Raw genomic sequence first — 144,179 nt, 5'->3', positions numbered from 1 at the left:
AAGTTCCTAAGAAAAAAGTTGATAGAAACCAAACTGTGCTCATGAGCTTCCTGAAGGCTTTTAAACCTGAAAGCAGTCCACAGGAGAAGCCCGTGATACAACACTACAAGTAAAGATGATCAAGCCTGTCCCAAGGTGGGTAATTATCCTCCCAGACTAGGGGAGGTTCTTTTCCCTCCAACAAAAGGTTATGCTATGAGTGGAGATAGTTTTCCCAGTCAATAACTCCCCCAGGAACCAGGTGTGGTGAATGGGGAGGCTACAGGCCACTATGCCAACCCAGGGTCACTCTTACCAAGGGAGGTAGCAGGTACACAGGGGAAGGCAGGGCCACAATCACCTTTGACAGTCCCACTAAGTTTAAGGTTTGGAGGAATGTAGGAAAGCTCCATGGAAGAGCTCAGGATATGGAAACATCATGGCTCAGAGAGAAAAACTAGGAATTAGAGGGAGCTAATTAAATCCGTGTCTCCTATCTAAGCTTTCTACTCAACCTTGATCTGTGGAGAAAGCAACTGATACAAATGGATGGAACCTTTCCATGCTGGATTAGACCTTGCTTATGTTTGACTGCAGTGTCTTCCTAGCTGTGAACCCATGAGGTCACCTGACACTCACTGAGAACTGAATTATTCGTTATGGAATGGTGGTTCGGGATGTTGCCTCTGGAAAAGGCTTTGTTATATAGATGACACAATGCTAACCTCTAAGGTTTTGCAGATTTAAAAAGCCATTAAAGAGACAACTAGATATAATGGTACTTTGCAATCCTACTGGGGCTGGGTTAATTAAAAGAAAAAAAATTCCAAAAGGTATCCTGCATGGGTGAAAAAGGCCACTCCCAGGGGCCATAAGGTTACTGAATGAAAACTCTAGTGCTAAAAGTGGGTTGTTTTCCTGTGAGTCATTGGCCAGCAAAGCCTGAGGCCCCACAAATCATAAAAGCCATTGCTATTTCTGTTGGTTGTAGGCCAAGACTAGACTATAAGATGCTTTTGCCAAAGACACCACATATGCATCCTTTGACTGCAGAACATGGAGGAGAAATTAGCCAGCACTGAACTAGAAACTCCCACCCTGCTGGCTGGTTACTGTAGTTTCAGGGGGGCTATGCAGGCTGCTGGTAGAGAACTGTCCCCAATATTCCTGTTTGGCTGCAGACCCATGTGTGCTAAAACATCAGTATGCCAGGCAGAATGTGCCTGCATGTGCAATAGTGGCTCCGCTACCATGGGCAAGGCCAACAGCATTCCAACTGGATTTAAGACCTGCTCTAAAAGAGGAAACTCACAGTTGGTACTGTAAGCAGGACAGAACCTGCAGCTGGGAAGTCATAAAGCCCAATGGGAAAGCAACTTCTATCATTTTGCTTGACATACACCTGTCAAATGGCCTTCTGAGCATATGTGTTCATACCCATAGATCACCGTTATCAGCCTCAACTCATAACCACTGGTGAAGCTTCTGAGAGCATGTGACTGCTTCTGTGACCATACGTGGACATCTTTAGTCACCCCCTCCAATGCTCAGAGACCACGCAGAAGAGGCAGAAGAAAGAAAGAAAGAAAGAAAGAAAGAAAGAAAGAAAGAAAGAAAGAAAGAAAGAAAGAAAGAAAGAAAGAGCTGGAGGAGGGCATGGAGTGAAACTGAAACGTTCTATCCTAAAGAGAACCTATTTAAACAGGACAGTGAACTCAAAAGAGCTTCAGGAAGCCCCTGAAACTGACCAGATTGCTAGGCCCTCCCTGACAGAGTAAAAAAATAAAAGCTGAGCGTCCCAGTCAGATAAACTGAAGCTGAGCAGCAAAGAGTCTCATAGGAGAAAAGCTGCAGAGACTTTGAGAAGAACAGCTACCTGCAGGACATTCTCCACTGCTGAGCTGTACAGCCTGTGTACTGTGCTCCAGACTCCCCACTTTGTGAGCTCTCAAACTCACTGGTTCACTGAAGTCTACTTTCCATGTTTTGGAATATGGAAGGTATCCACACTTTGGTTTGTCATGGGATCCCTATCTAGGGTGAGTAGATGTGTGTATTTGAGTCTCCCCAGGAAAAGGTCTGTCACACAGCAGGCTACATTGCGGGACTCTATGCCAAACAAATAAATACCCTAGGCCAGGGAAGTCCCCCACCCCCACCCATTCATCATCTAATGCCAAGTAGTCAACCCTGAAATCAAATTCTTAAAGTAACACCTCACAGACAAAGCAGTGTGTATTTATATATTAGGAATTGCAGCCAGGTGGCACACACCTTTAATTCTAGCACTTGGGAGGCAGGGGCAGATGGTTCTCTGTGAGTTCAAGGTCAGCCTAGTCTACAGAGTGAGTTCTGGAACAGCCAGGACTATTATACAGAGAAACCCTCTCTCAAAAAAAACCAGGAGAAATATGCATAGAAGGACAACTAAAGAGAAAAAGGTCATGAATGTGAGAGAAAGCAGGATGAGAGGTGTACACCGGAAGGGTCAGAGGGAGGAATGGGAAGGTAAAACAATATAATTACATTTCAATTTTAAAAAATAAAAACAGTATTAAGAAAACTGTAGGATTGTCAAGATGGTTCCATAGGTAAGTGCTTGAAAGGCCCAATGACCCCAAATCTCCAGAAGACACATAGAAAAACCAAATGTGGTGGAACACATCTGTCATCCCAGAATTACTGTGGTGAGATGAGAGGTAAAGACAGGAGAATCGCCGGGCGTTGGTGGCGCACGCCTTTAATCCCAGCACTCGGGAGGCAGAGGCAGGCGGATCTCTGTGAGTTCGAGTCCAGCCTGGTCTACAGAGTGAGTTCCAGGACAGCCTCCAAGCCACAGAGAAACCCTGTCTCAAAAAACCAAAAAAAAAAAAAAAAAAAAAAAAAAAAAGACAGGAGAATCACCTCGAATTTGATGGCCAGCTAGTCGGAAACACAAAGAGAAACAAGAGAGACTCTGCCTCAAAGCAAGTTGGAGAGAAAATCAGCTCCAAAAAGCTGTCATCTGTTCATTGTAGACAGTGTTGTGGGGGGAAAAGCTATCATCTGACCTACACATTTGCACCACAGCAGGAGTACACTCACACACATCACACACAGATGCACCACAGGAGTACACTCACACACATCACACACATTTGCACCACAGCAGGAGTACACTCCACACACATCACACACATTTGCACCACAGCAGGAATACACTCACACACATCACACATAGATGCACAACAGCAGGAGTACACTCACACACGCATCACACACATTTGCACCACAGCAGGAGTACACTCACACACATCACACACAGATGCACCACAGCAGGAGTACACTCACACACATCACACACATTTGCACTACAGCAGGAGTACACTCACACACATCACACACAGATGCACCACTGCAGGAGTATACTCACACACACATCACACACATTTGCACCACAGCAGGAGTACACTCACACACACATCACACACATTTGCACAACAGCAGGAGTACACTCACACACATCACACACATTTGCACTACAGCAGGAGTACACTCACACACATCACACACAGATGCACCACTGCAGGAGTATACTCACACACACATCACACACAGATGCACCACAGCAGTACACTCACACACATCACACACATTTGCACCACAGCAGGAGTACACTCACACACATCACACACATTTGCACCACAGCAGGAGTACACTCACACACGCATCACACACATTTGCACAACAGCAGGAGTACACTCACACACATCACACACAGATGCACCACAGCAGGAGTATACTCACACACGTATCACACACAGATGCACCACAGGAGTACACTCACACACATCACACACATTTGCACCACAGCAGGAGTATACTCACACACGCATCACACACATTTGCACCACAGCAGGAATACACTCACACACATCACACACAGATGCACCACAGCAGGAGTACACTCACACACGCATCACACACAGATGCACCACAGCAGGACTACACTCACACACACCGATCATACACAGATGCACAAAAGGTAAACATCTTTAAAGACTCTAAACATACTGAGTTTCTTCTTTAAAAGTTGATATCAGCAATTCTCATGGTTTAATTTATACACTGTGCTTGGTTAAAAAAAAAAAGCAACAATTTAACCTATCTTCTGCAACAGCAAGTATAAAAATGTGTACTCACCATCAGCTGAAAATTTGTCAACAGCTTGGCTCAAAGTGAGGAAGTTGCCCGTAGATTTTGACATCTGAAAAAGAAAGCAGTGATCAGGCAGTAATAAGAATATACATAAGTAAGCTGGGCGGTGGTGGCGCACACCGCACACCTTTAATCCCAGCACTCAGGAGGCAGAGGCAGGTGGATCTCTCGAGTTTGAGGCTAGCCTGGTCTACAGAGTGAGTTCCAGGACAGCCAAGACTGTTACACAGAAAAGCCCTGTCTTGGAGAAAAAAAAAAGAATATACATAAATAAGACAATCCAAATCAAGTTAATAAGACTGGTCTTAATAAATCAAAAAGCAAAAAAGTCTGAAATGACAAGGACAAGGGATGGGACATGACTGACAGAGGCAGTCATCAAGCATTGTAACCTCAAGGCTGGGTTACACAGAGCCAACTGTAACAGGGAGTACTGGCTGCCTACACAGGGAAGAGCCTTGTTGACCTGGAGTCATTAGAAACAGAATAGATTTGCTTACAAGGGTAGAGTGCGGCTTTGACCTTCAGCAGCAGCATGTAGAGAAAGAAGCACATCCACAGCAGACTAAGGAAATGCTGTATTTTAACAGGACCTCACATGTAGCCCTGCGGGCAGGGACAGAACTCACAGAGAGTCGCCATCTGCCTCTGCCTAAGTGCTAACATGAAAGGTGTGTACCACTATGCCCAACCAAGGAGAACTTTAAAATTCACCTTTTGCTTTTAGAGCACTGGCTAAATCTGACACTGTAATTTATACCATCTGTTGTTTGTTCAAATCTGCATCTTCACTGTCATACTTGTAAAGATGTGTTTTCATTTTATTTACTTGCATGTGTGTGAGGGGATGTGTGTGAGCATATGCACATGCCCAGAGTCCAGAAGGGACCTGAGGTCCTTGGAGCCGTGGTGGCCTGGGCACTAGCAGTTCTTGCGTCTGAGCTGCCCTCCAGCTCCTACAGTGACAGTTCTTGCGTCTGAGCTGCCCTCCAGCTCCTACAGTGACAGTTCTTGCGTCTGAGCTGCCCTCCAGCTCCTACAGTGACAGTTCTTGCGTCTGAGCTGCCCTCCAGCTCCTACAGTGACAGCAGCCTGCCATTACTATTCTATTGCTTACACTAACATTTATTGGTTGGCCAAGGAACCTAACTTACTAATTTGGAGATAAATGCAGTCACTTTTGAGGGTTTCTGTTGAGGTACTGGCGGACAAATGAGTGTGCATAACTTTTTACTAGGAAACTGACTTACTGAGATAAATCTTACACAGCCAGCAAAAGGAACAATATTCCTAAGGGTGTTGGGAGTGGCAATATAGGCAGGAAAATATTAACATTACATGACATACAAAAACCCTTAAAGCTCCAAATTTCTCCTTCTTCAAGAGCTGTATGTCACAGCATTACTCAAGAAGCACTAGGCATTCTCTCCACTGGGTAAGAGGCATCTGAGGTCACAAAGCTCAGGTCCTTATTTATGCTTCCTGTCCTCACCTCCCATCCTCATCGCTCTCCTCCAGTGCTCTCAAAAGACTGACATTCAGTTTATGCTATTAGTCCGAAAGAGTTTAGATAACTTTTCTTAACTCTAATGCATATTTCTGTTTATTTTTCCTCTGAGGAAAAGCCTTGCCCAGAGCCTCACCTTCTCTGAGTTGAGCAGCAGGTGTCCATTTGCTCGTACAGCCACAGGCCATTTGTCACTTCACAGGCACATGTTGCAGGACAGAAAACAAAAGCAAAACAGGATTATTCCCCACAATACTCTGAGGTGAACAACGAGCAGTTTGTTGAGACAAGGCCATGGCACTGCAATTGTGGTGGCTTTTGCTTTGAAGTTCTAGGGCTCAAAAACAGGGCTTGACTCATCCCAAGGAAGTGCTCCCTGTGCTGTGCTCCAGTTTTCAACAGGAAGCAACTGAAAAGAACCAAAGGACTAGCTCCATCAGCTATAAAGACAGAAATACAGCAACTGTTTTAAAGCCATAGGCAGGGCTCAGGTATGAACACAGGAAAATCTTGAAAATATGCTATCATGCAAAGAGGCAGAAGAGTGCATATATTGTGGTTACCTCTGCATGAATACAAATACATAATTAATTCCCAGAATACGCATAAACATTTGTTCCAAAAGAAACCAGGAAACAGGTGGGTGTTGGTGGCATACTTGGGAGGCACAGGCAGGTAGACCTCTTCTGAGTTCAGGCCAGCCTGGGCTACAGAGTGAGTCCCAGGACAGGCAGTGCTACAGCAGAGCGGAATAAGTGCAATGATGGGGAGAGGTCGTGAGCAGCCTTTTTTCTTTACACACTGTATTATACACTCTCCAACCTGTCTTAAAACTACTGCCTTCCTTCACCAAACAGATCACTAACCCTTGAGGACCTGAAATAAAGCATACTCTTTGGGCTGCCAGTCCAGGAAGAAGTGCACATCCCACATTAAGGCATGCTGTAACAAATCCACTTAAACCCTCCACAGTCATTCCTTAAGATACTTGAAGTCTAAGACATCCTTATTGACCCCGCCCAGATTCAAGCATTCACCTTTGTTCCGGCCACATGGCCACATGGTTGTAAATGTAATAGGAAAGATGATTTGGAATCAGATCCTTGCCAGAGGCTCGAAGGTCCACTGGGTACCAGAACTCAAACTCCTGCTTCAGCTGATCCAGCTTTTCTTTTGGGATCTGAGTCTTAGGAAATGGAGCGTCCTTGAAGAACACATAATCCCAAACATCCCTAGTCATCTGCTGGGGTCTGCATTGAAATAAAGAAAACAAATGCACTATTATTTTGAAAGAATCAGAATTTTCACCTAATCATGAATTGAAATTTTAATTATAGTATCAAACAAGAACAAATTGCTCCCCTATGAATCAAGAAGGCATGACGCACAGGAGGGGCTACTTAATCATCCTTCTCAGTTGCTCAGTAAAAAAGCAAACACAACAAAATACTATTAACCAGAAAAAAAAAAGACAGAATCTCATATGTAGCCCCAGCTGCTCACTACGTAGACCAAGCTGGCCTTCAACTCACACAGAATGGCCTACCTCTGCTTCCTAAGTGCTAGGATTAAGCAAATGCGTCTTTCTGCCAAATTCTTGAAAAATAAATATGAAAGAATGAATTTCTAAAAATATAAACCAAAATGTCACAAGATGTGGAACTGAACATGTGCACAGTTCTTTCTTTAACCATGTACCGACCTGATGCCCAATGGAGACTCTGCCTGCCCACTCAGGTCATTCCCCTGCAACAGGTGTGCAACTGTGTAAAATGCCATGTAAATAGTGGAATCTGAGAGTGATTCAATCAACCATTGCTCATCCCAAGGCAGACGAGTGCCTGCAACACAAAAAGGAAAAAAAGTAATACTGAATAAAGCTAGGAAATGCCTGCTGGAAGAAGCAACATCTTCAAGGCTACGATCTAGGAAGTTCTGCTGCTGTTCTGTATGTGGGTTATTGCTATTTTGTTTTGTTTGTGGTGCTAGGAATTGAGCCCAGTAAGCAAGCACTCTGCCACCAAGACACATCTTCGACCCTAAGAGCCCTAAACTCTACACTAATAATTTGTAAAGATAAAATAGTGCACAAATGCAAAATGGGGTGAACCTCTGGAGTCCTTTAATAGAAATGCCATGGGGCCAGAGAGAGGATTTGTAAGTAAGAATGCTTGCTGCCCACACATAAAAACCAGAATCTGGATCCCAGCACCATGTAAAATCTGAATCCCTTAGCCCTGGTGCTATAGGGGAGACAGGAAAAACACTGGGGCCTGCTGGCTGCTAGCCTAGCTCCAGAAAGTGATAGACCAGGACACCAGACACACTCCACTGGCCTCCACACACACACAGGCATACACACTCTGCTCATAAATGTGCTTATGCTATACACATACACCATACTCTCTCTGTGTCTCTCTCTCTGTGTCTCTGTGTGTGTGTCTCTGTCTCTGTCTCTCTCTCTCTCTCTCACACACACACACACACACACACACACACAAACAAACACGATAAGTACATGAATAACAGATTATACTATAAAAATCATGTGGGTTGGAGAGGACATATCTAGCAATGTCTCATGCTCAAACCCAAACGTATCACTTCCAAGTTAGCAGCAACCAAAGAAAGGGGCAAGGAAGGCATTTCCCATCTAACAAAACCGTCCAAAGAGCGGTGTGGGTAGTCTGCTGACCTAAACCGTACGTTCTTGAACACGCATGTTCTTGGAGCCAGTCTAAGGAAGCTTCAAAATTCTTCCTGCTCTCCTCGCAGAATCTAAGAAGAACAAAGGCCAAAGTGTCCTTCCTTTCATCAGCTTCTCTCTCCCACGCCCCTCGCATTGCTCCCATCTTACGTTTCCATGTTCTTCAAACACTGAAACGTCTCCTTCTTCCAGCTCTCTTCTCCATAATCCAGGTACCTGGGGGTGAACAAATGAAACTTTTCCTACTGCCAGAAATGACCACATTGACTGACAGAATTGTCTTGTGATAAGAAGGACTAACCACTGGTCACACAGGGCCACGACACATTCATCTGCAGACCTCGATATCACTTGTTTTTCTGGTTCCATGTAGATAAGTGCATCTCCCTAAATGAAGGTAAATAAAGACGCGGCAGGTGTCACATACAATCAACCCCTAATTCTTTAGGGACAAAAGCCTTCCCTTCCCTGAACAGGGTCCACTTTTCTGTGGAATGCCTGCTTCTGAAACACTTCATCACGTGGACCACTTTACAAGCTATTCCTCATTCTAGCCCTTTCTAATCTTTTTTTTGTTTTGTTTCTTTTGTTTTTTGTTTTTTGTTTTTACCAGACAGGGTTTCTCTGTATTGTTTTGGAGGCTGTCGGTCCAGCCTGGCCTTGAACTCACAGAGATCTGCCTACCTCTGCCTCCCGAGTGCTGGGATTAAAGGCGTGCACCACCACCGCCCGGCCCCCTTTCTAATCTTATGGTGTGATAGGTGGGCTTCTTATGATTGCTTTCCATCTATGTTATAAAAACACACAGAAAATTTAAAAAACTAAATGAATAGCAGCACTGTTTTTAAAATAAAAATATAGAGATTAAATACGAAAGTCTTATAAGATTTAGTGTTAAAAATTCAGTTCCAAACAGGAAACTGACCACAATTTATTTATTTTTCGTTTTTTGAGGCAATGTTTCATTTAGCCCAGGCTAGACTCAAACTGGCTATGTAGCAGAGGATAATCCTGAACTTCTGATTCTCCTGCCTCTACCTAAGTACTGAGCTAGGTATGCATCAAATCTTGTTTTAATTAGATATAAATATTTCTTAGTATACTTTAAGCTAGGATTTTTTGTTTTCCCCTTTTGGTTTTTCAAGACAGAGTTTATGTAGCTATGGCTGTCCTGGAACTCATTCTGTAGAGCAGGCTGCCCTCAAATTCACTGAGATCCATCTGCCTCTGCCTCCCAAGTGCTGGGATTAAAGGTGTGTGCCACCACCATCCAGAAAGCTAGGATAATCTTCAAAACTAAAATCCAATATTATCATTCACAAAATGACTCACTGCTCTGTACTTATAATGCAATTCTTCAATTTAAACTAAAAAGCTATGCTTTTGGTTTGTAAACAGTGGATTATAAATAGACATTCAACTCCATCTAAAAATTCCAGTTCCGACTGACAATGAAGAAGATGGGGGATGGGCTGACCCAACAAAGGTAAGCAGAGTGGGAAAGGAAAAAAGGCTGAGTGAGTATTAACTGTTCCCACAGAGATAAAGCTAGGCGAACCTGGGGGGGCGCAGCTCAGGAGAGGGGCTGCAAGTATGTGCAAGGTGCTGGGTTCAGGCCCAAGTAAAAGGATCAAACAAAGGAAAGAAAAAAAAAAAGCTGAATCTTAAGCAGCAGAAGAAAAAGCTGAGAAGAAACCCCTGCAGAGCCTCAGAAACTCAGGAATGAGTGGTGTGGTTTGAGTGGAAAACAATGGCCCTGAAAAGAGGACAGATGGAAGGGCCAGATACCTGATTCACAAGCAGATTACTCTTTATTGTGAATTTCACACAAGCTACAGTCACCCACAAGTGGGAGCCTCACCTGGGGAATGTCCTAGATCAGACTGGGTATAGGCTGTCTGTGGGCATTTTTTTTTTAAATCTATGGGCCAAGTTCACTTTGGGTAGCACCATTCCTAGGCAGGTGGGCCTGCATTGCGTAAGAAAGCTAGCTGAGGGGCTGGAGACATAGCTCAATAGCTCAGTGGTTAAGAGCACTGCCTGCTCTTCCAAAGGTCCTGAGTTCAATTCCCAGCAACCACATGGTGGCTCACGACCATCTGTAATGAGATCTGGTGCCTTCTTCTGGCCTGCAGGCATACATGCAGACAGTCTACTGTAGACATAATAAATCAATTTTAAAAAATTTAAAAAGCGCCGGGCAGTGGTGGCGCATGCCTTTAATCCCAGCACTCGGGAGGCAGAGGCAGGCGGATCTCTGTGAGTTCGAGGCCAGGCTGGATCAACAGCCTCCAAAACAATACAGAGAAACCTTGTCTCATAAAACCAAAAAAAAATTTTTTTAAACAGCCTCCAAAACAATACAGAGAAACCTTGTCTCATAAAACCAAAAAAATTTTTTTAAACAGCCTCCAAAACAATACAGAGAAACCTTGTCTCGTAAAACCAAAAAAAAATTTTTTTTAAAGCTAGCTGAGCATCGGCCTTCCTCCATGGTTCCTACCTCTGCTCCTGTCCTGACCATCTCAATGATGGACTATTACTTGGAAGTGCAAGCTGAGATAAGCCCTTTCCTCCCCAAATTGCTTTTGGTCCTAGTATTTATCACAGCCACAGAAAGCAAACTAGAACACTCACCATGCAGACATTAACTGTCCCCATCCCTGGGCCAGCAAAGGCTTATCCTCTGGGGCAAACCTCTCAAATACTTGAGCAAAGTTCAGAGCAGACATCACAGCAAAATCAGTAATTACTTAAAAGTCAGCACACTAGCTGCTGGTACCATCTCACCCAATCTCCCACTCAACTTCCAGAATGCTCAGTCCAGAATTTCTACCCAGCAAGTCAAATCTAAATAAGGAAAGAAAGACATACATCATCTAGATTCATGTTCACCAGAAAGCTGCTAAAGACACAACTTCATCCAAATGAGCAGAAAAAACAGGAGACGAGCCATGGAATTAAAGCAGGGAGACCAGATTCCAGAGTGGCAGAAGAAATCTGAAATGGCCAAGGGGCATCAGCTCCAACAGTGACAGCAACCCAGCCAGACCACACAGGCCACAGGCTCTGGGCAAGCACTCTAAGATGTAACCAGTAATACACCGAAACCATGGACAAGCTAGGAGAAATACATAGCTGTAACTTTGGGGATAGGTTGTTAAGTACATGGGCAGATACCAAAAAACTGGAGAATAAAATACTCACTCTATACCAGTCAGATTAGCCATGTCTCAAAAAGGTAAACAATGACTAATCTAGTGTACAGTGTAAATGCATTCTTAATATGAAAGAAAGATGAAGAAGCATATAGAAGACAGGAGGAAGTACTAAAAAAATTAGAATCTCGGGGTCTTTTGGAGTATTTTTTGGTAGGAAATTAGAGGCTGATGATTAAGCCTAAGGAAACATCAAAACAAACCTGCACCCCGGCAGGCATGGTAACACAGCTATAACCCAGCTACGGGAGGCGGGAGTGTAAAGAGGATGCTTTTAATTGAAGTCTGGACTACACTAGAAAACAAAGCAACACAATTACATGATAAACATAGAGAACTATGAAAGCTGAGCATAGTGGTTTACATCTGTAATACCAGCACTTGGGAGGCTGAGGCAGGAGGACTGCCACAAGTTCATGGCCAGTCTAGACTACAAAGTGAGACCAAGTCTCAGAGAAAAAAAGCATGAAAGAGAGAGACAGAAACACAGAGGTATGACAGATGGAGATCAGTATTAAAGTAAGCAACATAGTTGAAAGCTGTCCTCTCCAAAAAGAAATTAAAAGAATGTGAAAGGACAGAGTAAATGGCTGCTTTCTGTTGCTATTGTGTGTGTGCGTGCGTGTGTGCGTGCATGTATGTGTGTGTTTGTATGCATGTAGAAGCCAGACACCATTCTTTAGGTGCTACCTATTCTTTTCTCCTCCTTTTGAGACAGGGTCTCTCACTGGCCTGGCCTGGCCTTCATTAAGCAAGCTAGTGAAGTGAACCCCAAGGGTCTGCCTGTTTCCACATCCCCAGCACTGGATATCATCATGCACGTATATGTTCCAGGGCAACAACAGTCTTTTCCCAGCCTGCTTCGTTTTGGCAAGCATCTAGGCTAGTAGTGCACTCATGTTTCTCAAGCCTCTGACTCCTGGTTACAGATATGAAACAACACGCTCGGCTTTGCTTTTTGAATTCAGTAAATATAAAGACCACTGTCAGCCAGGTGGTGGTGGTGCACACCCTTAATTCCAGCACTTGGGAGGCAAAGGCAGGCAGATATGTGAGAGCGAGGCCAGCCTGGTTTACAGAGTGAGTTCAAGGACAACAGCAAAAGCTATTACACAGAGAAACCCAGTCTCAAAAATAAAAAGATTACTGTCTCTATCTAGAGTCAATATGATTGCTAAAATCAAAACTTTAAGAGGTATGTAGTTAAACAGAGTTCTATCAAAGGAGGAATAAGGAGGGTAAAAAAAATACAGAAGTAAAAAGCAAAGCAGCACAGAAAAAGGATGATTCTAACATGGCCACTGTCAGAGACATCGCCAGAGTTCTCTGGTTGTGTTCTGTATATCAACTTTGGTTTTGTTTGGGTTTGATTTTTTTCTTCTTGTTGCAGTGGAGAGGGTGTGTTAACACATGGTTGGCATAGCTCAGGCTAGCCCTGAAGTTGAGATCTCCCTGCCTCTAGCTCCTAAACACTACAGGCACACACTACCACATGTGGCACATGTCAGCCTTAGGGCACAACCTCATCCTTACTACAGAACCTGTGAGTTAAATGAATAGTAAATAGGCCTATTTCATATCATAAAACTATCTTTTTTATACAGCACTAGATTCTACTACAAAACTCATTGCTAATAATACTCTTAGAGCTATTAATTAGTGAACTGCTCTTCCCAAAATGCCCCCACAGGACAGGCTACACATACAGCGTCAATCATGTTTTTCTGAATAGTCTTCTTTACGTTTTGGATCTTCTGTCCTTTAAACCCATCCACCAACATTACCTACAAGAATAAGAGGAGAAACAGACAAAACAATTAAAATTTGCTTCCAGTTCCCTAGCTAAGTTTACTTAACAGACCTAACCAAAAATATCTTTAGAGTACATTTATAATCACAACTTTATTTTGATACAGTGGACACAACTGATATTCATAACATAGTGGTCTTTTTGTAAGTGTAACTGGGTCTAGTACAGTTGTCTTTCTATAGCTATAGCTAGTGACAGCATGACTAGGAAGATACACTCACTTCCATGCTCAAGAAAACTGCTTTGTGGGCCACTTTTCTTTAAAGTTAATATATTTAAGTAGTCACTCTTACCATCATTCAAGATACTGCCAGGTTTAGACAAAATGTCCCCCATAGGCTCCGATACTTGAATGGCACTACTTCAGAAGAACTAGGTGTGCCTTGTAAGTGTGTCACTCATGGGCTTTGAGGTTTCAAAAGCCCAAGCCACGCCCAGTGTCTCTCGGCCATCAGACCAGGACTTAGGTCTCAGCTACTTCTCCAACACCATGTCTCCCTGCCTGCCACCATGCTCCCCACTATGATGATAATGGACTAAACCTCTGAAACTGTAAGCAAGCCTTAATTAAATCCTTTCCTTTATAAGAAAGGCCTTGGTCATGGTCTTTCTTCAAAGCAATAGAACAGTGACTAATTCACAATTCACTTAGAAAAAAAGAAAATTATGCTAATATTTGTTTATCTAGGAAAGGGGAAATGTAAAAATAAAAAACACTTCCAATGGTGTCCTTAAAATCATTCACTTCAGCCAGGCGTTGGTGGCACACGCCTTTAATCCCAGCACTCGGGAGGCAGAGGCAGGAGGATCTCTGTGAGTTCGAGGCCACCCTGGTCTACCGAGCGAGTTCCAGGACAGCCTCCAAAACAATGCAGAGAAACCCTGTCTCGAAAAAACCAAAAAAAAAAAAAAAAATCATTCACTTCAGCCTGGCAGTGGTGGCCCACGCCTTTAATCCCAGCACTAGGGAGGCAAAGACAGGCAAATCTCTGTGAGTTCGAGACCAGCCTGGTCTACAAAGCAACACGGAGAAACCCTGTCTCAAAACAAACAAACAAATCTACTTCAACTTTATGTGGCTATCTTCCCCTAGTTTAGCCTTCCCATGAAAATCTAAGGCATTAGCACAGGCAGAACTGAGAAGAAGCTGAGAACAGTTTTATTGTCCTCCCTTGGCACTAACTAGGCATCAACAAGTAAATTAATAGACTGAATAAAACAACTTAAGCAAAAACTGAACGCCACTATGAAAAGAAAAAAGAAAAAACATTTTTTTAAAAATTTTAAAATAGCCAGTTGTAGTGACAATTAATAAAAAAAAATTTTAAGTAATTTACATTATTTGCAGTACATGCATGCCTATTGGATCCCCTGGAAGTGGAATGGCTATGAGCCCCTACGTGGGTGTTGGAAATCAAACCCAAGTTCTTTGTACAAGCAATAAGTGCACCAACTGCTAAGCCATCTCCCCAGCCCTGGAAAAAGAATTCTATGCAGCCAGCCTTTACAGTTGTACTGTGTAATATTAGGAACTAATTTTAAATATCTCAAGAAATTCATTTCTTAGACATCCCAGAGCACACCAAAAAAATGTTATTCTGGAAATGTTTCTAGAAATGACATGATAAAAACTGGAAATTTAGAATAAAATGTATTTATCAGCTGGGCATTGATGGCCCACGCCTTTAATCCCAGTACTCGGGAAGCAGAGGCAGACAGATCTCTGTGAGTTGGAGGCCAGCCTGGTCTACAGAGCGAGTTCCAGGGCAGCCTCCAAAACAATACAGCGAAACCCTGTCTCGAAAAACCAAAAAAAAAATAAAAATAAAAAATAAAATAAAATAAAATGTATTTATCTTTTTCAAATTAGTGTTTTACAAAAACTATGTAGAATTTTTCTTTTTCTTTAAGTTAATATTATTAAGAGGAACACCAGAGCATACAGCTACAAACAAAAACAATACAATTTGTGACTCACGCCATCATAAAACCCTCTTAAATACAATTTCTCCTTAGCTTCTGCAAGTTTCTCACGGTCATTCTGGCTCTGAATTTTCAGCTCATCACAAACGGTCACAGCAGAAAGACTTCCAATCCCTGGGATCTCGAGGACTGGCACCTGCAGAGAACAGGACCAGAAGTGTGTTCCTGCTGAAAGGCAGACACAACCCAGCTGTGTGGACACAGCCCCTTGCCCTGTAAAATCACCTTGGATTTCACTACCACCAGACAGTGACACACACGCAGTGCTCACAGACCACTAACCTGAAGATGGGAATATGTATGCTCCCTTACCACAGGAACAACACATGACATCCCCACCCCCCACTCTCACCCCGACACACAGGTCACAGCCTGCAAGAAGAAAACCAATGTCAACTATTTTTATGGATGGTTTCAAGTTTGTATCAAAGTTTTGGAGTCTTTTCCCCCACTTCTGAGGGGATCACACCCAGGGCATGGAGTATGCCCAAGCTCACTCTCCTACACTCTTCATGGAAGTCATTTGCTAGTGTTATTCTGACTTTTCTTCTGCAGGTTCTAACGTGAAAACAAAAAACATTAAGCAGCACCGCAAGGCTACAAAATAAATATTCCTAAGTTAAGTATGGTACGATGCTGACAAGTTAGTATAAAACCAATGAGAATAAAAGGCTGCAGGTGCCAGGTGGAAACAAATGCATATTGTTTTTTCTTTTCCTGTTATTTACAACAGTAATTTATCAAATTGAAGTAAGAAAAATTCCCTCTTATTTTCAAACTACCTAAGATTTATTTTTGTCACAAGAAGAACGTGTTTTCTCCTATGAGCGCACGCATACTCACCGGCTCAAATGGCAGGACCATTTCATCTCTAATTCCATACTTTGCTCGGAAGGCCTACGGGGAAATGCGTAAGCTAACATTAGTGTTCAATTTTGTTACTGATACTCACTTTTTTTCCTGAGGCAAGGCTTTACTGCAGTAACCTATGCTGGTCTTCACTTAAGATATTCCTGTCTCAGCCTCCCTCTTCCCTGGCTTCAAACCTTTATTCCATTATCTGTTCTCTCCAGGTGGAACATTTCTAACATTATCAAATATCTCAATAAGGGATCTGTGACCTTTTAAAACTCAATAGTTTAATGTAAATGGCCTGCAGTATGTCCCATATTTTGACAATGTAACAAAACTTATCTATTCAGTTCTCAATTAAGACTATGCAACAAATTTACAAACAAAACTGCTGTAAGAATTCGATCTGACAGTCAATCATAATATATAGTTACAATTTCAATACTCCTGAATCTTAGTTAAAGACATATCAGCCTAGATTCTGCAGGAAAAGACAACTAATGGAGTAATTTCTATAATTTTCCAATTACTTATGGTCTGGACATCTAGAATGTGTTTCTTACTTGATGTTGTCCTTGTGGATTTTTGTTTATGTTATTGTATTTCTTTTCTTCTGGACAATACTTGGTAATTGTTCTTATACATAGTTTTATTATGTTAAGATTAGAACCTTCCTTTTTATTTTGGACTAAGAAAGGAAAAGGTGGGAATTCAATCTGATAGCCAATTGTATTGGGGCAGCTTGGCCCAACAGGCATTGTCTTCTCTGACTCCCAAATAAAAAGGCAGGAGGGGGCAAAGCTAGATTTCTCTTGGACTGTGGAGGGGTTGCTGGCAGCAGCAGCTTGGTGACCTTCCCCAGACCTCCTCGATCTCCCCTGGGAACAAGAGGAACAGCAGCTAAAGCACCAGCAGCGCTGCAGCCTCATTCTGTATGGGAAGTGTACTTTATTTTACACCTGTAATAAATTGGACCTAAACACAGAGATCCATCCCTCTTTACAAAACCACGTACTTTAAATACGTTTATGACTTTTCACTGAGACTCATTCATAGCTATCCTGTGACACATATAATCCACAGGCCACAGGTTGGACATGCCTGCAGGAACTGCAGTCAAATGCAATAATACAGACAGACATCAAGATGTCACCACAGTTGAGGGTAATATTTTCTTGGCTGTAATGAAAATATGAATATAAAAATGTTTTTCTGGGGCTGGGAAAATGACTCAGTGGGTGAGAGAATTGTTATACAAACAGGAGGACTAGAGTTCAAATCTTGAGCAGCCAGGCATACTAGAAAGCCTAGCACTGCACAAAGTGAAGACAGGAGAATCCTCTGGAACCCAGTTCTGAGTTCTATGAGAGACCATCACAAGAGTAAGATGGAGAGTGGTAAAGCAGGACAACAGATGTGAGCTCTGTCCTGTGTGACATGTGAGCTCTGTCCTGTGTGACATGTGAGCTCTGTCCTGTGTGACTTATGAACTCTGTCCTATGTGGCAGTGCACATACTTAACACATACACACAACCGTCTCAAATTTGTCATGGAACTGTACTCAAAATTCTAACCACAGAAACATACAAACACTGAAAACCGGGTTAGAGATAATAAATAGTTCAGAGACAAACACATATGCCCTCAACTTTGTCTCACAGCTGCTCAGCAGTACCCACTAACATGCTGAATTTAAAACAAGGACAGGGGCAGAGGGGCAGAGGGGCAGAGGGGCAGAGGGGCAGAGGGGCAGAGGGGCAGAGGGGCAGAGGGGCAGAGAGCCAGAGCCAGATCTCTATGAATTTGAGACCAGTCTGGTCTACACAGACAGACCCTGTCTCAGGGGATAAAAAGAATAAAACAAGGACATGAAACAGATACTTGCTTGCTTTTTCTTCAAGTCTCTGAGTGCTGCAAGATCATCCGGGGAATCAGAAGGAACGCTCGTGACCACACCAGTGCCTTACAGAGGAAAGAATGAAATTAACTAATACACCCAGAATGTGGTTAGCAAAGCATTCTAACAGCAAGCAAAGTCTGTACCTTTATCCTCCTTAATGGTGAGCATAGGGAGAACGTAGACCACCTTATAGCATGTCAGGGGAGCAGAAAGTGCAGCCCCAAGGATTTCCTGCATAAAAGAGGACCAAAAAAGTGAAGACATAACTGCAGTGACCGAAAGTTAAAATAAATACTCAAATTTTATGATCAGGAGACTACCACTAGAAACTACACAGGAATAAACTCCTGAGGTGTACATCTGCACAAGACAGCTGCTGCAGTTAATGGCATGGTATCACAATGATTTTAAATATTGTCACATCAAAAGCGGGAAAACTGAGGTTCTATTTATCAATTAGCTTTACTTAGTCATTCTACCATGTATACATATTTCAAAACATCATGTTGTTTACCATAAGTAATTTCTTCTGCTAAGTAAACAAAATAGGACACAGAAAATGTAGCTGGTTAGCGGTGGGACACATCTTTAATCTCAGCACTCAGGAGACAAAGGCAGGCAGGTCTCTGTTGAATTTGAGGTCAGCCTCGTCTACAGAGTGAGTTCCAGAACAGCCAGGGCTACACAGTGAATCCCCGTCTCAAACAAACAAAAATAAAAAAATAAATAAAGTAAATTAATCTATTCTATGATTATTCAAATAAATTATTAAAAATGATCTTAAATGATTATACCAAAATTGACAATTATGATAGCAATCTTAGTATACTAACACAATAATTGTGGCATTGCATTTCTTTTTTTTTTTTTTTTTTTTTTTTTTTTTTTTGGTTTTTCAAGACAGGGTTTCTCTGTAGCTTTGGAGGCTGTCCTGGAACTCACTTTGTAGACCAGGCTGGCCTCGAACTCACAGAGATCCGCCTGCCTCTGCCTCCTGAGTGCAACACTGCATTTCTTAAGAAAAAACAGTATCAAGATCCATAGCAAGAGAAATGTCAAAAATGGGCCAGCCAAATGACTCAGCAGTCAAGCCTGACAACCTGAGTGTAATCCCCAGAATCTACATGCAGACAAAAAGAACTGACTCCACAGAGTTGTCCTCTGACCTCCATGTGTACAGTGGAACATGCCCTATGCCCTGCCTCATACACTAATAATACTAAATAAATAATTGTTTAAATATCCATTTCTTTTTTTTCTAAGAAACATAAGGGCCGGGGCTGGAGAGATGGCTCAGAGGTTAAGAGCACCGACTGCTCTTCCAAAGGTCCTGAGTTCAATTCCCAGCAACCACATGGTGGCTCACAACCATCTACAATTCAATCTGGTGCCCTCTTCTGGTATGTAGGCAGAACACTGTATATGTAATAAATAAATAAAAATTAAAAAAAAAAAAAAGAAACATAAGGGCCAGCAAGATGGCTCAGCAGGTAAAGGCACTTGCCACCAAGCCTGACAATCTTCATTAAATCCCTGGGTCCCTTATGGTAGGGAAGAAATGACTTCCAAAAGTTACTGTGTGACCTCTATACACACTGCATTGCACACCTTACCCACACATGCACACACACAGACAGAAATAATCAACATAAGAAAAGAAGAAACCCACCAAACACTAAGTTAGTCACACTAGTAAAACGCTGAAGCAGCAGTTCTCAGCCTTCCTAATGCTGTGGCCCTTCCTCATGTAGTAGTGACCCCCCCCAACCAGACAATTATTTTGTTGCTACTTACTTCCTAACTGTAATTTTGCTACTGTTATGAATTGTAATTTAAATACCTGATATGCAGGATATATGGTAATACAACCCCTATGAAAGGCTCATTAAACCCCGAAATGGGTCTCAACCCACAAGTTAAGAACCACTGAACTAAGGTCTTCAATGATTGGAAAAAATAGGTAATAGAAAATGTCACATCACGAAAATAGAATTCTACTTCATTAGTGTAAGCAAATAGAATTCTACCCATCTTACTTTTTTTTTTCTTGCTGTTTTTTGAGACAGGGTTTCTCTGTGGCTTTAGAGGCTGTCCTGGAACTCACTCTGTAGACCAGGCTGGCCTCGAACTCACAGAGATCCGCCTGCCATTGCTTCCCTCATGCTGGGATTAAAGGTGTGTGCCACCACTGTCCAGCTTCTATCCATCTTTCTAAAATGACAGTTAAGAACTCAAGTTGAGGGACTCGAGAGATGGGTCAGAGTACTGACTGCTCTTCCAGGGGTCCTGAGTTCAATTCCCAGCAACCACATGGTGGCTCACAACCATCTACAATTCAATCTGGTGTGGTCTTCTAGCCTGTAGGCAGAACATGGTATATGTAATAAATAAATCTTAAAAAAAAAAAAAAAAGAATTCAAGTTGAAGTGAAAAGGATACTCCAAATGACTCAAAAAGATGAGAAAATGCAGAAACATTGAGTCTAGTCTCTTTCTGTGTGTGTCTCTCTGTCTGTCTCTCTCCCCTCTCCTTTTGTTTGTTTTTAGTGTCTTATACCGCACTCTGTAGCCCAGGCTGGTGTAGAACTCACAGAATAACGCAGAGATCCTCCTGTTTCCACTTCCTGAGTGTTATTCAGCTTTACCTGCACATACATGAGGCAACAAAGGGCCTGCAGCTGTACACTAGTTCTACATCATTCCATTTTACTCCTTTGTGGATGCACACAGGCACATGTGAGTGTGTGTAAATGCACACATGAGCTACCTTTGTAGAATCTGCAGTCATATGGATGACAACTTATACACCACAGCAGCTTTAAAGGAGAAATTACATTAAGAACAAGAAGCAGGACCAGGCAGTGGTGGTGCAAGCCTTTAATTCCAGCACTTAGTAGGCAGATCTCTGTGAGTTCGAGGTCAGCCTGGTCTACAAAGTGAGTTCCAGGACATCCAGGACTGTTACACAGAGAAACCTGTCTCAAAAACTAAAAAGAAAAAAGAAAAGAAAACAGGAAGGTGGGGGCTGGAGAGATGCCTTAGTGCACTGGCTGCTTTTCCTTAGAACCCAGGTTCAATTCCCAACATACACACTGCAGAGCTCACAACTGTTTGTAACTCCAGTTCCAGGGGATCTGACACCCTCACACAGACATACATGCAGGTGAAACACCAATGAACATAAAATAAATAAATCTTAAAAAAATAAAAATAAAAACAGGAAACAGAAGCCAGGCGGTAGTGGTGCATGCCTTTAAGCCCAGAACTTAGGAAGCAGATCTGTGAGTTAGAGGCCAATCTGGTATACATAGTGAGTTCCAGGATTCCAGGATTCTATAGAGACCCTGTCTCAAAGAAACAAAACAAACACACAAACAAGAACAGGAAACAGTTCTTCAGGTGCCTGTGGTCCTTACAAAAAAACAACAAATGACAGTAGAAGAGAGGGCTGGTTGGGACAAGGAAGGGGCTCACTGAGACTGGGAGGAGGTCAAGAGAGGGGAGTAAGGGGAGGGAGAGTCAGCATGCTGAAATACATTACTTATATGTATAAAAATCACATACTGAAACCTAAAATATGCTAACTAAAACAACCCCATGCTTGGTGGTACAGCCTGTAAACCCACCTGCTCAGGAGACTGAGGCACAAGGATCACAATTTCAAGGAGATCAGAGGTTGTACAGTAAGTTCAAAGTCAGTGTGGGAAATTCAGTGGAAGCATGTCTCAAAGTACAACATCTGGGGCATGGCTCAGTAACTGGGCACCTGTGGGGGCACAGCTCAGTAATGGAGCACCTCTTAGCGTGAGTAAGGAATACAGTTGATCCCTAGGGTGGAAGGAACAACAAGGAAAGAACAGGTGGGCCACAGCTGGCTCTGGAAAAGCCCTTGTAGTTCACGCCCGACAACCTGAGTTCATGGAGAGACCCCCACCTGCACCCACTGGAAGACTGGATGGGAAGACGACAGTATAAGAACATCGTGAGTTGGGCGGTGGTGGCGCACACCTTTAATCCCAGCACTCGGGAGGCAGAGGCAGGCGGATCTCTGTGAGTTCGAGGCCAGGCTGGACCGACAGCCTCCAAAACAATACAGAGAAACCCTGTCTCGTAAAACCAAAAAAAAAAAAAAAAAAAAAAAAAAAGAACACTGTGAAAAGGTCAAACCTAAAAATAATAGATATAGAAGGTGAAGAAATACAGTTCAAGGGTACAGACAACATTTTTAACAAAATCATGGAAGAAAACTTCCCCAACCTAAAGAATGACATGCCTATGAAAGTACAAGAAGCTTACAGAACACCAAATAGACTTGACCACAAAAAAAAAAAAGTCCCCTCACCACACAACAATCAAAACACCAAACATACAGATAAAGGAAAAAATATTAAGAGCCGAAAAGGAAAAATGCCAAGTAACATACAAAGGCAGAACTATCAGAATTACACCTAACTTCTCCATGGAAACTCTGAAAGCCAGAAGGTCCTGGAAATATGTTCTACAAATGCTAAGGGACCATGGATGCCAACCCAGAATACCAGCAAAGCTTTCAATCACTATAGATGGAGAAAACAAGATATTCCATGACAAAACCAGATTTAAACAATACATATCCACAAATCCAGTCCAACAGAAAGTTCTGGAATGAAAACTCCAACCCAAAGAAGTTAACTACACTCACAAAAACATAGGTGACAGAAAATCCCACTATACCAAAAGCCAAAAAAAAAGGGGGGGGTGAGTCCACACACAATATCACCACCACCAACAAATCCAAAACAAACAAGAATGAACAGTCAACGGTCATTAATATCCCTCAAAATCAATGGTCTTAACTTGTCTATAAAAAGACACAGGCTAACAGAATGGATACGAAGACAGAATTCATCCTTCTGCTGCATACAAGAAACACACCTCAACTTCAAAGACAGACATTACCTCAGAGTAAAGGATTGGGATAAGATTTTTCCAGTCAAATGGACCCAAGAAACAAGCTGGTGTAGCAATCCTAATATCTGACAAATTAGACTTCAAACTAAAATCAATCAAAAGAGATAAAGAAGGTCATTTCATATTCACCACAGGAAAAGTCCATCAAAATGAAGTCTCAATTCTGAACATGTATGGCCCAAATACACAGGCATCCACATTCATAAAAGAAACATTACTAAAGCTCAAATCACATATAAAACCTCACATAGTTATAGTGGGGGACTTCAACACCCCATTCTTATCACTAAACAGGACCACCAGACAGAAACTTAACAAAGAAACAAAGGAACTACCTGAAGTTTTTGACCCAATTGATTTTAACAGATATCTATAGAACATTTCAACCAAACACAAAAGAATATACCACCTTCTCAGCACCACATAGATGCGTCTCTAAAATCGACCACATACTAGGCAACATAGCAAATTTCAACAGATACAAAGAAGCTGCAATAAGCCACTGTATCCTATCGGATCATCATAGTTTAAAGTTAGAATTCAACAACAACACAAATTGCAGAAATCCTACAAACTGATGGAAATTGAACAATGCGCAATTGCACCATTCCTGGATCAAGGAAGTAATAAAATAAGAAATTAAAGACTTCCTAGAATTCAATGAAAATGAAGACACAACATACCCAAACTTATGGAAAACTTTGAAAGCAGTGCTAAGAGGAAAGTTCATAGCACTAAGTGCCCACGTGAAGAAACTGGAGGATAGTCACACTAGAAAATTAACAGCATAACTGAAAGCACTAGAACAAAAAGATGCAAACTTGCCCAGGAGGAGTAGACACCAGGAAACAATCAAATTGAGGGCTAAAATCAATAAAGTATACAAATAATCAGTGAAACAAAGAGTTGGTTCTTTGAGAAAATCAACAAGATAGACAAACCTTTATGCAAACTAACTAAAAGACAGAGAGAGAACATGCAAACAAAATCAGGAATGAAAAGGGGGACATAACAACAGACATTGAGGAAATCCAGAGAATCATCAGGTCATACTTTGAAAACCTGTACTCCACAAAATTCGAAAATTTAGAGGAAATGGACAATTTTCTGGGTGGATATCACTTACCAAAATTAAATCAAGAACAGATAAGCAATTTAAATAGCCCTATAACCCTTAAGGAAATAAAAGCAGTCATCAAAAGTTTCCCAACCAAAAAAGGCTCAGGCCCAGATGGTTTCAGTGCAGAATTCTACCAGAAATTCAAAGAACAGCTAATACCAATACTCCTCAAAGTGTTCCAGAAAATAGAAGCAGAAGGTTCATTGCCAAACTCATTTTAAGAGGCTACCATTACCTTGGGTTCCCAAACCAACAAAGACACAACTAAGAAAGAGAACTACAGACCAATTTCCCTCATGAACATTGATGCAAAAATGCTCAATAAAATACTGGCAAATCAAATTCAAGAACACATCAGAAAAATCACCCAGCATGATCAAGTAGGCTTCATTCCAGGGATGCAGGGATGGTTCAACATACGAAAATCCATCAATGTAATCCACGATATAAACAAACTAGAAAATAAAAACCACATGACCATTTCAGTAGATGCTGAAAAAGCCTTTGACAAAAATCCAGCACCCCTTTATAATAAAGGTCTTAGAGAGATTAGGGATAACAGGAACATACCTAAACATAATAAAAGCAATATACAGCAAACCAACAGCCAACATCAAATTAAATGGAGAGAAACTCAACGCGATTTATCTAAAATCAGGAACAAGACAAGGCTGTTCACTCTCTCCATCTCTCTTCAATATTGTACTTGAAGTTCTAGCTAGAGCAGTAAGACAACAAAAGGAGATCAAGGAGATACAAGTTAGAAAGGAAGTAAAACTTTCATTATTTGCAGATGATATGATAGTTTACATAAGTGACCTGAAAAGTTCTACCAGGGAACTCCTACAGCTGATAAACACCTTCAGCAAAGGCAGGATACAAGATTAACTACTCAAAAAAAAAAAAAAAAAAAAAAAACTCAGTATCACTTACTATATACAGATGATAAATGGGCTGAGAAAGAAATCAGAGAAACATCACCCTTTACAATAGCCACAAACAACATAAAATACCTTGGGGTAACACTAACCAAACAAGTGAAAGACCTGCATAACAAGAACTTTAAGTCATTAAAGAAAGAAATTAAAGAAGGTACCAGAAAATGGAAAGGTCTCCCATGTTCTTGGATAGGTAGGATTAACACAGTAAAAATGACAGTCTTACCAAAAGCATTCTACAGATTCAATGCAATCCCCATCAAAATACTGGCACAATTCTTCACAGACCTTGAAAGAACAATAATCAACTTCATATGGAAAAATAAAAGGTCCCGGATAGCCAAAACAACACTGTACAATAAAGGAACTTCCGGAGGCATCACCATTCCTGACTTCAAGCTCTATTACACAGCCAAAGTCCTGAGAACAGCTTGGTATTGGTACAAAAATACACAGGTAGACCAATGGAATTGAATGAAAACCCTGATATTAACCCACACACCTATGAACACCTGATTTTTGACAAAGAAGCTAAAATTATACAATGGAAAAAAGAAAGCATCTTCAACAAATGGTGCTAGCATAGCTGGATGCTGGCGTGTAGAAGCCTGCAGATTGATCCATGTCTATCGCCATGCACAAAAGTCCAAATGGATCAAAGACCTCAACATAAATCCAGCCACACTGAACCTCTTAGAAAAGAAAGTGGGAGGTACCCTTGAATGAACTGGTACAGGAGACCTAACACCAGTAGCACAGACACTGAGATTGACAATTACAAATGGGACCTCCTAAAACTGAGAAGCTGCTGTAAGGCAAAGGACAAGTCAGCAAGACAAAACAGCAGTCCACAGAATGGGAAAAAATATTCATCAACCCCACATCTGATTTCAAAATACACTAAGAATTCAAAAAGCTAGTCACCAAAATACCAAACAATCCAATTAAAAGTAGGGTACAGAACTAAATAGAGAATTCTCAACAGAGGAATCTAAAATGGCTGAAAGACACTTAAGAAAGTGCTCAAAATCCTTCTCCATAAGGGAAATGCAAATTAAAACAACTCTGAGATACCATCTCACTCCTGTCAGAATGGCTAAAATCAAAAATACCAATGACAATTTATGCTGAAGAGGCTGTGAAGAAAGGGGAACACTCCTCCATTGATGGTGGGAGTACAAACTTGTGCAGCCACTTTGGAAATCAGTATGGTGGTTTCTTGGGAAAATGGGAATCAGTCTACCTCAAGGCATATACCCAAAGGATGCACATTCATACAACAAGGACATATGTTCAACTATGTTCAAAACAGCATTATTTGTAATAGCCAGAACCTAGAAGCAACATAGATGCCCCTCAACCAAAGAATGGATAAAGAAAATGTGGTATATTTACACAATGGAGTACTACTCATTGGAAAAAAACAATGAAATCTTGAAATTCCCAGGCAAATGGATAGAACTGGAAGAAACCATCCTGAGAGAGGTAACCCAGTCACAGAAAGACAAACATGGTATGTACTCACTCATATATGGATTTCAGACACGGAGCAAAGGACTACAAATCTACAATCCACACCTCCAGAGAAGCTAGGAAACAAGGAGGACCCTAAGAGAAAAACACATGGTCCCCCGAAGAAGGGGAAAGGGACAAGAACCCCTGAGCTAATTGGGAGCATAGGGGAGAAGGGAAGAAGGGAGGAAAAAGAGAAGGGGAGAAGACAAAAGGGGAGGAGAACAAGAGGGATCAGGAAGACTGAGTCAGGGGAGGAATAAATGGGAGCAAGAAAAGAGATACCTTATTAGAGAGAGCCAGTACAGGTTTAAAGAGAAATCTGGCATTAGGGAAATGTTCAGAGATCCACAGGGCTGACCCCAACTAAGAATCTAGGCAGTGGTGGAGAGGCTGCCTTTGGTGCCCTTCCACTATAATGAGACTGATGACTACCTTGTCATCCTAAAGTCTTCATTCAGTAGCTGATGGAAGCAAAAACAGACACCCACAGCTAAGCACTGAGCCAAACTCCTGGAATACAGTTGTAGAGAGGGAGGGAGGATGAGCAAAGCAGTCAAGATGGTGCTGAGGAAACCCACAGTTGACCTGACCTAGTGGGAGCATAGAGTTGTAAAGCTGGGGAACCAATGTTGGACCAAACCAAGCTCTCTGAATTTGGGTGCCAGCTAGGAGGCCTGGGCAGTCTATGGGACCTCTAACAGTAGAACCAGTATCTAACCCTAGTGCACAAATGGTCTTTGGGAGCCCATTCCCTATAGAGGCCTAGGCCCTTCCCCAAATGATGTGGCAGACTTTGATGATCCCCCCCATGGAAGGCCTCATTATCGTTGGGGAGTGGGTGGAGGGTGGGTTGGGGGACCTGGGGAGGGGCATGGAAGGATGGGAGGGAGAGGGAACAGGGGATTGATATGTAAAATAAGACTGTTTCTAAATTAAAAAAAAGAAAAAAAAGACAAACCATTCAGATTTCCATTAATTATTATATAGTCGAACATTGAAAGCTTGTGCAGTTATAAGCAGTAACAAGGAAGCTGCTTTGGTACTGACTGCCAAGACACAGTAAGGTAAAACAGAAAGCAAGATACAGCACAATATCCATATGTCTTTGCTTATAATGTATGTGTTGCTTAAATCATGAAAATATTTCTGTAAGAACACATAGGACACAGGCTAACTTGACTACATCTGGAAAGGAAACTCTGTAAGCATGGATGTTTGCTTTCCCTGGTGGTGCTGGGGACTGACATCAGGGACTTACAACACCAGCAAGCTCTCTACTAACTACACCCGCATCCTGAAGGAGACCATTTGTATCTTTCGGTGTCTTTTGAACCTTGTAAAAGTCCACAAAATATTAAGTGAGTAGAGTGGCTATAATCCCAGGACTTAGAAGGCTGAGGCAGGAGAACTGCCACAAGTTCAAGGCCAGAATAGGCTACAGAGTAAAATATCTTACAAAAACAAAGAAAAAAACAAAATGGCTAGAGCTGTAGCCCAGTTGGTACAGCGCTTACCCAGCATGTACAAAGCCTTGGGTTCAATACCCAGCATCACATAAAACTGGGTGCTGGGGGCTGGAGAGATGGCTCAGAGGTTAAGAACAGTGACTGCTCTTCCAGGGGTCCTGAGTTCAATTCCCAGCAACCACATGGTGGCTCACAACCATCTACAATTCCATCTGTTGTCCTCTTCTGGCATGTAGGCAGAACACTGTATATGTAATAAATAAATAAATCTTTAAAAAAAAAAAAAACTGGGTGTTATGGCACATGCCTGCAACCCAGCACTCAGAAAAGCAGAGGCAGGAAGATCAGAAGTTTAAGGTCATCCTTAGCTATGTGGCAACCCTAAGGCTAGCCTGGGCTATATAAGACCCAGTCTCAAAAAAAAATTTATAACATAAATAAGAAATAAAATTCAACTGAAAGGGAGACAATAGTCTATCATACTTTTCTTGTAAAAGACTCTTAAGAAACCAAAGGTATCATTTACTAAAGGTAGGGAAGCAGCTCTTATTCAATGTCAGGAACAAAGACAATGCTTTCAAAAAATACTATTCTCATGGAGCTATTAACCCACGGAAGAACTGTGTATTTTTTTAATCAGATTCTTGTAGAGTTTAAACAAAATTTAAAAGCATTATTATAGGGGTAATGAAGTGACTACTATACAGTAAATAAGCAAAAGATCAACTACACACAATGCACATAAAACTACACAATCAGATTGCTTGGGATTGGCTGGATCCAGAGGAGGACATATGAGTCAAGTTCAAGAATAGCAATTATCAGGCTGAAAAGATGGCTCAGAGGTTAAGAGCATTGGCTGCTCTTTAGAGATCCTGAATTCAATTGACAACCACATGGTGGCCATCTACAATGAGATCGGGTACCCTCTTTTGACATGCAGACAGAAAACTGTACACATAATAAACAAACTACATTTATAAAAAAAAAAAAAAAAAGCTGGGCATTGGTGGCACATACCTTTAATCCCAGCACTCGAAGGCAGAGGCAGGCAGATCTCTATGAGTTTGAGACCAGTCTGGTCTACAAGAGCTAGTTCCAGGACAGCCTCCAAAGCCACAGAGAAACCCTGTCTCGAAAAACAAAAACAAAAAACAAAAACAAAAAAACCAAATGCCCTGCACACATTATCTCATGTGTACTCTAAAATACAAGGTTTTTTTCATGCTTATTCAAGTTCTACTGCTAATACTTCCCTCTAATTTCACAATGAAAATTTAGAGTGTGCTCCCCAACTTACCTCCCCCATTAATTCCTTCACAACAGGCACCACTCCATTGTGCTTGGTGAAGCCTTGGTATGACATATTCCTGGCAGCTCTCTGGGTGCAGATGAATATATCACCATTCGCTGTCTCAAACCCAATGTACTTCATATCAGGGTGAACCCAACAGTTTGTCTGTCCAAACATAGTCTCAGGTCTAAGGGTAGCAGCTACTAGGAAGATATTTTTCCCTTTCAGGCCACTAAGAAGAAAAAACACATATGTATATTAAAAATGTGGCTTCCCTCATAATTATCTGATTGCTCAGAAATGATCAATCAAACCAGGCATAGTGGCAAGTTCAATCACAGTACCTAGAAGTCTGAGGCAAGAACACTAGGCCGCAAAGCAAAACCCTGTCTCCAGTAAAAGAAGAAAAAAAGGAAAGAGGAAAAGAAAAAAGACCATGAAACAATAATTTTTAGCAAACCTACCTTAATTTTGATGGGTATGGTTCAAGCACCTTCAGTTTAACTAGGGTATATTCCTGAGGTCCAACACCCTAAACAAATGAACAAGGGAAAAACATGGATTTACCCTGCTAACCTATGCAGGAATCTGCTTCAAATTTCTGACATGAATTCTTGCACATAGGGATAATTCTTCCTTCCAGTGGGGACAGTACCACTGGGGTGGCCATAATAAAGAGTATTACAGGGGTCTAGAGAGATGGCTTAGAGGTTGAGAGCACTGGCTGCTTTTCCAGAGGTCCTGAGTTCAATTCCCAGCAACCACATGGTGGCTCACAGCCATCTACAATTCAATCTGGTGCCCTCTTCTGGTATGTAGGCAGAACACTGTATATGTAATAAATAAATAAATCTTTAAAAAAAAAATAAAGAATATTGCAGTGACTACTCAAAGTCCCAGATAATCACCTCTCCAGTTTGTCTATCATGATCCATGCAAGGCTGTCCATCTTTTGGAGAATAAATGGTGTACCTAAAAAATAAATAAATAAATAAATTTTACAAAAAAAAAGAACAACAACCAGCAAACACTGTAATATTATTCGAGTTACATTATAAGGTATCCCTACAAGTGTGAGTTATAACTAACACACTCAACCGAGCCATTGTCTAGATTACTCGTGCTCTGATGAGAAGTTCTGAACTAACATCTCCAGCTTCATGAAAGGGAGCACCACTGAAAACTATGGGTTAGCCTTAGCCTTCCAGTAATGAAGCATAAGACTATCAGATAAGTTCATATAGGTGGGCAGTGATGGCACACACCTTTTATCCCAGCACTCGGGAGGCAGAGGCCGGCAGAGTGGCCAGCCTAATCTACAGAGTGAATTCTAGGACAGCCAGGGCTACACAAGAAACCCTGTGGGGGTGGAGAGAATAAATTCACATGTATGAAGTACAAATCGCTTTTTCTTAACCTACAAAATCAAGGAAGACTCTTAATAATTTACAGAAGTATAAGCTAAAACACAAAATAATTTTGGCTGGGCGTTGGTGGCGCACGCCCTTAATCCCAGCACTCGGGAGGCAGAGGCAGGCGGATCTCTGTGAGTTCGAGGCCAGCCTGGTCTACAGAGCAAGTTCCAGGACAGCCTCCAAAGCCACAGAGAAACCCTGTCTCGAAAGCACCAAAGAGGAAAAATAAAGAAAAGATAGACAAACAGATGAATGCATGGATGGACAAATAAAGGATAAAAGAGAATAAGAAGGGATGGGATACAGGTACTGAATTGTGATGCAAGAATTATGATTTTTGTTGATTTGAAACAAAACAAACTCACCGCTTCCCAAATTTAATTTTGTTTCTTTCTCTTAATGTCACAAATTGCCACCTGACAAAAGAATCATAGTAAGGGTTTACATCCGTGGTGATGAAGGAACGCCGCCAGTCTACCTGAAAAAAGAAAATGAAAAGGTACCTTTTATAAGTAAGGGTTCCTGAGCCAACTGTTTACCTAGCTACTATTTACTTCAACTGAAAAGTAGATAAGCTATTAAAGAAAAAAATTTCCAGTTCCATATGTTAAATACATACAAATCATTAAAATAATTTGTTTAATTAATAGGTTTTAAAATACAAGCACTTGCTGAGCAGGGGTGGCACATGCCTTTAATCCCAGCACTCAGGAAGCAGAGGCAAGGGGATGAGCCCAGCCTGGTCTATAAAGGAAGTTCCAGGACAGCCAGGGCTACACAGAGAAACACTATTTCAAAAAATAAAACAAAACAACAACAAACAAACAAAAAAAAAGCACACTTATACATTAGCTAACATATAAGACTTATAGTAAACAATAAATTTAAAAGAAATACTTAATATAGTCAACATACTCAAGTTAAACTTTGGTGTCTTCATATTCTTTAAAAAAAATCCTTTCTACCAATTGCTAATAAATGTATTCTGATAAGACAAATACTGAAGTTTTTCTTCCTCATATGGAGTTGCACTAGTTGCCAGTCTAGTAACATCCAAATTTTTGGTGACATTCAGCCAGAATATACTTTTATAAATTTAAAAGTTGTTCCATATCTTTTTAAATGACACAAAAGTAAATTCCTTTCACTTGTCTTTAACACTGAAGGCGATGGCATACCTTCAAACCTATTTTCTTCAGATCCTGCACAGCCAGGGGTGGGAAATAATCCAGCCAATGTTCTGCTTCAGAAAACTTCACTATGTCTTCATCAGAAAGCCCAAGAGATTTCATAATGTCCCACTGGTACTTAGAAGATCCTGCTTTGGCAGCAGCTTTACTCTGAAAACAATTAAACACAAACTCCATTAAAGCATAGTCAACAACTGTTCAGCACCCCAGGACCACAGAAATTTTAATTTCATAATCCTATTTGGTAATTCTGTTTCTTTTTGAAACAGGGTCTCACAGTGTAGTCCTAGCTGCCCTAAGACTCACTATGTAGACAGGCTCTCCCACAAGGGATCTGCTGCTCTATCAGAACACCACAGCAGGTACAGATATTATTTTGTCCACTGGACTACACAGTCAGGATGTCCATCAGGAAACGGACACCAGTGACAACAAAATGAAGGAACAACTAAACCACCACCATGACGATCTTAGCACCACACTGTTTCCTTTCTTCTGATGGCACACATGCCCTTCTTAGCTCAAAATAAAAATCACTTCAATTTAATCTAGTATGAGAAAACATCAATTGACCCCAAATTGAAGGAATCTATTTAATGGTTGAAATTTTGGCCCCCTCTGTCTCTCTTTCCTGTTCTATTACTATTTCTTTTCCCTTCCTTCACAGATAACAGCATGAAATGCCTCATCAGGTACTGAACTCTCAACATAAGCCTTCCCAGCGTCAAGAACATCAGGCCAATAAATTTCTAGTCAGTATAAATCACCCACTCTGTGGTATTATCACTGCAACACAAAAACAGACATAACTTTTTTGACAGTCAATTCTGTATCTGAATAATACTTTATCAAAAATCACAGAAGACAACAGTGTAGTGTAGATTGGGTCTTTTTCTTTTAAATTCATTCATTTTTATTTTATGTATATTTTGCCTGCATGTATGTATATGTACCATGTGCAGGCCTGGTGTCCACAGAAGTCAGAAGGCATTAGATCCCCTCCAACTCCAAATTGTGGACGGCTATAAACTACCACATGTGTGGATATTGGGAATCATACCTAGATCCTCTGCAAGAGCAACAAGTGCTCTTAACTGCTGAACCGTCTCTCCAGCCCCTGCATGCCCTTCCCCCCACCCCACTCCCTGACTGGGTCTTAAAAACAGAGAAAAAATATTAGAAGGATGGGTAAAACTTCAAGACAAGGTCAGCAAGAGGACTTAGTATGAGTACTGTACACAGACCTACAGTCTGAGTTCTATCCCTCCATCCTACAGGATGGCAGGAAAGGACTACTCCAGAGTTGTCTTCTGACCTCCATAAGCATGCACCTACTGCTAAGCTTACTCCTGACCACCCCACCCCCCCACACACACAATCTCTAATTCAAATAAGGAGGCTAAAGAGAGAACAGAGAACACATTCACTTCCCAGCAAACATGTCAGGCTGCTCACAACTGCCTGTAACTCCAGTTCCAGGGGGTCCAACACTTTCTAGACTCTGTTGTAAGCACCTGCACATAACAAACCCACACAAACGCACACAGGTACACACATAACTAAAAATAAAATCTTTTAAAAAGTGAAATCCGCCGGGTGTTGGTGGCGCATGCCTTTAATCCCAGCACTTGGAAGGCAGAGGCAGGCGGATCTTTGTGAGTTCGAGGCCAGCCTGGTCTACAAGAGCTAGTTCCAGGACAGCCTCCAAAGCCACAGAGAAACCCTGTCTCGAAAAACCAAAAAAAAAAAAAAAAAAAAAAAAGTGAAATCCTCTTTTTAATTTCAGATGAACTCTACAGTTTAGTACACAGCACATAATTAATATGTTAACTGCTTAGGTAGGATGACTGCATCATATTTACAGAAGAGTAACATTAGGGGAGGTAGGCAAAGGTTATGCTGGAATGCTATACTATCCTTTAAATCTAAAATATATCAAATTAAAGTGAAAAAACAACAATAAAGTCAGACAATATTTTGATTTCATGGATTTTTCTAATGTACATGGGTGTTTTGACCGCATGCATGTCTGTGTACCATGTGCATCCAGGTACCCAAAGAGGCAAGAAGAGGGCATCAGATACACTGGGACTCGAGTTACAGACAGTAATGAACCACTGCGTAGTTACTAGGAATGGACACGGGTTAACAGTGCTGTTAACACTGATCTATCGCTCCAGCTGATGTGACAGATTTTCATCTTTGCGGGTGTGTATACGGTGAATGTTACATGTGCATGCCCATCAGTATCTATGGTGTACACGTGGAGGTCAGGACGACCTCCAGTAGCATTTCTCCACTTCCAGCTTGTTTGGGGCGGAGTCCCTGTTGTTCAACACTGTGCTCCAAACTAGCTAGCCTCCAAGCTTCTGGGGATTTTTCTCTCTGCCTCCCATCTCATCAATGGAGTGCTGGGAATTGAAGATGTTGTGCTTACCCAGAAAGCTCATTACCCACTGAACCATCTAAAGAGCCTTGATTTGATAGTTTCTTAAAATTGCCTAGTACATTTCATGTGGCAGGCACCTGCCAGTGTTGGGTATGTACAAATATCCGGAGAGTGAAAACTTTACACCCGACAACTGAAACATAAGTAACCACCAGACCTTTTTTCCTTTGGCTTTATCCTTCATTATCAAATCTCCAGGTTTGACACCACTTTCTTCCTCTTCCTCTTCTTCCTCTGGAAAATCAGGAGGGCAGCCATACAGCTCTATTTCTCTTTTGAGCTTGTCAGCACATGCCTATAGCACAACAGTAAAGAGAGCCAAGTTCAGAACTCAAGGATATAAAGTTGTTTCCAAGGCCAACTAAAATTGACTTTCTGAAATTGTGTGCAACGTCTACACACATATATATATATAGTATATATATATCACTACAGAAAACCACAACAATGCAAATCACATACCTCAAAATCCTATAATGTAGTTTGTATTTTATTATATACAGTACTCAGTGTAGTATCCTGATACACTAAACAGCAGAAATGATAAGATACATAAAACATAGTATGTCATTTTGGGTAACAATATTAATGGTTTCTCATTTTAAAGATCATCTACGAGCCGGGAGATGGTGGCACGCACACCTTTAATCCCAGCACTCGGGAGGCAGAGGCAGGCAAATCTCTGTGGGTTAGAGGCCAGCCTGGTCTACAGAGAGAGTTCCAGGACAGCCTCCAAAACAATACAGAGAAACCCTGTCTCGGAAAAAAAAAAAAAAAAAGAAAATGTAAAAATCTTGAGACAACCAAGGAAGTTTAACTACAGAGAAGATAAAGGTGCTAATATCACATAATGTGACTGCAGGGTGCTTGATGTAAGACAGAGCAAAGAACGATGATGCAAGCTACAAAAGACACGAAGACTACAAGAGACGCATACCACAAAAGCAAGATGAATGCTACAAGAGATGAACACTACAAAAGAGATGCACTCTCCATACAGAGATGCACACTAAAGTATTCAGGGAGATAGCATGACATCTGCAAGTCACTTTCAAAAAGTGCACTGAGTAACTACAAGAAAGGCATGAGTGCCTAGGTGTGAGCTGACAGAGCTAAGCAAAGGCAACAGACTACAGTAGAATGTATTACGTACTCCCTGTACCATCCTTTCATCTCTTCTGCAAGTCCAAAAGGCTGGAAAACAAGAAGTTCCTAGGCTGGGGGTGCAAGCTTAGGCATCACAGTGCTCACCTCATCCACATAAAGTTCTAGGTTCTATCCCCACACCATACACACGAGGCATGATGGCACAGCCTATATTTCCAAAACTTATAAGGAGACAGGTCATCCTTGGCTACACAGCAAGTTCAAGGACAGCCTGGGCTACATAAGACCTTAGGTTTTATTGTTTGTTTGGGGTTTGGGGGGGGGTGTTGAGAAAAGGTATCCCAGTAGCTAGGGAACCTGTCCTAGAACTCACTCTGTAGACCAGGCTGGTCTTAAACTCAGAGATCCGCCTGTCTCCGCTTCCTGAGTGCCTGGATTAAAGGGGTGTGCCATCACTGCCCAACTTTTTGAGATCTTGTCGTACACACAAAAAAATTCAAAAATAATCTTTTCAATTCTAGCTTTCTGATCCACTCTTCATAGGCAATTACTTCTAAAATAAGCTTTTATTTTATTTTGTTTTGAGAAAGGGTCTCACTATGTAGATCTGGCTAGCCTAGAACTCACTATGTAGACAAGTAGACCAGGCTGGCTGCAAACTGATCTGCTGCTCTGCTTCCTGAGTACTGGGATTGTTTTGCTTTTTTACACAGGGTCTCACTATCTAGACTTGGCTGGCCTAGAACTCACTATATAGATTAGGCTGGCCTCAAACTCACAGATAACCTGCATCTACCTCTCAAGTACTGAGATTAAAAGTGTGCATACCATGCACCAGTACCAAACAAACCTGCAAAAATGATCAAAATATGAACTGCATCATTTTATGTCATTCTGTGTGTACAAATATATACATATATGTACATTTTACTTGTTAGAAATAACTATTCAATTCTAACAGATATGAATATATAAATTACTCAAAACACATTAAAAATGACATAGAAAGCCGGGTGGTGGTGACGCACACCTTTAATCCCAGCATTTGGGAGGCAGAGGCAGGCGGATCTCTGTGAGTTCGAGGTCAGTCTGGTCTGATCTTCTTCCAAGTGAGTTCCAGGAGAGCCTCCAAAGCAACACAAAGAAACCCTGTCTCAAAAAAACCAAAAAAAAAAAAAAAAAAAAAAGACAAGACATAGAAATCACTTGGGCATCAATGTGTGCTTTGTGTTTTTCCTTTTCCCTCAAACAGTCTCACAGTACAGTTCAAATTGGCCTCAAACCCTCAGTCCTCCTGCCTCAGCCTGCAAAGAGCTGAGACTATTGCCCTGCCACACCTGGCTAATGGATATTTTGTTTTAGCCCTTCTTCCAATAGATTTACACGTGCACATACATGTGGAAGTCAGAGGACAACCTCAGGTGTCAATCCTGGCTTCCGGCGGCTCTTCTGCTTCCCATCTCCTGGTAGGGTACCCTGAGATTACACAGTTGCATGCACTGCTGTGTCTGGCTTTTAAGTGGATTCTGGGGCTCTAAACTCAGGTCATCAGGCTTTACTTGGTGTGGTGGTATGAATAAAAGTGGCCCCCATAGGCCCATAGGGAGTGGCATTATTAAGAGCTGTGACCTTGTTGGAGTAGATGCACCCTTGTTGAAGGAAGTGTGTCACTGAGATGGGGTTTGAGGTCTTATAAGTTCATGTCTGGCCAGTGTGGCGCATAGTCTCCTTCTGCTGCCTGTAGATCTTGACTGTAACTCTCATCTACCTCTTCAGCACCATATCTGCCTGCATGCTGCCATAATGATAATGAACTAAACCTCTAACTGTAAGCCAACCCCAGCTAAATGTTTCCTGATGGCAGAAGTTTCTGTCCCACCTGGTCCCAAATAAACACACAGAGGCTTATATTAATTATAAACTGTTTGGCCAATGGCTCAGGCTTCTTATTGGCTAAATCTCTCTTCATTATTACCCCATTTCTATTAAACTATGTATTTCCACATGGTCTTGGCTTACAGGAGAATGCCAAGACATCCTATTTTCCCAGTAGCTACATAGCGTCTCTCTGTTCCTTTGCCCAGCTTTTTAGTCTGGTAGCCCTGCCTATACTTCCTGCCTGGCTACATCCTGGCTGTCCATTGGTAGAAACAACCTTATTTATCAACCAACAAGAGAAACATATATTAACAGCACACAGAAGGACAGCCCCCATCAGTTTCCCTTATAAAAGTTGCCATGGTCGTGGTGTCTCTTCACAGCAATAAAATCCTAAGACACTTGGCAAATGCTTAGATAGCTTCACCCTAAGTTATCTCGTTAGCCCTTCAAATTTTTTTAAATTAATTTTTACTATAACAAATTTAACTCATTTCATAGAATGCTTTAATGTAATATGGCACAATGTTAAAATCCAATTCCAAGATCATAAATCAGGTATTATTTACTCTAAGTTCAAAATTAGAAACCAGGGGTTGGAGAGATGGCTCAGAGGTTAAGAGCATTAGCTGCTCTTCCATAGCACCTGAGTTCAATTCCCAGTAACCACTTGGTGGCTCACAACCATCTATAATGCCTTCTTCTGACATGCAGGCATACATGCAGATAGAGCACTCATACCTAAAAAAACCATAAATAAGTCAGGTGTTGGTGGTGCATGCCTTTAATCCCAGCACTCGGGAGGTAGAGGCAGGCGAATCTCGGTGATTCAAGGCTAGCCTACTCCACAGAGCCAGTGTCAGGATAGGCTCCAAAGCTACACAGAGAAACCCTGTCTCAAAAAACCAAAAACAAATAAAACAAAACAAAATAAAAAATAAAAAACCATAAATAAATTTTTTAAAAATTAAGAAAAAGAGTAGAAGTCAATCCTCTAAGCCATCTTACCTTAATCGGCATACCGGTACAGTGCAACCCAAAGGGAAACAGACACATTTTTCCTTTTAATCTCTGGTATCCTACTGCAAACTACAAGAAGACAATCAAATATAAATTATAAATATAAATGGTAGATTCAAACAAAATGCTAACTTTGACAGCACTAATTTCCCTCCTCCCAGCTTTAGAACAGATATTTTATCACTGCAAAATTCTACTCCAGGGCTGGAAAGATAGCTCACAGGTTAAGAGTACTGACTGCTCTTCCAGAGGACCTGAGTTCAATTCCCAGCAACCATATGGTGGCTCACAATCATCTACAATTCAATCTGGTGCCCTCTTCTGGTATGTAAGCAGAACACTGTATATGTATTAAATAAACAAATAAATAAATCCTTAAAAAAATTCTACTCAACTATCTTTTTCTGTTGTTTTTCACCAACACTGAAATTTTGAACATACTCATGTCCAGAACCCTGAGCAAATATGTACATGGCATGGAAACAAAAGCATAAATATTAAACTATTAAAATTATTCTTTAAAAGTAAGAATTTAGGGGACTGGAGAGACGACTCAGAGTTTAAAAGCACTGATTGCTTTTCCAGAGGACATGGGTTCAATTCCCAGCACCCACATGGCAGCTTACAACTGTCTGTAATTCCAGGATCCAGCATCCTCACACAGACATACATGTAGGCAAAACACCAAAATAAAAATGAATAAATTACTTTTTGAAAAGTATTTGAATACCCTTAATAGGAAATTAATTTTATACATGCAGTTTTATTCACACCAGTATTTATTATATACCCTCCCTACCCCACCTTAGTAAACACAAGAGCTTTACCTCACACTTGGATAGGGAAAATGTGTGTCCCAAATGAAGGCGTCCATTCATGTATGGATATGGGAAGGTAACAAAGTATTTGCCCTTGCTTCAAAATAATCATGTGAAAAAGAATACAAAAAAGAAAATGTTAAATTTCTTCACAATAAACAATGGGATGGAAAGGTGGCCTGGTCATGTAAATACTCTGTCTAAAGTCTAGTTTTTTAAGAAGCTAGGGAGATAGCACAGTATTTAACAGTACTTGCTGCTTGAATAAGAGAAGCCACATGACAGCTCACAGTCATCTGTAACTGTTCAAGGGGTCAAACGCCCTCTTCTGAACTCTGCAGGCACCGCACTCACTGATATACTTATATGCGGGGGGAAAACAACTCATGCAAATAACACAAAAATTAATTCATTTTTAAAAACAAAATAAAGTTTAGTATTTAAAAGATAGCAAGTAGCCAGGCAGTGGTGACACACACCTTTAATGCCAGCACTCGAGAGGTATTGGCAGGTGGATCCCTGTGAGTTCGACACCAGCCTGGTCTATAAGAACTAGTTCCAGGACAGCTTCCAAAGCCACAGAGAAACCATGTCTCGAAAAACCAAAAGAAAAAAAAAATTAGCAAGTTTGGGCGAGACACAGTGACACATGCCTTTAACCCACCACTCAGGATCTAAAAGCAGGTGAATCTCTGTGAATTTGAGCTGAGTGCTGTTCATACAGAAAGTTTGGGCTGGGAAGACAGCTCAGAGGTTAAGAACACTGGCTGTTGTTCTGAGTTCAATTCCCAGCAACCACATGGTGGCTCACAACCATCTATAGAGATCTAATGTCCTCTTCTGGTGTGCAGGCAGAACACTGTATACATAATAAATAAATAAATTGTGGTGATATTTTGTTTGTGTTCTGACAAATAAAGCTTGCATGAAAGGCCAGAGAAGTAAAACAGCCAGTCACTAAAGTTCTTACCTCTACAAAATCCTCAGTCTAAATGGCTGAGCTCCAGTCTCCTCCAGCCTTATAGTCCTCTCTCCACCCAGTCATATCTCTTTTTGTCTCTACCTCCCTAGGCATGAGATCCCAAGTGCTGGAATCAGAGGTGTGCCACCACTGCCTGGCCTCTATGGTTAATGGTTAATTAGTGACAAGCTCCCCCCTCCGATCTTCAGGCACAAACAAAATATCACAACAATAAATCTTAAAAAAAAAAAAAAAGGAGGAGCAGGAAGAGGAGGGAGGAGGAAGAAAAGAAGGAGAAGGAGAAGGAGGAGGAGAAGAGGAAGAAGAAGAAGAAGAAGAAGGAGGAGGAGGAGGAGGAGGAGGAGGAGGAGGAGGAGGAGGAGGAGGAGGAGGAGGAGGAGGAGGTGGTGGTTCTAGGTCAGCTAAAGACTCAAGAAAGACTGTCTCAAAAAAAGAAAATATATTATTAAGTTACAGGCAGTGGTGGCACATGCCTTAAATCCCAGCACTCTGAATCCAGAGGCAGGCAGATTTCTGTGAGTTAAAGGCCAGTCTCATCTACAGAGTGATTTACAGGACACTCATGGCTACATAGAGAAACCCTGTCTCTAAAAACACAAAAAAAAATTTTTTTAATATATTAGGTTTATAAACCTAAAATGAAAAGCTTTCCAAAAAGTTAAATAAGTTTAACTGTGAAAACATTTACATTCATAAATGACTATTATGGAATAATCTTGAGCTGGGGATACAGCTTGATGGTAGAGCACTTACATAGCATGTATGAATTAGTCCACAACACAAAAGAGAAATAAACATGTGTATAGCAAACCTGGGAGGTTTAGCTTAGACTGAAATATTTGAGTTACAATGATATAATTTTAAAACTAACATTTTAAAGATTCTGTACTGTTTTAACATTTAACTGAGCCAGGCATTGGTGGTGCATGCCTTTGATCCCAGCACTCAGGAGGCAGAGGCAGGTGGATCTCTGTGAGTTTGAGGCCAGCCTGGTCTACAGATCGAGTTCCAGGACAGGCTCCAAAAAAATACAGAGAAACCCTGTCTTGGAAAAAAAAAAAAACTTAGTTGAAAAAGTGACACTCTTTTTCATTAAAGATACACACAAAGCAACTCAAGCTCCTTGGGGAAAACTTTCCAAATATCACACAGCACATGCAGTGCAGAGACTTCCTAAATGCCACACAGTTACAGTGCAGAGACTTCCTTTTTCACAAGAGGTATTTGTAACCTATGTATTTATATCACACAGCCTAAACAGCGCATTTGTAAGTGTTCAGCCAGGATGGAAGGCAGAGGAGGCAGGGGGATCGCTGTGAATCCAAGGTCTGTCTGGTCTACATAAAGAGTTCTAGGCCAGGCAAGACTACATAGTGAGATCCTGTCTCAATAAAATAAAATGATCATTGTACTATGCCATGTAATGTAACTGAGCACTTACAAATGCACCCTACAAGTTATAACTCAGTGAAACCAACATAAAGTGCTCGCTACTCTCCACAAGGGAAAATCATAACCTCCAGTTGGCTTTTGTCATTCTCTTCCTTTTCCATAGTTTGCAAATATGGATGTGATCTTCAACAACATATTACTTAGTGTGGCTCACTTGTGAACTTGACTAAAGCACAGAATGCTTCAGAAAGACTTCTGCAATTTCATCTTCACCATGTTAATAAATTTCTTCAACAATACTGCATATCTCAACGGGTCATTCTTTTACTGAGCCAAGCATTATTATGGTTAATTTTTTTATTAAACTTATTTAATGTAAACTAAAATTCTAAAACCAAACTACAGAAGCTACTGTGGTTTAAAGTATAACAGTAAAGATAGTATGCCAGCAATTTCTCTTTCAATTTAAATATATCGTATAACATGCATTCCATTAGAATATAGTTAAGTAATAAGTAAAGAGGATAGATTTTAGAATTAGTAAACCTTAGCAACAATCTGCAGTCACACCTTAAGTTCATCAGCTCTTAAAAACCAAGCTCATCTTGCCTAGTGAATACTTGGAAGGGCAGAGCCTTTAGTCCTAGCACTTGGGAGGTGGAGGCAGGGTGAGTTAGAAGCCAGCCTGGTCTACATAGTACACCAGAGCTACATAACAGAGCCGCCCCCCCCCCAAAAAAAAACAGCTTGGAAGGACAGAAATATGAAAGACTCAACGCTGTGAATTCCTATCAACTTTGAGTTTACATGGCCTATCTCACTATCTGTAAAATGTTGTTTAATTTTTTTAAAAAAATTGCTTACCAGGTTGGGGATAGCTTAGTTGAGTGCTTGCCCAGGATACACAAAGTGCATACACCACAAAAATCAAGCATGGTGACACATGCCTGTAATCCTAGCTAAGGAGGTAGAGGCAGAGGATCAATTCAGGTCATTCTCTGCTACATGGCAAGTCTGGAGGCAGCCTGGGATAGTGTGAGACCTTGTCTCAAAAAAAAAGCATTCACCTTAAAAGGTTATTATAAAGCTAGGCAAGGGACTGGAGATGTTCAGAGCATCTGCTGCTCCTCCATCAGACCAGAGTAGTTCCCAGCACTTACGCGGCAGCTCACAGGTGTCTTTAATTCCAGTCCTAAGGGATCTGACGCCCTCTTCTGAGCTTTGTATGCACCAGGTACCCACATGGTGCACAGACATACATGCAGGCAAAGCACCCATAAACATTAAAAAATAATAATAAGCATAAAAAATTCCTAAGATTCAATGAGAATATGGTATGTTTCCTAATACAGAATAAGTTCACAGTTAGCCACCACCACACACATTTTTCTGTTTTCTTTTTTTTTTTTTTTTGTTTTCAAAACTATTTCTCTATGCAACTCTGGCTAGGAACTTCCTCTGTAGACCAGGCTGGCCTGGAACTCAAGGATTCACCTGTCTCTGCCTCCCAAGTACTGGGATTAAAGGTGTGTACCACCACATCCTAATTTAACATAGTGTGTCTTTTTTTTTTTCCAAGACTACTCTCAGTGCAGTCCTGACCGGCTGTTCTGAAATTCACTCTGTAGATCAAAGTGGCCTCAAACTCAGGGATTCTCTTGCCTCTGCCTCCCTAGTGCTAGAATTAAAGGTCACCATGCCTGGCTATTGTAGCCTTCTTTTTGAGAACAATTACTTTGCTTTTGTTTTTGTTCCAATAATCACTGTCTACAATTTGCCTCAAAATTAATATCAAAGCATTATAGTATTTATGAAAAAAGATGAACAAAGATAGATAAAATAAAAATTTTATTCTATATGGGAGTTAATATCAATAAGAATCTCTCAAGAAAAAAAAACTTTCGTAGGACGATGGTGGCGCACGGCTTTAATCCCAACACTCGGGAGGCAGAGGCTGGTGGATCTCAGTGAGTTCAAGGTCAGCTTGGTCTACAAAGTAAATTCCAGGACAGCCAGGACTGTTATACAGAGAAACCCTGTCTGGAAAAAAAAAACTTTCATTTTATCAGTCAGTAAATACAAAACTTCAAAATACTCTCCTTTGTCAAAATGTGAAACAGATTACTTTTAAAAATCTGTATGGGCTAAAAAAAAAAAATTGTATGGGCTGGCAAGATAGCTCAGGAGACACAGGTTCAAGTCCTATCCTCAGAACCCACACGGTAGCAATCAACTAGTTCCTGCAAGTAGTCCTCTGAATTCCACACATGTATCATGGCACACTTACAAACACACATATAAATTTTTTTTATCTTAATGAGAACAAATCTAAGAATTCCGTAGAAAGAGTCTGACTTGTGTACTGGTGGAGCTCGGCTCCTTCAGCCCCGTTCACATTAAACAGACTTCCTCACTTCCCTCTTCCTGGGGCAGCTGAATGCGAGGATCTTCACCCACTCACCTGGCCTGCTTCTGCTTCTCCAAATGAGATGCATTGACTTCAAACACTTTCTCAGCCTCCCATTTCTGCTGGACTTCTTTCTCAATCTTCTTCAAGAAGTCTACTTTGGCTGTTCCTTTTCTTTCCTATTAAATACAAACAGAGGCAGAATGGCTTGCTTTAAAAATTAAGAGCCAGGGATACTAGTGTTTGCCCTGATCCCAGCACCTGAAAGGTGGAAGTTAGAGGACCAAAACTCAAGGTCACCCTCAATCACACAGCAAGTGTGAGGCCAGCCTGGGCTACATGAGACCCTGTGTGAAAAACCAAGAGGAAAAAAGGAAAAGACCCAAGCTGCTCACTGACAGCTCACTGACAGATCAAATTCCTCATGCCTACCTTAAAATGTAAATGAACAAGATTAAAAATTAGTTATTGAGCCCAGCAGGGATGGCACAGGCCTTTGATCCAAGCACTTGGGAGGCAGATACAGGCAGATCTCTGTGAGTCCGAGGCTAGCCTGGTCTACAGAGAGAGCTCCAGGGCAGCCAGGGCCACACAGAAAAACCCTGTCTAGAAAAACCAAAATAATAACAATATGCCTGAACTCACAACAAGAAACTAGAGGAAAGAAATCAGCCTACTGTCACTATAAAGTAGTTATGTTTGAGGAAATAGATGTTTCACCTGATCACAATGTATGCGTGCACTTAAACATCATGTGGTACCTCATTAGTATACATAATTTCCATGAATCAAGTAAAAAGGCCTTTGTGGGATACAAAGCAAGTTCAAGGCCAACTGAGCAACTTAGCAAGACTCCATCACAAATTTAAAAAATAAATAAATATCAAGAAAGGAAGAGCTGGAAAACTGTCTCAGGGGTAAAGAGCCCTGGATGCTCTTCCAGAGGACCTGAGTTCAGTTCCCACTACCACACAGCAGCTCCATTCCCGGGAGTTCCAGATCCAACCCCTCCTCTGGCCTCCACAGGTAGCAGACAAGCACATGATGCAGATATACATACAGGCAAATACATAGCTTCACAATATTCTGCAGTCCATTTATTTTGCTTTGTGGTTTGGGTTTTCTTTTGTTGTTTTGCTTTGAAAACAAGGTGTCACTACACAGCCCTGGCTAGCCTAGAAAAACTCACTATGTAGGTCAGACTGCCCTCCAACTCACAGAGATCTGTCTCTGACTCTGAAGTGTTGGGATTAAGGTGTAGAGCACTGTGGGGACACCAGACCTTGAGCAGAGACCCACTTCCCCTTCGTCGACAGTCTCCACAGAGCACCATGCCCTGCTATTCTGCAGTTACTAGGATGCTTTTATAAACATCATCTCAATTTTACAACCCAAAGAAGTAGAATAAACGGTAATCATCAAATCTGAACTTCAGACAGCAAATGGTGAAAACTGACAATACCATCATCTTACTCCAATTTCTGTTCCCCCTTGTTCTCTTGCCCATACTCCCAAAAACAGAACCAGAAACAGAACCTAACTAAGTTCTTTGCTGGTTTTCAGTTAACAGTTCCGCACTCTGTTGATAGCCTAGTCTATTTTCAGCACAACAGATTTTTGTAAACTGTAAGGTGTTGCAATGAATACAAATTATATTACTTTACTTACAGATACTTAACGTTGCAGGATCAGAAACACACAAACCACCAGAATAAAACAGAGAAATTAGTTCCTGCCTCTTTTCTTGAGGTTTTTCCTATCTGGCTCCCTCTCTAACACTAATTCTCCCATAACAATGGATATGAATAGTCATGGAGATAATCACTTCAAAAGATTTTACTATAACTATAATCAGTCTTTTCAAAGTGGGTATGCAACGCAATGAAAGGCCATTTGCCTAGCATGTCCAAGGCACTAGGCTCAATTTCCAATAGCATTTCCAGAAAAGGGGAGGAAGAGGAGGAGGGAAAAAAAGCCAGGATCCTCTGAAGAGTACAGATGAGTTACTTTTAAGTCAGATACAATATTACACCCCTGAAATTCAACCCCCTTTAAAGAAAGAGGCAAAGACTCAGTTAAAGCTACACAGGGAGTTTTAGAGCCACCTGGGCTACATAAGACTGAGTTAAAAAAAAAATTCTAGCGCCAAAAATTCTTCAACCCTACAGGGACCTTCTACACATGGGCTCCGTTTTCACCAATCCTTAGCCTGCCAGGCCACCCAGTCCCAAGCTTCCACGGCCTCTCCGTATCCACCTGTGCAACGGCTTCTAGTTCTAGCTACTCTGCCGTCACCGTTCTTACCTGGAAATACCCTCCCCAGTCACCTCTGCTCCTCACCTGGGAAGGTGAACGTGGCCGGAGGAAAAACCGCCTGTTCTCTAAACCCGTGACCACCAAGCTCCAGAGGTGTCTGATTCCCGAAAGCCAGTCGCCCCCTCCCGCTAAACTGTCTAATCCCCCCTCCCACGGTCCTGATCACACTGGGTCAGAACGCTACCAGCCCTTCTGACTTTTTGAGACAGTCTTGCTAGGTTACTCGGGTTGGCTCTGAACTCATTCCATAGCCCACGCAAGCCTTTAAATCTGTAGCCCTGTCTCGGTCTCCGAAGTAGCTACGATGGCTAGACCTGCGCCAACGGATCCAGGGGCTTAGTTTGAAGTTAAGGCATATGTAAAAGTCAGCGGTTCAGAGACACTAAACACTTCTTTCCCAATAAGGTGCCCGATCTTTGTTGTTGAAACTTTTACATATTCTTCTCTACCTCTAGCTTTATTTTAAAAACACGATGTGATTCCGTATTCGGAATTCAAGACGTGCCTGTAAAGTGAAGACACCGGCTCAACTGGCGAGAAAAGCAAATGATTCCCCAGGAAACCCTCAAGGGAAGGATGCTCCCTTCCCGGAGACGAGCAGCATGTGGAGAGCCCCGCACACCCTGACAGCGGGTTCCAGGGCCCGAGCCTGAGGACGCTCTTCCCGCCCAAACTCACCGCCATGGTGCCGCCCAAACGGCTCAGGATACAGTACAGTGGTCCCCGTGACACCCTCAGAGAAGCGGCTCCAACTTCTCCCTCCCACTCGGGGAAGCCTAGCCTCCCAAGACACCACAGCACACACTTCACACTGGCTGAGGCAATCGCACGGCTCACAGACTGCAGCCGGGTGCATGTCGCGGACAGCAGGGAGTTGTAGTTCCCAGAACTATGAGTGCTAAGGGCCAACCGGCGCCGGTGAACTACAACTACCAGAAGACAGTGGGATACCGGAAGTCAGGGTAGCCGTAGGCCCGCTCCCAGGTGACACCGGCAGTGATGTCACCCGCACGTTGAACTACAAGATCCGTGATGCAATTCGGGATGATGGCCCGCCACAAGCGAGCCCTAAAGGAGGTGGAGCTAGGATAGTGAGCCTTCTCAGCCTGTGGGGCTGTCGGGCGGTAAGGATGCCAGAATGCGGAATTGATTGCTATTCAGGGAGAGGTGCTAATTATGGCTTGCTACTATGCACATGTATTTATTACTACCAGTGGTGTTCAACAGCTCAGCATGTAGACGTTTGATAGCAGTTATCAAACAATCTGCGCCTTTAGGAGAGAGATCCGGAAACCCACCTGTTCTCTGAAACTTGGCTCAAACCGTGCCTAAGCCACATTTCAAGTACTCGTCTGTGTATGGCTACCATATTGGTTGGTGCAAATATGCTCAAATATTTCCGTCACCACAAAAATATTCTGTTGAACAGACCTGATAATAGATGGCTCTTACTCTTCTGGTGTTCAGCTTTGTTTATGCATTTACCCTTTAATCCAGTAACCACTGAGCGTCTACAAAGCACTTTAAGAGAGGTGAGCAACTCAAACATGTGCTACCAACAATACTAAAGAATTTTTTTCACAAGTAGTTGTAGATAAAATTTAGTGATGGTGCAATCCATGTCTAGCGTATGGTATGAGCACAATAAAAAAAAAGATTGTTGGATGAAAGAAAGATAGAACCTAGGCTAGAAAGCTTTGACTTTCCCAAATAAGGCCTGCACACACAAATACACTCCATCACTTTCCACACCTTTCTCTTGTAACTAGCGACAATTTAGAAATAACTTCTTGTTTTGTTTTTTGTTGTGTGTGTGTGTGTTTTTTTTTTCAAGACAGGGTTTCACTGTGTAGCCCTGGCTGTCCTGGAACTCACTTTGTACACCAGACTGTCTCAAACTCACAGAAATGCATCAGCCTCTGCCTCCCCAGTGCTGAGATTAAAGATGTGTGCCACCATTGCCCACCTAGAAATTACTTCTTAACACTCCACATCTGGGTTAAATGTCTCCTATATATTCCCTGAAGTGATTTGTTCTTTCTCTCCCTTAAAAAAAAAGTAACTAAATTCAATTGCCTGTTTACCACCAGACTTCAAGCTTTGTGACAACAGGACCATGCCTACCAGTATCTGGCACATGGTAGGTGCTTTATAATGTTTTTGAATGAATGAGAGTCTCATACTCCACAGCGTTTATGACTGGTTGTACTTTCCTGTTACAATTGTAAACTAACCTGTACTATTTGTCATCACAAATCACATTGGTAACTGAAACCTTCCATGTAGCAAATACTTATAAAACCCTTCCCATGAACTTGCATGAACCTGACGTAGAACTAGAATAGAGCAGAGAACAAAACAGACATGGTTGCTGTCTTGTGGAACATATCATTTAATGAGAGTGAGACATTAAACAAATGATTCCGTGAACACAAACTATTTAAAACCACCTTCATGCCTCCAAATGTATCTGTATTTCCTATTCAAATGGCTAGGATCTATCTTTCTAAAGAGGGCTAAGGTTAAGGGCTTGCTTAGTGTGTGCACAGTCCCACGTTTGACCCAAGCTCCACTAAAGAGGATAAGTCATTTGGATTCCATTCATTCAACAACATTCATCTAGCATCCTTTATGTACGTGACACTCTCATGCTGGAGAGACACTTAAACAAGACAGGGATAGCTGTGCCTTTCATGGAGAGTAGAGACTAGAGGGGAAAAGGCAGGCATTAAGCCAGCAGGAGCAATGAGAGCCCACTCAGGGAGTTTAAGCAGGGAGGGAATGTGGTCCTATTTGTGTGTTTCAAAGACTACTCTGGAGAAGAATGGAAAAGAATAATAGTGAAAACGGGAAGCTACTACTGTTGTCCAGAAATGATGGTGTCACTGACTGTGAAGCATCAGTTAAGAAGGAGAGAGAGCTTACGAAAATGAAGTGTGGAGAGCGGAGGAAGCCCTGAGTGGATGGAGCCCTGAAGTGAATGTGGGTTGTTGACACACCATGGTTACATCCAGGACTTCAATGCCTCAGCCCCAAGAGAAAATGTCAAAGCTTCCTTCCCCCAAATGTAAGGCTTAAAGACACAACAAAGCCTTCCTGGGATCCATGTGCATAAAACATCCATCATAATTTTCTTCCCTAGATATTTACAGTCTGAAGCCTGCTTCCCTACAGAGACTGTACTTAGAAAGATTAGCTAAATCGCTCTCCTTGTTCAGCTGTATATAATAATCCTGCCCCTTGTTTATGTAAATATAATAAACATGCTAAGCTATCAGGGTGTTTTAAACTCCAACAGGGATCCCAGGTTTTCTATATATACTTGTTTATGTATTTATCTTTTCTCCATTCCCTGGCTACCCCGGGAATCAAGCAGGGACTTGCAATAAAAGAGTTAGAGAAGAATGGCACAACAATTAAGAACACTTGATACCCTTTTATTTATTTTTGTTTCTTTGTTTATTCATTTGCATTTTGGGACAGAGTCCCTCTGTGTTGCCTTGGCTGTCCTGGAACTTGTTCTGTAGACCAGGATGGTGTCAAACTCATAGAAATCCTCCTTCCTTTGCCTCCTGAGTACTGTGACTAAAGGTGTATACTACTACCATCAAACTTTGTTTTGGATTTTTTTTTGAGACAGGATCTCGTTGTGTAGTCCTGGCTGTCTGGAGCTGGCCTCAAACTCAGAGATCACCGCGCCTCTGTAAGTGCTGGGATTAAAGGTGTCCAGCACAACAGTGAGACTGCGGGGTGGGGATTCCCGAGCACACGCTACGCTTGCTGAGTACCGAAGCCAGTTTCCAGCACATGCGTGATTGCTCATGACTACGTGGCACTCCACCTCCAGGGGACCAACACCCTCTTCTGGTCTCTGAGGGCACCAGGCATGCACATGGCACTCAGACATATATACAGGCAAACACATCAAATTTTAAAAACTAAAGAAAATTAAAATGTTAGGGAGTAGTACAACTTTTTGATTGGGAATTATTGATTACTCGCTAGACCATGTGGCCTACCCTCTGTCAGTAAAGGAAATTAGAAAGGTGGCACAATGGATAAGAGTTCCAGCTACAAATCAAACAGATCGCTGTCATCGTTTCCTGAGTGACCTCAAGAAATTCAACTAACTACTCTTTAAAGATAATAATAGCATGTACCTCATCAGATTGCTATGAAGATGAAAGGGGTGATGTGTGTATGGGCCCTGTTTCTGTATGCACATGTATCTGTAAGCATTTTAAAATGTTAGCTATTTATGGCCTTAGAAGCATGAGTCTAAAAACATTAATGACAAAAAGCTTTACCTGTGTTCCTATGAATCTCTTCCCATGCTTAATTGAGCTGCTTATACTCACATCATTTTGTGGGATGCCTTTTCTGATTGCCAAACCCTATAATGCTCAAACTTCAAAACTCAGAATAGAACTCAGTCTCTCCCTGTCTTTCCCACCTAAACTTGTCCCACTGGTTATTCCATTTGATTTAGTAAATTTTCTTTCTTGTCTTTAAAAAATATTTAACCTTTATTTTATGTGCGTTGGTGTGAAGGTGTCAGATCTCCTGGAACTGAAGTTACCGACAGTTGTGAGCTGCCAGGTGGGTGCTGAGAATTGAACCCAGGTCCTGTAGAAGAGCAGCCAGTGCTCTTAACTGGTGAGCCATCTCTCCAGCCCCTGGTCTAGTTTCTAATTAGGCTCCATATGGCTATAATTAATTTTGGCTTGCCGTTGAGTCCTTCTGTGTCAACCTTCATGCCTACTCACCTAACTTCTCTATCTGGGAATGACAGGATTGTGGGGAAAAGATTGTGTGCACTTCTCAGAATAGCTGCCCAGGCACATGGCACTCAGTGGCTAGTTCACAATTATACAGCTTTAGTCCTCAAATGGTTCTCTTCTCTTAGGTTCGTGTTCTGCCCTTATTTTTACACTTCTCCCATTTTTTTTTAAACCTCTCACCTCACTAGGCAACCCAGGCTGGCCTTCTTGTAGCCAAGAAGACACAGTTCTGCTTCCACCTCCCAGGGGCTAGGATCACAGGTGTGAATCATCACACACACAGCTGAACATCTTTTTTCCATAATCCCGAAAATAAGAAGAAAAATAAAGAGAAGGAAGAATAATCCTTTTAGGACTTACAAGCTTAGCTGATGACAACATCATTCTGTAAGCAACTTCCAGCACAGTTCATGAGTCAGCTGATGTTGGGGGTGTGTACGGTGGTTACCTTTGTGGGTTTTGGAATCGGATGCCTAGGTCTGAATTGACGCTTGTCTATCTCTGTGATTTTAGGCGAGTTCCTTCCACCTGGACCTGAGTCCTCAATGTAAAATGGAGATAATGATCATACTTAACCTCCTCAGGTTGCTGAGAGAATAGGAGCTTGTGCCACATAGTGGTAGTACTTACCAATGCCCGGTACATAGTTAAGTGCCCAAGAAGAGGCAAGCAAGCAAGAACAAATACTATGGAAAGCAAGTTTCATCAGTTATGGAAAAGTCTAGACCTGATTGCCACAATCTGGGGACAGTCATTAAGTTAATGGAGACTACTTTTTATTTCAGACAAATGCAAACAAATTAGGGAAATTATTGTTCCCAGGTACAAAATGTTTGACAATCTTGTCTACATTTCTTTTAAATCAGTGATAATCTGTAACTCCTAGGAACTAGAGACTGATCACTTATGCAATGACTCCCGACTCAGCATCAGCAAGGAGCAGCTGCCCTCTTAAACAGTCCACAGAACATTGAGAGCTACGGCATGGGCTTATACAGGCAATGAGACACCTAAGTCACTAAACACTGCTTTTGAGCCAGATGTGATGGTCCAGCAGGCCTGTGTCTAGCAGAAAAGGCAGGGGCAGGAAATGGAGAGTTCTAGGCCAGTCTAAGACTCAGTGTTAAAACAAAGAAAAATCATGTTCTGGTGGCACAGGTTTATAACCTCAACTACTCAGGAGGCCGAGGAAGGAGAATTGCAAATGCAAGGCCTACCTGGACTACAGATCAAGTTCAGAACTGTCTTGGCAACTTAGTAAGCACTTGGCTTAGAATTTAAAGTTTTAAAATGGCTTCGGTTTTATTTCATGAGTAGTGCGTCCCTAGTTCTATCTCTGAAACAGGGAAGGAAAGAAAAGAAAAAAAAAAAAAAGAAAACCTTCTAGCTACCTAACAAATTACTCTAAACCTTAGCGTTAACAAACCATTGATTATCTCCCAGAGTTCCTGTGGGTTGGGAATTTGGTACACTTTGCTAGCTTAGGTGCTTTCATGAGTACACAGTCACATGGTGATGAGAAATACAGATGGAGCAGGAGAGCAGTGGGTTTGTTGTTGTTTGTTTTATTTTGTAGACAGAATCCTGGAACATAGCTCAGGCTATCCAGGAACTTTCATTCCTCCTCCCTTATCTCCAGAGAGCAGGGAACACACATTTGCCACCATGCCCTACTCTGCAAGCCATTCTCTAAAACTAGTTTTTCCCCATCGCAGGCCAGTTTCTCAGGCCAAACACTTTGTTGTCAATCTTGACGCATGTCTTTTATACCCAAATTAATCTGTCATCAAAACAAATTGACTTTATCCTCCAAATAGATCCAGAGTCCAACCACTCACCATTCTCCTAGTCCAAACCTCCATTCTCTCTTTTTGCTGGCTTCCCTATCCACACTTCTGCCCTCTCTAGTCTGACAGACATGAAGCACTCACAGTGACTCCATTTTAAAACAAGATTTTGCCGGGCGGTGGTGGCACACGCCTTTAATCTCAGCACTCGGGAGGCAGAGGTAGGTGGATCTCTGTGAGTTCGAGACCAAGCCTGGTCTACCGAGCAAGTTCCAGGACAGGCTCCAAAACAATACAGAGAAACCCTGTCTCAAAAAACAAAAAAACAAAAAAAACAAACAAACAAAACAAAACAAAAAAAAAAAAAACCCAAGATTTTATTTCTGTATTTTGATTGTGCGTATATAAGAGTATTCACTGATTGAGCCATCTGGACATCCCATGATTGCTTTTCAGTTTGTTGGTTTTCGTTTGTTTGTTAAGATTAAATAATATGGTCTGGAGAGATGGGTTAGTTGGTTAAGATCACTGGCTGCTCTTCCATAGGACCTGAGTTCAATTCCCAGCACCCACTTGGCAGCTCACAACTGTCTGTAACTCCAGTTCCAGAGGATCCAACCACTCACATAGATACATATACAGGCAAAACACCAATACACATAAAATAAAAATGAAAAAAATTATTTTAAAAACGATTAAATAATGCTTATTTATTTGTGTGTGTGTGTGTGTGTGTGTGTGTGTGTGTGTGTGTGTGTGTGTGTGTGTGTGTAAGTCTGTGTTCATGTATGCCATGAAAGCCAGAAGAGGCAGTCTGGTCCCCTGGATTTAGTGTTATAAGCAGTTGTGAGCTGCTCAATGTAGGTGCTGGGAAAAGAACCTGGGTCCTCTGGAAGAGGGTGCCACATCCCCTGGAGGAGGAGCTCCCATTATGAACCACCTAATACAGGTGCTGGAACAGAACCCAGCAAGAACTCTGAACCACGGAGTCATCTCTCCAATCCATCCTGCCATTCTTGTCTACCACCAGCCCAGGTCCCAGGCAAGGTACAAAAAGTTGGCACTGCCACATGGTTGCATTGCCCATTCGATCTCCACTTTTAAAATCATGTTATCTTCAAATATTAGACAAATAGAAACAAAAAGTATGCAAATTTTGGAGACAGGGTTTCTCAGTGTAACAGGCCTTGCTGCCCTGGAACTGTTTTGTAGATCAGACTGGCCTTGAACTCACAGAGATCTGTCTGCCTCTGACTCCAGGTTCTGGGATTAAAATTGATTGCCAGCACTGCCTGGCAACAGTTTTAGTGTTTAAGAAAGTATCAATCTGCTTTTCAGAAAGTCTCTACCATTTTACATCACCATCAGCAAGGTGTGAATGGTCCAGTTCCTCGATGTATCTACTGTATCATTCAGTATTATACATCCACACACAAAACACACATATATATTTAATTTTGAACACCTTAAAACAGAGTTCTCTCAAAGAGACAAATCTATGCTTTCAAAATAAAGACACTATTCAAGTTGACTCACAATTTGTCTACCAAATCACCTTACGTTTACACAACTAAGAGTCTAGTTACTTTTATTAAAATGAGTCACATGAGTTGATCCAGGTGACTCAGACTCAGGACAAACTGACACATTTTTAATTTTTTAAAAGAATTTCACACGAGTTCTGTATTTTCCTCCCTTCAACACCCCCCTCCCACAATGCTTCTCCTCTCTCAAATTCATGGCCTCTTTTGTTGTTGTTGTTGTTTTGTTTTTTGAGACAGAGTTCCTCGGTGTAGCCTTGGCTATCCTGAAACTCTCTTTGTAGACCACACTAGCCTCAAACTCACAGAGATCCTATTGCTTCTGGCTGGGATTAAACTCATGCACCACCAAACCTGGCTCCAATCTTACTGTCTTTACCCAGGAATAGTTAGTAGCTAATGGATGGCAGTATGCTCAATACACACTGTTGAATGAATTTAGAGCTAATCACACAGCTCATATTTTTTTAATTATAGAACACATATTTATTTATTTATTGTAGGCATAGTGTTCTGCCTGCATATATGCTTGGACACCAGAAGAGCGCACCAGATCTCATTATAGATGGCTGTCAGCCACCATGTGGTTGCTGGGAATTGAACTCAGGACCTCTAAAACAGCAGCCAGTGCTCTTAACCTCTGAGCCATCTCTCCAGCCCACACAGCTCGTATTTTAACATGTAACATGAAAAATAAAAGACTTGGAGACTGACATTGGGGTTCAAGCTTCAAACTGAAGATCAGAAAAGCAAAACAGCCAAGCCACTAGCTCTTATCTCTTATCAGGCTGAAAGGGCTGATCCTATCTCCATGAGATCTCCACCAAGCCTCAGACTCCTGTCTGTCCTCAGTGTAGCTGGAGAATCAATGTCTTTCTATCCTCAATGTGGCCGGAGAATGAATGCCCGCTCTGAGACCCTGTTCCTGTCTTAAATAGCTCACATGAGTCCTGGCTTTAAAGGTGGGAGTTCTGTTGCTCTTTTAGACTAATTCAGTCTTGTGTAGGCCTGGGTGGCCTTGAATTCACACAGATCCATCTGCCTTTGTCTCCTGAGTTCTGGGATTAAAGGTGTGTGCCACTGCTGCCTGGTTTCTATGGCTAACTAGTATGGTTGCTTTGCTATTTTGATCTCCAGTGGCTTTAATAAACCATAAACAATATATCGCCACAATAATGTTATCACGATAATTTTATGGCAGGTGTGAGCTGTGGAGTAGAAGGGGAATGGCCGTGGATGGATCCTTGTATTCATTATTTTGTAGACATTCTGAGTTGCAGTTTTCTTGCTTGTGATAAATGCCTATATATTTAGGGGTGTTTAGGGATAACCTGAGACTGAGAGATTATAACAGTGTGCTGAAACAGTGTGCTAATCACAGGGAGGATAAACAGAGCGTAGGACTTGTTTCTAGAAGTTCCTGTCACTGTCGATTCCTCTCTGGTACTGAGGATTGAAACCAGGGCCTCATGTATGGGCAAGTGTTCTACTGAGCTACACTGCCCACCCACAAATTAAGAATGAATACAACTTCAAATTTTCCTCTGTGTCTGGCATGTGGTAAGCGGCCCTAATTATCTATCTGCATGTTGAATTAACACATGCATGTACCGCAGTTGGGGTAGCCTAATACCTGCATGCCTTGAGCAAGTGCACCATCCATTCATGTATTGCCGGTGAGTCAGCTCCTTACACACAATGCGTGCTACCAAATAAATCAATGGAGAAATCCTGGCTCGAAGCTCCTGAACATATCTGAACCATCTGGCAAATTCAGTGAGCCAAGCGTGGAGGTGGAACTAACTACATGGAAAGACTTATTTCTGGGAAAGCAACTGTTCTTTAAAAACAAAAACAAAAAAACATCCCCAGAACACCATTTATTTACTTACTTGTGTATGTGTCCATGGTGTGCAGCAGAGGTCAGAAGACAGTTTACAGGAAATGTTTCTCTCCGTGTGGGTACCAGGGATTGAACTCACATTTTCAGGATTGGCAGCAAGCGCCTTTACCTGTGGAGCCGTCTCACCTGACCGAGCCAATTCTGTTATACATGGTGCTTATCCAAGAGACAGTTTGGATGCTATATTCAAGAAGTGGTCCTAGAGTTTATAAACACCTCTGTCTGTCTGTCTGTCTGTCTGTCTGTCTGTCTGTCTGTCTGTCTCTGTCTCTCTGTCTCTCTCTGTCCCTCTCTGTCTCTGTCTCTGCCTCTCTCTGTCTCTGTCTCTGTCTCTCTCTCTCTCACACACACACACCAGGTATATACATACATACATACATACATACATACATACATACATACATATTGAATGCCTAAATTCACCAAAGTAATTATAACACTGAAGTAGAGAAAGGGGGGAAAAGATATTCAGGGTATCCTACCACCATAATCATGACTGCTCTTGTTGTAGTATTCTTAGTCAAGTGAAGACACTGATCACCTCAAAGTTGATAACTCAATACTTACCTTTGAAATTATAGCCAGGTGTTGGTGGTACACACCTTTAATCCCAGCACTTGGGAGGCAGAGGCAGGAGGATCTCTGTGAGCTCTAGACCAGCCTGGTCTACAAGAGCTAGTTCCAGGATAGCCTCCAAAATAATACAGAGAAACCCTGTCTCAAAAAAAAAAAAAAAAAGAAAAAAAAAAAGAAAAAAGAAAAGAAAAGAAAAGAAAGAAAGAAATTAGGCGGGTAGCTGGGTGGTGGGTACATTCTTTTAATCCCAGCACTCAGGAGGCAGAGGCATGTGGATTTCTGTGAGTTCGAGGCCAACCTGATCTGCAGAGAGAGTTTCAGGACAGCCAAGGCTACACAGAGACCCTGTCTGAAAAAACCAAAATAAATAAATAAATTACTTGAAATAAAAAAATTAGGTTGTAAATGTGTTCAATAAGTACATTAAATATTTTGTTGCTGTTTTTCAAAACAGGGTTTCCCTGTGCAGATCTATCTTAGAACTCACTCTGGAAGATCAGGCTGGCCTTGAACTCACAGAGATATGCTTGCCTCTGCCTCCCAAGCACTGGGATTAAGCCACCACCGCCCAGCTGCCCTCTCATTTGTAAATAAGCCTCCCATTTTGTTTCCCAATATAAGGGGTAAGCACACAGAGGCCAGCAAGTCAAACTCTGCCGGTACCTGTCTTCTGTACCTGTGAGATTACTGTGCCATTTAAGTGAGTGAAAAAGTGAAAAGAAAAGTATTTTATAAATGTCCATGAACAGGGGAATGGATAAGGAAAATGTGGGACATACTCACAATGGGACTTTATTAGCTGGAAGGACACATAAAATTATGAAATTTGCAGGAAAATGCATGGGTCTGTTCATTATTATATTAAGTGAGGTAGCCAAGTTCTTTTCTTTCTTTCTCCCCCCGCTCCTTTGGTTTTCCGAGACAGGGTTTCTCTGTGGCTTTGGAGGCTGTCCTAGAACTGGTTCTTGTAGACCAGATGTAGAACAGGCTGGTCTTGAATTCACAGATATCCTCCTGCCTCTGCCTCCCGAGAGTGCTGAGATTAAAGGTGTGTGCCACCACCACCTGGCAGTAGCCAAGTTCTTTTTTTTTTTTTAACTTTTTATTTATGTATCTTTTTAGGTATCACTGCTCTGTCTGCATGCATGCCTGCAGGCCAGAAGCAACCAAGTCACCATGTGGTTACTGGGAATTGAACTCAGGACCTCTGGATGAGCAGCCAGTGCTCTTAACCTCTGAGCCATCTCTCCAGCCCCCTGGTAACCAAGTTCTTTTTTTTTTTTTTGAGACAGGGTTTCTCTGTGGCTTTTGAGCCTGTCCTGGAACTACCTCTTATAAACCAGGCTGGTCTCAAACTCACAGAGATCCACCTACCTCTGCTTCCCGAGTGCTGGGATTAAAGGCGTGTGCCACCACCGCCCAGCTAGCCAAGTTCTTAAAGACAAATATTGCATGTTTTCTCTCATATTCAGATTCTAGCTTTTAATTTACATACATGGGTCTGTCTGGGTGTGAGTAAGGTCCTGACACCCAAAAGGGGGTCATGAAATGGAGAAATGACAAATTGAGGAAAGGGTTTGGGTAATAGAACACTTGTGAAACTCGTGTGACATGAGGCTTACTAGAGGTAGGCAGGTAAAAGGACAGGCTGGGGATGGGGAAGAAGAGGGAAGAAGGTGGAGTAATAAAAACAAATTGCATTTGAAAATGACATAATGATAACTAATAACCTTGGGTGCAATTTTTTCTTTTTTAAGGCAGAGAAGAGAGGTGAGTCTCAGGTCAGTTCCATGTTGGGCTACATAACAAGGCCCTGTCTCAAAAGCCAAGAAAAACAATACACAGAATTGACATTTTTATTTAATAAAATGTTCATGTTACTGAAACACAGCCACAATCTTTTGTTTACATATTATCTATGGCCAGGTTCATGCCAAGTCATTTCATGTTGAGTAGTTACTACAGTGACCTCAAAGTTCACATAACCAGAAATGTTTACCATCATCTGGCCTCCTTTAGAAAGAGCAAGCTAGCCGGTACCTGTTCTCTGTACCGTATATTTACTGTAACTGCTTATTTTGTGTTGATCCACCTCTTTTATGTGAAATGTGTGCTCATTAGGTATTTTCCAAAATGTTATTATATTGCATAATTCCACAAAATGTCAGTTATTTAGAAGAGGGATTTCCCTCCACTGGACTTTAATGCTTTAGTGTAAGTACGTAACAGGCTCTCCATATTTGTTACTAAATAAGCCAGTGTCATCATTCTTTTAAAAGATGCTTGCTAATCAAGATTCTCCCGAAAAAAAAAAAAAACCATAAACGAGAGAGAGAGGATTCTGTGTAATTGAAGCTTAGCAGCAACCCTCTCCCCAAAAGAACCTAAAAAACAAAAACAAAATAACAACAAGAAAACAGAAGCATGAGCGCCGATCAGGAAAACGAGTATGTAAGAACGGGAAAAAAAATTGGAAGATCTTGCTTCTTTGCTATGTGTTCAAAGAGAACGCATTGCACGTTGTGTTGCAGATTTACTACAGCTGAGTCATTTCGGGACACCGGAGTGAGTTTCCAGAAAAAAAAAACGGGCGGAAGGAACCAGGAAGAGGGGCTCTCCGGGTTCCCTTAGGCACTCCTAGCAGGAGATACCGGTATTCCGGGCGTGGGTGGCGGCGTGGTCAAAAGAGGCGCCGCGGACCCTTTAAGAGGCACAGCACCTTCTCCAAGATACCATCTTGCACCGGGAGTTCACTGAACTCTCCACCTACCTTGCTAGGTCCCTCCGCCCTCACTGGATGCGACCGGCGGGCGGGGCGGGAGAGCCTGACGATTGGTCCACCGCGCGCGGCCCCTCTCCCGCCGATTGGTTCGTGCGCCCGTCACTCCGCGTTACCTCCCGCCCACCCGAGCCTCCGGGCTAGGTTGAGTGGGGCTCTTGGGTTAGTTCCTGTTAGGCCCCGGCCCAGGGAGTAGGTGAAGTCTCTAAGATGCCCGGTGGGTCAGGGCACCCGGAGCTGTGAGGGAGCGTGAGGCGGCGGCGAGCGGAGACCCGCGGCGGGCCCCTGGAGGAGCGGCGGCCGAGCCCGCCTTCCCTGCACCATGCTCATAGAGGATGTGGATGCCCTCAAGTCCTGGCTGGCCAAGTTACTGGAGCCGATGTGAGTGCGCCGGGCCGCGCCGGGCCGGCGGCATGGGCGTTGGGGACCCGCGGGGGCGTGGGGGAGGGGAGGCGGGCGTCCGGGCCGCCGCCGAGGACTCGTCCCCAGTGGCGTGAGGTGTGTGTGTGCGGGAGGGGGGGCAAGGGGCCGGGCACGGGCGGCGGGGCTTCCCGAGTCCACCGGGAGCCGGCCCGGGCTGCAGGCCGGCGGGAGACTGAAGGACGCCGAGCCGGGAGCTGAGGCCAGTGGCGCGGCTGCCGAGGGATTTTTAAATGGGAAAGCGGAGGTGTGGGACGGCGGAGCGGGCTCCCCAGCACTTTGCAAGCGGTGTCCAGGAGCCCGGTGTCGAGGGCCTTCCTCGGGCGAGCGGGGCAGAGGAGAGAGCGCGGGGGTCCTGAGGCTTAGGTGGAATTAGGGGTGAGAGTCCTCAAGGCTTTGAGAGAGACAGAGAGAGTGCCGAAGTGACTATGCGGGCGCGGAGGGCTTTGGATTAAATTATTGGGGAGCTCGTGAGTACGAGAGCAAAGATACTAAGGGGTTTTAAGGGGTTCCTGAGGAGTTGATGGTGGATTTGATTATTGCCAGATAACATAGGATGTTGGGTAAAGGGACTCACTAGTGTATGGCTGTGGGTGATGAGGTTGAGGCGGGCATGGTTGCAGCATCTTATTTTCTTTTGTAAGATGCAGGTTAAGACTAAAAGGGGCACACGAGTAAAGAAGGCTCTTGTTAACATTGTTGGAAGGTGATACGGCAACTGTAATTGGGGCGCAGGGTGACTGTTGAAGGGCCAGGAGAAAGAGAGCCCTGTCCTCTTAAGATATTTTGAGCAGTGCCAGTTGTGGGAATATCATTGAGAGGCTTAGCAGGGACAGCAGAGGCATCCACTTCTTGTTTTAACTTTTTTTTGGTTTTTCGAGGCAGGGTTTCTCTGTGTAGCTTTGGAGACTGTCTTGGAACTAGCTCTGTAGACCAGGCTGGCCTGGAACTCAAAGAGATCCGCCTGCCTCTGCCTCCCCAACGCCCAGCCTTGGTTTAACTTTTAAGACAGGAAAGGTTGTGTGGAGTGTTTGAAGAGAGCATGGGAAACCGAATGGGAGGGAAAGAAGCATTTCCTGCTCTCTTTTCCTCCCTCCCTCCCTCCCTCTTTTCCTCCCTCCTTCCCTCTCTCTCTCTGCCTGCCTCCCTCTCTCCTTCTCTCTCTGCCTTCTCCCTCCCTCTCTCTGGCTACTTCTGTTTATTTGCCTTCTAATTAGTGCCCCCCCACGATAGAAGGAGGAAAAAGGTGGGCTTTGATTCATGAATTCATGAAATCAGATTAATCTAGTTTAAAAAAAAAAGGAAAGAAAAAAAGTGTTTTTCGGGGGTTGGAAATGGGAAGTCGTCCCAGAGGTGTGGGGGCTGTTGGAGATATTGTCATTTTTGCTTTCCAGTTCATCTATTATCCCCCCCCCAAGAATTTTGGTTAGCTAACTTTTTGTTTTTGTTTTGCTACTTTGTTTTTGGGGGATGGGGTATAATAGGAAGGTACCTCAGGAGGAGACTCATCTATCTGCTGTCCAATGTGTTACTTTTGTGGTAAAAGAGGCTGCAGCGGGGTGTTTGGATGTCTGAAGTGTTGTTTGCGTTCTGTGAATGAATGAGAAGAACACAGGTACACATGAATGAGGGATGAGTAAATAGGTGTGCAGTAGGGCTTCTCAGGATTGAGTGAATGGTAGTCCGGCTAGAATGAAAATGACTCATGGCCATACTTGAAAGTTTGGTAGAAGAATGTTTGCATCCTTCTTACTAAGTTTTAGGGCACTAAGATGGAAATGGATTGTGATGTGCAATTTGGAAATAAGATAGAACTAGGTAAATTTACCATATGTGTGGAAAGGACTGACAAAAGGGGAAGAGTCTGCATGTTTTTTAAAATTAGTTATAGTTTTCTTATCAACACTTTAGTCTATTTTGAATACCTGCTGTCCCAGTGTCTTTTCTTGCATTGTAGAACTTTGAACCCAGGGCCAGACCAGTGATTTATTGAGTTACAGCCTCAGCTCTTTTTTTCTCCTCAATTTCCCCTTATAAGCTGTCATTCTGTTACCAACTTTTAAACTTTAATCTTTTAAAATTATTAGATGTATATTTAATATGTCTTAAATAGGTAGTAACAACTTTTTGGGGGGGGTTAGAAATAGGGTTTCTTTGTATTGCTTTGGAGGCTGTCCTGGAACTACCTCTGTAGACCAGGCTGGCCTTGAACTCACAGAGATCCTCCTGCCTCTGCCTCCCTAGTGCTGGAATTAAAGTCATGTACTACCAATGCCCAGCAGTAGTAACAACTTTTAGCATTATAAATCCTTTCATTTAGTTTTTTTGAGGGCACCCTAAAATGTTTTACAAGATAGTAAAGGTATTAGCTAGAACTTTTATTATTTTTTTGTTTTTTGTTTTTCAAGACAGGATTTCTCTGCTTAGTTCTGCCTGTCCTGGAACTCACTCTGTAGAACAGGCTGGTTTCCAATTTTGCAGATCTGCCTGCTTGTGTCTCCTGAGTGCTGGGATTAAAGGCATGAGCCACCACCCACCAACTCTTTTTCTTTTCTTTGATTTTTTTTTATTATTTATTTTTAAGTTTAAATTTAGATTAGAAACAAGGTTGCTTCACAAGTCAGTTCCAGGTCCCTCTCCCTTCCCCTCCCCACCAACTCTTTTTCTTTAGGTAAAATTTAGTGTATGGAGGGTCATCTTTCTTAATAATGATGTTTTTGTTAGGATTTTTTTTCTGGACTGACAGTTTTAATTATTCTGTAATCTTGAATGAAAATTACATTTTAAAATGAATACTTGAGGCCAGGCAGTGGTGGCACACACCTTTAATCCCAGCACTACAAAGGCAGAGGCAGTCGGATCTCTGTGAGTTTGAAACTAGTCTGGTCTACAAGAGCTAGGTTTCAGGACAGCCTCCAAAGCCACAGAAGCCCCTCCCCCCAAAAAAAATACTTGAGAGCTTGAGAGATGACTCAGTAAGAGTGTTTGCTACTTTTCCAAAGGACCTGAGTTTTGTTTCTAGAACCCATGTAAAGTGATTTAAACTGTCTGTAACTCAGACTCCAGGGATTTAACATCTGAAATCTGAGGGCACTTGCATTCACATGTACATACCAAAAAGCATGCATACACCTACAAATAATTAAAAATATAATAATAGATCTCCAAAAGACAAATGGATGCTTGAAAGCTAGGCATGGCATTATACACTTATAATCCAGTACTCCTGAAGACTGATGCCAGAGGATTGCTGTGATTTCCAGGCCAGCCCAGGCTGCAGAGTGAGTTCTAGCCTAGCTAGGACTGTGTAGTGAAGACCTTGTCTCAGAAGAAGAAAACCAGTTAACCAAACAAAAGACTACTTGAATTTAGTGTTAAAACTTAATTTGTGTTGTATTTTAGCTGGGTGGTGGTGGCATGCATGTTTAATCCCATTGCTTGGGGGGCAGAGGCAGGCAGATTGCTATGTGAGTTCGAGGCCAGTCTGGTCTACAGAGAAAGTTCCAGACAGCCTCCAAAGCTACACAGAAGAGAAACCCTGTCTGAAAAGTGCTGGGATTACAGATGTGAAGCCAGTTCAGTTGTGTCATTCTCTTTATTTCTTTAGAAAAAAAATTAGGGAAGAAAAAGACTTAGGCTGGTGTTCACTAATTAGACTTTAACAATGTAGGTGTCTTTCCTATGAAAGCTTTATTTTTTTAACTTCTAGTGTTGGTAAGTGTAGGTGCCGTACAGATTTTCTTTTTCGGTGCACTGTCATGGTAGATTACTTTTTGTTTGGATATTCTAAAAACATAGTAAGTGATATGCTAATATAGGTTGTGTTTGTAAATTTACTTATTTCATATTCTAGATTCAAAAACATGTTTCATGGCATATTGACATGTTATTATAGCACAGCATTTCAGAGCAGTTGTCCAGCTTTGTGATAATGCAGTTGCAGTGGCTATGTCAGAATCAAGCTATGGCTGAGCACATGAGTTCTGTTGTGCTTTTTGTTTTTTTGAAGTATTTTATTTTTATTTTAGTGTATGGGTGTTTTGCCTGCAAGCATATCTGTGCACTTTGTTTGTGCCTTGTGACCATCTGTGCTAGAGAGGTACTAGGTCTCCTGGAATTGGAGTTAGAGATGGTTGTGAGACATCTAGATCAGCCAGTGTTCTTTGTTTTCAAGGCAGGGTCTCTCTGGGTAGCTCTGGCTGTCCTGGAATTTGCTCTGTAGACCAGGTTGGCCTCAAACCAGCCAGTGTTCTTAACTGCTGAGCCGTTTCTCCAGTCCTGGAAGAAATAATTCTTTACCTCCCTTAGCTTGCTGGGGAAAGACCATTACTAGCATTTTTGATGACAGCACACTAAAAGGGGAGGAAACCAGGTCAAAAAGTCAAGATAGACTAGACTAACAGATCTTAGGTGGGGTCCTTATTTTTCTTACCTATAAAGAATTGTAGACATCCTTGTCAGAGTACCATGCAGGGATTATGCATAAATTGTGATGTTGTAGCTTTATTTTTATCAGAAATCACTACTCGTTTTAAGAAATTGGTTTGTGGGGCTCAGAGGTTAAGGAGTACTGGCTATTCTTCCAAAGGTTCTGCGTTCAATTCCCAGCAACCACATGATGGCTCATAACCATCTATGATGAGATCTGGTGCCCTCTTCTTGCACTCAGGCAGAACACTGCATACATAATAAATAAATAAATCTTTAAAGAAAGAGTCCATTCTCTTCCAACATGTAGGTTCCAGGGATCCAATTCATGTCTGTTGGTGGGTGTCTTTTCCTACTGACCTACCTCTCGGGGGCCAAGACAAGGTCCCCCCCTACCCCCTGTCCTGGAACTTAATGTGTATGTCAGGCTGGCCTGGAACTCACAGAGATCCACCTAAGACATGCATTTTGATTACACTAACAGACCTGCATTTCCACCAAAATAAGTAATATTTAACCTTTTTTCTTTTGCAGTACCAAGATTTGAACTCAGGGCCCAGTGCATTCAAGGCAAAAACTCTATCACTGAGCTCTCTGAAGGGAAACTTTAAACATTTGTTACTTGTTTGGCTTATTGTAAAACTTTGTCTTAGTGTGTCTTTCTTTCTCTCTTTCTTCCTTCCTTTCTTTACCTTTTTTTTTTCTCCAGACCCTATTATATAGCACATACTGGCCTGGGATTTCACTGTTGTCCAAAGTGGCCTTCAACTCACAGTCCTGCCCTTATTCTAAGTGTTTGATTATAGGTCGTGTGCCATTGGTGTTGTTTTTAAAAGATTGGTGGAGTTTGTAAACTTCTGGATAGTTGTGTCTGTCTTTGTATTATAATAGAACATTGTGTGAATCAGGCCAGTTAGAGTTTCTACTCATTTCTGTTTGATTCATTTTCATTTTGCAGAAATTATCTTTTCTCCTCTTTTTCCCTCTTAAAATAGTAGCTTTTTTAAAAAAAATAGTAGCCTTTTACCTATGTTACAAATATAGTGCAGTAATAATGCAGGCTGTCAGAGTGCTTTATGTTCTTCAGGCACTCTGTACCATACATTTTATGTTTTTTGAAATATGAAGATAAGCTAAGCTTTGCAGATAATCTGTTTATTAATGTTGGGTGCCACTACCATCTTTAACAAATGTTCATTTGTCTTGTGTATAACACAGCCAGCAATTCCTTGCTATCCTGTAAGTAAGAATAGGAGTTGCAGGGCTGGAGAGATGGCTCACTGATTAAGAGCACTGGCTCTGAGTTCAATTCCCATCACCCACATGGTGACTCACAACCATTTTTAATGAGATCTGGTGCCTTCTTCTGGCCTGCAGGGAAACATACAGGTAAAACACTGTATGCATAATAAATACATACATCTTAAAAAAGAAAAAGGATAGGAGTTGCTTGTAGTTTCTGTAAGTTCTGACCATTTCAAAGTCTTTTAAACTATAAAGGAAATGTGTTATCTTGGAGTATGATGGAAAGGGCAGCAAAAGCTTCAAGAATGGGATTTCATTGGTTCATATTTATAGTTTCAGTAGTCATGGCAGGTATGGTTCATATCCTGGAGTAGTAGGCTGGCAATTTTTAGGACATTAAACTCTGGCTAGTTATCACTATAGTTGCTCAAAACATGAGCTATCGGTCACTAGGCCTGATCTTCTGGTAAATAAACTAGTAGGGTGTGATGAGTGTTTGGGACTCTATTCTTAGGATGGAGAAGTAGTGGCTTCACAGAATTCTTGTACCTTTAAGTGTGGCCTGAGACTTGTTTAAGGTGATATTCACGGCCTTATAGGACAGGATTATTTTGCAGATGACTTGTTGACATATTCTGGTGTACTAAGTTAAGAGCATGCTTGTTCTTAGGCTCTTGGTCTGCTCCCTAAATATGTCTGACTTCATTCTTACTGGCCCAACAGCTATAGGCTAGAAGCCAGAAGTTGCTTTTATAGCCCTGTATTTACTATCACTGTGTTCTCTCATTCTCTTATAGTGCTGTTGCTTTCATAGTTATTGCATGTCTTTTTGTACCATATGTGATTTTGTTCAGTACTTTTTTTTCATAGTCATCTCCTAGTCATGTGACTTGAAGAGCAAGGCCTGTCTTATTCAAAGTGATCAAAAGTCATCAAGCAAGAGACTTGGTACTAAGCTGGATGGCAGTGGCACATGCCTTTAATCCCAGGAGATAGGGGCAGGCAGTTCTCTGAGTTTGAGGCCAGTCTGATCTACAGAATGAGATCCAGGACAACCAGGGCTACACAGAAAACCCGTCTTCACACACACACACACACACACACACACACACAGAGAGAGAGAGAGAGAGAGAGAGAGAGAGAGAGAGAGAGAGAGAGAGAGCGAGCGAGCGAGCGAGCGAGCAAGCGCTTGGTAATTAATTAACAGTAAATGTTGAAATGAATGAACAGCCTCATGTGTGTATTTTGATTGCTTGAAGAACACTGTTCTTCCAGAGGTGCTGAGTTTAATTCCTAGTACCCACATGGTGGCTCACAACCATCTGTAATGAGATCTGGTGTCATCTTCTGGTGTGCAAGCATATATGCAGACAGAACACAGTATACATTAAAGAGAGGGAGGGAGGAAAGGAGGGATAGAGAGAGATGAGCTAAATGTTGTGCACTCCTTTAATACCGGCACTTGGGAGTTCCAGGTCAGCATGTTCTACATGCTACCAATGGCCGATGGTTTTGTAGTGAAACCCTGTCACATAAAAGGGGGATGGGTAAGAGGGAGTGCTACAGTCTTGATGTTAATGTCGCCCAAAACTCATGTGAGGGTATTAACTTAAATCCCCAATGTGAAGGTATTAATAAAGTGCCTTTATTAGTGTACTATAGAAAATAAAATTATCAGTGTTTATTTTCAGTTTCTTTATGTAGGAACTTTGTAGCTGTAAGCACTCACTGTGAAAATTTCCAGTTTGATTTCTAATTGACATTACATCAGAAAAGCATTTTCATTATTTGTGCGTTACTTTTATAGCCATCACTGTAAATGCATAATATTTCCTATATCTCTGACAGTAAGAGTGGTTTCTCTGATTCATTTGGTTAGAAGTAATGCTGTCACCAGATGGTGGTGGTGCACACCTTTAATCCCAGCATTTGGGAGGCAGGGGCATTGAGATCTCAGTGAGTTAAGGACAGCCTAGTTTACAAACTGATTTCCAGGACATGCAGGGCTGTTACACAGAGAAACCATCTTGAAAAACCAAAAGTAAAAAGAAAAAATAGTGATGCTGTCTTTCTGTAATAAACAGATTTTTAAATATCTAAGTATTTTCAGTGTTTACCTTTGTTTCTTCTGTCTAGTTTTTAGTAAATATGGATATTTGTGGCTGTTAATACACACTAGGAGGAGTAGGAGGCCTTTTCGCTATGGTTCCTTAGCACATTTATTAGTGACCTTATCAGTGAAAGAGATCAGGCCCATGTTAAGAAACATGTAGATTTGACTTGAAGTGGAAGGAGGTCTAGTAGACTCTGTCTTCTTCCTGGAGCCAAAGATTGTATTGAACCTTTACTTTTCCATTTGGGGGTTGGTGTATGTCTGAAATCTACACTGGTGTTTTAGCTGTACAGATAGTAATGTCTGCTAGTGGAGAATTCATCAAAAGAGAAAAAAAATTCAAATTTGAGGGTTTCATAGATGTTTGTAGGTCAGTATTTTTGTTAGCTTTCTCTAATAAAATTTCCGATTTTTCTCTTTCTCCCTTTCCTTTTCTTTTATGGTACTGGGGATTGACAAAACTTATGTCATCATACATGCTGGGCAAGCACTCCACCACTGAGCTGTATCCCCAGATTTTAGTTTTGTTATGAGATAGGGTTTCACTAAATTGCCCACTCTGTATTCCAGGAAGGCCTTGCAATTATAATCCCTCAGACTCAGCCTCTCGAGTAGCTGGGACTTCAAGTTTGTACCAATAGATCTGCTGTGTAGCTATCTTGTTTTTTAAGATGACTTAAAGATCATTAAAACATCTTACATTATACAGGATATGAAGGTTTTTTGTTTGTTTGTTTTGTTTCTTCTTTTGGTTTTTCGAGACAAGATTTCTATGTGTAGCTTTGGATCCTATCCTGGCACTCTGTAGACCAGGCTGGCCTCGAACTCACAGAGATCCTCCTGCCTCTGCCTCCCTGAGTGCTGGGATTAAAGGCGTGTGCCACCAATGCCCAGCAGGATATGAGTTTTAATGAGTTCTCATATTGATAACACACTGGTTTTGAAAATTTTTTGTTGATTGTTATTTCAATTAAAGGTAACTACTGGTTGAGGCTTATAACACCTTAATTTGTCTTGCAGATATACATTAGAAACGTGTATGTGATATATGAAATAACATTTTACTTGCATGGAGTTACAGCCTAGTTTTACTTCCAAAGTAGAGCTCTCTGCCTAGTCTTTTAAAAATTAACTTTATAGCCGGGCGTTGGTGGCGCACGCCTTTAATCCCAGCACTCTGGAGGCAGAGGCAGGTGGATCTCTGTGAGTTCAAGACCAGCCTGGACTACCAAGCGAGTTCCAGGACAGCCTCCAAAGCCACAGAGAAACCCTGTCTCGAAAAAACAAAAAAAAAAAAAAAAAAAAAGAACTTTATTTGTGTATATGCGCTTGTGCATGTGTGCGCATGTGTGCGTTTGTGTGAGCTTTGAACTCAGCCCATCAGACTTGGCTGCAAAGACCGTTCGCTACCCACTTGAGCCATCTCACTCGTCCTTCTCTCGAATGGAACTTCGTTACCTTGCAGATTTGCAATTTTAATGCCAGGTTTTAGAATTATTATTATTGTTATTGTTATAATAATAATTGTTATTGTTATTATTTTGGTTTGTTGTTTTTAGACAAGGTCTTTTTTTTTTAAGATTTATTTATTTATTTGTTATGTATATCGTGTTCTGTCTACATGTATGCCTGAAGGCCAGAAGGGGGCATTATTACAGATGGTTGTAAGCCATCATGTGGTCGCTTGCTGGGAATTGAACTTAGGACCTCTGGAAGAACAGTCAACACTCTTAACCACTGAGCCATCTCTCCACCTAGACAAGGTCTTACTATGTATATGGAACCTTGCATGGCCTGGAACAGGCCAGGCTGACCTCTAACTCAGAGATCCACCTGCTTCTGCCTCTCAGCCCCTCATCTGCCTTCCCATTTCTCCCTCTCTCCTCTGCCTTCCCCCTCTTATTACTTTTCTCTGCCTCTTCCCCTCTCTTCTGCCTCTCCGCCTCCTCTGCCTGTTCCCTTTTCCACTGTTTCTCCCCTTCTCTGCTTCTCCACCTTTCTGCCTCTCCTCTGCCTCTGGAATGCTGGTTGTTTTGTTTTTTGAAACAATGTTTCTTATAGCTGAACTGAACTTGAACTCAGATCTTATACTCCTTCCTGATCCTGGCTCCAGCTACAGAGAGCTGGAGCATGAACCGCCATTCCCAGCCCAATGTAGTAATCTAAGATATATCTAAGATATATGCTAGCAACCTTTTTAACAGGAACCCATTTTTGTTGGGAAATATACATGTTTAGTGTAGCTATTGATGCAAAAGTTTTTAAATTTCGCCGGGCGTTGGTGGCGCACGCCTTTAATCCCAGCACTCGGGAGGCAGAGGTAGGTGGATCACTGTGAGTTCGAGGCTAGCCTGGTCTCCAGAGCAAGTTCCAAGACAGCCTCCAAAACAATACAGAGAAACCGTCTCGAAAAACCAAAAAAAAAAGTTTTTAAATTTCTTTCTAAGCTGTGCTATATCAGTACTCAAGCAGAATCTATGAGCTTGGTTCCATAAAAGTAGCTAAAGGTTTTGTGTACTGTTTTTGCATACTGTCCTTAGTACAGGAAGAGAATCATGCTTTGGTAGGACAAGGATGGTTTTGTCTATCAAGGGTCTTAGGCTATTTCTGTGATATGTATAGTCCTGGAAATACTATTGGGCTACTACTAGCTTAAGTATCAGTACCATGGTACTGTGTTGTAATTGTAAAATTTTGAAGATTATGTAGTAGGAGTTAGTGTGTTCAAAGTGTGAACTTCAGACAGGAGTTTCAGCACAAGACTCCCAAAAGTCTTTGTTTCATCTTTCACTTATTGTGACTTAATAGTTCAGATTGATGATTTCCTTGATAGCCCACTTTATTGACACACATTGGAAGATGATAGAGTTAATTCCTTTGGATGTAGCATGCATATGTGTTAAGTATAGAATTCTACCAGTTAGTAGTAGTCATTCACTTATTTACATTAAACAAATGCTCAAACTGTGATCACCTTTCCTAGAGTCTATTTCTGCTATTTTATCTTAGTCACCTTAAATTTTTTTTAAGTTATACTAAAATGTATTTCATTAGCTCTAGAAGGGGTATTGTGTTACATGCCTATAAGCCTAGCACTAAAGAGGGTAATAGGAGGCAGTTACAAGGTTGAGGCTAGCTTGGGCTTCATTGTGAGATCCCAGGCTAGTGTGGGCTACAGATTGATAACTTGTTTCAATACCCCTAAAATGTGTTTCATCAAAAATGGCTCAATTCTGTATCTGTCTTTAAGACTGAATACTAAATTATGTAAAAGTACCTGGGTTTGTTTAGCCCAGTATCTAGATATTTTGCTTGTTTCTGACTAGAAACTTCATATTCTGTTTATTATTATTTAAATATTAAATGCATATGAATGTTTTGCCTGTACATATATTTGAGCATCTTGTGTTACCTGGTGAGACTGGAAATAGGAGTTGAATACCCTGGATCTAGAATTGCAGGCAATGGCTGCCACATGGATGTTGGGAATCAAAGGTCCTCTACAAGAGAAATACATAGTCTTAACCACTTAACCATTTCTTCAGTTCCTTTTTTTTTTTTTTTTTTTTTTTTTTGGTTTTTCAAGACAGGGTTTCTCTGTATTGTTTTGGAGCCTGTCCTGGAACTTGCTCAGTAGACCAGGCTGGTCTCAAACTCACAGAAATCTGCCTGCCTCTGCCTCCCTGAGTGTTGGGATTAAAGGCATGTGTCACCAACACCAGGCTCTTCTTTTTTTTTTTTTTATTTATTCATTTAGTATGTATACAGTATTCTGCCTGCACGTGTCTCCTCATGCCAGAAGAGGGCACCAGATCTCATTACAGATGGTTGTAAGTCACCATGTGGTTGCTGGGAATTGAACTCAGGACCTTTGGAACAACAACCAGTGCTCTTAACCTCTGAGCCATCTCTCCAGCCCTCCTTATTTTTCTGTATCCTTTTTTTTTATCTGTTAGAGACTGTCTTTATCTATGACTGATAAGATGACTTAGTAGGTAAAGGTGCTTGCCACCAAGTCTCTTGAGCTGATAGCTCAGTCCCTAGAGCCCACAGGTTGCATGTAAACTACATACACACATGCATGCACAATTTTTAAACAAAAAGATTATCTGTACTGGCTGGTTTTGTGTCAGCTTGACACAAGCTAGAGTCATCAGAGAATGGAGTCTCCAGTTGAGGAAATTCGTCCATTAGTGATCAATGGGGAAGGGCCCAGCCCATGGTGAGTGGGGTCATCCCTAGGCTGGTGGTTCTGGCTTCTATAAGAAAGCAGACTCAGCTAACCGTGGGGAGCAAGCCGGTAAGCAGCAGGGCCCCCCTCCTCTTTTTGTGTGTGTGTGTGTGTGTGTGTGTGTGTGTGTGTGTGTGTGTGTGTGTGTGTGTGTGTGTGTGTGTGTGTGTGTGTGTGTGTAGCCTTGGCTGTCCTGGAGCTAGATCTGTAGACCAGGCTGGCCTCAAACTCAGAGATCAGCCTGCCTCTGCTTCCCAAGTGCTGGGGTTAAAGGCGTGAGCTACGGTGCCTGACTGACTTTCTTTATAAATCGTGCATTATTGTTTTTTTTTTGTTTGTTCGTTTGTTTTTTACGAGACAGGGTTTCTCTGTATTGTTTTGGAGGCTGTCAGTCCAGCCTGGCCTCAAACTCACAGAGATCCGCCTGCCTCTGCCTCCCGAGTGCTGGGATTAAAGGCGTGTGCCACCACCACCCAGTTTAAATCATGCATTACTGTAATATATAAATAATAATACATATTCATTTTTAACATACTTTGACCTTTGATTCTGATTTTGTAAATTAGCTCCGTGTTTTATAAGAGTGACAATGAATATTTTTTTTTCTATTTCAGAATTAGGTACATAGTCTGTTTGTCTCTGTCTCTAGTATTAGGTACATGCTCTCTGTGTCTCTCTGACTCTGTCTCTGCCTCTGGCTTCTGTGTGTGTGTGTGTGTGTCTGTCTGTCTGTCTGTCTGTCTGTCTGTCTGTCTGCCTGCCTGCCTGCCTGCCTGCCTGTCTGTCTGTCTGTCTGTCTGTGGAAGCCAAAGGTCAACATCAGGTGTTCCTCCTCTGTCCCTCTCTACCTTAGCTCTTACTAAACTTGTTCATTGCCCCATTGGTTGACCATCAAGTCCTGGGATCTAACTGTCTGTGCCCCACCAGTGCTAGGATTACAGGCACACAACCACATTCAGCTTCTTATGTGTGTGCTGGGGATCCCAAGTCAGGTCCTCCAGCTTGTGTTGCAAGCACTTTACCAGTCCCTAGGTGTGGAGGGTTTAAAGCATCACCCTTCCTTAAGGCAGTATTGGCAATGAAGGAAAGTTTTGCTCTTTTACTAATGTATAGGCTTTTGTTTAGTTTAGTTTTGCTCTTTTACTAATGTGTAGGCTTTTGTTTAGTGGCTTGTTTTAAGATAGTTTCCTTGGCCCAGTGTGTCCCTGAACTCAATGTCATATTCCTGCCCTGGTCTCCCCAATTCTGGAATTAGAGGTTTGAACCAACACTTTGGGAGTAGCTGTACTAGTTTTTCTTTTGTTGGAAAATGTGATTGACAGTCATAAGTTGAAATGTCTTAAACTTCGGTTTGACAAAGGATCCCTAAGAATTATCGAACAAGATTATATTGAATAGCATTATATAAGGATTTGATCACTTTGCTTACATGATGATTTAATTTACTATCATCCTGAGTGTTCATTTTACCTTGATAAGAAACAGGTTGTGAGCCGGGCCTTGGTGGTGCACGCCTTTAATCCCAGCACTCGGGAGGCAGAGGCAGGCGGATCTCTGTGAGTTCGAGGCCAGTCTGGTCTACAGAGCGAGTTCCAGGACAACCTCCAAAGCCACAGAGAAACCCTGTCTCGAAAAACCAAAAAAAAAAAAAAAAAAAAAAAAAAAGAAACAGGTTGTGGTAACACATACCTCTAGCTCCAACAGGCAGAAGCAGGAGGATTTGAGGCTACACATAGATTCCAGACAAGTGAGTCTCTGTCTTAGAAATAAAACAAACAAAAAGCCCAAATAACAGTTTGAAACCACATGGGATATGTGTAACTTAAATATACGTGTTTTATAACACACACACACACACACACACACATACATACATACATACATACATACATACATACAAGGGCAAGGTTAGTGGTAGTTTGAGTAGTCGATTTTGGATGCTGGCTCCTGTGGCTTTAGGGAAATGTATTCTGAGAAGAGGAATAATCTGTCCATCACTTTCGCTTCCTTGCTTTTTCTCACGGTCGCGTGAGACACACAGTTCCTGGGGGGTTATTGGTGTCGGCAATTCCAGTTGCTTCTGAGAAAGCAAATAAATGTCCTGATTCAATGTTCTTGGTCCTACTAGAACTTTGGAAATAGGAGGCAAACTAATAATTAAAACACAAACAGAAAAGGAAGCTCTCATTTGGGGGGAAATATATGCTACTTGTTATGATAGTTGCCTGTGTTTGAAGTCACTTTAAATCTTTGATTTTCTAAAATAGAGGTAATTTCATTAATAATGTCTCTGTTTACAAACAATGTTTTACAATTTTCATTTTCTTTCTCTAATTAGATGTGATGCTGACCCTTCAGCCCTAGCCAACTATGTTGTAGCACTGGTCAAGAAGGACAAACCTGAGAAGGAATTGAAAGCCTTTTGTGCTGATCAACTTGATGTCTTTTTACAAAAAGGTAATTGTTGGGGGCCTTCAAGTATTTTAGGTAAATATTTTTAATTTAAAACTTCCTGAAGCCGGGCGTTGGTGGCGCACGCCTTTAATCCCAGCACTCGGGAGGCAGAGGCAAGTGGATCTCTGTGAGTTGGAGGCCAGCCTGGTCTACAAAGTGAGTTCCAGGACAGCCTCCAAAGCTACAGAGAAACCCTGTCTCGAAAAACCAAAAAAAAAAAAAAAAAAAAAAAACCACACACACACACAAAAAAAAAAAAAAAAAAAAACACAAAACTTCCTGAAAAGAGCCCGGAGTGGTGACACTTGCCTGTAATCCCAGCATTTGGAAAGCTGAGGCAGGAGAATTAGAAGTTTGAAGCCAACCTGGTCACCTGTGCTATAGAGCAACACCCTATTTCAAACAAAACAGTAACAACACAATCAGACATCACAAAGGTATAAGCTTAGCGTGGGGGTGGGTGGGGGTGGGGGGCATGTCAGAATTTGTACATAATCCTTTCTTGCACAGCACTATGTTAATCTCTGTATCATTCCAGTTTTACTGTTTGTGCCTAGGAAATGAGACACTTTACAGTAAAGTAGTCAGGGCCCTTTGATTACTTCAATATGTCCATTCATGAATGATTACATATTGTGTGTTTAGGAAGGATAGGTTTTTCCCGTCCTGCTTGGCTTCTTTCTTTCTTGTATTGAGATAAAGGCTCTAATACTCTCTAGATTCATTACAGCTTTTGGCAGTACTTAGCTGATGGTTGAGTCTTTTTAGTGTTTGTGTCTGTGTGTCTGTGCTCACCCATACATATATATTTATAATATTTATATTCACGTATGTTCAGGTGTACATAAGTACTTGTGTCATTTCTCGGGGCCTTTCATCTGTTTTTGAGTTTGTCTCATTGGTCTGGAACTTGCAAAGTAGGTTTGACTGGCTGGCCAGCAAGCACTAGACAGCCTCCTTTTCCATTGCCGTGACTACAAACAAGTGCCACCATGGCGTGAATTCTGGGTTCAAATTCAGGCTCTTTTTTTTTTCTCTCTCTCTCGAGACAGGGTTTCTCTGTATTGTTTTGGAGGCTGTCCTGGAACTAAATCGCTCTGTAGGCCAGGCTGGCCTTGAACTCTCAGAGATCCGCCTGCCTCTGCCCCCCAAGTGCTGTAAATTCAGGTTCTTACACTGGTGTAGCAAGCTTCCCTTGAGCTGTCTTCCCAGCCATGACGCTGCATACATACTCTTGCTGTTAATACAGAGAACCCAATGTTCTTTTTCTCTCTTGTCTGGGACACCTTGAGACCCAAGATGAGATGGCTATGATTCTCTTCTCTTTGTACTTCTAACTTTTGTCTTCAACTGGACATGAGAAGCTTGCCTGTGACTCAGCACTTGGGAGTTGGAGACAGGAGGAGCAGACGACAGTCTGTTGTCCTTTGCTACATACTCTGGGCTCCATGAGACTGTCTCAGACAGATTTCCTATCTTTTTACCAACATGCTCCAACCATACAGAGCTTGCAGGAAATTTCTCTTGCTGTTTTCTTGGTATTTCCTGCCCCATGCCGCCACTACCCAGTCCTCCTCTAAGCCACACTGCTCACCTCTCTGTCTTTGAATGTCAGTGAGTGGTTCTTTACTCAGAGCACATGGACGTGTTTTATGTTTGCCTGGAAGATTCTTTCTTGTGTCCTTTTGATCTCTTCAGATGTCATCTTGCAGTTTTCTTCAGTGTAGTTTGTATAATATGGACATCCCATGCTACAATCCTAATTACCATTTCCTCCTCTCAGCTCTGCTTTGTTCCTTTTTTTTTTAAAAGGGGTCTCACTGTGTATCCCTGGTTGGTTTTGAACTCATGACATCTGCTTTCCTTGTATCTCCCGAGTACTGTGATTAAAGGCACCGCCATGCTGAATGCCTTGTTGTTTTTTTTTCATGACACTTGTCTCACCCTGCTATATATTTGCCAGTTTATCTGCCTTTTCCATGTTTGCTTTTCCTTTTCTTGAAAGTAGAGACCTAGAGCTGGGCAGTGGTGGCGCACGCCTTTAATCCCAGCACTCGGGAGGCAGAGGCAGGCGGATCTCTGTGAGTTCGAGGCCGGGCTGGACCGATAACCTCCAAAACTATACAGAGAAACCCTGTCTCGTAAAAACAAAAACAAAAACAAACAAACAAAAAAGAAAGTAGAGACCTGGAACCAACAGTATTTGGTATATAGATCCCGAAAAACTACATTTATCTGTCTGTCCATCCATCCGTCTATCAATTTTGTGTGTGTATAAGTGCCACAGCACGCACTTGGAGGCCAGAGGACAACTTTGTGGGTCATGGAGATTGGAGTCAGGTCAGCAGCAGGCCTTTACTCATTGAACCATCTCACCAGCCCTGTTTTTGCCTTTCTTTTTCCCTTTTCCTTCCCTTCCTTCCTTCCTTCCTTCCTTCCTTCCTTCCTTCCTTCCTTCCTTCCTTCCTTTCTTCCTTTCTGTCTCTTTCTATTGATCTGTCTTTCAAATTATGAAAGTAATACATGTGAGAATACAAAAAGACTATGAAGAAAGTTGTTTATAAAAGGTTTTGAAGAGTCTAATTTATTACCTTAAAGTTATACATAACAGTCAAAAAGAGTTAACAGATTTATCTATTCTTTTTTCATTTCTTTTTTTTTTTTTCCCTTTTAGTTTTTCAGAGACAGGGTTTCCCTGTGTAGCTTTGGAGGCTGTCCTGGAACTAGCTCTTGTAGACCAGTCTGGTCTCCAACTCACAGAGATCAGCTTCCTCTGCCTCCCAAGTGCTGGGATCAAAGACGTGTGCCATTACTGTCCAGCTAGTTTTATCTATTCTTATGACTTTGTTTCTTTGTTGATAGGGACTCATATAGCACAGGGTATCCTTGAACTTTTCATGTATTGGGGGATGACCTTATACTTCTGTAAACTTCTGGTCTTCTTGCCTCTATCTCTGAAGTATTGGGATTACAGGCATAAACCACTAAGCCTAGCTTACTATTGATTAAACCCAGGATTTTCTACATACTGGGCAAACACATCTCCAAATCTATTTTTAATTTAAACATTTTTATTTCATGTGTATGGGTGTTTTGCTTGCATGTAAGTCCATGTACTGTGTGCATGCCTGGTGTCTGTGTTGGCCACTAGAGGGCACCAGATACCTTGGAACTCAGTTATGGATGTTGTAAGCCAGTTGTGGATGGTAGTGAACTGCCATGGGGTTTCTGGAACCAAACCTGGGTCCTCTGTAAGAGCAGCAAGCAAACTCCCTTTTGAGCCATTTATCTAGGATCCCCTCCCTGCTGTTGTGTTATTTATTTATCATTTGGTGGGGTTATCACTCTAGTACAGGCTGCCCTAGAACTCACTAAGTAGTCTAGTCTGGTGACCCTCCCACCCAGCCTTCTGATTACAGTATTACAGGTATGAATCACCATGTTCCACTTCAGCTAGCAGTTTTACCATTAAAAAAAAAGGTTGCTTATAAAAGTAGTGTAAAGGAGTTGTCTGAGATGCTTTCTAAGATACAAATAGTTTGCATTTTAGAAAAGTAAGATGTGTCTTAATTACATTATCAGCAGAGCCCGTGTGATGCCTTCGAAATACCCAACCCTTCCTTATATTGGGAATTGAACCATCAGGGCAAGTCCTTTGCCACTGAACAGTACCTACTTAGGTGTTTGTTAGGGCAAGACCAATGAAAGTTACTTAAATTTAATTATAGTAAAGTTAGAAATATTTTGATATTTGTGTTTTCAGCAAAACTACTCATGTCTCTCATTCTGTTTGAAGAAGTTTCAAATAGGCCAGAACACAGAGTTGAATCAAACACAGATACTGATTTCAACCCATTCAGATATATCTAATTCCGCCTTTGTGTGGGTAGTGCATGCTACTAACATGTATGCTGTACTATGAGATTATTTCTTCCTATTCTACATAGGCTTCTTTCCCACCTATAGTACACAGTTTGTCCTTTCAGTTTCTTTGAACAGATGACCATATTAAGTATTAGTTATATCTTTCAGATTTGTATTCTTAGTAGGTCAAGAGAAACTTTGTAATCTCCTTTTTGATAATTTGTTAGTCCCTTGCTTATAGGAACTTTGTTTCTAATCTTTTGTTCTTAAGCAACAAAATCTTACATTTATATCATCTACACACATGCAATTATGTTTAAAGGATTTAAAAAGAAACAAAACCTCTAGAAGTGAGGTCCCTTAAGGTAAGTCTTTTTTTTAAACATCTGACAACAGTGTTAGAGATCCCTTGTTTTTCTAAAGCATTGGCAACAGTGTTTATCCTTTCCATTTTTGTTTGTATAACATTTAAATATTTTTTTTCTCTTTAGAGACTTCAGGTTTTGTGGATAAGCTATTTGAATGTCTCTATACTAAAAACTACCTTCCACCATTGGAACCAGTTAAACCTGAGCCAAAATCACTAGTCCAAGAAAAAGAAGAAATTAAAGAAGAGGTAATACAATTCTTAGATTTTGTTACCAGGATTCTTAATTGCAAGTTGAAATTATTCTTGTTTCTTTGTGGGATTTCCTTTTTTGTTGTTGTTTTTGTTTTGTTTTTGAGACAGGGTCTTACTTTGTAGCACTGACTGGTCTTGAACTTCATAGAAATCCACCTGCCTCTGCTTCCAGTGTTGGGGTTAAAGGTGTTGCTACCACACCCATAATGAAACATTTTTTTTTTAAAGCAGGGTTTCTCTCTACACCTAGAAGTGGATTTTCTTAGCTATGCTACAAACAAGCAAGCCCTAGTAATCCTTTACTTTTCAGAGTTGGGTTACAGATGTGAGCAGGATGCCTCTCTCTTGTGGGTGCCAGCATCTGAACTCAGGTCCTTGTAGTTAAACAGCAAGCATTATTCTTTTTCAGCCTTCAGAGAAATCCAGTGATTTCTAAAAAAGGGAAATTTGGTTACATACAGAGGCTTGAATGAAAGTAAAGTATTAAGGAAACTTCAAAATAAATCATTAGGTAACATGCCATTACATATACAGAGAAATTATCCTTTTTTTTTTTTTTTCTCGAGACAGGTTTTCTCTGTGTAACTTTGGAGCCTGTTCTGGCACTTGCTCTGTAGACCAGGCTGGCCTCGAACTCACAGAGATCTGCCTGCCTCTGCCTCCTGAGTGCTGGGATTAAAGGTGTGCATCACTACCTCCTGGCTAACTCTTTTTTTTTAATAATTTATTTTTATTTATTATGTATACAGTGTTCTGTGTGCATGTATCCCTGCAGGCCAGAAGAGGCACCAGATCTCATTATAGATGGTTGGGAGCTACCATGTGGTTGCTGGGAATTGAACTCAGGATCTCTGGAAGAGCAGTCAGTGCTCTTAACTTCTGAGCCATCTCTCCAGCCCCCTGGCTAACTCTTTTAACCACATGTCAACATTGGAAAAATAAGTGGAAATATTGTTAAAGTATGAAAACATGATTAAAGATACTGAGCTAAGGGACTAGAAAGATGGATCGTAGTTAAGAGGTTAAGAGTACATATTGTTCTTGCAGAGGTCTTGCTTTTGGTCTCTGTGGGCACCTGCATTCATTTGTACATACCCACTCCCACAACTTAATTTAAAAAGATACAACCAAATGGCTTGCTTGAACCAATATGGAAACATTATAGCTTTCATTTATAGTTCCTTTCCTATATAAATTAAGCAATATTTGATAAGAATGTAGAAAAGAGGTTTTTTGTTTTTGTTTTTCAAGACAGGGTTTGTCTGTGTAGCCCTGGCTGTCCTAGAATTTGCTGTGTAGATCAGACCGGCCTCAAACTCAGAGATCCAGTGTTGTGATCAAATGCATGTGCCATCACTGCCTGGCTGTAGGATAAGTAAATTTTTGAGATAGGGTCTCATATATCCTAGGTTGGTCTCAACTCACTATGTGGCCAAGGATAGCCTTGAACTTCTGCTCCTTTTGTCTCCACCTCCAGAGTGCTGCTGTCATCAGCATGTGTCACTGTACCCAGTTACAGGATAAACTAGGGCCTTGTATATGCCAGGCAAGCACACTCTGAGCTACATTTTTAGCACATATCTTTATTTCAATTAAACTTTGAGTCCTCCGTGTTGAAGGAGAACTCATAGAGGTCCTTCTGCCTCTGCCTCCGAAGTGCTGGGATTAAAGGAATGTATCACCACTTCCCAGCTGGAAAAAAGATTTGTATGTACAAATAAATATAGGTAGTGTTTAGTCCAGTGCCAGGAACAGAAATATTTTCCAACTTTTTAAAGAAATCTTTGTTTTTATTTTATCAGCTGTAGAGTTGGCTTAGTGGTTAAGAACACGTTTTCTTGCAGAGGACCTGGGTTTGATTCCCACCATCCACATGATAGTTCACAGTCATCTGTAACTCCAGTTCCAGGATGCATGCACATGATGCACAGACATAAATCTAAAAAATGATTTATTTTTATTTTGTGTATGTGAGTATATGCCTGCATGTATGTCTGTGTACCATATGCATACCTGGTGACCATGGAGGCTAGAAGAGGGTATTGGGTCCTGTGCTGGCTAGTTTACTGTTAACCTACACAGGCTAGAGTCACTGGAGAGGTTGAAAAATGCCTCTATAAAGTCCAGCTGTAAGGCAAGTCTGTAGGGCATTTTCTTAATTAGCGATGGTGGAGAAGAGCCCAGCCCATTGTGGGATGGTCCACCCCTGGGATGGTGGTCCTAAATTCTATAAGAAGGCAGGCTGAGCAATCCATGATGAACACGCTAGTAAGTAGCACTCATTCGTAGCCTCTGCATCAGTCCCTCCCTTTAGGTTCCTGCCCTGACTTCCTTCCTTGATATACTAGGATGTGGAAGTGTAAATCAAATAAACCTTTTCCTCCCCAAGTTGCTTTTGTTCATGGTGTTTCGTCACAGCAATAGTACTCTGAACTAAGATGGATTCCCTGGAACCAGAGTTATAGACAGTTGTAAGCTGCCATGAGTTCTGGCATCTGAACCTGGGTTCTCTGCAAGAGCAGCATGTGCTCTTAACTGCTGAGCTGTCTCTCTAACTTCCATTTACCATCTTTTAAAATTTACTTTATCCTACAGACAAAATGACTTAAAGGTCTTTTTTTAAGACAGGGTTTCTCTGTAGCTTTGGAGGCTGTCCTGGAACTCACTTTGTAGACCAGGCTGGCCTCGAACTCACAGAGATCCGCTTGCCTCTGCCTCCCGAGTGCTGGGATTAAAGGCGTGCGCCACCAACGCCCGGCTCCAACTTTTATTTTTTAAAGCAGGGTCTCATGCAGCCCAAAGTGGCCTTGAATACCTGACCTGTCTGCCTCCACTTCCCAAGTGCTAGGCTGTAAGGTATGTATGCTGAGCCTGCCTCATAAGTCTTTAAAGGAGGCTAGTGAGGTTTTCGATTTGTCTTTTCAGGTAGGAAAAATGGAGACCTTCCTCGCATGTGGTATAGGAATTTTTCTTTGGTACTTTATAGTGCATAATTTATGATATTTGGTATAGGTTAAATATTTTATAACCAATTTTTAAATGACAGGTAGTCTTTTTCTGTAGTCATAGCAGGTATTCACTGACTTATGAGAATCTTTTCAGTTACACTTGGTTTGAATATTAACAAAAGTGAGACTGGGGGCTGAAGAGATGATGGCTAGTTGATAGAGCTTTGCCATTCTTCATCAACTCCCCAGCCCATGGTAGACGGTACAAACACCTGCAACTCCAGCTCTAGGGAATCTTCTACCCTCTAGCCTCTCCAGGCACCATCCACTCATATGGTACATATTCATATATGCAGGAACTCGTGCAAAAACAAGTCTTTAAAAATTCTATTATCCTGTTTTAAAAGAACAGTTTTAAAACATAATTACAAGGTTCCATTTGTAGTGTCTTTGTAATCCTAATTGTGAAAATTGAAAAAAATGGATAATATGAGCTTAGCTCCAGAGCTCTCCTGAATGACAGTTGTCTGGCATTTCTTTTTCCTAAGATTTTATATTTGAATCAGCTGTACTTACCGGTATGTGTAAACAATAGTCCATACAGACACACATAAATGTAATGGTTTAATTCCTGATCTGCTCAGTTGCTGTTTTTGCAGCTTGCAACTGGCTCTAGGACTAGCCATCTTGACTCTCTGAGCCTCAGCTGCATTGTACTGCCAGTTGCTTTTATAATTAGATTATTGGCCACGGGGGAAAAAGATAAGATCATCTGGACCACTGACAAAGCTCATCCTGATGCTGAAAAACAACAGAAGGTGTATGCTATAGTTTATGCTGCACACATTTGATCCTTTTTATCAAAACTTTCCCAAGATTTTATTTTGTAAATATATACTATTTGTTCTGTGGGGTTATTATTATCTAGAGTCAACTTGTTACTTCTCAGTGAGTAATGCATCATTTGTGTTCTTTGTTCACTACTGGAGGAAATGGACTTATGAATCCAGTTGGATGACTATGTAGTCTCTGCTGCCATACATGTTGTGGCCGCTATTATTATGCTATATGCATTTTATTTTATTTTTTTAAAGATGTACTTATTTATTACATATAGTGTTCTGTCTGCATATATGCTTACAGGCCAGAAGAGGGCACCAGATCTCATTGTGGATGGTTGTGAGCTGGGAATTGAACTCAGGACCTCTGGAAGAGCAGCCAATGCTCTTAGCGGCTGAGCCATCTCTCTAGCCCTGCTATCTGCATTTTATTACATTATTCCTTCTGGGCCATTCACTCATTTCTTGATTTGGATATTACTTAATACATAAGGAGCTTCTCCATTATTTGGGAATTTGTTTAGTTCTTACAAATTTGATTCATTTGTATGTGGTACTGAGGATCAAACTCAAGGCCTTGTGTTCGGTCTGCAGGCATTTTGCTACTGAGCTAGGCCCCAAGCTTCCCAACTTATTATTTTATTTTTTGTTAATTTTGAGGCTGTCTTGAATTCATGATCCTTCTGTCTTAGTCTCCAGAATGCTCTATAAGATTGCTTTTGCATGTTAGCATACCTGGCCCAAACTAACTTATTTATTTACTGTGATTTTGAGGCAGGGTCTTGCTGTGTAGACTGGGCTGACTTCCGGCTCACAGTGGCTCTGCTTTCCCAGAGCTGAGGTTAAAGGATTGCACAACTACCCCAGCCCAAACTTAATTTTTATTTGTTTATTTATTTCATAGTTTTGGTGTTTTGAGGTAGGGTCTCTTTGTAGTCCCAGCTGTTCTGGATCTTGATATATAAACCAGTCCAGCCTTGAATACACAGAAATCTGTCCCGTCGTCTCCCCCCCCAGTGCTGGGATTAAAGGTGTGAGCCACCATTCCTGGTTTTATTGTATTTTGGAATTAAGAAGTATGGTACTTAATGATTGGTAGTTTTCCTGCCTCAGTTGAGAGAACACCATATTTATCTCTTCTTACACTATAGTTATCTACTATAAGTTAATTCAAAGTTGGCATGCTGTTTTTAAAAAAAAAATTACGTTTTTTTTTTTCTTTTTAAGACAAAGCCTTGCTATTTAGCTCTTGGAGCCTGCAACTCGTTATGTTGGTAGTCTAGCCTTATCCTTATGGCAGTCCTCCTGCCTCAGCCCTGCCAAATGTGGAAATGACAAGTATGAGCTATCATACCTTACTTATTTTCTTTCTTTCTTTTTCTTTTTCTTTTTTTTTAAAGAAAGGGTCTTGCTTATAGGCCAGGATGGCCTCAAATGTAACAATCCTTTCGCTTCAGTCATGTGATTGTACTGCCATAGTCAGCTAATATGTCCTGTTTTGAATTAATGTGAGCCTACTTTTTACTTTCCCTATTCTCTGACATTTTTTGGCTTAAAACAGTATTTTAAGTATGTATGTAATTGTCTGTTCAATAAATGATATAGCTTGAATATTTATATTTGTTTTTGAGAGGAGTAGTAGGTTTTCTTTTTTGAGACAGGGTCTCAGGTACTCTAAGAATGCCCCACTTTTACCTCTCAGGTATGTGGGACCATACTTGGTTCAGGCCACAGCATTCAGTATGTTTATACCTTTTCTTATACTAGAAAGATTTATCAGTTATCTGACTTTTGTACCTTATAGGGAAACTGATCTTTTTGGGGTGGGTGTTTTCGAGACAGGGATTCTCTGTGTAACCCTGGCTGCCCTGGAGCTCACTCTGTATAACACACTGACCTTGAATTTATAAGTATCTACCTTCCTTTGTCTCCTTGGTGCTGGGATTAAAGGTGTGTGCCACCACTGCCCATGGAGGAACTGATCTTATTTTTAACAAATCTCACAGGTATTTCAAGAGCCAGCAGAAGAAGAACGAGATGGTAGAAAGAAGAAATATCCTAGTCCTCAGAAGAGTCGCTCAGAATCCAGTGAACGAAGGTTTGTATTTGTCTCTGAATAGTAAGGTACTGAAAGCCACTTTCAGTATGCAAAGTTAGTTACATAGCATCTATGTCTGTGTCCCAACACCCTTTCTAAAGTACTAAGGGTAAGAGTGTTGCCTTCTCTCTGTTCTGTCTTTGCTGTTGTCTTAGCTTCTGTATCTAAAAAACAGTCATTATTTGCTTTTCCCAAGAGCTCGGGTGGGAGCAGTCTCCTTAGAGAATTATAATGAAATGTTCCATTTGTTTAGGGGTGCTCCATATTAAAATTATCCATGCTGGCATATGCCAAAAGGGTACAGTTTGGCATGTGTTCACCTTTGATCACAAAATGGTCTTTGTTTAGGAAGACTTATTTGAACATTTCCCCCTTTCTCCTTCTGATTTCTGTCTTCTCCCCTACTTTCCTCATACTTCTGGGTTTACCTCTGTATTTCTCCCTACCCTGTGTACTTGAAGTGGGAAAACCCTTTACCCTTTTAATAATGGTTAGAAGAGTTAGTGGTAGTCTTGAGGCATTGTAAAATAGACATTATGAATTGTGACATAGAGAGAGTATTTTATCTCTGGACTTATGCACAGATTTCATTTCTAGAGTTTACGTATGGCTTTTATATCTGTGTACTATAGGACACGTGAGAAGAAAAGAGAAGATGGCAAGTGGAGAGACTATGAGCGGTACTACGAGCGGAACGAGCTGTATCGGGAGAAGTACGACTGGAGAAGGGGCAGGAGCAAGAGCAGGAGTAAGAGCCGAGGCTTGAGTCGGAGTAGGAGCCGCAGCAGGGGCCGCAGCAAAGACAGAGATGCAAACAGGAATGTTGGTGAGTAGACAGCAGCCTGGGAAAGCTTGCTTGACAGGTGAGAGAAATGGGAAAACTAGAATTGCCTTCAAAAACTGGACATTGATCTTACAAAGACAGTGCTAATCTCATATATCCTTGAAATTAAGGCAGTTGTTTAAAAGTTAATCCTGTTATTATAGAGTATATCAAGATTTAAATCATTTTTATAGTTGATACAAATGCCTTTTTAATTAGTGACAACAGCACTTACGTAAAAAGGTTGCCTTCTTTTGTTTTCCCTGAAAGTAATTGAATTGACTTGCTATAGGTTGCCCAGTGTTTATAAAAAAGAAAAATCCAAAATGTCAGTGGAAAAACTGACCCGTATTCTGTCAGTGTACTTGTTGATACTGTAAAACATTGTCTTTCACAAGTCTGTTGAGATATGTTCTTGTTTTTTTTTTGTTTGCTTGTTTGCTGTTTTATAATAATTTTTTTTAAGTTAACTTTTTACACATATTACTCCCAGCTCCCTCTCCCTCCCCAAGATATGTTCCTGTTTTTAGAATATACTGCTAGTGAATGCGTTTAAGCTTGTGGATGTCTCAGTAAGCATAGGCTAATGTTCTCAGCATTGTTGTTGTGAGCAAGTGTAGCTTAGGCATGTAAACATGTGACCTCTCTTGTTTCTTTCTGTCTCTAAAACAGAGCACAGGGAAAGATCAAAGTTTAAGAGTGAAAGGAATGACCTGGAGAGCTCCTATGTGCCTGTGTCTGCTCCACCTCCAAACTCTTGTGAGCAGTACTCCTCTGGGGCGCAGTCCATTCCCAGCACTGTCACTGTGATTGCGCCTGCTCACCACTCTGAAAACACAACCGAGAGCTGGTCTAATTACTATAACAATCATAGCTCTTCCAATTCTTTTGGTCGAAACCCACCACCAAAGAGGCGCTGCAGAGATTATGATGGTAAAGATGGCCTTCTCTTTTGTATGTGCTGTTCCCACCTAGGAAAGGAAGTGTTGCAGGCAACTTGCATTCTTTTTTTTTTAATGTGATTACTACTGTTTTCTTCATGCACCATGTAATGTTTATCACTTACAGTGTCCTGAAAATAACTCCATACTGACATGTAAAGAACTTCCTCAAGTGTTTTTTGAGGCACTTACTTAGTATTCTATATGTATGAAAATATGTTCAACCCATTTATCATAAATATGCACTTAGTACCTTTTCAGCATTTTCAGTTAGAAGCAGTTCTACAATAAATAGCCTTGTGTACCCTGCCTAGTAGAAATTTAGTGTTAAAATATTGTTTAAATTGTGTAAACTGATGCATACTATACATACTTACAGCATACAGCAAGAATTCAGTAGATCTATACTGTATGTAGTAATCCAATCAGAGTAACTAACATGTTTATAACATCAAACTTAGTTTTTGGTGTTGGGAACATTCATGATCTTCTCTACCAACTATTTTAAAAATAAATTTTAGAACATTGTAAGTCATTTCTTCTATCTACTTGAGTATTTTAAGTTTAAACCATATATAGCAAGAATGGTTGCTTTAAAATAATATTATGAAACAGATCACTGAAATGAGATTATTAGTTCAAGGCTTTTATTCCTTCCTATCCAACATTTGATAAATGGATATTTGGTAAAATATCTTGTTTTCATTATTTTAAAAAAAACTTCTTTTTTTAAATGACAGTCTTAGTATATAGCCCAGGCATGCCTCAAATGTGCATGTACCTCAGGCTGGCCTCAAACTTGCAATCCTCCTGCCTCAGCCTCTAGATTGCTAAGATTACAGGAGTCACCACCACACCTGTTTCTTATAAAAATTTAACAACCTGGTTAATCTAATAGTAGCTGTTTAGTATCCTATTTGATCCTGCTGTTGTAAAATTTCAATAGGTCTACTGCCATAGAGAATAGAGAATATGCGTGCCTCAAGGTTATGTGGTCACTCACAGGCCAGCCCTATGGAGATTTTCTACTTGTTAGAAAAAGACTACAATGTAAATTAGGATGTTGAGTTTTCTGGAATTTGTTTTATTCTTTGAACTCTAAGTAGATCGTAATAAGGCTTTTGTTTTTGTTTTTTTAATTTTAATTCTTACAGAAAGAGGATTTTGTGTACTTGGTGACCTTTGTCAGTTTGATCATGGGAATGATCCTCTAGTTGTTGATGAAGTTGCTCTGCCAAGTATGATCCCCTTCCCACCCCCTCCTCCTGGGCTTCCTCCTCCACCACCTCCCGGAATGTTAATGCCTCCAATGCCAGGCCCAGGCCCAGGCCCTGGTCCCGGCCCTGGTCCTGGTCCCGGCCCAGGCCCAGGCCCTGGCCATAGTATGAGACTTCCTGTTCCTCAAGGACATGGCCAGCCTCCACCTTCTGTTGTGCTTCCCATACCAAGTAAGTATGTGCTGGTTGCATCTTGTTTTGTTGATGGGTTGTATTTAGAAGAACCTCATCCCTTTGCTAACTATTAAAATGTTTGAAAACAGTAATGGAATAAACTATACTCCCATAGTTAAGATGCTCTTACTTTCTGCCGTTCTTTACTGTACCTGCAGTGTTGCCCTTTGTCTGTAGTAGCCTACCTTTGTTGCCATGGAGATGAAACCTTGTCAGTATCTTAAGATGTTAGCAAAGAAACATACTGGGAGATTTGTGGATTTTCTTAGTATTTAAAGAAAATCTCTTCAAGAATATTAAAATAATGAGATATTTTAGATTGTAGACTCTTCAGAGGATGAATACTAACTTAGGCAGTATTTGTCTAATTGGCCTCAGTGATTATCTATCCATTCAGTCAACTTTAATTCTGTCCCATAGTGTTTTGGGTTGATTTGTTTTTGTGGGAGAAATTCTAAATGCCATGCCATTTTTAACAGTGTGTATTTCCTTGTGGATTTCTTTACTGAAAGAGACTTTATGTTTTTAAAAAAGAATATGCATTTATTGAATCCACCCAAATCAAGAATAAGAAATATTTAAAAATGGCCTTATTTAAGGGCCTGGGAAATGGCTTAGTCAGTAAGAGTACTTGCTGTGCAAGCATGAGGATCTGAGTTCAAATCCCTGGTGTTGACATTAAAAGCCAGATGTGACTGTGTACTTGTAACTCATCTCTGAGGGAGTAGGGCAGAGACAGGAGGATTGCTGGGGTTGTTGCCTGCCAGATAGCTGTAGGTGCAGTGAAAAATCTACAGGGAATAAAGTGGTGAATGACAGAACAAGACAACTGCCGTCTCTCCCGACCTCTGTACACACACATGCACAGACATAAGAAGTATTAGTGGTTGCTAGCAGGGTGTGGTGGCACACACCTGCTACTCGGCACTCTGGAGGCTGAGCAGACAGTTGATGTAAGGTTATGAGTATAGCAAGAGCAGAAATAAGACTAAATTTTTAAAATTCAATTGGAATGAATTATTTACATCCATGTAAAGGTCTAAAAAATATATACTTTCATTTAACATTTCATTATTAAAGAATAGCAGATTATTATCTTAAAAATTATCGCCATTTAATTTAGGCAGTATTTCTCTGTTTTTGGTATAGGACTTCACTCATGCCCCAGCAAGCACTCCCCACTCAGGCTTACCCTCTGCCCCTTCAATTTACTTTGCATCAGGGTCTCACTAAGCTGGCTAGCCTGGCTTTGAGCTGTAGTCCAGGCAGACTTTGAACTTGAGATCTTCTTGCTATATGTAGCCTCCTAGGTAACTGGGATTACAGGTCTGCATCATCTGGTTCTCTCTGTCTTTTTCAGTTCTGGGGATTGAATCCAGGGCTTCTTGCATTCTGGGCAAACTGTCAACCTCTGAGCTATATCCCCAGCACTATTTTTCTTTTCTTTTTTTGGTTTTGGGGTTTTTTGTTGTTGCTGTTGTTGTTTTTCCAAGACAGGGTTTCTCTATAGTTTTGGAGCCTGTCCTGAGAACTCATCTCTAGACCAGGCCAGCCTTGAACTTACAGAGATCCGCCTGCCTCTGCCTCCCAAGTGCTGGGATTAAAGGAGTGTGCCATCACCACCCAGCTATTTTTCTTTTTTTAAAGCACTTTATTTTAGGGCTGTGGTATAGATCAGTGCTACATTGCTTGATTTATGTGTGAGGACCTGATTTTTGTCCCCAGCACCAAAACTCTAATCAAAATAGTTAGGAAAAATAATTTAGCACAATCCTAACTGTGTACCCATTGCTAAGCTTCCCTGTACTAAAGTATACAGCATGTTAAAGTTGGTAACAAGATGGCTGGCAGGTAAAGGTGATTGCTGTGTAAGCCTGTAATCCAGGTTCACTCCTTAGAACACACATAGAAATAGGAGGGAACTGACTCCATAGATTGGTCTTCTGGCTGCCACATGCACACTATGGCTAACCTCCCCTCCATTAGCAATCACAACAACAATCATAAGATGTGCCATTAGGTGGCTCAGCAGATCAAGGAGCTTGCCACCTAACCTGATGACCTGAGTTTGATCGTTGGAATCCATGTAGCAGAAGAGAGAACCAGCTCCCTTAGTTTGTCCTCTGACCTCCATATATATTCTGTACCACGTGACTTACATATGTGAGCACACATACAGAAACACACAAAATAAATTGTTAAAAGTTGGTAATATATAAGGATTTTATTTATGTACAGGTGGTTGTTTTTCAGCTTTGCTTTGTGGGGGACTGTGGTGCTAGGGATTGCACCTTGCAGGGAGGGATCTGTATGCTTTGGGTCCTAGTTTACTTTCTGTTGCTATGATAAAATAGTGACTGAAACTGGGGTTTAGAACTTACAGTCAGGCCATCAATGAGGGGAGCCAAGGCAGAACTGAAGCAGAGACAAAGGAGGAATGCTCTGTACTGACTTGTTCAGCTACATTTCTTATACAACTCAAGACACACAGCTGAGCCCTCCTACTCAATTAGTAATCAAGAACCTTTCCCATAGACATGCCTGCAGACCAGTCTGATGGAGGTGGTTCTTCACTGAGGTTCTCTTCCTGGAGACTAGTTTGTGTAGCATTGACAGAAATTAACAGTATACTAAGCAACTACTTGACTGTTGAGCAACAGCTCTAGCCCTTAACTTAGCAACTCTTAATATTAAATATTGACTGAAGGAGGTCAAGAGGTAGCTTAGCAGTTAAGAGCAGTTGTTACTCTTCCTGAGGATCTGGGTTCAGTTCCTAGTACCCACATGTTCCATAACTCGTTCCAGGGGATCTGATGCCCTCTCCTACTTTTATAAGCACCAGGCACAATTTTATATGATGTGCATACATGCAGACAAAAATATTCATGCATGTAAGTTAATTAAATAAATGATAAAAAGTGATATGAAAATATAGTGTATAACCGAAGCTTAGGAAGAAAACACATAATTTCTACAATATATATTAAATTAATTTTATTCTCTTACACGTTTCTCTTTATTTACCTATTTTAAATTTAATTTGTTATTGGTGTACTGACAGCTGAACTCAGGGTCTTGCAAATCCCAGACACAACCACTGAGCTACATCCTTTCCACCTTTGACCTTCATTTATTTATTTAGAAAAGGGATCGTGAACATCTGATCCTTCTATCTCTACTTTCCAAGAGTTGCAACTGTAAACGTGTGCCATCACACGGGGAATCCAGATCAAAGTTTTGTGCATGCTAAGCAAGCACTCCATCAATGAACTATCTCCAGCCTAGCCCTCTACTTTTTTTGGTGGGGGGATGGCTACAAAATCTCTCTGTATAATCTTGGCTGGCCTGGAATGCCTATATAGACCAGACTGGCCTTGAACTCAGAGATCTACCTACCTCTGCCACTCAGGTGCTGGGATTAAAAGTGCAAGCCACTGTGAACCAGCTTCATTATAATATCTTTGATACTTTCCATTGTATTCACAACTGCAGATTCATGTTTATTGCTCACTTAAGATTAAGCCATCTACTGTTCCTCAAGTTTCTTTCCACCATTCTCATGTCTGCCTGCAGAGGCACCCAGTCCCACTTTGCCTGTTGGAGAACTAGGACTGTCATCAGGATTGTTAAATTGGAATCAATTAGTATCAGTACCCTGCTCTTACTAGTAACTATTAATCTTGTTCTTGTCACTTTTTTTTTTATTCTGCAGGACCTCCCATTTCACAGTCAAGCTTAATAAACAGCCGTGACCAGCCTGGGACAAGTGCAGTGCCCAATCTTGCACCAGTGGGAGCAAGACTACCTCCTCCTTTACCCCAGAACCTCCTTTATACAGTATCAGAGAGTGAGTAAATATCAATTCCAGAAATTCTTAATTCTTTTTAACACATCAGTTTTTCATACATAGGACAGGCGATGGGCAGTAAATGGAGTGCCACCTGCAATTATGACTTTTGGGTCTTGTGGGACAGGGGACAGGATATCTTCCTATGTTCTGATGAAGACTGTGTGTGTAATTTCTGGGGATGCATCCTGTAAAGGATGGCAGTCCAGAGTGGGTGTTGTACAATTCTAGAAACTCAGCATGAGCTGCTTTGAGTGTAATTTCCAGTCCAGTCATACAATTCTGGTCCAAGGCTAGGGTCTTGCATATTGGGCTGTAGCTCTGAGGTGCTATTTCTGCCTGGCCTGGCGTCAGCATGATGTCTGGGGTAGTCTGGGGATTGGAAAGGAGACAGACGGACCCAAAGTGTGTTTTTGGTGGGTTGTCAAGATGGTGGGTAAAGGCAGTTGCCACCAAACCTCAGAACCAGAATTTGATCCCTGGGTCCCATGTGGTGGAAAGAGAGAAAGGACTTTTTGCAAATTGTCCTCTGCTCTTCCACACATGCATTGTGGTGCTGTGTGTGAGTACGCCAAAAATGCTATTTTTGCTGAGCAGTGGTGCACACCTTTAATCCCAGCACTTGGGAGGCAGAGGCAGTTGGATCTCTGTGGGTTTGAAGCTGGCCTGGTCTACAGAGTGAGTTCCAGGACAGTCAGGGCTGTGACACAGAAAATCCCTGTCTCAACCGGGGAGGGAGGTGTGTGTTATTCTTGTAGAATGCATAACTGTACAATTGCATTCGTATTTATGAAGCCAACTATGTCATGACTATTTTAATTTTGTATGCTGATGGGGAAAAGCAAGAAGCCCTCTGCAGCTGTATGCTGGCAGTATAAAGTTTCTTCATAGTAACTACTGCAGTCACATCGTTGAGCTTTTGCTAAAGAAATCTCTACTACCCGTGGCCTGTCTTCTAAGAAGTATAAGAATCAGATAAAATATGTCTAATAGTTGAAGTAAAGATAGAAAACATAAATTAGTATTTTAACACATTTATTTTAAACATTGTTTAATTTTAAAGTGTTTCCTTTTACTTGACCTTTTTAAAAACCAAGTGCTTTGTTGATTTTGTGTTTGTTTTTTGAGACAAGGTTTCTCTGTGTAGTCCTGGCCGTCATAGAACTCACCTTATAGACCAGGCTGTCCTCAAACTTAGGAGATCCACCTTTCCCTGCTTCCCAAGTTTTGGGATTAAAGGTGTGTGCCAACCCAGCTTGATATATTTATATCAAGCTTTGCATATATTTTAAAGTTATTTTTCAGAAATAATTTTTAAAAGTTAATTAAGCCAGGCATGATGGCATATTTCTGTAAATTGAGCACTTGGGAGGTGGAGGCAGGAGTATCAATAGTTCATGGCCAAGCTGGGTAGTGGTGGCACATTCCTTTAATCCCAGCATTTGGGAGGCAGAGGCAGGCAGATAGATCTGTGAGTTCGAGACCAGCCTGGTCTACAAGAGCTAGTTCCAGGACAGGCTCCAAAGCCACACAGGGAAACCCTGTCTCAAAAGAGAAAGAGTTCATGGCCAGTCTCAACCACGTAAGAAGTATGAGACTGCCTTGGGCGACTGAAGCCACTGTCTCAAAAACCAAAAAACAGTCAAAGTGGTTGTTTACAGTGTCAGATTATGAGCCCCTCCTTTATAGAAATGATGGTATATTCTTTTTTTTGTGTGTATTCATGCTTGTAAATTTGCCTCTGAAAAGTTTTCCTCCTCTCTTTCATGTCAGCAGAGGCAGACAAGTAAATTAGTTGGACCTAGTTTAAGATCCTGGTGCTGCTCCCTCTCATCTAGGCCAAGTTCATTAATTTCTCTATATCTCACTTTCCTTTTCCAAAGCGACAGTAATGTTACTTACTATTTTTCTAAAGGGAAATGAATTTATATTCTTGTAAGGCATCTAACATATCTTTGCATCTAGTAATTTGTAAAGAATGCATTATATTCTGTGCAGTTCCTATATTCTCATCAGATTTCAACCTCTGAAAATAAAGCCTATTCTTAATTCTCTGCCTCTACCTTTGTCTTTGTCAGTGGGTAAAAGATCCAGCTACTCATGTGGACATCATTGTATGACTGACACATTACTGCCCTCCCTCCTTTAATGATGGTGGGCTTGAACATCATGGGCCTCTAGCATGCAATACAAGCTCCAATCTTGCTTTGCTTTTTAAAACACGTAGTTCAGCCAGGTGTTGGTGCTCATCTGCAATCCCAGAACTCAGAAGGCAAAGGTAGGTGGACTTCAGTGAGTTCAAGGCCAGCTTGGTCTACAAAGCAAGTTCCAGAATAGCCAGGGCTACACAAAGAAACCCCATCTTGAAAAAACAAAGAAGAAGAAAGAATAGAAAAACCCTAGCATATTTATGCTTCTCTTTTGCTGCAAGGTTCAAGTACTTGAGAAACATTCATCTCCTCGTTCAGATTCCTACATAACATATGAGCATTTGTTTTATAATAGTGCGTACTTAAATGATTTTCCACTTATGAATATAAATCAGAAGTCTGTCTGACATTTTCTCCTGTCTCATGGTCTTCTGGTGACTCTGCAGGTTTGTTTTATTGTTGCTATCATTGTTTTTACTTATATTTTTTTGAATTTCTTTTTTTAAAGATTTATTTGTTATGTATACAATATTCTGACTGCACGCCACAAGAGGGAATCAGACCTCATTATAGATGGTTGTGAGCCACCATGTGGTTACTGGGACTTGAACTCAGGACCTCTGGATGAACAGCCAATGCTCTTAATCTCTGAGCCACTGCACCAGCCTCCCATTGTTTTTACTTATGAGAAATAACAATAGACATAAAAATGAAGAGATTATTATAATGACCTCAGTTATGTACAGTATACCTGTACCTGTTATTCAGCTTTAGTAGTGACCAGTGCACTGGTTAACTCTTTCTTTCTTGTTTTTTTTTTTTTTTTTAATATCCCTGATTGTCCTGGAACTTTGTAGACCAAACTGGCCTCAAACTCAAGAGTTGTACCTGCTTCTATCTCCTGAGTTCTGGAATTAAATAAAGGTATATGCGACCATACTCAGCTAGTGTTAATTTTTAAAAATTTGGCAGTTACCAGTAATTCCAGTGACCTAGCATAAAATTCTTTAATTCTTAAAATATTTGCTTGGTGTTTACAATGTGTCAGGCATTGTGGTAGATACTAGGGAGCGAAGATGTGTAAGGTAACAGTTCTCAGGTGGCGTTTTGCTCATGTCTTTAAAAGAGTGTAATGCTTTAGAACAGAAATTCCAAACATTTGTTTCCCAGAGTCTGGTAATAGACCTAAGACTATTAGAACAAATACAATTATCAGCTTCTTTGTCAGAACAGAGACAGCATAGGAAGATACCTAGTATCATTTTAATCTTAACACATTTTAAGCCGGGTGGTGGTGGGGCATACCTTTTTAATCCCAGCACTTGGGAGGCAGAGATTGGGTTCTCTCAGTTTCAGGCCAGCCTGGTCTGCAAAGTGAGTTCCAAGAGAGCCAGGGATATACAGAGAAACCCTGTCTCAAGAAAAATAAAACAAAACAACCCCACCCCCAAATTTAATCCGTAAAAGATAAAAATCTTAGAGTAAAAGCAATCCTTTTAGTAATTACCATTTTTTTGTTCCAAAACCAGTAAAAAGTGACAGTTTCCTATTGGTATTTGTGTCTTACAACTTTATAGTCTTAGATGCTGTCTCAGTGTTTATAAAGAGAATTAATTTGTGGGCATATTGAATATTAATATCAGATAGGTCATAATTGTGTCATTCAAAGCTAGTTCCAGGACAGATTCCAAAGCTGCATAGAAAAGCCCTGTCTCGAAAAACAAAAACAAACAAACCTATGATTTGATTCTGAAATATATAAGGAGGAGCAGGGAAGATGGCTTAGTAAAGTGTGCACTGAACAAGCCTTGGGGGTCTTGCTTTGGGTCCCCAGCATCATAAGAGTCAGCATAGTGAGTGCCTTGAGCTCTAGTGCTGTAGGAGAGGAGACAGACGGATTCATGGAGCTGTTATAGGTCCAGTGAAAGACTTGTCTCAAAAATAAGAGGCAGCACAGGGATGTAACTCAGCTGGTAGGATGCCTTGCATGAAGCCCTGAATTCCAGGTTTTAGGCTGAGTAACATGCAAAACCAGAAATGTTGGCAAATGCCTGTAATCTCTGCACTTATGAGGTGAAGGCAGGAAAATAAGGAATTCAAGGCCATCCTCATTTACATAGCACATGTGTAGCCAACTGTATATACATAAAACTTTTTTTGGTGTTTTTGAGACAGGGTTTCTCTGTGGCTTTGGAGGCTGTCTTGGAACTAGCTCTTGTAGACCAGGATGGTTTCAAACTCACAGAGATCCACCTTCCTCTGCCTCTCAAGTGCTGGGATTAAAGTCGTGCGCCACCACTATCCAGCCCTGTCTCTTTTTTTTTTTTAAAGGAAAAAAGGTAGAAAGTAAAGCAGAATGGAAAGATATTGATGTCAGCTTCTTGTCTTTACATCCATGTACCCACATGAGCATGTACACACACAGTTTATAGGAAAAAAAATCTGAAACCCTAGTCTATATGGTATCTGATAGCATTTAAAACACAACTTCAAGAGCCTGACGAGATGGTTCAGTAGGTAAAGATGAGGTGTTTGCCTCAAACCTAGTGACCTAAGTTTGATTCTCAAGCCCCATTCATGCAATGGGAAGAGAGAGCCAGTACAAGTGGTCTTCTGACCTACACATATGTGCGCACGCACAAACACACACATACACATAAATGTGATAAATTCTGTGATTGAATCATCATCAGTACATTGGTCTGCAGTGGGAATCGCATGTGTAAAAAACAATAGAGAATTGGAGATGCGTGGGGAGGTGGCTCACGTGGAGAAAGAAGGTGCTGTACAAGTGTGAAAACTGGAGTTGAGATCCCCTGAACAGGGCAAGTCGATGTGGTAGCATGTTCATGTAGTGCATGTTCCTACAGTAAGAAGACAGGCACATTCACTGCACTCTTGAGGGACAGCTGGAGCACAACGGGAGACCCTGTACTAAACAAGGTCAAAAAGGAAAGACTGACACCCAAGGTTGTCCTCTGAGCACCCCCCCGATACACACAGTGACATTGACAGGGATGTATAAACACAAACATACACAAAATATCAGAGAATGGAATAGATTTTTCAATATCTTTAGTTACTTGATTTTAATTTTCTTTCATTCTGAATACTGTTGAACCCTTACAATTACTCAAGTTTTGTAAATAATGTAATTGGTAATTTCTGAATAGCATAATTTGGTTTGTTCAAATAAAGCAAAGAGCTTTATGTATATTTTTAGTGTATTGGAAAATTTGAGGGGCTGGCGAGATGTCTCCTTGGTTAAGAGCTCTGATAGTCATTGAGCACCCACATGGCAGCTTACAACTGTTCATAACTCCAGGGTATGTGACACCCTCTTCTAGCCTCCATAGACACCAGGCACGCATCTAACCAACTCATAGCCACCTTTCTTAATGCTTGAATTGGACATTGTCTTGCAGTTTTAAAATTAGACATTGTACAAGGTTGCCCTCTAGTCTAGTTACTGGTTACATATAATAGGCAGATTTGTGCTGCATCATACATTTAAAGCCATCATAAAGATTGACATTACATTTCTTTTGTTTTCTCTTGAGTGTTGTACCTCTTGGATATTTTTCACAGCGAATTCCCTGTTTTAGGACATGGTTAGGATTATTTTTAAATAATTGAGGGTGTAGTAAATTGCTGTTGCAGTGTAGTGATTGACTCGTTTAAAACAAAATTTGAAAGGATTGGTGTTGAATATGTAGTTACATCATCTGCTTTGCAGGGAGGTTTGGCATCTTGTCTCGATGCATGTAGACAGAGAAGATGGGAGATTTTAGCCTATTTCTTCTTAGTACTATGAAATCAAGTGATTATTTTGTGGCCTGTCTTATGTGTGCCTGTTAAAAATCAAAAAGGAACTGTACAACTTGTAAGGACATTTAGTCACATAATAAAAATTTTCTAACTTTGATTTATTATATCTTATGTTGCTATGAATGTCTGGCCTTGTGGCATAAAATATTAACTAAATCTTACAAGTTTATATGTTTCATATGTTGTTGTCAGGGAATTGTACTAAATTGAAACCAAAGGAAGGTTTTCTTCTGTGATACTTTTTAGTTTTCCAATCCTGTTGTATAGAATTTGTGTCTGCATACATATATGTGTTTGTGTGCATGCATGTGTGTTCGTATCCCCCTCAATGTACTTTATTTTAAAACATGACACCTAAAATCCAGAATCATTATCTATGTCTAGTATTGGTCTGTTTGTATTTTTCTTCATTTTTTTTCTTGTCACCCTTTCTGTGGTGCTAACAAAATTTCACTACCTTTTGAATTTTCTTCTAGTGAACATTTCTTATTCTTTGTGAGGCTATGGATATAGTAGTTTGTTTTGTATTTCTTACTGTTTTTTTCCCCTGCTTTTAGATATGGGAGTATGTTTTGTGCAGAGTTGACATTTTGCTTGTGATTAGAGGGGTATGTGCATGACAGCCTTCATCATTTAGAGGGGTATGTGCATGACAGCCTTCATATCTGCACAGCTCATCAAATATCAGATTCTTTGGATTGTAACTCAGGGTGCTTTTCTGTAACTTGGTTGGCACATTGTTGAGCTTTAGAGAAAATTAGCATGCATTTACTCCATTTAAGATTTAAAAAATAGAAAGCCAGGTGTGGTGCTGCATACCTGCAGTCCCACAACATGGGCCACGAAGGCAATATGACCAAGAGTTTAATGTTAGCCTCGGCTTTATAGTGACTTTGAGGCAAGCATGTACTACACAAAGCCCTATCTCTCAAGAAAGGGAGAGGATATTCTAAAAGGCAGATTATGCAGTGCTAATTTCTTTGTACCTTGATGCATCCTAGCCAGTTGCATGTCTGTGTTTTCTTGAGTTAGAATCTCAATAATGTCTTTCTCTACTACTGCTCCTGTTGTAATTTCTCTGTTCTTGGCTCACAGTCTCAGGAAGTATACCATTACCTCAGAGAAGCAAGCTTGTGACTCTCAATCCCAGCTGCCCTCCTATTCTTTCTCTGTAGGACAGCCCATGTATTCTCGTGAACATGGTGCTGCTGCATCTGAGCGACTTCAGTTGGGGACACCGCCTCCTCTGTTGGCAGCTCGTTTGGTGCCACCTCGAAACCTCATGGGATCCTCCATTGGGTATCATACCTCAGTCTCCAGCCCCACCCCTCTGGTCCCAGGTAAGCTTTGCTTCAGATGACCATCCACTTCACAGATCTTTTATACCTTAAACTGGTCAGCTTAGCAGATGATCTGGCATTCTGACCTGTTGAAAGTTCCCATTAAATCTCTTAGAGTATTTTCTGTTTCTCTGCTTCTGTGGTTTGTCCTAGTGGTTGTTGATGATTAGGCCCTCTGTGTGTGTGTGTGTGTCCGTCATCTTTGTTGTCCTGTATATTTACATTCAGTATCTTGGTGACAGTCACCTCTTCCTTGAGGTAGATAGGAAGATGGTATCTGCTTGACTGTTTTCTAGCTAATTACTTGTATACATAAAAACTAGGGCCATTTTTTTTTGAAATAAAAATAAACTTCTGGTTTCTTGCTGGTGGTATACATAGTTTCTCCCTTCTACTCCCTGTTGTATGGACAGGTTGCTCATAATGAATGCAGTATTTTTGAAAATTTATTTCTCTCTATTGATGGTGTTTTGAAAATCTGTGCTATGCTTTGTTGGTATCTTGTTAGTCTCTATTTAAATTAGATGTTTTCCTCATTTTTCCTTTGGATTCTAGTTCATAAACTAACTAAAGGGCTCTTTAAAAAACAAAAAAAGGGTCACTACATAGCTCAGGTTAGCCTTGAACTTGGAATCAAGTGTGCTTGGTTTTCAGGTGTGTGTCACCATGCCTGGCCTGACTGCAGGATCATTACATTTATTGGGATTCTATGTGCCCAGGGGTCACAGAACAAGGTCATTTAATTGTATAAATTTTGAACCTTTTTGTAGCGGCAACTGTAGGACAGTTTCTGTTGCTACTAGACAGTAATTGAAAACTTTTGACCATACTTTGTTGATTTGCTTAAAAGTTGAAGTAGTGTTTATTTTGTTAATTTATAGTTTGTATGTGTCTTATATCTGGTTACTATTGCTGTGATGAAACACCATGAACAATATGACCAAAGAAACTTGGGGAGGAAAGGGTTTATTTCGTCCACATCACTGTTCATCAGCAAAGGAAGGCAGGACAGGAACTCAAACAGGGCAGGAACCTGGAGGCAGGAGCTAATGCAGAAACCATAGAGGGGTGCTTCGTATTGGTTTGCTCCTGATGGCTTGCTCAGCCTGCTTTCTTACAGAAGCCAGGACCCCACAATGGTCTTGGCCCTCTCCCATCAGTCACTCATTAAGAAAATGCCCTGCAGCTGGATCTTATGGAGGCATTTTCTCAATTGAGGTTCCCTCCTTTCAGAAAACTCAACTTGTTCACATAAAACTAGCCAGAATGGCCTAATTGTGGAATTTGTGGAATTTGTTACTTTACTTATTATCCTCAAACTAGTGCCCAGATGTTTTACATACTTAAATTTAAAAAGTAGATAGGATTTCTTTTAAACTATACTCCACTAAAGCACGCTTCTCTTAGTAAGTAATAATTCTATCTAGTTGACTTAGACAAAAAAATTGAGGGCATGGATCATTTGAATTGCCAACACCCACATAAAAAGCTGGGCATGGTGACACATGTCTATCATTCTGGCACTGGAGGCTGAGTTGAGAGACCTTGGGGTTTGTTGGTCAACCACTGTAGCTGAACATTCAGTGAGAGAGACTTTATCTCAGGAAATAAGATGGCGAGGGATTAAGGAAAATACTCATCATTGACCTCCGTCTTCCATATACATGTGAACATATATATATCAGAGAAACAAAAAGTTTATAGGGAAGGACTTAGGGTAGGAGCTGACAAAATTCAGTATGACATCCAAGAAAGAGCTTAATAAAACCAAAGTCATCATCAGGAAGCTTTAGGCTGAATATAATCCCCGAGAATGAGTGTAAATCCTGTAGTAGGAACATCACTGGCCGTTCTCCCCTGAGGAGGGATCACAGACAACAATGGTGACTAATTTTCAAAAGCATGTATCATTTTATTATAGGGAATCAGTTTTTAATCCATTGACTGTTTTATACCACACCGTGGACTGTTTTCAAAAGTGGAGGGAGAGAAAAATGAGGGGATATGTGGGTGAGAGGGAGCAGTTCTAGTTCTGATGCTAGGTGTCTCAATTGGTTGCGCCTCAGTGACATTTAATTGTTCTAAACTTGGAGTTGGTGCTTTGTGCAAGGAGAGAATAAGCTCATGGAACCTGAAGTTGGGGGGAATATAGTATTCGGGGCAAGGTTTGATCTAAGAGGGTTGAGAGTGATTTAGCTTATTGAGATAGGGGCTACAGAATCATGCTTTTAGAAGTCAGCAAATTCCTAAGAGGGGTTGTTTGTTTTAATATTGCTCTTGCTGGCCTGGAACTTAACCATGTAGACCAGGCTGGCCTTAAACTTACAAAGATCACCTTGTACCTGCCTCCCAAGTGCTGATATTAAAGATATGTACCCCCATACCTGGTTTATTTTATTATTAATTGTGTGTGTCTGTGTCTGGGGGTGGTTATATACATGTGCATACAGGTGCCCACCCCATCCAGAAGAGGATGTTGGATCCTTTGTAATTGGGTTGTTCACAGGTGGTTATGAACTAATTGATGTGAGTGCTGAGAACCCAATTTGGGTCTTCTGCAAGAATAGCATGCTCTCAAAAAAAAAAAAAAAAGAATAGCATGCTCTCTCTTAACCACTGAACTCTCTAGACCAGCAAGTGACCATTTGTGAGCTTGTACTCTGTGTCATAGAAGTGGCAGTTGTTAGTAAAGATCTGAGTGAACCCGATCTTGTAACTTGGACTTTATATGAATTATTAAACACATTTTCCACTAAGAACAAAAGGGATGAAACACAAGAACTTCTGGATCATAACTATGAAAAACAGTGTCTTCAATCTACCTTTCTCTGATTTGATGTAGAGCGAAGAGGTTATGTGCCATTTGGGTTCTCTGTTAGTTCTTTCAGAATTGCTATTAATGCTGATAGTTACATAGGTCTAGAAAAAGTATAAGAAATATAATAAAAGTACATTGAATAATAGCATGTATTAAGATAATTATAAATAACTAGCCTTTATATTTGAAATATGCTTTAGATAGGAAACCAACTATTCATCTTAAAAAAATCTATTTGTTTATTACAGAAATACCTAGAAATTGAGACACAAAATTCAACAATCTTTGAATGAATAATGTGTTAATGTTTACAAAATTGGTGATGAAAATATGTATTGTTATTAGATTAAGTGATTAGTATACAAAGTACACATGACTGAGTATATTGAGAAGTAAACATCACTGTTTGAATTTGAATGTCTGTATGTTTGTGATACTAGTGCTGTTCATGTTTGTGGTAGTAGTGCTGTTATCTTTTACTCCTAAAGGAGTGTCTGATAGAAGTGTATATGTTTTAATGTAATTATTTTTGAAGTACACATAACTTGAACAGCTCTTAATTTTAGTAACAAGGAAATAGTTTGAGTACTCTCTGATTTTCTTAATGTTTTTCTTCAGATACATATGAACCAGATGGTTATAACCCTGAAGCTCCTAGTATCACCAGTTCTGGCAGATCACAGTACAGACAGTTCTTTTCAAGAGCACAGACACAGCGTCCCAACCTGATTGGCCTCACATCTGGAGATATGGATGCAAATCCAAGAGGTGAGAGCACCTTCTTCTGACGGCAAATGTTGTGCAGCAGTTCCTCAGTAAAGCTGATACTACCTTTGTGTTTCAGGTCTCACTTGAGGAAGTCAGGCTACTTATACTTTTTAAAGATATTTTGTAATATCTCAATAGTTTTATATTAACTTCACTTCTAAATTTTATTTTAATGGTATTTTAGAGTATATTTCTTTTTAGACACAGAAAATAGTAATACTTTTTAATTGCTTCTTTGGATAGGACTTCAGACCATTTTAGCTCTGTGCTGGACACAGCTCTAGAGTTTAGATATAAGAATGTGAGATGACTGGTCCCTTTCCCTCAAAGAAGTGATCATCAGTGTATTCTGTATTTTGAGAGCTATAACTTCCAGCCAATAATGTTACAAGCCTAAACACTGAAAGTAAATTAGCATTTTATCACTTTACTCCTTAAGATTACAGCTATATATTTGGACTCAGTGGCATATAGTTTTCATCTGGGTGGAGGCAGAAGGACAAGGACTGAAAATTATCTTTATCTACATAGCAGGTTCAAAGCCAGCCTGGGCCACATGGACCCTGTCTAAAAACAGAAAAAACAAACAAACAAACAAACAACCCCCAAATTACATCTATCAGGATCTGCTTCAAAGTTTTTAAGACATAAACCTTAAAAAAAAAATCAGTCCATGACAGTTGAAATGGTACATGCTTTTAATCCCAACATGCAAGAGGCAGAGTCAGATAGATCTCTGTGAGTTGCAGTCCAGCCTAGTTACTTAATCAGTTACAGGCCAAACAGGCTACAAAGTCAGACCCTGTCCCAAGCTGCCCCTTAAATCAAACTAGATTAAATAGAAGCGGGTTCATTTCCTTCTTCCCTAATAACTTATATCTAAGCCTGAGATAGGGTCCCATATAAACACATAGCTGGGCATGGTGTCTAACACCTATAATCCCAATCAGTGGTTAGCAGGCTGAGGCGGAGGATTGCTGAGTTCCAGGCCAACCTGGGCTACAGAATGAGACCCAGTCTCAAAACAATGAATACAAGGGCTTGAGAGATGGCTCAGAGGTTAAGAACACTGGCTGTTCTTCCAGAGGACCAGGGTTCAATTCCCAGCTCTCATATGGCAGCTCACAACTGTAAATCCAGTTCTAGGGGATCCAGAACCCTCAAAGAGACATACATGTAGGCAAAACACCAATGTACATAAAAAATAATTTAAAAGAAAACAAAAAAAATAGCAGTAATATTGCATATTAGAAAATCATGAGTCTTTATAATGTGGTGAATATTTTGTTGGATTGTGACAGGAGACAGATAATAAATACCTTTAGTACTGTTTGATCCCTTGTCAAAAACAGTAATTGTTACATATTTATCAAATAAGTAAATTTATGGTGCCATATATAAAACAAATGTCTTGCTATTCAGACACCTTTCTCCAATAACTTTCTTGCATTCATTGATGATCTGTGCTTGAGTTAATTGTCATATTGGATTGCCTTTTTTGAGACTTTAATCTTGCATTTTAATTTTTTGAATGTAAAGAATGGAGGCATTTGCTGGCTTTCTTGATGATAGACATTTTTAAGAAGGAAGTGGTGCATTCTCAATGTGCACATGGTGCATTGATGTGGAAGTCCTGTGTATATATCAATAAAGCACTGTTGGCCAATAGGGAAGCAAGCTAGGAGTTGAGGATTCTGGGAAAGGGAGACATGGCTGAGACAATGTAGCCTGCCAGAGAAGTAAGATGTCCAGACCCTTTTCTCCGGTAAGAGAAATACTTAGATTAGCAATTATGAATTAGCCAGTAAGAAACAAGCAAACAGACAAAAAAAAAAAAAAAAAAGGAAGTGGTAAGCTAGACAGGGTTGTATATGCCTATAATCCTAGCCCTTGGGAAACTGATGCAGGAGACCAGTGATCTGTTGTCAAACAAAACAAAAGTAGAAAATGGTAGTAAATAAATGCTGTCCACAGGACTCTTCAGCTTTAGACTAAATAAATCCTGTCATTTGTATTTATGGGAATTTTTGTTTTCAACAGCTGCTAATATTGTCATCCAGACGGAACCACCAGTTCCTGTTTCAGTTAATAGCAACATTACCAGAGTAGTCCTGGAACCAGAGAGCCGAAAGAGAGCTATTAGTGGTTTGGAAGGGCCACTTACAAAGAAGCCTTGGCTGGGAAAGTAAGATTGTTTTGCTTATTAGAAATATGTAATTGATGCTTGTGTTGTTTCACTTGTGTTAATAAAGTAGTTAAAATTAGCATTCACCTTTCTGGCAGTGGTGGAACAAGCCTTTGATCTCAGCACTTTGTGGAGCAGAGGCAGGTGAATCTCAGGGGTGGGGGCCAGCCTGGTCTACAGAGCAAGTTCTAGGACAGCCAGGGCTGCACAGAGAAATCCTGTCTCAAAAAAACCAGGAGGGTGTGGGGAAATGATGGGAGAATTAACCAGGATTAATCAATGTTTGTTTCAGGCAAGGGAACAACAATCAAAGTAAACCAGGGTTCTTGCGGAAAAATCAGTATACAAACACAAAATTAGAAGTGAAAAAAATCCCCCAGGAATTGAACAACATTACCAAGCTCAACGAACACTTCAGCAAATTTGGAACCATAGTTAATATCCAGGTAAATTCGTTTTATCAGTAACAGAATACATGTATGCTGTGATACTTGGGAAGTAGTCCTAACAGTTCTTGATTAGAGTCAGTTGTAGTTTTGACATCTTTGCAAAGAGTTTTAAGTTCTATTATATATCCAGTGTGCATGTGTGTATAGTGGAATTATTTAGTTGAATTTGTTTTTGAGAATTCATTTGATTCTTTTCTGTAGTCCTTTCCTGAAAACACTGGACCAGTTCCTGTTATTTTTATTGTTGTTGTTCAGAAATCTTGGTCTGAACAAAAGCATCCCCCTCCATCATAATGTTATTATCTGAGAAGCTGAGATTTTTGGCATATTATCCAAGTTCAAATCAGTTGTATTGACTGTATAAGTTTTTGATGCCTACTTATAAGTTTGAATTTATAAATTTGTGGTTAGAAGCGAGGATTTAATTGAGAATACTTACATGTTAGTCTAAAGTGTCATGTCCTTAAATTCGTGTCCTTTTTCTCTTGAAAGTTTTCCATCATTATTCTTTATGGTATTTAAAAAAAGAACTGGATGGCTTATTATACATAGGTATCTATGTTGAATACAACAGGTTGAATAAACAAATCTGTTCAACTGTAGGAGAGACAGTCTGGCAATTAAGAGCATGAACTATTCTTCAGGAGGACCTGAGTTTGGTTCCCAGTATCCACATTGGGTGACTCACAACTGCCTATAACTCCAGCTCCAGGGATTTAATGCTACTTGTACTCATTTGCTTCAGAGGGATGCTGCCTTAGCTTGTAGACACCTGATTTCTCACTGTTTTCCCTTAATATTGTTCTCCATTGAGGGCTAGGGTTTCAACATAGGAATTTGGAGGCACAAAATTAATTCATGTTTAACTACTGTCCAAGTTTAACTTGTTCCCATTATTTTCTTTAAAGGTTGCGTTCAAGGGTGATCCAGAAGCAGCACTCATCCAATACCTTACCAATGAGGAGGCCAGGAAAGCTATTTCTAGCACAGAAGCAGTTTTGAACAATCGGTTCATTCGAGTCCTGTGGCATAGAGAGAACAATGAACAACCAGCACTCCAGTCCCCAGCGCAGCTCCTCCTGCAACAGCAGCATACCCTGAGTCACCTTTCACAGCAGCACCATAACCTACCACAGCATCTTCATCCGCAGCAGGTGATGGTGACCCAGTCTTCCCCTGCATCCGTCCATGGAGGTATCCAGAAGGTAATCATGTTTACCAACACTCTAGTCTCACTTCCCAGCCAGTATTTTCCAACTCATAGCCCCGACACCTTCCATGTTAGAGTTGTTCATGGTTTGATATATAAAACAGCATTATCTAGTTTCCTAAGACGTCATTATTATAGAAGTACAGATTCTTTGACCCCACCCATCTTGTAAGTAATTATTTGGTGTGGGTGTGGGTGGGTGGGTGATTTGGTTGGTTATAGGCCCAAACTTGACATTGTGTGTCTTTGTTGAGCCTCTGACCAGCTTCCTAAGAATCCTTTTGTTTCTTCTTCCTAAGTACTGGGGTTATAGGTGACTTTTATGTGGCTGTGGTAATCTAAGTCTGCCTGCCTGGCTTTTTATGTGATGTTGGGATCTAAACTCTAGTTAACTTTTACCTACCCACCTCATCTTCTGAACCAATTCCTTCAGGAAATGCCCAGGAATCTACTTCAAAACCTTTGCAGTACCCTAAAAATGAAAGGAGTGTTCTATAACTGTGTGGCTCACTTAGGTGTAACTTGTTTAGCTTTATCTGTAGGACAGAGTAGTCTCTAGAGAGGAGCTTTTTAAATCTGATATTTAAGAAGTATCTGCAGCGAGGCACATGTACTACTACCATTAAATTCTGAATCCTGATCTATTTTGTTTTATATTAAAATTAGTCATTTTCATATCCATCTATTTGTCCTACCCTTTCCCATGCAGACAAGTTACCTCTTTAAAAACTGAAATGAAGGCTGGTTTGTGGCGGTGGCACACGCCTTTAATCCCAGCCCTTGGAAGATAGAGGCAGGCAGATCTCTGTAAGTTTGAGGCCAACCTGGTCTACATAGCAAGTTCCAGGACAGCCAGGGCTTACATAGAGAGACCCTGTCTTGAAAATAATGACAACAACAAAAAAACCAAACAGACAAACAAAAAGTAAGAGTCTTTTTTTGTATTTTTGAGAGGAGTTTTCAGTTTGTAGCTTAGGTTGGCCCTGATATGATCCTCTATCCTGGCTTCAGAAGCACTGGACATATAGTTGCATTGTCATGTCTGGCCAAGAACTAGAGTTTTGATTTTTGTGTTTATTTTGTCTTTGGTGCTTAAAAAATAGATAATGCCTGGTGTATACGTATTTCTTGAACATTTGAATGGATAAGTAAAAAGGAAAAAGCTAAGCACTGTGCATTAGGGCAGTTCAGATATTGACAGCAATAATTTCCATCTAGGTTACTATCTTCAAGGTAAATGTGTTCTGATGGAAAACCAAAAGCAAGCAAGCAGGGCACTGAGACAGAAGACTTGTGAGTTTGAGGCCAGTTTGTGCTACAATAGCAAGTTCCTATTTCAAAACATTGAAAAATATATGCATGTATATATTCCTTACAGTATGTAGTCTGAGCTCTATTAATCATTTCTGCTCATTAGAACCTAAATCAGACATTTTTATTTGTGTTGTTTCATATTTGGACCCAAATGTGAACACTTCTCCTCAATGTTGGATGAATAGTGAAAGAATGGAGCCTAAGATTGTTTTTTCATTACACTTCTTTTTATACTGTTAAAAAATCCTGTCTCCAAAACATTGTATACTGGAGAAGATTTTTAAAAGTTACATGAGTGGTGTGTGTGGGTGTGTGTATACACTACTGTGAAATATGTATTTTTGGAGCTAAGGATTGGATCAAGGGACTTTGCACATGCTATACTAGTGAGCTCCTCCCAGTTGTTATGTGTTAGACATCCAAAACAATATGGATAATAAATCCATCTGTATATTCATAATGCTTTAAAAAGTACAATCTTAAAGGTAATCAAGGCACCTCATTTCAACTTGAACTCCTGTCTTAAATTTGTATCATTCTTTGGGTGTGTTTTTAAACTTATATCACATAGATGTTTGTTTTGTATTTACAGATGATGGGCAAGCCACAGACCTCTGGTGCCTATGTTCTTAACAAAGTTCCTGTTAAACATCGTCTTGGACATGCAAGTACTAACCAGAGTGACACACCTCACTTGCTAAATCAGTCTGGTGGTTCTGGAGAGGACAGCCCGGTATGCATTCCTGAGACCTCCATGTATATTTAGAGTCATTCATACAGTGTCACAAAAATTCATTCCCATTAAGATTTGTAGTCTCTTTCTCAACCAGACAATCATGCCTTTTGACCTAAGTGTTCTTCCCTAATTTCCATATCTCAGTCAGGAATTTTCTGGTTTATTTTCTTTTATTTAGAACTATCTAAGAATTAGAGAATTTTAGCCTTTAGCTGTTTATTAATAGGTAGATGTCCTTAATAGTCCACCCTCTTCCCCATTACCACCACCTATTTTTTGAGTCAAAATCTGACTACATATAGCTCAGTCTGGCTTCTGCTCATGACCCTGCTGTTTCACCCTCCCAAGTGCTGATATTGAAGACATGTGCTACCACATCTGGTTCTCATTTTCATTTTAGATGTAATTATCAACCTAGTGAAGGCTAGGAAGATGGCTCTAAAGGTGACCTGAGTTTGGTTCCTAGCACTTACACTTAGCAACTGACAATTATAACTTGCTCCTGGGTCTGACACCTTCTTCTGACCTCTGTGGGCACTGCATGTACGTGCACAGACACACATGCACACACATTAAATTAAAAATAGCTAAATAGTTAAAATTAAAATAGAATGTTAAAACAATGAAGGTTAATTCTGTCATAAAATCAAGTGTTGAATGTCTTTCTTTTGCTTTTAGGAATATACCTGTGCAGTAACTCTAGTGTAGTGGTTATTATAGTCAGAGGAACCCTGAAAAAGAAAAGTGATGGAGGATAGTCCGAATGCTACTATAAGATCTGTTCCTAAACCAGTTTGATGGTGGCACAGGAGGAATTAACAAACCAGCAAAACAGAACAGAAAATCTCAAATAGAATTCATTGCAAAAGGAATTTATTATATTGACTAGCTAGTATCAGGTCAGTTTGTATAAATGGGTAGCCATATGGAAAAAATAAAATTATACTCTTTTTAAGAAATTACATCATTGGGGCTGGAGAGATGGCTCAGAGGTTAAGAGCACTGGTTTGCTCTTCAGAGGACCCGGGTTCAATTCCCAGCACCCATATGGCAGCTTACAACTGTCTGTAACTCTGGTTTCAGGGGATCTGACACCTTCTATACCAATGCAAATAAAATAAAATTAATAAATAGTAAAAAAAAAAGAAATTACATCATTAAATCCCAAGTGTACTTGAAATTTAAATGCTGATGGAAATACTAGAGGCATTGTTTAGCAAAATTATATGTGTAATGTATTCTTTTTCTAAGAATTTGCACCAGAGATATGCTGTCCAAAATGTAAAGTACATGTGTTTAAGCTAATTGTAAGCTCTTTTTAATTATGGAAATCCCCAAATTTTTATCAGCAAGTGACTGATTTCCTAAAATGTAGTGTTTCCATACAGTAAAATGCATTTAACTTACAATACTTTTTTTTTTTTTTTTTTTTTGGTTTTTTGAGGCAGGATTTCTCTGTGGCTTTGAAGCCTGTTCTGGAACTAGGTCTTGTAGACCAGGCTGGTTTTGAACTCACAGAGATCCGCCTGCCTCTACCTCCTGAGTGCTGGGATTAAAGGCGTGCTCCACCACCGCCCAGCTGAGGAATACTTTTTCTTTGTACCACGAAGTGTGTTTTAGGGCATAGTAAACTGAACAAAATGAAATTTAAAAGTATATAGTTGGCACTCAGGAGGCTGGGGCAGGAGAAACGTAAATTGACTGCCAGCCTGAGGTTCTTAGTAAGACCTTGTCTGAAAAAAACAAAAAAGTAAATTAAGTAATTTAATAACAAGAAAAATCAGTCGGCTTTAAGTGTGATGATAGTATGGTGCTTATGTTGGGAAAAAATAATCCATGTCTTTTAGGATAGAACTATAACTAGTGATACAAAATGTTTGCGATAGTAGTTGGGGATATAAATACAATAAGATTTTTAAATGTATTTTTATTAAAATTTTGAGAAGCAACAATCATTAGATGGAGAGATGTTAACCATTTTTATGGTTTGGAAAGTGTTGACATTTTTGTGTTTTCTCATGATTATGGAATGATCTTGATTCTGTCTTGGTTCGCTGTGGTCATGACAGTAACCTTGTCTAATGTGGGTAGTTTGTGATACTATATGTAATAAAAGAACACTAAGGTCTTGGTTAGTAGCAGGGCATCTCCTGTGGGCAATAACTGCTATTGTTTGTTTGTTTTTGAAGACAGGGTTTCTCTGTATAGCTTTGAAGCCTGTGCTAGAACTCTCTGTAGACCAGACTGACTCACAGAGATCTTCCTGCCTCGGCCCCCCAGTGCTGGGACTAAAGTGTGCTTCGCCACCACCGCCTGGCCAGAGGACTGCTATTCTTTTCCTCATAATTAAAATGTAAAAGGAAGGAAACATATTAAGAAACAGAGTATTTTGCTAAATTTTTTTTTGTCTTTTGAGGTACAACTGAACTTATAAAGAACTAGCTTTTATGTATGAAATGTGTTTGTTCATTTGTTTGAGACAAGGTAAATAACTCAGTATAGACCAGACTGACCTAGAAGATACAGAGGAGATTAAAGGCACCACACCCAGCTATTGAAGTTTTTAAATATAAAAAACTGTTGTCTAAGCCGGACACTGGTGGTGCATGCCCTTTTAATCCCAGCACTCTGTAGGCAGAGGCAGACTTTTTTAGTTTGAGGCCAGTCTGGTCTATGAAGCAAGTTCCAGGACAGCCTGAGATACATGTCTTTTGGTTTTTTTTTGAGACAGGGTTTCTCTGTATTGTTTTGGAGCCTGTCCTGGAACTCGCTCGGTAGACCAGGCTCGTCTTGAATTCATCGAGATCCGCCTGCCTCTGCCTCCCGAGTACTGGGATTAAAGGCGCCCGGCTTTGAGATACATGTCTTGATCCTCCCATCCCCAAAGTTTGTCTTGAGTAGAAACAGTTATTCTGAAAATGGTCTTAAACATTTTTAAGATTTTATTTAGTCATACATACAATAACATTTAGGTGTTATTATTTTGGTTTTTATTTTTTCTTTCTTTCTTTTTTTTTTTTTTTTAAGGTATTTTCTACTCCAGGTCATCCAAAACCAATATACAGCTCCTCAAACTTAAAGGCACCTTCTAAACTTTGCTCAGGGTCGAAATCTCATGATGTTCAAGAAGCTCTTAAGAAGAAACAGGTAACAGTCCCCATTCTTCTGCATGTTAGTTCTTTAGTGCTAACACCTTTACACTCGTGTTGCAGTAGAGCTATATGACATGCCGCACTTTCTCCTCATTTAAGACACTTAAAAATGATGAACAGACTGAAAAATGCTTGACAGTTGCCTTCAGTAGCCACATTAAATACAAGGAATAGATTTTGTTTGGTTCTGAGCATTAAACCAAGGGCCTTAAGCACACTGAGCTATAACTGATAATATTTTTATATGCTGTATTTCTTTTTCTCTATGCGGGGTATGGGTTTTCAAATCAGGGTCTTGTGCAGTCCAGGTTGCCCTGGAATTCACATTGTAGATCAGGTTGGCCTCGTATTCAGAGATCCTCCTGCCTCTGCCTCCCAAGTGCTGGATTAAAGGCAGGCGCCACCATGCCTGACTACCTTTTTTTTTTTTTTTTTCACACAAGGAAGAAAAGCAGATGGCTTTCTTTCTTTTCTAATTGGGGTGGTGGGATGAGGTTGGGGACGGAAACCCCAGAGCCTGGCACATGCTGGATAAGTATTCTACCAGTTAGCTACATCCCCAGCTCAAGGTATTTTCTTTTCCAATTCCTTTTTAAGGTCAAATAATGTTTCACATAAGTACAACATGCTTATGGTTCATCATATGACTCAGATTTGAGTAACACTGTCATTTCATAGGGGTTTCCAGTAAAACAAAACAAAATATTTATTTATTTACCTCTTGGCTTTTCAAGACAGGGTTTCATCTGTGTAACAGCCCTAGCTGTCCTGGAACTAGCTCTGTAGATCAGACTGGCCTTGACCTCACAGAGAACTGACTACATCTGCCTCCCAAGTTCTGGGATTAAAGGCATGCACCACTACCACTCCCTGACAAAAACATATATTTTTGTGTACTGTCTCCATAGAAAGGTTTGATTACCAGAAATGTAGAAACAACATTTTCTAGTCAAACAATTTTGAATCCGGATTATTCCTAGCTTATAGCTGTATCTCATATTTTAAAACTTTAAGCTTTAGAAATAAGGATTTAGCCTATTATACTGGAAAGTGAAAATAGTTTGCTTTTCTTTAAAGATACAAAGTATAGATATAAATTACATAGTTATACTGGAATTGTTGGGAAACTATATCCAAATGCTTCATTTCTGATTTTAAGGTTTCTTGTTTGTTGGGTTGGTTTGGATTTTAGACAGATTCTCCTTGTGTAGCCCAGGCTGATCTTTTGGCTTCAGTCTGGGTTTATAGACGGACATGTACTAGCCACACCTACTCCTCAGCAGCTACTTTCATCTGATTTTGATTTAGGAGGGAAAGTTCATTTCAGAGAAGAAATGAATTGTGAAGTATCATTGGCAGAGTTTTTTTTTTTTTTAATACATACTGTCTTCCTTCTTTATCTTGTATTCAGGAAGCAATGAAGTTACAGCAAGACATGAGGAAAAAGAGGCAAGAAATGTTGGAAAAGCAAATAGAATGCCAGAAGGTAGAGTAAGAACTCACCCTTTACTTTCTAGAATGTCATGTAGAATTGATGTACAAAGTTTTAATATTAAGGCTTTAGGGCTTAAATTTACTTAGTATAGATTTATTTTTTTATTGTTATTTTGTAGATGCTAATCTCTAAGCTAGAAAAAAACAAAAACATGAAGCCAGAAGAAAGGGCAAATATAATGAAGACCTTGAAAGAACTGGGAGAGAAGATCTCACAATTGAAAGATGAATTAAAAACATCTTCTGCAGTCTCCACACCATCCAAAGTGAAGACAAAGACGGAGGTACCCAATTCCATTTCTCCTCTAGCACATTTACAGGATATCTGCGATGTGTTTGGCCCTTTGAAATTGCAATGTGGTCCATGAGCAGCCCCCAAACTAGCTGGTAAAGTTACTACTGAACTAGTGGGAGAGAAGCAGTCTGTTAGAGAATAATGCCTTCTCACTAATGCTATAAGTTTAAAATCCTGCTTGGATAATGCTAGTGCTCGGGTTTACCTCAGGTCAAGTGCATTTTAAATAGGTGTTATACATATAAAATTAAGTAGGCATATACATATAAACCAGCCCTGATGAACTGTCCGTTTTGCCTTTTATGTTTTTAAAGGCCTAACATTTTATTTTGTGGGCTGGAGAGATGGCTCAGAGGTTAAGAGCACTGACTGCTCTTCCAGAGGTCCTGAGTTCAATTCCCAGCAACCACATGGTGGCTTACAACCATCTACAATTTAATCTGGTGCGTGCCCTCTTCTGGCATGTAATAAATGAATAAATCTTTAAATTTTTAAAAAAATTTTGTTTTTAGGGAAGATGTGGTTGTTTTTTTGGTTCTGCAGAAGTGACTTTGTTTATATGTGTGGTTTGTTTGAAATGGAGTGGCACTATATAGCTTTGAATGTGTTATCCTCCTGCCTTTACAGCCTGATTGTAGTCATTACAGACTTGTGCTACTGTAATGTGGGATAGGATTTGGGTTTTTTGTTTTCTTTTGTTTTTTATCCCGAGACAAGATTTCTCTCTGTGGCTTGACTGTCCTGGAACTCACTCTGTAGACCAGGGTGACCTCAAACTTAGAGATCTGCCTGCCTCTGCCTCCTAAGTGCTAGGATTTAAAAAACATGGACTATCACTGCTGTGGGATAAATTAAATATATGATGATTAAAATTTTTGAGATAGGGGCTGGAGAGATGGCTCAAAGGTTAAGAGCATTGACTGCTCTTCCAGAGGTCATGAGTTCAATTCCCAGCAACCACATGGTGGCTCACAACCATCTGTAATGAGATCTGGTGCCCTTTCCTGGCTTGCAGACATACATAGAGGCAGGATGTTGTATTCATAATAAATAAATAAAATCTTTAAAAAAAATTTTTTTGAGATAGGATCTTATATATCCCAGGCTGGTCTCAAACTTACTTTGTGGCCAAGGATAACAGCCTTGAACCTCCTTATGCTTCCTTCAATATCATCAACTTGTCACCGCACCCAGTGCTGGGAACTGAATTAGGGCCTTGTAAGGCAAGTGCACTCAGCAACTATACTCCCAGCACACATATCTCTATTTAAATTCAATATGTATCTCTATGTTGAAGGAAAAATTGATACAATATAAGAAGGAAAGAAATATTTTCTATTTCTAGCTATGCTATGATCTCTTACTAATAGAACATAAAACCATCGATTTTGACAAGAGAAAAGATGTAACACGCTAATTAAGAGAGTAATCAGGGCCATATCTTGGGAACCGTGGAATGGATCTGGCAGAGTCTATCAACCTGGCCAGTATTTAGTTAAAGCTTGCTTCAGATTTGGCTTTAAAAGACAAACGAACAAAAAAAAAAAAAAAAAGAGTAATCAGAAGTTCTGGATCCAGCTAACCCTAATTTTATCACCCTGTCCATTTCTTAACCCTAGCAGAGCACTTGCTTTGCTTTGTACAGAAGTTTCGTTGCATCATAGCTCTGTATTGGGATTTTTTAAGGTTACTTTCAGCCCTTGAAGAAATGGGAATAAACTTAATGCATGTGTCTGTATACATTTATATAAAAACATATGCAGCATATTCAAAATTATACTTTTTAAAAAATTTAGAAGTAAATTATTGGGCTGCCGAGGTGGCATGATGGGTTTGCTGCAAAGCCTGAGGACTAGCTTCCATGCACAGGACCCACATGGTGGAAGGAGAGTACTGAGTTCCACGGGCTGTGCTTTAACCTCCACTGGTGCGCTGTGTCACATGTGCACTCTAAGAAATATGTGGGTGTGTTTTGTTTTGAAAGGCTAACTCTTTCATCGGGGTTCTTTTGAAAGCTGGACATAGAGAAAAACTGTTTGTAGTACTGGCAATAGAAGCAAGGAGATATTCACAGCCAGTCTCAGTTGTGCCGTGAGTTCCAGGCGAGCTTGGACTGCATGGACTCTGTCTTTAAAAAAAAGATTCCTTTTTGTTTCTTTGTTTATTAATTTAATTTTTACATTCAAATCCCAGTTCTCGCTTCCCCCATTCTGTCCCCCATTTCCCATCTGCTCCTCGGAGAGGGTAAGGTCTCCCCTAGGAAGTCTACTAAGTCTGTTCCCATCATCTCATGGAGGCAGGACTCTACTCCCACACCCCTTGGTCTAGGCTGAGCAAGGTATCTCTCCATGTAGAATGGGCTCCACTAAAATCAGTTTGTGCATAAGACTTAGATCTTGGGCCCACTACCAGTGGCTTCATATATTGTCCCAGCTGCACCACTGTCACCTATATTAAGGGAGTCTAGTTCCGTCTTATGCAGGTTCCGCCTTTGTCAGACCAGAGTCAGTGATCTCTCACTAGCTAGGGGCGACTGATTCTGTGGGCTTCCCCAGCATGGTCTTGACTCCTTTGCTCACATTATTGCTCCTCCCTCACTTCCATTGTACTTCAGGAGCTTGGCCCATTGATTAGTTGTGGATTTCTGCATCTGCTTCCATCTGTTTCTGGAAGAGGGTTCTAGCTTCTCTGAGTTTGTGATTGTAGGCTGGGTTCTTTTATGTCTGGTATCCACTCATGAGTGAGTATATACTGTATTTGTCTTTCTGGGTCTGGGTTATCTCACTCAGGATGGTTTTTTTCTAGTTCTGTCCATTTGCCTGAAATTTTAAGGATGTCATTGTTTCTTACTGCTGAGTAGTACTCCATTGTCTAAATGTACCACATTTTCTTTATCCATTCTTCTGTTGAGGGGCATCTAGGTTGTTTCCAAGTTCTGGCTATTACAAATAATGTTGCTATGAACATAGTTGAGCAAATGTCCTTGTGGTGTAGAGTGTGCCTCCTTTGGGTATATGCCCAAAAGTGGTATTGCAGGGTCTTGAGGTAGGTTGACCCCTAGTTTTCTGAGAAATTGTCATACTGATTTCCACAAAGGCTGTACAAAGTTTGCACTCCCATCAGCAATGGAGGAATGTTCCCCTAACTCCAGCATAAGCTGTCATCATTGTTTTTGATCTTAGCCACTCTGATCAGTGTAAGATGGAATCTCAGAGTTGTTTTGATATACATTTCCCTGATGACTAAAGATATTGAACATTTCCTTAAGTGTCTTTCTGCCACTTGAGATTGTTCTGTTGAGAATTCTGTTTAGAGCTGTACCCCATTTTTTAGTTGGATGTTTTGATAGTTTGATGTCTAGTTTCTTGAGTTCTTTGTATATATTGGAGATCAGCTCTCTGTCAGATGTGGGGTTGGTGAAGATCTTTTGCCATTCTGTAGGCAGCCATTTTGTCTTGTTGACCCCGTCCTTTGCTTTACAGAAGCTTCTCAATTTCAGGAGGTCCATTTATTAATTGTTGCTCTCAGAGAGTCTGTGCTACTGGTAGTCTGTTTAGGAAGTGATCTGCTGTGCCTATGTGTTCAAGGGTATTTCTCTTCTATGAGGTTCAGTTTGGATGGATTTATATTGAGGTCTTTGATCCATTTGGATTTGAGTTTTGTGCATGGTGATAGATATGGATCTATTTGCAGTCTTCTACATGTTGGCAGCCAGTTATACCAGCACCATCTGTTGAATATATTTTCTTTTTTCCATTTTATACTTTTAGCTTGTTGGCCAAAATTCAGGTGTTCAGCCGGGCATTGGTGGTGCATGCCTTTAATCCCCGCACTTGGGAGGCAGAGGCAGGCAGATCTCTGTGAGTTCGAGACCATCCTGGTCTACAGAGTGAGTTCCAGGACAACTTCCAAAGCAATACAGAGAAACCCTGTCTCGAAAAGCAAACAAACAAAAAGATCAGGTGTTCATAGGTATGTGGGTTGATATCAGGGTCTTCAGTTCGATTCCATTGGTCTACCTATCTGTTTTTATGCTAGTACCAAGCTGTTTCCATTACTATAGCTCTATAGTAGAGCTTGAAGTCAGGGATGATGATACCCCTAGATGGTCCTTTATTGTACAGGGTTGTATTGACTATCGTGGGCTTTTTGTTTTTCCATATGAAGTTGAGTATTGTTCTTTTGAGGTCTGTGAAGAATTGTGCTGAGATTTTGATGGGGATTGCATTGAATCTGTAGAATGCTTTTAGTAAGATTGCCATTTTTACTATGTTGATCCCACCTATCCAAGAGCATGGGAGATTTTTCCATTTTCTGATGTCTTCTTTAATTTTTTTCTTAAGGACTTAAAGTTCTTGCCATACAGGTCTTTCACTTGTTTGGTTAGAGTTGCCCCAAGACATTTTATGTTATTTGTGACTATTGTAAAGGGTGATGTTTCTCTGATTTCTTTCTCAGCCTGTTTATCATCACTTTATAGGAAGGCTACTGATTTTTTTTTTGAGTTAATCTTGTATTCTGCTACATTATTGAAGGTGTTTATCAGTTATAGGAGTTCTCTGGCAGAGTTTTTGGGGTAAACTATCATATCAGCAAATAACAAGAGTTTGACTTCTTTTTCAATTTGTATCCTCTTAATCTCCTTTTGTTGTCTATTGCTCTAGCTAGAACTTCTAGTATTGTATTGGATAGATATGGAGAGGTGAACAGCGTTGTCTTTTTCCTCATTTCAGTGGGATCACTTTTGAGTTTCTCTCTATTTAGTTTGATGTTGGCTGTTGCCTTCCTGTGTATTGCCTTTATTATGTTTAGGTATATTCTTTGTATCCCTGTTCTCTCAACACCTTTATTATGAAGGGGTGTTGAATTTTGTCAAAGACTTTTTCAGCATCTAATAAGATTATCTTGTGGTTTTTTTTTTTTTTTTTCTTTCAGTTTGTTTATATGGTGAATTACATTGGCAGATTTTCCTATGTTGAACCATCCCTGTATCTCTGGGATGAATCCTACTTGTCATGGTGGATGATTTTTCTGATAAGCTTCCTTTTTAAAAGCTAGGCTTGGTGACACATACGTCTGTAAGGAAAAGGGGCTTTTTTAAAACATAAATCCAGGGGCTGGAAAGATGACTCATTGGTTAAGAGCACGTGCTCCTCTTGAGGAGGACCCAGATTTGGTTCTCAGCACCCACATCTTGGCTTACAACTACCTGTAATTCCAGTTACAAGATATCTATGCCCTCTTCTGACCTCCCTGAGTGCCAGGCACATACGTCTAGGCAAATAAAACACACAAATAAAGTAAAACTAAATTTAAAAAAAATCTTTAAAAATACAATTCAGATCTATTACTGATATTTCCTCCAGTGCCAGAGAGAACATATGAGGGTCCCTTTCCTCCCTCCCTGCCTCCCTCCAACTTGTAGGTTCTTTTTTGGGGGAGGGAGGGTTGGTTTTTTAAAACAGGGTTTCTCTGTGTAACAGCCCTGGCTTTCTTGGAACACACTCTGTAGAGAAGGCTAGTCAAAGTTTCAGTCATTCTTTTAACTCAACCTTTTAATTATTTATTTAATTATTGCATATGTGCCTTTTGCAAATTACAGGGGACTAGAGAACAGCTCAGTGTTTAAGAACAAATACAATTCTTCTAGAGGACCCAAGTTTGGTTCCCAGTTGCCACATCAAGTGGCTTCCAGCTATCTTCCGGGGAAGCTCTTTTTTGACTTCCTTGAGCACTATGTAAAGTGAAGACTGGTAATTTGTCTCATATGAAAAAAAGAGTGGAAATACTTAGAGAATCCAGTCTGCTAATCTGAAATTCTGTACTGTTCTTTGTACTATTTTATATATTAATTAATTAATTATTTAATTAATTAATGTAATTGTTTTAAGACAAGGTTCCTCTCTGTAGCCTGGGATGGCTTTGATTTGAAACATGCCTGCCTTAACCTCTGATTCCTGGGACTGTAGGTGTGAGCAAAGTTGGTAAATACTTGCTCTATATGGTTTTTGTGTGATTAGTTGTGTTTTATTATGCTGCTTGGTTAGCCCTTACACTTAACTTCCCATAGGAGTCATTATGCTGACTGTGTTTACAGTATTATATCTGTAAAGGTTAGCTTCCTCAGAGTGCACATGTCTTTCTATCTTGTTTTTTTTTTTTTTTTTTCCAGAGGAGAAGCAGGCTATTGTGTAGCTGTAATGCTCTGAATAAGATTTTAGTGTTTACCTGAAGTCTCCTTTTTCACTGTTAACTTTTCCCAGGCCCAGAAGGAGCTACTAGACACTGAACTGGACCTCCACAAGAGGCTCTCTTCAGGAGAAGACACAACAGAATTACGAAAAAAGCTCAGTCAGTTACAGGTTGAGGTGAGATTTAACCTATATAACATCTCAAAAAATAGATTTTCTCATTATTTACTTATGAAGGGTTAAGCTTACAATGTGCATTCCCTTCTATTTCCTGTTATTTAGGCTGCAAGATTAGGTATTTTACCTGTGGGGCGAGGAAAGACCATGTCCTCTCAAGGTCGAGGAAGAGGCCGGGGTCGAGGAAGAGGGAGGGGCTCACTAAATCACATGGTGGTGGACCACCGACCCAAAGCACTCTCAGTTGGAGGCTTCATTGAGGAGGAAAAGGATGAGTTGCTTCAGCATTTCTCAGTAAGTTTTCATGTAACTCATGGTAACTTTAAAAACAATGCACTCAGCACTTTTGTTTGTTACAGTCTGTGAATGTCAAATGATTTTTAGGTTAGAAATGTTAGTTGTTAAATCTTCAACCTTACCAAATTTTTATCAGTGTATTTTTGAAGTCAGTAAGTAGGTTTTACTCTGAAATTCCCTAACAATCTTCGGAAACACATTTGTAGAGGGACAATGTTCCAAAGCCAGATTTCATTTTAGGATTATTTCAGTTTACCAGGTATTCCTAGGCAGCAAATTAATCTGGAATAGAAGCAAAACTCAAATTATTAGGGTGGTAAGCATGTTTATTTGATCTGTGCTAACACTATATATAGAATGAACATGCTTACCACCCTAATAATTTGAGTTTGACTACAGACAAATAAACATGCATAGTATGTTCTCTTTCCAACCATTTACTAATTCATTTAATAGACATTTCTGAATTAGAGTTTTAAGTGGGTTTATGTAATGTTAAATGACTGTAAGTATGAAAACATGTGAAATTATATACAGTAAAGTCTTTTTTTAAAATTTTAGACAAGGTCTCAAGTACCCCAGGTTGTCCTCGAACCGCCTTGTAAGCAAGGATAACCTTGAATTTCTGATTCTCGTGCTTCCATTTTGAAAATGCTTAGATTACAGGCATGTATTTGTATACACCTCTGTGCCTGGGTTTAGGTAATACTGGGCATTTAACTAAGGGATGTGTGCTTCCTAGGCAAGCACTATACAGGTTGAGCCTCATCCCTAGACTCCAGAGGAAGTCTTTCTTCCGATTAAAAATCAAGTCTTAAACTGCCTACCATAATCACACAGATGACAAGTACTACACACAGGCAAGATAGCCAGGCTCCCCAGACCCAGGCAGCTTTTTACAAATTACATTATTTATTTATTTGGGGGTGGGGTGATGTACCAGGACATGCATGTGGGGATCAGAGAACAACTTTAGGCAGTTTGTCTCTTCTATTTGGGGATCTAGGATCCAACTCAGATCACCAGGCCTGATAGCAAGCACCTTTACCTGCTGAGCCATTTCACTGACACCCCCGACGTTTTAATTGCAAAAAGTATTTCTAACTCTAAACTGTGTTAAAGATGGTGAGGCCGATCATGATGAGGAAGGCCTCACTCACATGAAATGTATGTGGCTAGTGCTGGGGAGATAGTTCACTTGATGGAAAACATAAAGAACTGAGTCTAGATCCCTATCAGACTTGTAAATCTAGGCCAGCATCATACACTTATAACGCGAGTACTGGGGCAACAGAGACAAGCCCTGAGACTTGCAGCTAGTCAGGCTAGCCTGTTGTTGAACTCAGGGTTCAGTTAGAGTTCCTGTCTCAAAAAAATAGAAGAATGTATCAGGAAAGACACCAGTGTCAGTCAGCATCAGTTCTCCACAAGCAAATTCACCTCTGAACATGTACAGATCAACAAAAACTAAACATATAATATATAATATACAGTCCAGGTTATCTATAAAACATAAGAACATAGATCTTACTAGTGTAAAATCGGCAGACTTTAGGCCTAGAGGGATGACACAGCAATCAAGAGCATTTCCTGCTCTTGGTGGGGTTGGTGGTTGAAACAGGCTCTCTCCATAGCTCTGGTTATCCTAGAACACACTATGTAGACCAGGCTGGCCTTGAACACATCACCTTCCTCTGTCTCCCAAGTGCTGGAATGAATGGTGTGTGACACCACTGCTGGCTTAAAAAAGCGTGTTCTTGAAGGTGCCCCAAGTTCAGTTCCTGCACCCATGTAACTCACAACTGCTTGTAAATCTAGTGCTGAAGAATCTTCTTCAGCCCCCCTCAGGTACCTGTAGACACAAGGCATATACTCAACAGACCCACACACACATACATATGAATAAAGTAATCTTTTAAAAAGTTGGTAGACGTATTCTGTAAAGAGTCAAGTGGAAAGACATTATAGGGTCCTGTGGTCTACAAATGGTATCTGTCATGTTTTCTTCTCTCCTTTCACCTGCCTGTACTTTCATTTCCTCTGGTTTTCTTCTGCTCCCCTCTCCTCCCTTTGTTCATTCTGTTTTTCCTGTTTATTTACATGCTTTCTTACCTTGTAGTTTGTTGAGATCATCTCATGTGAGCCAGGCTAACCTCTCAAGCTTACTGTGTGGCCAAGACTTGCCTAGATCTCCTGTTCATCCTGCCTCCTAGTGCTAGACTTATGGGTGTGTACCACCAAAGTGGCTTTGTTTGATTTTTGAGACTGGGTTTAACTCTATAGTGCATGTTGGCCTAGAACTCATAATATAGTTTAGGCTTGCTTCAAACTCATGAAATCCCTGCCTCAACCTCCTTCCTAAATGATGAAGCCTGTACCTAGTCTCCCTTTTTTCCTTTAATAACCATTGTAATAAAATACAAACTGTTTTTAGTTTATAGCCCATCAGAGGCCAGGATGCTTAGTAAGGTACAGTGGTGTGCCCTATTGTCCTTGCACTTAAGACCTGAAGCAAACAGATCACTTTAGTTCAAGTCGTGAGACTAGAAAACAGGAGCATTACTCCCCCACCCCCACCCCCATTTTGAGACAGGGATTTTCTTGCTCTATAGGCCAGGCTGGCTTCAAACTCAAGGGATCCACCTACCTCTGCTTCCTGAGTGCTGGGATTAAAGGCGCGTTTCACCACCACCATCTGGCGAGAATCCCACCTCTTAAGAAACAAAATCAATGGTGGTGGCCCATGGCTTTAATCCCAGCACTCAGGACGCAGAGGCAAGTGGATCTCTGTGAGTTCAAGGCCAGCCTGGCCTACAAAGCATTCCAGGACAGCTAGGAGAAACTCTGTCTTGAAAAAAACAAAAACAAAAGAGCAAAAGAAACAAACAAAATTAGACTTCTGTGTTACATGTGGTTTGTGAACTGTAGTTTGCAGAGCTCTGGCATATATATTTTATTACTTTTAGATATTAAATAAAAAGTTTAAAGCATTGTTCTTAAGTATGAAATATTGTAATACATGAGTAGAACTTTATATAAGTTCAGGAAAAACTTTTTAAAAAGAATATTTTCTTTAAGTCACAGGGATGTGAGGACAGGACAGTAAAGATCCATTTTTGTTGGTGCTGCTTTGTTTTTGTAGAGATTTGTTTATGTGTATACTTGTGAGAGAGAGAGAGAGAGAGAGAGAGAGAGAGAGAGAGAGAGAGAGAGAGAGAGAGAGAGAGAGAGAGAGAGAGAGAGAGAGAGAGAGAAATGTGCATGCATGCAGGTACCCAACAAGGCCAGCAGAGGGCATCACATCCCCTGGAGCTGAGCTGTAGTTAAAAATGGTTGTGAGGCCCTCAAGAGGAGCAGCAGGTGCTTTTAGCCTCCAAGCAATCTCCCTGGCCCTTTGGTGGTTTTGTTGTTGTGTTTAACTTTTTGTTTGTGTGTTTTGAGATGCAGTTCTATGTAATTAAACCTGACTTCAAACTCATTACATCACCAAGACCTGCCTTGAATTATTGATCCTCTTGTCTCTATTGCCTAAAGTGCTGGGATCCAGAATGTGCCACCATGTCTGGCTGATGCTAAAGAGGTTTATGTAGAATTCTCATTATGGATTTTCAAGTTTAACACTGAAGCTGATAATTCTAACTTGTAGAGTCTTACTTAAAGGACACAGACAGGCATTTTGGCACTCTCCTTCATCCCTTCCTTAGGAGATTTGGCTGAGCACAGTATGAAAAGATGTTTTCCTAAATGTTGAGACTGCTTAGACTGAGCAGAGGAATGTTTCAAGTGTCAGACACTAAGTGGTCTATTTGTTGCTTTGAGGTAGACTCTTGCTATATCACCCTGGCTGGCCTGGCATACAATCTGTAGACTAGGCTTGCCTCAAACTCAGAGACTTATCTGCCTCTGTCTTCCAAGAGTTGGAATCCCAGGTGTGTACCACCATTCCTGGCTCTAACAATAAAACTTTTTATTGTGTTAGTGTGGTTTATTTGTTATACTCAGTGAAGTAGGGTGTAGTAACTTGGATTTCTTTTTCTTCTTTCTTGATTACAAAATAACGTACTTTTCTCAGGATTCATCTGGCTGCAAGTAACATATTTTGAAAATGTAAGCTATCTTCTTTTGAGTGTGAGGTGTACATGTATGTGTGCCTTCCTGTGCTTGCACATGTGTGTGCATGTCTGACATTGACAGTAACTGTTTTGTTTTTTTCTCTATCACTTTCCATTCTACTTTTTGAGGCGCTGTCTCTCATTGGAATGTGGAGCTTATTGCTGCAGCTAGACTGGCTGGCAAGGATCTACCTGTCTCTGCCCTTGCTTTCCTCCCCAGTATTGCAGTTACAGAATCTCTGCTGCTCCTAGTTTTTATGTAGCTGCCAGGGATTTGAACTCAGGTCACCATGATTGGTGACACAGCAAGTTCTTTAGACACCAAGCCTTTTCCTCCACCTTTCTTCTTTTTCTTTTTTTTTTTTTCTTTCTTAAAAGTTTAATTTGTCATGTGTGTGTGGAGCTCAGAGGAAGACTTGGGATTTGCTTCTCCTTTCCCCATGTAGGACTGAACTGACACTTGGCAAGTGCTGAGCCATCTCACCCACCCTCTTTTCTTTCCAGAAGAATGTTTAGTTGGGGGCGGGGGAGGCTGGAGAGATGGCTCAGAGGTTAAGAGCACTGGCTGCCCTTCCAGAGGTCCTGAGTTCAGTTCCTAGCAACCATGTGGTGACTCAACAGTCATCTGTAATGAGATCTGGTGCCCTCTTCTGGGGTGGAGATATACACAGAGACAGACTATATACATAATAAAATCTTTTTTTAAAAAAAGACTCTTCAGGGATATTTTAGCATTACTTGAACACACAAGCTCCTACTATATTTCTCTTCTACTTTTCTGCTATGTTGACTGGTAGTCATTTTTCCCTCATGCTACCAGAATGTCTGCAGCAACCACAAACACCACAGCTTCCAACAAGAATGTCCAAAGGTAAAAAAAGGAGGTTATGTTCCTTATGCCAGCTTTTAAAATAAAAGTCTTCCCAATAAGCTTTCCTAATTCTCCCATGCCGACTCACACCTAGTAATGTGTTTTCAAGACTTAGTCATAAGTCTCTCTCTCTCTCTCTCTCTCTCTCTCTCTCTCTCTCTCTCTCTCTCTCTCTCTCTCTCTCTCTCTCTCTCTCTCTCTCTCTCTCTCTCTCTCTACACACACAGACAATCCATCTTTTCTGAGGGAAACAGTCACCGTGATTAACTTTAACTACTCTCGAGTTGCCCTCTGAGCAAAATTGTCCTCAAGATTCTGTTAAAATGGAGAAAAGCTAAGGTTGTTGACTATGGAACAGTATCTTTCATGGTCTTCACTGAAGAAAATTTAGAATATGAAATATAAGAGAAAGTAAACAGTACCAGCCTGAGATATTTTAGAATCTTGTATGTGGGGTGTGGGGGTGGAGGCTGCTAATGCCATGACTCTCACGTGCTAGGTCAGCGACAACCGGTGGGAGCAGGTTTTCAGGGCTGAAGAGGTCATTAAGCTTGTGGATCAGTGTAGTTTTGTGGTACAAGGCTTGCACATAGTGGTGCATAGCATACACAAGACCCTAGGTTCATTCCTGTCTCTCTATAAAGAAATAAGTAAATAAATGTCTTCATTAATATTTGCTAAGAAGTATTTAGAAAGTAGTACTGAGGAAAACTCTTAGGGATTAGGATATAACTGTGACGGACCCTTGCATAGTGTATGAAGGCCCTGGGTTCAATCCACAGTACTACCAGGAAGGAAGGAGGGAGGGAAGGAAGGGAGGGAGGGAGGAGGGAAGGGAGGAAGGAAGGAAGGAGGGAGGGAAGGGAAGAAGGAGGGGGAAGGAAGGAAGGAAGGAGGAAAGGGAGGGAGGAGGGAAGGGAGGGAGAAAGGAAGGGAGGAAGGAGGGAGGGAAGGAAGGGAGGAAAGAAGGGAGGAAGGAAAGGAAGGGAGCAGAAGTTTTACCATGGACCAGGACAGTATGACTTTTTTTCTTTTAGATTGGATCTCATTCTGTAGTCCCAACTCTTTCTGGAACTCACAGTGTAGCCAGGCTGAACTTGAAGTAATCCTATGTCTCAGCCTCCACAGTGCTAGGATTATAGCTAGGGAATTCTGAGCGTTTGAGAAGAGAGAGCTGAGCCCCTTGGTGCTCATCTATAATCCTAGTGCTCAGGAAGCTGAGACAGCAGGAGGTTGAGAGATCTGGCTCTGGGAAAGAAGGCCATGGGGAGGAACTGAAAGCTGCAGTGTGGTGACTGACACAGATGACTCACCTCAAACATGTAAATACAGAGTAAGGAGGTCAGCCATTGAGCGAGGGAAGCATTCGTTATCCTCATCCACACTGTTAAGGCACCAAATGCACTGTCTTAACCTAAGGGCCCCACCAGACCATTACACTTTTTAAATAGCACAGTATTTGAAGAGATCCTTAGTAAATATGAGTGCATGCTTATGTGTTCTTTTAAAACACACTTTAGGCTGCAAACCAAACGTCAAAATTCAAAGACCGTCGGCTACAGATATCATGGCACAAGCCTAAGGTACCGTCTATATCTACTGAGACTGAGGAAGAGGAAGTCAAAGAAGAGGTAAATCCAACCATTAAAATAAGACTTGAATTAACGGTGCTTCCTTTCTAGTCTCTTTCTGTCAAATACTATGCATTTAAAAATAGGCACTCACTTTTCTTTCATTTAGTTAGGTAAACCAGTCTAGAAGTAATAGCCTCTTAACATTTGAGAAGTAATTTTGCAATCTTGTATTCTAATTAGTTTATTAGCAAGAACATGGAGGCCACAATGTAAATTATTTGATTCTATAATCCGGGTTTTAAAAGAATCAGTTTTTTTCTAGTTAATGAAGTATATTATGGCTATATGGATAGGGTCATATAACAAAAACAGGAGTGTTCCCAGGTTGGGAAGAAAGTAAGTCTTCCATGTTGGTAATGTTTGCAGATATTTCTACTTTGTATAAGATGTGGACTGTCATGTCATAAAGGAAGTTAGCATATCCACTCCTTACAAACCCATTATAGATATCCCAGAAAAAAAAATTGGCAAACTTGATTTTCCTTACTTTTATTAATGAAATAGTTTTAATTATTTTTATGACTGACAGCATATATATATATACACAACACATATACATATATTTACTAACTTTTTCTAAACATCAACATAATACTTTGTTTTGTTCTTTTGCTTCTTGAGACAGGGTTTTACCATGTGGCCTAGACTACCTTCAAACTCACAAAACTGCTGCCTCAGTCTCCTGAGTGCTAAGCTTATAGGCGTGTAGTGAGAGACTGATTTCCACATAGCACTTTATTTTCTTAGTGATATTGGGATAGAAATCTTTTTTTCTTCGTGGGGGGCAGGAGGTGTTGTGAGCCTAGCCTTTAATAGCTGAGCCATCCCTCAAGCCCTGGGATAGAAATCTTAATATTTTTAATATAAATGGGATAAATAGTAATATACATTTATTTCTAAGGTGTGTTCTGGGATATGGGAAGGAGAAATGGGTTGGAAGTACAAAATCACAGCCAGATAGGAAACGTAAGTTCTAGTATTCTGTTAGAACATTAACCACATTATATTGACAGCTCAAGGTATTGTGTTGCATAATTCAAATTCACTATTAAGAATGTTGGATGTTGTGGCGCACACCTTTAATCCCAGCACTCAGGAGGCAGAGGCAGGCGGATCTCAGTGAGTCCGAGACCAGCCTGGTCTACAGAGCGAGTTCTAGGACAGCCTCCAAAACAATACAGAGAAACCCTGTCTCCAAGAAAAAGAATGTTGAATGTTACCATTACAAAGAAGCAAACATCTTTGTTATATCTGAGTTGAGTTGATCAATACACATAGTTTAAATGTGGCAAGATACCAGTCACACTGTTCTCCATATTAAAAGATTGAGATTGGTTGGTTGATAGTTTTGTTTGTTTTGCCCTGAAAATAAACTCCTTGTCTATTTTTGTAAATTGGACCTGGGCTTTTATGTTAGTCTGCTTGTCTGGTGGATGTCAACTTTGTGTTTATGCACAGCTAAGAGGATGTACTCTCTCTCTCTCTCTCTCTCTCTCTTTTTTTTTTTAGGAAACAGAGACCTCAGATTTGTTTTTGCATGATGATGATGATGAAGATGAAGATGAATATGAGTCTCGTTCGTGGAGAAGATGAAATTTCATGCGAGCTGTGTAATTTTTAGAAATATTGTTTAGAAGAACAACTTTTTAAAATTATTTAAAGAAGTCAATGAGCCAAATTTTTTTTTATTTTTCTCTTCAGCACAGTAAGTTTAAGGACAGCAAGTTGCTATTCAAACACATCTCATAATTGTCTGTGATATCAAATCACCAAAGGCCATGACTTTGTGCAGTTGTGAAGATCCGCAGGAGTGACTGGATTCTCTAGAACCTTACCTTCCGCGCCATTTGTGTATGCTCTTGGTGCTGGGTTACAATGTAAAGACAGGGTGTTCAGAAATTTTATTTTGAATTATAAATCTGCTGATAAAAATTTCATTAAATGTCAAAATCGCCTGGAATCTCTTAACTCTTAGCTATTATGGATGGGTCGTCAGACAGTAGGAGATATTAATAATTTAAATACCCTTTTCTTTCAAGGATGGTCTTGGAGAAAAGTAAATTTAATTTTTTTAACTATGGAAGAACCCACTTTATAGTCAGTCTTTTTCAGAGTTTATGTGCAGTAATACTTCAGCAAAACCCACCACTGTCCACAGATGCTGCAGAGCACTGTAGCTGGCTCTGTGGTTCCCATCCTCTCCTCACACTCTTCTGGGGCTTCTCCGTTCACCCTTCCTTGTTCTGATATATGGTGAGCATTGTTTCAGTTGGTCCTCTCTTCTTTTAAATAATTCTCATTTTGCCTTTTGTCCCTTCACTCATTCCCGTTATCTTCCTTATCCCTTTTGATTAATAGGCCTAACTTTTAAAATAAGTGATTCAGTTGGGCAATCAAGAGTCAGTCATCAATAAAAGGTTTAAACCAGCACCTTTATAAATAAGTGATGTTTTGATAACAATAAAGGCAGAATTTTAGAGGAAAGAGTTCTTGGCTTCCCTCCCTTTTAAAGCTTCAGGGTAGTTATAGTTACACAAAAGGGTTAAAGATACCTGAAGTTCTTTTCCTAAATTGTTACCATGATGGTGAGGTGCTGAGATGGGGGTTAGGAGTCTGCATATGCTAGTAATAAATGAGGTTCTAACTTGACATTGATCAGATGACCTTATATTTTCATAATTTTATAGATTTTGCTGTCCATGAACATATGCATACGTAGGCAGTTTCCTTTACCGTGTGCATTTTTACTGTACACTGTACAGAGTATCTGTTAGGTAAAATATACGTGTAAATTTATGTCCTTGTGTTCTGAATGTTAGATGGAAAAGCAGAGGAGCAACACTACACTGTACTGACCACTGGGGAAATGAAATGATTACTGTACATAAGATGTCACTTTTTCAAGGAGATACACATCTGTGTTTATAAGATGTGTGGTGTGAAATTTGAAACTTCCTGTTGGCTGCAGAAGTTTTTTGGTGATCACTAAAGTGTCAGGGATTTTGTTCCCTGAGGTAAACACTGTTTCTTTAAATAGAAACAGTTCACTCAGAAACCTAAGACCATCAGGACTCTAGATTTACATAGTGACAAGGGTTAGATCCACCTTCTGGTCATCTTTTTCCTTCGTACTGTCTGTCTTGGAATGATGTGTCAAACTCCAGGATCCTTTTTAAGTTCATGTAGTTTTCCCTTTGTAGTGGGGCTTCCTCTCCAGGTTATTGTGTTTCTCATGACACCGAGGCTGTCGTGAGCCTACAAAGAAGGAACATGTTAGAACAGGGAACCCACCATAAGCATCTTGCTCCTTACTTCTCCATCATCCTGAATGAAATTTTCTAGATGTCTGTGGCTCAGTCAGTATATATTTGAAAAGATTCATTGTGGTGAATATTTTGAGTCCTGACCATTTAAACGTGATAGAGGGAACAAAGGATTTATATATTTTTTGTACAAAGTTTTTCTTAAACTGTATAATTTTGTAAATAATTTGTTTGGTTTTTTTTTTCTTTTGTGTACTAAAACTACCAGCGTATAGATTTCAATAAGAATTGTTGTATTTTTGTATTTGGAAACTGAAAATTACAGTAAATTAGTGAAGCCGTAAGAAAGTCTCCGTAGACGGACATTCGACAGAATGAGATTCCTTTTCATGTGATTTTTTTTTTTGACCTTAGAACTGACATCTTTAAACACTCACTGTAGAGAGAGTTGAGGATTTCTTTGGCTTTGTAGTTATTGGGGCAAAAGATGAGAGTAAAAGGTGCTAATGTGAAGAATAGGTCATTTTTCATTAAGGTTTTAGTTCCTTAGTGCAAAACTTGGGTTTTCAGTATTCCTAAAAATAACAAGTTCTTTTCCAGTGTGTTTCACTCAAAAATGAATTATAAAAAGGGATTAATTACACTTAAGGTTAGTATTAAATAGCAGAATATGTGTACATGTGTATATCTCCTTAACCCCCATCCACAATCCCCAACCGTTAGGATTTCACACCAAGACTTGTTTTCTTGTCATCTTTGTTTATAGAGAGAACGTTTAGCATTTGAGGCAAATTCTGCTGTTCCTAGTGTGTAGGTGCTCCATGAAGCAGAGCAGCAATGTGACTAAGGCAGTCAGATTTACTAGATTTCTGCCCAAACATAAAAAGGTTACCCCAAGGATTGCGAAATTTCTCTGTGTCATCTTTTGGGAAAATGTCACCAGCTGAGATATTGGAAAGTCCTTTTACAGTAAAAAAGATCCACGGTGATGGATGATTATTTCAAAAAGAAAAAAAATCATGTGAAAAGGAATAGTGTTTCCTCTTGATGTATAGTATGCCTGTATTATAGTTTTTACAAGATTGTGAACTTGTGTAATAGTATATAGGAGATATTGTTGAATTTCTAACTGTTTATACATTTAAATTCATATATGTAATGTTTGTTTTATTGATTACAATCTGAATTTCTAAGAAGCATGTTGACTTTTGCAATAAAGATGCAATATGGAATGGTTCACAATTGGGGGGGAGAAAAAAAGATGAAAATATTACAAATTTTAAAAATCTGGAAAATTTATGAACCATTCCAAAAATTATAACAATCACTAAAAGAGCTGTAATTCTGGCTTGTTCTGGAAAGAAAGAAATGTGAGTGTGAGCTTGCTTGTGAGCCTGAGTGAGCAGTGGATATTCATGAATGCTTTGTGTGCAGGAGAGACTGTTGCTCAGCATGAAGTTGGATTCAGATCCACTGGTTTAAATGTTGAAAAGAATTATTCCTTCAGTAGGGTAGTCAGGACAGCAGAGAAGCAGGCGGCATATACCTTGTACTCTCTGCAGCTGGGAGGCTGGAACAGTAACTTACAAGTTGAGTCCCACCAGAGATCCAAAGTGAGATCCTAACTCAGAAAAAGAGGGAGGAGGGAAGACTGGGAGAAAAATATGCTAGTTAAGCTAGTAAGTCACCCTAAAAGGAGGGGAGGGAGGGCTAGAGAGATGGCTCAGAGGTTAAGAGCATTGGGTGTTCTTCCAGAGGTCCTGAGTTCAATTCCCAGTGACCTCGTGGTGGCTCACAACCATCTGTAATGAGATCTGGTGCCCTCTTCTGGCCTGGAGACAGAGGACACCATACAAAATAAATAAATAAATAAATAAATAAATAAATAAATAAATAAATAAATAAATAAATAAATCTGAGAGAGAGAGAGAGAGAGAGAGAGAGAGAGAGAGAGAGAGAGAGAGAGAGAGAGAAAAGAAAAATATTGTTGTACAGATGTCTGTGTACCACATTTTTATTGCCTACAGAGGTCAGAAGAGGGCTTTGGAGTTCCTAGTTCCTGGAACTGGAGGTTGACTGTTAACTGCCGTGTGGGTGCTGATGGTGTCTTCTGGAAGAGCAGTGTTCTTAACTATTGAGCCATGCCTCTAGCCCCCTAATTATCCTTTCAGAACCATGTTTTTGGGTCGTGCATTACTTTGTATCTGAGATACAAAGCGCAAGCAATTTAACAAAGACATTTCTTTTAGTACCAACAGTAAGAAGGATATTCAAAATAGGAGAACAGGAGCTTTCAGAAAAGATGGATTACAGATGCATAAGTGCTAACTGGGAAGGTTTGCAGGTATGAACAGGAAAAGGCAGCACCAGGATTCCAGGACAGAATGTATGCTACTGGACACTTGCTAATTTTCAAGTCGATATTATAAAATACCCCCCCAAGTGGCTATGCCTTCTCTAAGAATGGTCTTTTTTTTTTAACTTTTTCAGAACATACTGAAAAATGATTGATTCTATTCTCATATTTTCAAAAAAATAGAGAAGTGTCTATATAATTTGAATGGCAAAGGAGTTGGCTGTCAACATTTGTTTTGAATAGATCATAGATGATCCCATGTATATTGATTGCTTCTAGAACTTGGTTGGGGACAGGCATTCTGAACTGTGTCCAAGATAACACTATTTTTGCTAAAATGGAACTCTGGTTAGCAGAAATTATTGGCTTTGTTGAAGTATGTTGTGTTGGTTTTTTTTCTCCTGATTCTGATGTAAATTATACTAAAGGCAAAAAAACCCAAAAAGATAAATAATAGGTTATGAGCCCCAGATATGACCTAGTCAGACTTAAGTTGTAGTAGATGCGAACCTGGTGTGTGTGTCCAGGTTGGACCACATTAATTTCAGGGTAGATCCGCACATTTTATATTTTCTTACTTTAGGAGCTAAGCATCATTGGCTCACACTAACACTGCAATGGTATGTGTTACAAATCACTTTCACCTCTGCTAAACTAATATAACCAAGAGTTGGTGTTTCAAAGGAGCATCTGCCATCCGTTCTTGTAGCTGCTAAGTTGTCAGCCTTGGGTTAACCAAACCATTCCCCCATTGTCATGGAAGTCGTTTGGTGGTCAAGATGAGAGGGTAAAACATTGCTTTTATGTTTATGTCAGATCCTGTTTGGGTGTTTTTTACTCGATTTTAAAAATCAGTTTTAGCTTTGCTATTATCTCATGAAGCATATTGTGCCTTTTTCATTCACCCCCAAACTGCTGTTTTCATGAAAATAGCAAGGGCTAACCTGGACCTTGCTGTGTTAGTTTGTCCTCAAGGAGGAATGAGGCCGCCCATATACTGTTTGAGTTCATAGACCACATGCTGTCCATCTGTAAACATGGGTTTGTGAATAAAGTTAAGTTCCAGTCCCTGAACTACCTGCCCTCCCAACTAGCGCTACTTGCCATGGGATTCAGCTGCTAACGGTTAGAGCCTGCAAGGGACTCCAAAGGGCAACCTTCACAGCAACCTAGACCCATGTTCTCCCATGTAGACTGCCCTTAGTGCACATCAAACGAAAGTTCACACGACAGCACTGACTGCAGAGCACACCTGCTTTTATGTTAGACAGAGTCTTAGTCTGAACTGTTGGGCCTTTAGTTATGCCTAAGATGAGCTTCTTGGGTTACAGGATGAGCTGACTCTAAATACCTTCTCACTGTGATGTCAGTACCATTTTAAATACTAAATGATGTATTTACTTTGCTTGGAAAGAACTCTGGGGTCCAAAGCTGACCTTCGGCCTAGAAGGTAAAAAGGAGTTGAATAAGCTTTTGGTGCTGTCACCTGAAGGGTATTTTTTACTCTTAGGTTTTAAAAGCAGACTCTTCTGTGAGCCCAAACAAAGCCCCCACCCCCCACCCCAACAAGAAAGCACCTTGTGAGAAACTTTGGGAGACTGGTGTTCTTTGGTTTGTACCCCTTTTCTTGAGATGCTTGCTATGCAGTTGGCACTGCAACTTAGGTAGTTGAAGTCACTGCAAAGATTATTTACGTGTATAACACGTATGTGTATGTACATATGGGAGCTACTTGACACAACTGTTTAAATCTGATAATAAATAATAAATTATTTTTTCTTTGAATTTAATTTTGTACTTAGAATTTATCTTAACCATCAATGAGTTTTTATATTTGTGATAAAATTGCATACATTCTGACATTGTGCAATGGGGTTTTAAACAGATGCTTTTAAGTCTCTAAGAATTACAATCGATAAACTGATATAGTAAAAATGATTGCTTTCTTGGTTTTTTTTTCTCATTTTTAACATCTCATTTTCTCCTCTGATTCTCACTTGAATTCTTTTGCCTATTAAAACTTCATTTTTCTCTTTAGTTGTCAGGTAGTAGTACTGTTCAGGGTTATGAGGGAAGGTGACATTTCAGTTCATGCACAGAGTACACTTGGTGAATAGGGTCCATTGGGTCTGTGTGGTAGAATAATCAGCACTGATGGCATTGCCAGTTTCTTGCACACTCTTGTTTCTAAACCTCTTGTCCACGTGCCAGTCAGGTTCCGTAGGCAATCAGACCACACTTCCTTATGCCTCCGTGCTACCACACCAACATTTTGGCTACTTTAAAACTTTTTGGATGACTAGTTTTGAATGCAGACTGTGACTCGGGGCACAGCAGCTGTCTGCTTTCTATGCTCACAACTAGGGGGAGATGTGGAACACTTATGTCTTTGTTTAGTCTTGAAAATTCAGTTTGGGAAAGGGACAAGAGGCTTCCCTGGGGTCACAGCCTGGAGTGCAGGGAGCAGGATTTAAACAGATCTGTTGCCTGAGCCCATGGCTGTGACCTTTGTACTCTGCTGCTTCAAACACAGTAGGATGCTGCAAGTCTGTGGGAAGTCACTGATCTTTATTACTGTCTGTCAAATATTGTCATCTCGGCTCTTGTCTCTATGCCTCAGACTGGAACCAAGCTTCCCCAGGGAACACCACCACACTTCTAGATAACATATTTGAAACTAGGGAAAGCAGAGTTTATTCATGCTAATTCGAGGAGAAACAGTTTAAAGTAATCACTTTCTGTGACCTTTGCAATGTACCCCCAGCCAATTTGATACATTTTGCAATAATTTGGCTATATCATAACCTGTTTATTTTATTTTCAATCTTATCTTAATATTTTTCCTGTGGCAAACTGAGTTATGATAATCTCACAGTATTTCTGTGTTGCTTCTTTGTGTTTTTCAATATTTCTGGCGCCTTCTTTTAACCTTGGCATTTAGAAAATCATGTACATAAATAAGTTGGCATGCTTTATTGTTGTTTTTATATAATATACTGAATTTTCTGGACAGAAAGTGCTGAGAATAGCAGTGTTCATTTATAGATACGTTTATACCCTTTAAAAAAATAGAATCTTACTGAATGAAACCAATAGTCACATCATGGTTCTGTTTATAATTATTTGCCTTTTATATGCTCAGCTTCTTTATTTTAGTAGTACTATTTTAAATCCTTGAGGATTTCTACTATTCACTATTCACTAAACAGTATTTACTGAGTAGTAATTTTTATGGTATAGTTGTCAACCGAAAGAAAAACAGGAAAGATGAAATCAGCTTTGAGGGAGAGAAGACTTTCAGTCCTTGACAGCACTTGAGAAAACTAGACATGACTTTATTGGTCCAGTGAAAAGTATTTTTCTTCAGAAGTGTTTATGTGTGGCACATGTATTGTGAGTGCATGTATGTGTATCTGCATGTGGCTGCCAGAAGTAGGTGGCAGGCGTTGTTTTGTTCCATCCCTTCTCAGGTTTGATGACAGGTGTCTTCCTGAATTGCATCCGATCTCATATTTCAAGACAGGATCTTTCACCGGAGCTCACCGATTTGGCAAGTCTGGCTTCCAATAAGCCTCAGGGATCCTTTTTCCTTCGCCTTCCTAGTGCTGGGATTATAGGTAGGGCCTTTAAGGAGTGTACCATGGATCCAAACTCAGGTCCTCATGCTGAAGTACACTCCTGATTGACTCCCTATTCTTGATAAATTTTGTGGGCACAGGGAATATTGCCATTATGACACTGTTAAAGAAATTGCTGAGACAAAGGACTGTAACATCATTACTGCTAATATAGCCCTTGTTTTCACAATGGGAGTTCTTTCTAAAAATACAATTGATGTCAAGTTTTAGAAAGCACGAGCCTGCTGTTACAGAGCTGTCAACAGCCCTGCTGTGACATGTGACAGTCAGGGAGGACTTCACACATAGACTTATTTCCTTAATTGTAATATTTTGACTTAAAATTTTTTCTTCCATGAGACACTTAATTCTCTGTGATTTACTTCAGTCTTAATACAGTAAACATTTCTGTAGTTTAGTCATTATTTGGAATCAGAATGGTGTGTGGAATGGTCTCTTAAGGCCCCTTGTGTGTCAAAGAAGTTTAATTTACTCTGTTTTACACTTTCAAGTAAATACTACTGGTAAATCAGATAAAGCTGAAGAAATCATCTTTAAACATGGAAGTAAATTATTAAAATTAAGATTTATATAAGGACATTTTATGGAAAGGCTTTTTGGGAGTCATAAACTCAGAAGTGACTTCATCTAAAGAGACAAAAGGATCTGGGATATTTGGATGTGCATGGAAAACTGAGCAGTCTAGAAACCATTGCACAGCTGTTCGCTTCTGTGTTTTATAACCATGAAGAGTGTCCTCACCTGTGAGGTTTTATTGTCAGATTTATGTTTAAAGACTTGAGGTGAGCCGGGCGTTGGTGGTGCACGCCTTTAATCCCAGCACTCGGGAGGCAGAGGCAGGTGGATCTCTGTGAGTTCGAGACCATCCTGGCCTACAAAAGCTAGTTCTAGGACAGCCTCAAAAAAAAAAAGACTTGAGGTGGCAGGAATTGTTACAGTAAGTTTTGGTGGTTTTTCTCCGTACCTGCACACACTCCTGAGAATCCAAAGGAAATCTGTGTGTTTAAAGAAAACGCACAACTAGCTTTGAGTATGTTCACCTTTGTAGGGTCATCCTGCACCTTTCGTGACCAGCAGCACAGAGAGAAGGCGTGGGGAGAGAGAGAGAACACAAATGTGTGTCTTAAATAAAATTAAAACAGAACGTGAAGTGTTTTGAACACTCCCATTGGAAATTGTTCAATAAATGACTCAACGAAGAGGGAAGATCTAATGAAGAGCAACCCATCCGTCTCTCCCTTTTATCCAGTTCATGCCAGTCTCATTTGACAGTCAATGCAAATGACTCTAAGAGTAAATTATTGTAATTTACCATGAAACTTTATTGATTTTTGTTTCTTTATTTACTCTTTTTTAAAGATTTATTATGTACAGTGTTTTGCCTGCATGTATGTCTGCAGGCCAGAGGAGGGCACCAGATCTCATTACAGACGTTTATGACCCACCATGTGGTTGCTGGGAATTGAACTCAGGACCTCTGGAAGAGCCACCAGTGCTCTTAACCTCTGCGCCGTCTCTCCAGCCCCAGCATTTACCATTTTTATGTGGTACTTTTCATGTCAGAGTTCTCTCTCCGAGAGGGGTGGCGAGCAGCATTCTGAGAGCCCACAGGCCAGGGCCAGGCAGCTCATTGTCTGCAACTTAGGGCACTTCCTGGCTGTAGGATTGTCAAAATCTCCCTAGCCCGATGGTCAAAGGATTGTTTGTCATTATATTAGCTCATGTGACATGCTCTGTTGAACACTTCCCAAGCATCATTTAACTCTCAGCAACTCCAGGAGACATACTGTCCTATTCTTTATATCTTTTTTGTTTATTTCTTTGTTTGTACATGGGAAAGCTATAGCATAGAGAGGTTGTATAGCTTAGAGCCTCACAGTGAAGCAAAGGGTAGAAACCACTTAGTTCTGCTTAATGTCAAAGTAGGACATGTGGCTATTGCCTCTGTTTACTGAGGCAAGATGAGTAGCTTTAAAATTATTTTTGCTTTTTTATTAAAATTTTAGATTTTTTTACTTTTAAAAAAAGATTTATTTATGTATTTCATTTATGTGAGTATTTTGTCTGCATGTATATTTTTACATCAGAAGAGGGCATCACACAGTTGTAAGCTACCATGTAGGTGCTGGGAATTGAACTCAAGATCTTTAGTAGAGCAGTGAGTGCTCTTAACCACTGAGCCATCTCTCCAGCCAGTTTTTTTTCTTTTTAAAAATTGAAATAGAATTATATCACTCCCCACTCCTTTTCCTCCCTCTATCCCCTTCTGCCTACCGTCCCTCAAATACCTCTAATGTCACCCCTTTCTCAAGCTGATGACCTCTTTTCGGTTATTTTTCTGATATACATACATATACATATGCATATGCACTTATATGCATAAATACAACCTGTCCAGTCTAGTTTTATTTGTTTCAAGCTGACCACTGCATCAGACAACCAATAAGGGGCCTCATCCTTGGGAGAGGATAATTCTCCCAACAGGCATTAGGGTGGTAGCTATACTTACCTGTGGGTATAAGGATAAGATGTAGAATAGAATAGGGAATTTTGCTGATGTAGCAAAGTTGTGATACCTTAAGTCCAATCAGACAGCTGTTGGTTGCCCCTGACATGTGAGGGCCACTTATTGCAACCTTATGCATGTATTACATGGTGGTGCAGCGACTGCGTAGGCCTGTGTAATTGCTTCTGCTTCCCTCCCTTGGCAGCTTGCATAGTGTTTTTCTGGAGTCATGGAAGCTAGACCACAGGAAAGAGACTTTCAGGTCACATCTAGCTCTAATCATCCCTGCAACGTACCCTGTGTGCTGTGACAAGTATTTTTCTTTTTTCTTTTTTCTTTTTTTTTGGTTTTTACGAGACAGGGTTTCTCTGTATTGTTTTGGAGGCTATCGGTCCAGCCCGGCCTCGAACTCACAGAGACCCGCCTGCCTCTGCCTCCCGAGTGCTGGGATTAAAGGCATGCGCCACCACCGCCCGGGTGACAAGTACCTTAATATTAGCAGCCGTTAAGTGTTCACAGGATTTCACTGAGCAACAAGTAAGTTGATGTCACTGAAAATAGCATTGCTGTTAGCAGATCCGAGCTTCATCATGTTGTTCAAATGGAGCTATTTCCAGCTATAATTGAATTTCCTATCTCAACTGTTATGTGGCATCAGCTGGTGAGTGTTGGTGACCTTACAGACAAGACTTCATGTCTGAGCTTGTGACTCTATAGGACATCAGGGGAGTTGATAGATCTCCAGGGATGGACTCCCTTATTGGTTGTCTATCTGATTTTCAGTTAGAACTGAGCCCCTGGAAGTGTACATTACCTATAGCCACAAAGGCAAATCCAGGGTGTTGTGATGGAAGAGGTTTCCTCTCCTTGATACAGTCCTCTTTGGCCAGTTTTCCTTATGCTTCCTAACAGCATAAATATCTCCCACCCGAGCCCTGATTAGAGACTTGTACAGGTTTCTCTCCTGTGGGTTCCCAGGAGCTACTCCTGATAAGTCCTTCAGTCAATCTTAGGTATGCAGTATATGTTTTTCTCTTGCCTCTTTGTTTTGGTGCCTGGTCTGAAGCCAGGCTGGGGCTCTAAATCTGAGCCCTATTCCTAGGCTTTTGCCTGAGGTGTATATATTTGCATGCAAAAAGAAGCCAGGGAGCCTGCTGGTGATAGCAGTTCTTGGCGAGGCCGAGGCAGTCAGATCTCTTAAGTTCAAGGCCTGTATGGTCTACAGAGTGAGTTCCAGGAAAACCAGAGCTACACAGAGAAACCCTGTCTTGAAAAACCAATAAATAAGTAAAATTAAATTAAAAAATAAAAAAGAAGCCAGTGAATTGCGCTTTTGTGTGTGACCGGAGGAAAACAACTGAAAATGAAAGTTTATTGAACTATCTTTATATGTTTGGGGGATAATAAATAAGCTTCTAAACAGATAGTACAAAGTCTATAAATAGTTCCACAACTCAGCCATGGACTTGTGTTCCTTAACAACATGCAGATAAACATGCAGAAGCCGGCTAGGAGGAGGAAATGCTGGGGAGTGACTCGTAGGCAAAGTGCTTGCAGTGTGAGCATGAGGACCTAGAACTCGGATCCTCAGCACCCACATCAGAATCTGGCAAAGGGAGTCTATGGCCCCAGCATTTGGGAAGTGGCGGGGAGGCAGGGAGAGGCAGATAGAGGCAGCTCTCACACTGCATGTTCAGGTGCGTGTATATATACATCCTAGTATCCAGTCTAGCCTCAGCATTGATCTCCAGGTGCACTGAGAAACCTATCTCAAAAACAAGGTGGACAGGACAGGACACCCGGTTGGCCTCTGACCTCTGTATGTTCATGCACAGACACACATATGCACACATACAGCACTCACTTAAAGCAATCGAGAGGCTTAGCAGTTGAGAGCACTGGCTACTCTTCTAGAGGACCCAGATTCATTTCCTAGCTTCTCAACTGTCCATGACTCCTCCGGGGGCATCCACTCCCAGTACACCAGGTACACATGTGTTGCACATATGCACATTCAGGCAAGACACACACATAAAAAAAACAAAATTTAAAAAGTAAATTGGTATTTTGGCCATTTCACAACTTTTAGGAAATTGTCCGTGATTCTGTGAAATCAAGTAAATAAAGTATGGAGGATTCAGGTGTAGCTCCATTGAAAAAGTGCTTGCCTTGTAAACATGGGACCTGAGTTCCATCCCAAAAACCCATGCAAAAGAGAGCTGGGAGTGGTGGTGTGTGTAGTCTCAGCTCTGGGACACAGACAAGTGGATCCCTGAGTCTCACTGACTAGTCAGCCTACTCGGTGGAGAGAGAGAGAGAGAGAGAGAGAGAGAGAGAGAGAGAGAGAGAGAGAGAGAGAGAGAGAGAGAGAGAGAGAGAGAGAGAGAGAGAGAGAGAGAGAGAGAGAGAGAGAGAGAGAGAGAGAGAGAGAGAGAGAGAGAGAGAGAGAGGAGAGAGAGAGAGAGACCTGAGAGAGACCTGAGAGAGACCTGAGAGAGACCTGAGAGAGACCTGAGAGAGACCTGAGAGAGAGAGAGAGACCTGAGAGAGACCTGAGAGAGACCTGAGAGAGACCTGAGAGAGAGAGAGAGACCTGAGAGAGAGAGAGAGACCTGAGAGAGAGAGAGAGACCTGAGAGAGAGAGAGACACCTGAGGTTGTCCTCTGATGCCCACACATTCATACACACATGCCCATGCACCTGACGTCCACACATGACTTATACATACACACACCTGAACATGCAATATGCACACATGCAACTTAGGTTAATAAAACAAGCATCTGTTTTCTTGGGCTTAAACAAGTGATTCAGTGAACACTCTATAATATGAACACTCCTGCCCTGAAATGAGACTTCACCCTGCTTCCTCTCTTGACACCGCTACCGTACCATACAGTTGCAGTGTCTAAAGGCAGATGCAGGCTTTTGATTGATATTTTTATCTCTGTGTGTCCGTAAGTCATTACCTCTGCATTCAACCGTGAGTTTTTCTGTTTTAACTCATTTCCTGTAGCAAAGGATCTCCTTTAGGAAGAAAAGGTTGTGACAACATGAGTCCCTCAGGGTACCATGCTTAATTCACTGGGAAAGCCTCTGTTTTCCCTTTTATCTTTTTTTCTATTGGGATGATTAACTTAATGGACTACCTGGGAGCCAGGGGCAGAAGCAGGGTTTCGAATTTGAAATCAAAACAGAATAGCAGGTGTGAAATTTTGGGTAACTATGAGGACTCAATCTGGAACACAAAGGCCTCATCCCACTCGTAATGATCTTACGGCCTCCACCAAACACAATGTGCAGCCCAAAGGGCTCATCCTTGTAGAAAGGGACTAGCCACCCCTGTAACTGACCTCCCAAGCTACAAACCTCATGACTGTGGGATCATCCAGACTTTCAAGTTGCTGCAGTATCTCTGTTGTGGGCTCACAGTCTGCTTGAGAGTTTGGAGCTCTCTTCATGTAAGAAAAGATAATTTGAGCCGGGCGTTGGTGGCGCACACCTTCAATCCCAGCACTCGGGAGGCAGAGGCAGGCGGATCTCTGTGAGTTGGAGGCCAGTCTGGTCTACAGAGTGAGTTCCAGGATAGCCTACAAAACAATACCCTGTCTCAAAAAACAAAACAAAACAAAAAAAATAGAAAGAAAGGAAGGAAGAAAAGACAATTGGTGTTAGCATACTGTGAAAGAGCTTTTTTGTGTGGGGACAAGTGGCACCTTCACATTTGTTTCAGGACTGTATTAAGTCTCATGACAAGCACAGAGGAAAGACACATACTTGCCAACCCCCCCCGCCCCCTTGTTCGTATTGATTTTAAATAATCTTCACAGTTTTATGTGACTCGTCTCCTTCTGAGCAATCAGAAGTTGGCAAGACTGAGAAAGGAAGAATTCTGGAATAGCTGTTTAATTTTCTCCCTTTCTTCCACTATCTGGTTTAATATTTTAAGACTCTGAAGATATTTCAGTAATGGATGTAATTCTAGATGTTGCTTTTTAGAAGTGATAATATCTATCTCAGAGTAAAAGTACTAGAGCAGAGACATGTGAGGGTCAATGTCGGGAAAAGTAGTCTGGAAACGGTGATTTTTGCCATGTTGCAGAGTCAACTAGAGCACTATGCTGTGTGGCCCTGGCCCATAGATGACATCACCATTGTGAGTGGTAATCAAAACATCTCTTCACTGTCATCACTGTGTTTTTAGTGGCTTATAAAAGGCGAGAGTGTGTGTTTTTACACGTAGTGTGTTTTTACAGGCAGTGTGGGTACTAAGCATTTCCTGGAGATAGAAGTGTGACCCACATGGAAGGAAGGGACTGGACACGGTGTTGCCCTATAGCCGAGCATCTCCAAACGTAGGCTGTGCACAGAGAATGGTGCCATTGCATGGTCTTCCTTGCTAAGGGTCTAATAAAACAACAGTGACACGAAGTTCTGCTGCCCGGTGCCTGCTGCTTTGCCCGCACAGCTAATGGCAGTTTGGCTTTCCTCTGGCCTTGGGTGTTTTCTCCAGATTTTGGACAGCTGAACTAATGGGCTACCTGGTTTTAGATAACAGACTTTTTCTTTGCGGCATCCCTATTTTAATCTCACAGCCCAGCAGCGGCTTTAAAGCTCGTTTATGCCAAAGGAGTTGCACGCACGGTAAATGGAAAGCAGAAGGCGTCTGGACACTAAAGGACTCTACCGTGCTTGGTCTCTTTTGTTTATCACATCTAAGAGTGCCATTGAGTCCTCAGGTGAGGCTGATTGTGGAGAGAGGGAGGGTAGGCTCCTGCTGGAGGCGGTCCTTGATGGAAAGAAGACAGTACTACCCACAGGAGAACTTGTTGGAAGGCTGTAGGGAACAGCAAGGTTGTGCCTGCCCCACTCAGTGTGGCTGGCATAACCATGTGAGCTACCCACTGTCATAATCAGTTCCTGAGATTAACCGCGCTGGCCCCTGGTTTTCGTGTAAGCATATTTCAGACCTCTGCTAAACAGCCCACGGATGGCACTCACTGCAGAGCCAGCACACAGCTTTGTGCAGAGCCACACGGCTTCCTCTCACTCCCGCAAGAGAGCATTAGAAAGCACAAGCAGAGAGCGCCTTCTCTGGAGGGGATGACCTCAGATCTACCCCCGCGTGTGGCAGAGGGTTGCTCATTAACGACATTCCTTAGATCACATGTGCTGTGACATGGGGCGCAGAGACACACTGCCTTTGATCGGAAGCTCCTGGAGCAAAGGGAACAACAAAGGGGCCTAGAGAGTATCTGAAAGCATTAGCCTCGCCCCCAGCACTGAGCGTTTGC

The 144,179-nt window shown here is 40.9% G+C and overlaps 2 protein-coding genes across 5 annotated transcripts in view; one reads left to right on the top strand and one right to left on the bottom strand.

Moving 5' to 3' along the window:
* The window catches only part of Lars1 (leucyl-tRNA synthetase 1), a 65,223-nt gene extending 17,964 nt beyond the window's left edge, over positions 1 to 47,259 (bottom strand). The window contains exons 1-22 of the mRNA XM_040741874.1: positions 47,089 to 47,259; positions 44,149 to 44,273; positions 39,323 to 39,410; positions 38,484 to 38,564; positions 34,648 to 34,785; positions 32,030 to 32,191; positions 31,217 to 31,329; positions 30,345 to 30,408; positions 29,901 to 29,968; positions 29,443 to 29,668; positions 18,298 to 18,385; positions 18,140 to 18,216; positions 16,245 to 16,298; positions 15,397 to 15,537; positions 13,315 to 13,392; positions 8,692 to 8,777; positions 8,541 to 8,606; positions 8,379 to 8,461; positions 7,386 to 7,524; positions 6,721 to 6,933; positions 5,820 to 5,877; positions 4,162 to 4,225 (exon numbers count right to left, since the gene is read on the bottom strand). Coding sequence (XP_040597808.1) covers positions 4,162 to 4,225; positions 5,820 to 5,877; positions 6,721 to 6,933; positions 7,386 to 7,524; positions 8,379 to 8,461; positions 8,541 to 8,606; positions 8,692 to 8,777; positions 13,315 to 13,392; positions 15,397 to 15,537; positions 16,245 to 16,298; positions 18,140 to 18,216; positions 18,298 to 18,385; positions 29,443 to 29,668; positions 29,901 to 29,968; positions 30,345 to 30,408; positions 31,217 to 31,329; positions 32,030 to 32,191; positions 34,648 to 34,785; positions 38,484 to 38,564; positions 39,323 to 39,410; positions 44,149 to 44,273; positions 47,089 to 47,094 — 2,218 coding nt within the window. The 5' untranslated portion in view covers positions 47,095 to 47,259. The remainder of the gene's footprint in view (positions 1 to 4,161; positions 4,226 to 5,819; positions 5,878 to 6,720; positions 6,934 to 7,385; positions 7,525 to 8,378; positions 8,462 to 8,540; positions 8,607 to 8,691; positions 8,778 to 13,314; positions 13,393 to 15,396; positions 15,538 to 16,244; positions 16,299 to 18,139; positions 18,217 to 18,297; positions 18,386 to 29,442; positions 29,669 to 29,900; positions 29,969 to 30,344; positions 30,409 to 31,216; positions 31,330 to 32,029; positions 32,192 to 34,647; positions 34,786 to 38,483; positions 38,565 to 39,322; positions 39,411 to 44,148; positions 44,274 to 47,088) is intronic.
* Positions 47,260 to 59,906: 12,647 nt separating this feature from the next.
* Positions 59,907 to 131,703, top strand: Rbm27 (RNA binding motif protein 27). 4 transcript variants are annotated; one of them, XM_005069176.4, is made up of 21 exons: positions 59,907 to 60,158; positions 74,553 to 74,671; positions 79,024 to 79,148; positions 84,948 to 85,039; positions 85,672 to 85,865; positions 86,535 to 86,795; positions 87,958 to 88,251; positions 91,967 to 92,101; positions 99,255 to 99,419; positions 102,856 to 103,005; positions 105,046 to 105,190; positions 105,483 to 105,636; positions 106,548 to 106,844; positions 108,756 to 108,896; positions 111,927 to 112,046; positions 113,463 to 113,537; positions 113,665 to 113,829; positions 120,104 to 120,208; positions 120,314 to 120,502; positions 127,009 to 127,119; positions 128,632 to 131,703. In XM_005069176.4, exons 1-21 carry the CDS (start codon positions 60,100 to 60,102, stop codon positions 128,713 to 128,715), a joined length of 3,180 nt encoding a protein of 1,059 aa, XP_005069233.1. In that variant the 5' UTR covers positions 59,907 to 60,099; the 3' UTR covers positions 128,716 to 131,703. The 4 variants fall into 4 exon arrangements, with proteins under 4 accessions (XP_005069233.1, XP_005069234.1, XP_021082299.1 ...); XM_005069177.4 differs by lacking the exon at positions 99,255 to 99,419; XM_021226639.2 differs by lacking the exon at positions 87,958 to 88,251 and having other exon boundaries at positions 59,908 to 60,158.
* Positions 131,704 to 144,179: the final 12,476 nt, after the last annotated feature.

This window comes from Mesocricetus auratus, unplaced genomic scaffold (genome assembly GCF_017639785.1).
Source record: "Mesocricetus auratus isolate SY011 unplaced genomic scaffold, BCM_Maur_2.0 Super-Scaffold_6730, whole genome shotgun sequence".
NCBI classification, from domain to species: domain Eukaryota; kingdom Metazoa; phylum Chordata; class Mammalia; order Rodentia; family Cricetidae; genus Mesocricetus; species Mesocricetus auratus.
Note: the sequence above shows the minus strand (reverse complement) of the source record. Positions and strands in the feature narration are given on the sequence as shown.

Bases quoted from the DNA above. Each gene is read 5' to 3' on its own strand.
- Rbm27 (XM_005069176.4), top strand. From the start codon at position 60,100: ATGCTCATAGAGGATGTGGATGCCCTCAAGTCCTGGCTGGCCAAGTTA. The intron at 79,149-84,947 runs GTAATACAATTC...CAAATCTCACAG, and splicing joins AAGAAGAAATTAAAGAAGAG to GTATTTCAAGAGCCAGCAGA. The intron at 105,637-106,547 runs GTAAATTCGTTT...TTTTCTTTAAAG, and splicing joins GAACCATAGTTAATATCCAG to GTTGCGTTCAAGGGTGATCC.